Source organism: Hemiscyllium ocellatum, chromosome 3 (genome assembly GCF_020745735.1).
Source record: "Hemiscyllium ocellatum isolate sHemOce1 chromosome 3, sHemOce1.pat.X.cur, whole genome shotgun sequence".
Taxonomy (NCBI): Eukaryota; Metazoa; Chordata; class Chondrichthyes; order Orectolobiformes; family Hemiscylliidae; genus Hemiscyllium; species Hemiscyllium ocellatum.
The window spans coordinates 106,483,028-106,627,206 of NC_083403.1; the positions used below are offsets into that span (position 1 = coordinate 106,483,028).

Genomic DNA, 144,179 nt, shown 5'->3' on the forward strand with positions numbered 1-144,179 from the left:
GAGGAAAAGTACATTTAATAGCAAAAGTGTTAAACCCAATACCAGTCTCATAATCTACAGGGCAGTATTATGGTCAATCCTCTTGTAAGTTTTGGAGACATAGACCGGATATAGCTTGAATTCCATGAAGATTATCACAAACAATGGCTCCATAAAATCCTACAAATCCACTGGCAGGACAGGCACTCCAATGTCAGTATCTTTTTAGGTCAATGTCCTAGTATTGAAGTTCTGGTAACAGACAAAAAGCTGTGTTATGGACCACATCATCCTCATACGTGATACAAGCCTTTCAAAGCAAACTCTACTTTGAGATTAAAAAAAATTGGAGAAGCTCAGAGGTCTGCCAGCATCTGTTAAAATAGAAACGAAGTTACTATTTGAATCCTCTTTGGAACTAAAGGGAGCTGGAAGAGTGGTGCCTTTTATGCTCTTGGAGGAGGAGCAAGTGAAACAAATGTGAAATGTGGCCAGTGGAAAAGGCTAAAGATAGCCCTAGTCGCCCTCTTGAATAAATTTCTTATGTCTACCTGCTTAGAGTCATAGAGCTGTACAGCATGAAAACAAATCCTTCAGTCCAACTCATCCATGCCAAACAGATATCCAAAATTAATCTAGTCCCATTTGCCAGCATTGGCCCATATCTCTCTAAACCCTTCCTGCTCGTATACCTATGCAGATGCCTTTTAAATGTTGTAATTGTACCAATCTCCATCACTTCCTTTGGCAACTCATTCCATACACGCACCACTCTCTGCTTGAAAAGGCTGCCCCTTAAGTCCCTTTTAAATCTTTCTCCTCTTACCTTAAACCTATGCCCTCTAGTTTTGGACTCCGCTTCCCTAAGGAAAAGACATTGGCTATTCACCTACACCGTGCTCCTCATGATTTTATAAACCTCCGTAAGGTTACCCCTCAGCCTCCGATGCTGCAGGGAAAATCGCCACAACCTAGTCAGCCTCTTCCTACAGCTCAAACATTCCAAACCTGGCAACGCCATTGTAAATCGTTTCTGAACACTTTCAATTTCCACAACATCCTTCCTATAGCTGGGACACTAGAATTAAATGCAGTATTCCAAAAGTGGCCTAACCAATGTACACTTTAAAAAATAAGCCACTTAGTTATCCCTCACCTGCTGTGAGCTCCCTGCAGGTTTCTCCAAGATCAGCTGTGAATTTCAATGTTTGTTTATTTGTCTTAGAACCAACTCCAATATCCAGAAATATTTGTTACTAAATAGCAGAGGTAGTCAGCTGTGCAGATTCACTGCTGGATCAGTTTTCTACTCTTTCACCTCAAAGTGGTATCTGCTCTCTCTTCCTTTTTTAAAAAAGTGTGTTGTTTTGATATCTTCTTTCCAAAATTCCAAAACAATGCAGCAGCTTACAAATCAGTCATTACAGCTGCAAAAATTTGAGGAAATCTGCTCTAACACTGAAAATACCTCAAAAAAGGAGCAGCTTTTACAGCCACAATTTTTTTCAGTCCTTCATCTTGAATTACCCAGAATCCTTTGCTTTGAATCCTCTCCTTTTCTCATACAAAAATTGGGAATGAGGGAGGTGAAACTGTTATAGTTTGTACAGCAAAGCAGTTTCACTGCTCAACATGTTTCAGGACATTTTGAAATCTCCAGCAGCTATCTCTATGGCACTCTTTTTACCTGCTCCCTCTCATCATCACTTTCCTCTTCTTGACCTTGAGGATGTCATGATTCAAAAAAAAATAATTTCTTCTGTATTTAATGTTATTGCAACAGTAGCACCCTTGTCAACTTCGAGCCATTCATCAAGTTTATAGTTAGAAATGATTTTCATTAGGTTTACAGTACTAGTGCAGCAAACCAATTCCATGGTTTCCTCCTGCAGTTTTTATTTGCTTGCTTTTTTGCACATAAAATCCTTAAAAATTCATTTTCCTTGTCAAAATTCATTCTTCAAACATGACAAAAGGCCATATGTTTCACCAGCATCTTTGCAGATTTTCACTTTTCATCTGGTTTCATGCACACATAGAAACTTAGAAGTAGGAGCAGGACTGGGCCATTCAACCTCTCAAGTCTGCTCCACCATTCAAACTGATTATGGCTGAACAGTGAGCTAAATATCCTAATCTTGCCCTCCCCCCATATCAAGAGATATATATCTACCTCATTCTTAAAAACACATCATGTTTGGCCTCAGCTACTTTCAGTGCGAGTGAATTCCACAGGCTTCCTGCTCTCTGGGTGAAGAAACTTCTCCCCATCTTAGTCCTTAAAGGTTTGTCCATTTTCCTTAAACTATTACCCCTGGTCTAGACTTCTCCACCATATCCTTCTTGCATCTAACCTATCAAGTCCTGTTAGAAGTTTATAGGTTTCTATGAGATGCCTCCTCACTCTTCTAAATAGAATTCTAACCGACTCAATCTCCCCTCATGTCAGACCTGTGATCCTGGGAATCAATTTGGTAAACTTTTACAGAACTCTCTCTAAAGTAGAGATCCGTCCTCCAATAAAGAGACTAAAGCTGCACACAATATTCCAAGTGTGGCCTCACTAATGCCCTGTACAATGCTTTTATCAGTCCTCAATCTCACAAGTATCTCTTTAGGCTTTTCACTTCATGCTTTAATGCCATAGATCATTGATGAATCAACATTAGTTCGTGCATAAGCACATTGAGATTTAAACCTTTTCCACATTTCACATATTTTCATTTTGTATTTCAAAGTCAAAACAAAACTTTTTGTTTTAGGCCTAACATGGGAGCCTTCTTAGGCGACAAAGCACTTTGACAGGTGAAAGTTTTCAGGTATCATGCAGTTACAAATTCACCTAATTACTATTGCAATGTTTTTTTACATGAGGATGGCAGGTGAATATATGTGCTTTGGAAATTGGTGCACTGGGTTGAAATAGACATTTTTGAAGAAAGTTTATAAAAATTATAAATTTTCTTTGAAAAATTTTGTGTGAGAATTCCAGGTACCACTTGTACATCGAATAACAGGATGTTTACTGTTCTTGCTATGGAGGAAAACAGCAAAATCACCAGACTGATTGCTGGGATGAGAAGAGATTGGGTCGACTGAGCCTTTATTTAAGGAATTTAGAAGAATGAGAGGGGAACTCTTTGAAATGTTTAAAATTCTGACAAGGCTGGACAGAATAGATGCAGAGGTTATTTCTCCCCTGACTTGTGCGATTTAGAACAATAAGCTGTGGTCTCAGGATATGCAGTAGTCCATTTCAGACTATAATGAAGAGAATTTCCTTCATTCAGGGGTGAATCTGTGGAATTCACCACCACAGAAGGCTGTAGTGATCCACTCACTGAATATATTTAAAGAGGAAATAGATTCTTAGAGTCTAAAGGCATTAAGAGGTACATAGAAAGACTGGGTCTATGGGTTTGATAGTGAAAAATAGCCAAAATCAACTCGGCAAGATGGCGGCGATTCTGTAGAACTGCTGTGGACAGCTCTGCCTAACAGCCAAGGCATACCAGTGTTTTTTGCCATCCATGGCCAACTTATGTGGTGGAAATATTAGTTTAAAACCTTACAGAACACATATTTGTTAATATTCAGGAGTGGGAAGGATGTCAAAGGGAAAAGGAGCAAGCAAACAGCAGCAGGGAGGACACTCCCCTGCAGCACCTACCACACCAGAGACTGCAGCAGCAGCAGCCTCTCCTGAACCACCCGGGGACCTGACAGACTCACAGGAATTGGTTGTATCGATGGAGAAACTTACCTTGAAAGTTGTGGCTGCGATTGAGGAAATCGGTGGGGAGATTCGTGCCCAGGTCCAACCTGTTGCATTCATGCTGCAGAAGCTCGAGCAGGAGATCCAGGGCCTCGGGGAGAGGCTGGAGGAGGTGGAGGGTCGAACTAAGGCCTCGGAAGCTGCGATGGAGTCCTCATCCAATCGGATCCAGATGCTGGAGTGAGAGGTGCGGGCCTTGTGAAACCACATCGACGACTTCGAAAATTGAGGTCGGAGGATAAATCTCCGAATTGTCGGGCTCCCTGAAGGTGAGCAGCCAGTCAGTTTCTTTGAAAGCTGGCTGCCGAAGTTTTTGGGCCTTCACATCAAGTTCTGCAGGCTTCAGATTGAAAGGGCGTATTGGGTTACAGTGCACAGGTCAGGACCGGTGCAGCGTCCCTGCCCAGTTCTCGTGCGCTTCCACTCATATAAGGACAAGCAAAAAGCCATAGAAGTTTCCAGGTCCCTGGGAAAAGATCCGCAGGTGCTGCTGTACAACGGGTCAAAAATCATGTTTTTCCAGGATTTTTCAGCAGTTGTAATCGGAAAGAGGAAGTCCTTCGATGAAGTTTAAAAAAGGCTGAGGAACCTGGGCATCCAGTACTCCATGAGATACCCCGCAGTACTTCGTTTCAGCCACGAGGACTCAGTTTATACATTTGACTCAGTGGATAGACAGAATGGCCTGAAGAATATGGTTAATGTTTGTTCTCTTTTCTATTTTTCCCCATGTTTTCCCTTCCTTTTTTATTCATTTCTTTCTCCCTAATAATTTCCTTTTTGGAAAGGGGGGAAAAGACTTTGGAATAAATTGTTCCTTTTTTTAATAACTGGATTTTCTGATGGGAAATTTTGTGGATGTTCTTTGTTGTCTCTCTCCCTTTTTTTGTTTGTTCTGCTTCTCTTTTAGTCACAAGTAGTGGTGTCATGAAGCCAGGGATGGGTGGAGTGCTCATCCTGACTTTGTCTCTTGATTTAAGGATCATCTCCTTGCTTTTTTTTCTGGCCTAAGGCTGGGGCACAGTTCGGGTTCGAAGGATCTGTGAAGGAGGGGATGGGTAGGGTGATTGCCCCCTATTGGCAGGGAAAAGAGTCTTCCATTCAAGGTTCTATAGTTGATTTTCTTTGTAGTTTTCTGGTAGTAATAGTTGTTTATAGTTATGATAGAGTAGTTTTTGTATATATAGTTTTTCGATTCAATGAGTCTTTATTTACTTATGCTCGGCGCTTTATAAGCAGGGTTCTCCCTCCGAGGGGTTTAAGGGTGTCTGAAAGGGGATATGGCTAAGTGTCTTATTAAATGGTGCATCTGAAACATTAAGGGAAGTCATTCGCCTATTAAAAGGAAAAAGGTGCTTTCTAGCCTTAAGAGGGAAAGGGTTGCTATCACTTTGTTGCAGGAAACTCATCTTGATGATGGGGAACACCTGAAATTACAACAGGGGGGTTATGACCGGGTTTTCTTTTCATCCTTTACGAATAAAAGTAGGGGAGTGGCAGTACTTACCCAGAAAAGTCTTCCATTCACAGGTGAAAGATGAGTAGGGACGGTTTGTGATACTTAAAGCCCTGACACATGGGGAGCAATATTGCATTTTAAATGTTTACAGTCTTCTGGTGCATCCCCTCAAATTTTTGATGAGTGCTTTCTCTAAGTTGAGTGCTTTTGGAACATGGCACATTATTATGGGGGGGGGGGGGATTGTAATTGTCTTTTGGATTGACAGTGGACAGGATGCCTTGTGGGCCCCCAACTATTTCTTCGCAGGCCAAGCAGGTGGTTGACTTATGCGAGGAGTTGGGGCTGGTGGATATTTGGAGATGTCTTCACCCTACTGGTAGGGACTTCACCTTTTTTTCAAACTCACATAAATGTCACATGAGGATTGACCTCTTTATGGTTCCCTCGGCCCTTCTGGATTCGATTATGAGTTGTAAAATTGGGAATATAGCTATCTCTGATCACGCGGCAGTAAATTTGGAGGTTAAGGCCAAGAGTGAAGGGCTAGGTTTGCGGCACTGCTGTTTGGATCCTTTTCTCCTTAAGGATTCCAAATTTGTGGAATACTTTTTGAAGGAGTTTCAGGAATTCTTGACTATTAGCTCAGGCACAGCTAGTAGTCCATCCATGCTATGAGAGACTGCTAAAGCCTTTGCTAGGGGATTAGCAATTTCCTATTTGGTTAGCCGGAAACAACAAAAGGAGGAACAGCAGTGTCTACTTGAGACGCGGTTGAAAGTCGCGGAGGCAGCACATTTTGCGCGGCCTTCGGTGACTAAGCTACAGTGAATCACGGCCCTTCGGGCTGCCTTGAATTCAATACCGACACAAAACGCAAAGAAAGAACTTGCTTTTGCTAGACAGAGGCTGTTCGAATATGGGGATAGGCCAGGGACTAGGAAAAAGCGTGCTCCCCAATCCATTGCTACAATCAGAGACAGTCCTTACATACGATGCTAAAAAGATTAATGAGGCTTTTCAGAGCTTTTACTCTGAATTGTATCGGTCTGAAGGTTGTGAAGACAGGAGTGCTAAAATGGAGACCTTTTTTTAAGAACCTGGACCTTCCAGGGGTAATCTTGGAACAGGCCTCTCTCCTGAATGCCCCCTTGACAGATCAGGAAATACAGGAGGCAGCTAGGCAACTTCAGAGTGGGAAAGCGCCTGGCCCTGATGGTCTCCCGGGTGAGTTTTATAAGAGTTTATAGAGATTCTGTCAGGGTTGATGCTGAAAATGTACAATCACTTCTATCTGCATGAATGCCTACCACCATCTTTGAGAGAAGCTAATATTTCGTTAATTCTTAAGAAGGGGAAGGTTTCTCATACAGGCCCATCTCTCTATTAAATTCAGACTTCAAGATTCTGTCCAAGATCCTGGTACTGAGATTGGAAAGGGTGTTGCCCCATATTATTAAAGAGGACCAGACAGGCTTTACAAGGGGCCGTAGGTCCTCTAATAATATTAGAAGGTTGTTGAATATTATCCAAGCATGTCAGCAACAATTGATTCAGGGGTTGGTGATTTCCTTAGATGCAGAGAAAGCATTTGACCCGGTGGAATAGTCGTATCTTTTTTATTTCTTAGAACAGTTTGGGTTGGGTGGAGTCTTTGCTAGGGGAGTGGAGGTTTTATATCGCCATCCTCTGACCGCCGTCATCACCAATGGGGTGAGGTCTGGGAATTTTAGGATTGGTAGAGGTAGTCGGCAAGGCTGCCCCTTCTCACCATTGTTGTTTACGTTGGTGATAGAGCCACTGGCAGAGGCCATTTGTCAGAACATGCACATAACCGCTCCAGAAGTGGGATCGAGGGCACACAAGATTATACGGATGATGTCCTTCAGTTTTTATCGAACCCGATCACCTCCGTACCCCATTTGATACAATGTATCAATTCATTTGTGGCTATTTCAGGATATAAGATTAACTTTGCAAAATCGGAGACTATGCCTTTGGGGAACCTTAAGGATGTGCCAGAAGTTGAAGGTGGTTCTAAGTTCCCTTTTAAGTGGTCACAGTAAGGTTCCGGTACCTAGGCATTTTTAATAGCCCCAAGTTTGATCTGTTATTTTGGACTAACTTTGCTCACTTGCTCGACAATATTAGGCGAGGTCTCCAGAGATGGGAGGCTCTTCTAATTTCATGGCTGGGCCAAATATCTCTCATTAAGATGAATGTTCTTCCTTGTTTGCTTTATCCTCTGCGTATGCTCCCTATAATGTTTCCCAGGTCAACTCTGCGGAAGCTTATGGTGTAGTTTGGTTCCTTTGTCTGGCATCGTGGGCAGCCCCCCCTTCAAACTTACTAAATTGCAGTTGCCTCAAGGAAAGGGAGGAGTTGATTTCCCAGACATCAGAAGGTATCAATTGAGTTCCCTGCTGTCATTTGTCTGTGATTGGGTAGGTCAAGATCCAAACTCAATATGGCTGGATATTGAGGCCTCCCAAGCAAATTGCCCTCTTATTAACCTATTGTACATGGATAAGATGAGGACAGTTATGGACCACTGCCAGAACCCCATTGTCATTAGTACAGTCAAGGCATGGAGGGCGATGCATCAGAGTGAGAGTTGTTTACCCAAGACTTTCACTTATACCTATAGTTGGCATGCCAGGGTTCTGACCAAGGATGATGGACTCAGGGTTCAAATTATGGGCAGTGAGAGGAGTTTCTAGTTTGGGAGACTTGTTTGAGGGGAACATTATGATGTCTTTTGAGCAACTGAGCTGAAAATACGGGTGGCCCAGCAGAGACCTTTTTTTCAGGTTAGGGATTTCATCCAGGAAAATACTACGCTTCTCACTAAGCTCTATAAGCCCAATACAGAGAGGTTGTTGCTACGCTCCACAAGCACCCTTTTGGTTAGTGCTCTCTATCGCCTGCTGGGAGGTAGGGCCTGGCAGGATATTAACCAGTTATGTGAGGTCGGGGAGCAAGAGCTGGGAGTGGAGATCTCTTCTGAAACATGGGAGAACATATGGGAGAATACTCGAAAGATCTCAATCTGTAACAAGACATGCTACGCAGTTAAAAGTTCTGCACAGGGCTCCTCTGGCACCAGACCGTCTGGCGAAGTTTAAAAAAGCATCTTCAGTGTGCCCCAAATGTAAAATAAGTGTAGGTACTCTTACCCATTGCTTCTGGACATGCCACAGGCTCCGTGTTTCTTGGAACACTGTGGCGGGAGAGATAGGGAGGGTATTGAGGACTGAAGTCAAAGTAGACCCGATACCTCTCCTCTTAGGTCTACCGAATTTACCATCTTTAGACAGGCATGGGAAGAAACTATTTAATATTCTCGCATACTGTGCATTGAAGAATAGTCTGATGAATTGGGTGTCTGAGAACCAGCTGGGCTTGCTGGGATGGCAGAAATTAATTCGAGAGCACATTTCCTTGGACCTTTTTCACAAACATGGTGCACCACACAACAGACAATTTTTATAAGACATGGCAGCCCTACTTGAGTTATTTGGATATAGATTTATCAGTTTTCTTAACTGGGGCATTTGTTTAACCAGGATGATTAAATTTGTCAAGCCCTGGGCCCTGGAGGGGGTCTCCCGAGTTAATACAGGTATGCATACAATGCTCCCATTCCTTTGTTTGGGAGCCTTGTGCTGAGCATAGCTGTTCTGTATTTTGTGTTATTTTGTGGGTTTTTTTGCTGCACAGTGTTAGGGTTTGCTTTGTATTATAGAGTAGGTTAGTAGCTGGTAGATAGTAGTTGTATTGTGATTTGTGTTTTTTTTCTTTTTGTTTTACTGATATTTGTGATTGATTGTTTTTTCAATAATTTTATATGTTTGTAAAGTTAAAAAAGTTGCTAATAAATATATTTACAAAAAAAAATAGCCAAAATCACAATGAATGGGGGAACAGGCTCAGTGGATCTCATGGCTTACTCTTGCTCCTATTACATTTGTTTTCGACAACTGGATCAAGAATCAGTTGGATAACATTTAGGGAACAGTAATCATACAAAAGTAACTGCTTATATTTTGATTGAGAACTCTCAATGAAGTCATAGTATCAGCATTTTGAGTAGATTTTACTGATTTGTTATGGATTTAATAGTAAAGCAGACCATAAGAGTAAAGTCTTGTAAATAAGTTGATAGACAGGTTATGAAATAAATTGACCTGCAAGGAATCATTAGTTTTCTTCTCTGAAGCAATTCAATTTCATTATTTTTACCTGGGGAATATTAACTGGAACTGTATAAAACCTCAGTATCTATCCCAGGTTTATGTGACCATTGTCACATTTGACAATTACATGATTCCAACAAAATAATGAAGAGAATTCCAGTTAAGGTGGCATAATGAGGAAATGTACATTTATCTACAGTTCAGCTAAAAAGATTAATTGCATTTGTTAAGGATACATTTTTGTACCAAAATAGAAGAGTTAGTACAGGTTAACAATTCTTTATTTTGCTGATGTATTGAGAGGGCACCACCCAGAGAAAGTCTAAAACAGAGCTGTGCTGTTAGCAAGAAATCTCAGATATTTATATATTGTAAGTCATTTAGACAGTACATTACTCAAATTCTGTAAGTTTGTGTTAGACAAGTACTTTGTTTTTCACACATTCCAAAATGGCAGGGGTGCATCTTATTTACTATTCAATCTTCCCAGAAGCTGCCCTATCATCTTTCTAGAGCCTGTTCTACTCTTACAGTTTCAAGATCCCCATAGCTTTGTCTAATGGGACTTTACTCAGTGTGGTGTGGGTCATCAACATTTGACTTCAGAGAAACTTGAAGATTATTTCTGCTTCAGCACATTGCTCCTTTGTGGGATTATGTGTGTGATTTGAGCATTCCGGTCTTGCCAGCTTGTTTTAATTTAGTTACATACAACCCAACAACCTTTCTTGAATAGGAAAGTAAATTAAATATATAAATTTTACTTATTAAGCTAACTAAATTCCCCACTTCTTTCTAACGTAATTGCTTAACTTGGCATAAGATTTTATTTATCTTTAAATAAATTGATTTGTGGTTAACCCACACTAACCAATGCCATACCCAATATTTTCTCCTTACCATTTTTTGTTCCTGTTATCACACAGCATTTTCTCTCTGCACTTAATTACTGTTAAACCAAGAAAAGCTGCCTTTATTTCTTCAATCCTGTGTTGTTTCAATCCATTGGCATAATATTTTTGTAAATTTAAAACAGCAAATTGTTGACAAATATATAGCTAAGATTTTTATACTGGAGCTACAGGGAGTATTAGCAGTTTACAGAGTAGATTTAGAGAAAGCTTCCTTGAGTCCTTCTAACCAAGCTTTTAGTCATCTTTCTAATATATCCATATGCGCCGTGATATCATATTTTGTTTTATAATGCTGCTGTGTCTTGTGACATTTTATTACATTAAAAGTGCTGAACCAGTGGATCACATAATATATCCCCTGCTTTATTCAACACTCTTGAATAAATGCCAGCAAGTTCAGCTTCCCAACAGCCTTGGAACATTTTGATCTAAGATAATGCCATTTTTATATATGCTTCTACAGATTCATATTTAACACTGCCGCTAAAATAATGTAGCAAAGCAGATGCAAAGTATCCACTTTGTACTTCGGTTGTATCCAAGCCCCCAGAACTAACCTGACATGATGAATTTCTCAAGATCCTTTGTAATCCTCAATGGTTTTGTCATTTATCATAGAATCCATGCAGTGTGAAAGCAGGCCATTTAGCCCATCAAATTCACAATGACCCTCCAAAGAGAATTCCATCCAATTTATGGTGGTTTATGACTTGAAAGAAAACTTAAAATATTGTGAGAACACTAATTCTATCAGTATGTTCCTTAGCTGTATAAGTTACATCCTTACAAATGTTTCTGTAGACAAAGAATGCCAGTGATGGAAGACATAGATTTGAACCTGGCCATAGAAATAGCAACCTACTGAACCATTTCATTCTGGAGTTGCCCATCTCTGAAAAAAATCTGCAAAACCTGAACAACAAGGAAACAGTGAGAAAGTTGGTGATTAGAGAACAACAGAATCACTCAGAGCTATTCATAAAAAAAAGCTTTATTAACAAATACTGGTGTGTGCACTACTATAATTGTAATAGTGAGATATCTCTATTGCTTCACACAACAAATTCCAAAACTATTACTAAAATGTAATGTTGAGTTGTCTCAACCGCTCCTTTCTGGATTCCCTGAATCCACAACACACTCAAATGTTATTATCCAGGAAGATTGTTAGCTAGCCAGCTTGTGCTCTTCTTGGTATCTTCACCATCCCTTTTGATGTCAGGTCCCTCACTTCTTTGCAATGGTTAGTCTCCGGAGTCATCCTGAGATTGGGGACTTCCCGGTCTGCTTATAAATAAGTCTCTCTGTGCCAAGTGTATAACCTCATTCATTTTGCTTATTTGGAATTGTTCATGCACCTAGCAGAATCCACCCCAAGTCTTGCCCAATCCTGAATGTTTTGTCCTTATTTGATTAGTGATTTTCTGCAATCTCATACTCCCCAGCTCTCAGCATAGCTGAATTACTTAGTTTATATAGCAATTAATTGTAAAGTCTCTGGTCATTTCTAGTATTTTCAGCCTAATCCAATACCAGATAATATCACAGCTCTTGAGCATTGTTGCAACTGCATCTATCCAGACAACTGGAACAAATTTCACCAAATCCATGACTTGAAACTAATAATGATCAATTGGCTGCCATTAGCCTTGTGGTGACCCATTAATTAATAATATCCAGTTGCTGGTCTACAATTGTGGCTCAAGTCCTGATATGGCTGGTTTGGTTAAATTTATGGTCAATGGTGCTCCTCAAGATGTCAATAGTGGGAGAATCAGAGATTAACAATATGACAGTTGAAATTTTCCAGATGGCAGCATTTTGTCTTTATTTCTGCAGTTGCATCACACTTGGCAGCACAATGTTGAATTTTATTCTTTTCCTACTGAAGCTGGAATATACTGTTTTTGTTAAGATCAATGTATAGCTTTAAGTGCACTTTATATTTTGTACTTTGTGTTTTAAAGACAGAAACAATGGTTATTTGTTTTTAGATTTCATTTGAGAATTTGAGCTGTGCTACCAAGAATTCTGTTTTGTATATAAGAATTCGAATGAAGTTTACAACCTTGACTTGAGAAGCTGAGTGGTTAACAGTTTGGTGCATTTTTGTTTAAGGACTGCACAATTTCCAGAGGCAGGATTCCAATGTCATGGAGAAACTGAATAATCCAAAAGGTTAGTGATTCATTGTAATGTATGCCAGAGAGTGAAAGACAATTGTGCAATAGGTTTAGGAAACTAATATTGTTATTCTGAAGTTAAATTCATAACAAATTTAGTTTGTAGTTTGTTTTAAGTGTCTAGGGAGAGCTAAAGAGAAAACACATCCAGTGACTGCAGAGAAATTTGTTGAAAGGAAAATGGTACCAACTGTACCAGCCTAAGTCTGGTCAAGGACCCTTAGTGTGGTGAGAGTAATAACTCTTCATATGAGGTTCAGATGTTCTTCAGGATATTGTTGGGATAAAAAGGATAGCATGAACTTACATCCTTATATCTAGAATAAAATCCATTCAATTTTTAACAAATGTAATAGAGTTTAAACTATTTGTTTAAAGTGCACTGGCAGCCTCTTGTGAATATGTTCTGACTACCACAGCAATCTCCACAGTTTAAAAAGAATAAAATCAGGATCCAGCAAGCTAGATTTCATTCTGGAATCTGAATTGTCCAGTATTAATATCAACTAGAAATCATAACACTTTATTATACAAAGATATGCAAATGAACAGAATTGAATTGTTCCCAATCCTGGTACAATAAAAACTGGCCTCTGACAACCATGAAAATCTTCTTATGTGACGTGTGACAAATCATATTCTATTGAGATAATTGTTGACAGCACAATGAGATTGCAAGATACATCTATAATCGAGTAAAAGAGTTTATACAAGTGATCTTTTCGGTTTTCAGTAGTGGGACAAAACCTGAATTACAAATCATTCACATTCATACAGATTTAGAAACCAGTTGAACTGAGTTGTGTTTAACTCCCTTTCAGCTGCTGTCATTGTCTCATTCATTCTAATTTTATCTGTACAGATGGTTCCAGTTCCCTTATCTCTAGCATGTTTTCAAACATGGTCTGAAAAAGCTCATTCTTGTTCTTTTTCATTATCTCTGACTTTAGCAATACTTCAAGGAATTTGTACACAGAGAAGAATATGCAAGGTTATCAAGAAACAGAAAGAAACAGAACTAATCCAATTAAAAATAACAGGTGCAGACTCAATGTCCTCCCTCTATGTTATAAAATTTACAATTCACAATTCAATTAATGTGTTCTGTTCCCATCAAGTTAACCTAACCTTTACCACTTTCAATGCATAGCTCTTAATAACAGCTCTTACACTGACACGTGGCTTTTCCTTTTCAACGTAGATCCCCTTTTATCAGTCTTGATTGAGTACTACCTTCATGTAGATGTCAACCATTCTCAGTGTTGATTAGACTCACCTGGTTGTTCTTCTGGTTAGTGGTACTTTCCATGATGTTAATGTGGCAGCTTTCTCATTGTTTCCTTGTTGTTCAGGTTTTGCAGATTTTTTTTTGACCAAAGCTGTGCTGATGCCTGGAGTCAGCATCTCCTTTAGCATAAACACTCAGCAGTGGTTGGATATTGTTGTGACCTCTTCTTCCAGAATGATTGGTACTTGTCCAGAAACAGGTGCTTTCTGTTGCCAAATATGTTTTTAGGACACATTTCATAGGGGGCACGGGCGGCACGGTGGCTCAGTGGTTAGCACTGCTGCCTCACAGCGCCAGGGACCCAGGTTTGATTCCCACCTCGGGCGACTATCTGTGTGGAGTTTGCACATTCTCCCCGTGTCTGCATGGGTTTCCTCAGGGCGCTCCGGTTCCCTCCCACAATCCAAAGATGTGCAGGTCAGATGAATTGGCCACACTAAATTGCCCATAGTTTTAGGTGCATTAGTTAGTGGTAAATAAAGGGTAGGGGAATGAGTCTGGATGGGTTACTCTTCAGAGGGTCAGTGTGAACTTGTTGGGCCGAAGGGCCTGTTTCCATGCTGTACAGAATCTAATATAATCATAGAGACAGGAGAGGATCCTGAGACAATTATTTGTTGAATGTAAAAATGTTGGATGCAATTATGATTAGGAAGTGTCCTTTCAATCCCTCCATGTAGATTGAAGCATCTGAAGGAGTCTTCTATATTTTATTGTTATCTTCTCAGTATGAGTTTTTTTCTTAAAATTGCAAGCCTTAAATTCCAACTTAACATCAGCTGTAATTTCATGATATACTGCTTCTCTTTTGTTATTTGTGGTTATTTGCCCTTCAACTAGGTTTCTCAATTGCTTAAAATTGAAACTATTGCATGTAACATTTTTGTAGCAAATTATATTTTAAAAATTCCATGACACAATGGCATGTTTGAGCAAAAATTCTGTTGTTATGTACTTGGTAAACAGAAAAATTTAGCAAGAATATATCAGTAAAGATTGCACCTTTGGGATCATTGAAATTAGATTATATATTTTCCACTAACTTCCAATTTTTTTAACACAACAAAAGGAAACAATATATGATTTATTTTCTGAATGACAAATGCATAATTAGAATATTTTTAAACTTCTTCATTAGCATTATTAGAGAGGCTTTGAGCCAATTTTGCAAGTTTCATAATTCATATCCTGCATGGTTAAAAATGGAATGTGGGAAACATGAAGCAAAACATTCTCCTGACAAATAATTTTATAATTAAGTCATTATTATACTATACAAAACTAGCAGCCTGGGAAATCACACAACCACAAATTGGCTTCAACATGGAGGTCATTCAGCTTATCCTGTCTGTATTGGCTCTCTGAGTTCATGTAATGTCACTGCCAGTGTGTTATCTCTGTAACCTTATACATTTTTCCATTTCAGATAACATTCAAATCCCCTCTTGAATGCTTCCATTGAATCTGCCATATTCTCAGAATGCATTCCAAGTCCTAATCATGGGTACCAACATAGGTGGCTTATGGTTGGAGGCAGAGTGCTGCCACCAATCCTCCCTCCAAATCTAACCTAAGGGGATGTTCAGTAATCTGCAGTGGAGGATAAACCACAAATAGTTTCAGTAGAACAGACATTTAGATAAAAAGATGTAGTTTATTAAATTAAATAGGTTTAGGTTACACTAATTCTCGTGAACTGAACATAGAGAATACACGTGTATCCCCAAAACCATGACCTTATAGAACAAAACTATTTTTTTCCCATTTGTTAACTCATCAAACAATCAAATGATATCACATTCATTACATCCCTTCACCTTCCAAGTGACTGACTTCACAAATTCAAATGGTCTGGAGGTTTAATAATTCTTTCAGAACACATTTGTTTTGGACTTGAAAGATTGGTTGGTCTCTTTCTTGAGGATTGTTGACCTTGATTCTGGCACGTGAGTAGTCTGTGAACCATAACTGTTTTACATTCTTCATTATGTTTGTCCCCATGAAACACTAAATGGATGAAAGTTGTACAATGAGACAAGGTTCCTGCAGTCCCATCTGTTCATCTTCCTCCATGTATGGCCAACTCTTGGACAACTGGACAATCCTGTTGAGGTATTTCATTCAAACCCATTGCCCTTGGTGTGGCAATCATCATGCACAAGAATGTTATTTTAGCATTGAACCTGTTGCTGTCTTAAGTGATAGTGAGGACCGCAGATGCTGGAAAGTCAGAGTTGATACAATGTGGAGCTGGAAAAAGCACAGCGGGTCAAGCAGCATCAGAGTCATAGGAGAGTAGAAAACAAAATATTTTTTTCACCCAGAAGTTGGTGGGATTCTGGAACTCATTGCCGGCACGGTGGCACAGTGGTTAGCCCTGCTGCCTCACAGCACCTGAGACCTGGGTTCAATTCCCGACTCAGGCGACAGACTGTGTGGAGTTTGCACGTTCTCCCCGTGTCTGCGTGGGTTTCCTCCGGGTGCTCCGGTTTCCTCCCACAGTCCAAAGATGTGCGGGTCAGGTGAATTGGCCATGCTAAATTGCCCGTAGTGTTAGGTAAGGGGTTAATGTAGGGGTATGGGTGGGTTGCGCTTCGGCGGGTCGGTGTGGACTTGTTGGGCCGAAGGGCCTGTTTCCACACTGTAAGTCTAAAGTAAGTCTAAAGTAAGGGTGATTGAGGCAGAAATCCTCATAGCATTTAAGAAGTATTTATATGTGCACTTATGATGTCAAGCCATATAAAGCTATGAGTCAAGTTCTGGAAAATGAGATTGGAATAATTAGTTGCTTATTTTTGACTGATGCAAACTGGCTGAAAGGTCTTTTTCTATGCTGTAAACATTTATGACTTCATGATTCCTTTGGACTCAACTTTGGAATAAACATCTTCATTAGGATAGGAAATTGAGTCTTTAGTTTTCTCCCCATTAGAAATTTTGGTGGCAGTCAGCCATATTGGATGGGATGGACAAATAATTTAATAAAGCTGTATTCATATCATTTTTGTTTCAAAAGTGATTTCATCCTCTGAGTGCCACGTTCAGTTCTCCATTTGACTGGATATCTTAGAGAGTTAGGTACATGTTGAAATCTGGAAGTGACTGCAACCTGACCAAAAGACCTGCCTGCAAATTGTGGCCCATTGTCAGCCATGACCACATCAGGAATCCAATGTATAGCAAGCATTTCATCTAAGACCCTGACAGCTGATAATGTTATGTCTCTTTTTTAAATCTTCAAATCACCTTGAGAAAAAGGCGATGTTCAAATGTAAAACCATTGGTCACAGGCAAAAACACGACATGAGATAGCTTTAGCAAATAGAATTAAGGAGAATTCAAAGGGTTTTTACAAATACATTCAGGACAAAAGGGTAACTAGGGAGAAAATAGGGCCCCTCAAAGCTCAGCAAGGCGGCCTTTATGTGAAGCCGCAGAAAATGGGGAAGATACTAAATTAGTATTTTGTATTAGTATTTACTGTGGAAAAGGATATGGAAGATATAGACTGTAGGGAAATAGATGGTGACACCTTGCAAGATGTCCAAATTACAGAGGAGGATGTCTTGAAATGCATAAAAGTAGATAAATCCCCAGGACCTGATCAGGTGTACCCTAGAACCATGTGGGAAACAGACCCTTCGGGCCAACCCGTCCATGCCAACCAGATATCCCAACTCAATCTAGTCCTGCCTGCCAGCACCCGGCCCATATCCCTCCAAACCCTTCATATTCATAAACCCATCCAAATGCCTCTGAAATGTTGCAATTGAACAGCCTCCACCACTTCCTCTGGCAGCTCATTCCAAACTCTTACCACCCTCTGTGTGAAACAATTGCCCCATAGGTCTCTTTTGTATCTTTCCCCTCTCACTCTAAACCTATGCCCTCTAGTTGTGGACTGCCCGACCCCAGGGAAAACACTTTGTCTATTTAGCCTATCCATGCCCCTCATAATTTTGTAAACCTCTATAAGGTCACCCCTCAGTCTCCGACGCTTCAGGGAAAACAGCCCCAGCCTGTTCGGCCTCTCCCTACAGCTCAAATTCCCCCAACCCTGGCAACATCCTTGTAAATCTTTCTGAACCCTTTAAAGTTTCACAACATCTTTCCAATAGGAAAGAGACCAGAATTGCATGCAATATTCCAACAGTGGCCTAACCAATGTCCTGCACAGTTGCCATATGACCTCCCAACTCCTATACTCAATAATCTGACCAATAAAAGAAAGCATACTAAACGCCGCCTTCACTATCCTATCTACCTGCGATTCCACTTTCAAGAAGCTATGAACCCGCACTCCAAGGTCTCTTTGTTCAGCAACACTCCCTAGGACCTTACCATTAAGTGTATAGGTCCTGCTAAGATTTGCTTTCCCAAAATGCAGCACCTCGCATTTATCTGAATTAAACTCCATCTGCCACTTCTCAGCCCATTGGCCTGTCTGGTCAAAATCCTGTTATAATCTGAGGTAACTCTCATTGCTGTCCACTACACCTCCAATTTTGTTGTCATCTGCAAACTTACTAACTGTACCTCTTATGCTCGCATCCAAATCATTTATGTAAATAACAAAAAGGAGAGGACCCAGCACTGATCCTTGTGGCATTCCACTGGTCACAGGCCTCCAGTCTGAAAAGCAACTGTCCACCACCACCCTTTGTCTTCTACCTTTGGCTAGTTCTCCCTGTATTCCGTGAGATCTAACCTTGCTAATCAGTCTCCCATGAGGAAACTTGTCGAACGCCTTACTGAAGTTCATATAGATCACATCTACCGCTCTGTCCTCATCAATCCTCTTTGTTACTTCCTCAAAAAACCCAATCAAATTTGTGAGACATGATTTTTCATGCACAAAACCATGTTGACTATCCCTAATCAGTTCTTGCCTTTCCAAATACATGTACATCTTGTCCTTCAGGATTCCCTCCAACAACTTGCCCACCACAGACATCAGGCTCAGTGGTCTGTAGTTCCCTGGTTTGTCCTTACCATCTTTCTTAAACAGCAACACCACGTTAGCCAACCTCCAGTCTTCTGGCACCTCACCTGTGTCTATCGATGATATAAATATCTCAGCAAGTGGCCCAGCAATCACTTCTCTAGCTTCCCACAGAGTTCTTGGGTGAACCTGATCAGGTCCTGGGGATTTATCCACCTTTACCGTTTCAAGACATCCAGCACTTCCTCCTCTGTAATATGGACATTTTGCAAGATGTCACCATCTATTTCCCTACAATCAATATCTTCCATATCCTTTTCCACAGTAAATACTGATGCAAAATCTCCCCCATTTTCTGCAAGGCTGCCTTGATGATCTTTGAGGGGCCCTATTCTCTCCCTAGACACCCTTTTGTCCTTAATGTATTTGTAAAAACTCTTTGGATTCTCCTTAATTCTATTTCCCAAAGCTATCTCATGTCCCCTTTCTGCCTTCCTGATTTCCCTCTTAAGTATACTCCTACTTGCTTTATACTCTTCTAAGGATTCACTCGATCTATCCTGTCTATACATTACATATGTTTCCTTCTTTTTCTTAACCAAACCCTCAATTTCTTTCGTTAGCCAGCATTCCCTGTCACCTATCAGCCTTTCCTTTCACCGTAACAGGAATATACTTTCTCTGGATTCTCGTTATCTCATTTCTGGAGGCTTCCCATTTTCCATCCGTCCCTTTACCTGCAAATATCTGCCCTCAATCAGCTTTCGAAAGTTCTTGCCTAATATTGTCAAGTTTATATGTCCAGCCACAGAGTGATGGGGTTGGATGGTGCGGGTGTCCCAGAGATGTTCTCTGAAACAATCCGCAAGGAGGCATCCTTTCTCCCTGATGTACAGGAGACCAAATCGGATGCAATGGATACAGTAGATGACATTGGTGGAGGAAGAGGTAAATTTCTGTCAGATGTGGAAGGATCCTTGTGGAGACCAACACCTGGTGGAAGAACGACCTTGATGAAGAGCTTATGCCCGAAACGTCAATTCTGCTGCTCCTCAGATGCTGTCTGACCCACCGCGCTCCTCCAGCACCACACTCCCGACTCTGATCTCCAGCATCTGCAGTCCTCACTTTCTACCAACCAGCTAAAGCACCCAATCTCCAGAAGTGCTGACTGCCTGTCTCCGTGGTCCCCAGCATCACATAAGCCAGTCATAAACCAATGAGATTCAATCCATTTAATAAAGAAATGACTGGGTGAATTAGGCACAACATGGGATGGAACAATATTTTAACTGTGACACTAAAGTCTAATGGCTAGGTGCACAATTAACTCCTGACAAATCAATTTTATGGCGGCTACAACCCTGACACTGATCTAACAGTGTGCAAAATTGCACAGATATTTTTCTACACAGTGCCGGACAAATCTGATTCAGCCAATTATTGTTTTATCAGTCTACTTAAAACCAAAATTAGTATTGGAGGTGTCATCAACAATGCTCGCAAGCAACAAACCCACCAATGACCTGCTCATAAATGCTCTTTTCAAACTCCATTTGGACCAAGCCAAAATATGGGCGAAAGAGCTGAATATCAGAGATGAATGGAATGTGACTGCCCTCAACATCAAAGCAGAATTTGTTAGAGTTGTGGCATCAACATTAAATTGAACTTATTGGGAACTGAGGGAAAACACTCCACTGTTTGGAACTGTACCTGGCAAAAAGGAAATGATGTAGTGGTTTTAAGCCAAATCATTTTCAGCTGCATCATCAGTGACAAGCCCTCCATCACAAATGTTGGATGTGTGAAATATTGTCAATGTTCAAAATAAGTCTTCATGGCTAATCCTCTGGGCATTTGCTTGCCAATAGAGGGTCAATGGACCCAACATGTTAACTCTGATTTCTCTCCACAGATACTGTCAACAAAAACCCATTCTGTATTGTAGTAAACTTGTAAAATTCCTTTAAACATTTCAAACTTTGTAATGTCTCTAAAATGCTGTAGAGAATGTTTCAGTATAACCTTTATGGTATTATAGATGAAAATGGAGGATCCCTGCATTTTTTATTCTTTTTGGGAAGTTTTTCACCTTTTTGAACAAAATGGAGATATTTTACACCCAACATGAAACCCCGGACCTTGGAATATGCCAGTCTGCAACATTCAGTCAAGGTCAAAATTTACACTGGAATACCAACAAGTTTTGAGCAGACCAAAGAGTATTTTCATCATGTTGATGATCTTCCAAGTGTAGTTGATGTTTGTGTAGGTGTCTGTCCTGGGGAGCAGACAGTAGAGCACTGAGTCCTATATTACAGAGCTGCTTGGGAAGAACCTTGACAAAAACCATTGCATCTCTCTCCAGACCTTCTTTGCCAAGGCACTTTCCAGAAGGAGATCTGTAATAGTTACTAGAGCAGTTGCTTTGAGGGCAGCATGAGATGGTGCACAGAGTCTAGGCATGCATGAAGGATCTTGCAGAGAGGGCCCACCAGCTGAACTATGTCTTGATGCTTATTGGAAAGTTATGGCAAAGAGATATTTTGCCAAATTACTTTGACAGTCTTCTCAGTGAACCACCTGACAGGATCCATACGCTTCTTTTCCCACAGAATCTTGAAGATACTATGTGTTGACCACTACCTGATGGACTTGCGGTCAAAGGTATTTTCCTTTGCAAATGTTTCCACAAGGAACAGATAATATGGAGCGTTCTGCAGCATTGGGGTCAGACTCAACCTTCATACCATCAGGGACAGGTAGAACCTCAGTAGGTAGTAATATTTGTGTTTGCACATAGAGGGTCAATGCACAGCATGATGCAGCCACAAAGGTGGCCATCAGAATGAGGGGGTAGTTGGGTACATTCTTCTCTTATCCAAAGCTTTGTACATCATGTTCCATGAACACAGTCCATCTTTGACCTCTAGATGTAATGGAAGATGGCTTGGATGACTGCAGTGGTGAAGGCTTGGGGAATAGGCCAAACCTGTGCCATATACAGCAACACTAAACATATCTGATGACCGCATTGCAAATTCACAGAGAGGGAGCAGTACTCCCATCTGGTCAATTTCTGCTTTACCTTGGTGGTGTGTTCCTTCCAAGTTTTAGTGTAAGGGCCAATCCCTCTGAACTGTAGCTCCTGCATCTTCAGGTAATCTGGTCTGACAGTGAAGGTGATAAAAGATCATTTTGTCCAGTTCCCAAAGAATTTGGCCTTGCTCTTACCTCAACTTACTTTGTCATTCAGAGATGTTACAGCTAATCTCTGGAGCAGCTAAGTCTTGATCCCAGGCCTCCTGGTCCAGAGGTACAGACATTATCACTGCACCAATCACTTACTTTCCTTCAGATTTTTCTGGATTCTTTTCACTGTTGGTCTTACAGTTTTGCCACAGCAAGCATGTTATAATATAATCTAATACCCAGCACAGGCAGCATATTGTACTCTGATGTCTGATTCACAATCACTGGTTGCTTCTGGTTGGATACAGTGCTGCCACCTATCCTACTTCCTATTCTGAGTAACTATTCATATTCATATTCATTGGAGGATGGACCATAAATAAACTCAGCAGAAGGGGCCCTAAAATGAAAAGATTAATTTTAGGTGACAAACTATATCAATTACAGGTTACATTAACTCCTAGGCACATTAACTATAACTACATGAGATAGAGAAGTAAGTCTTCAGGAAACCATGCCAGTCTTCAGCTGATGCAGCACTCTGAGGCTGTGTGACATTGTCAGACTGGGCAGAGCTCAGTATTGCTCAACATTAACTCTTTCAGAACTACTAGTTATATTGACTGTTCCTTCCATAAGGATCCGTGAGAACCACTGTAGGTTTTTTTCAACTAACTGCAAAATAGTGCAAACCTTCCACATGCTTTATCCCTCAAAATTCAAACTGAAATTGAGTCCCATCTGCATTCCATGTGGTGAAAGATAAAGTGAGTATTTTCTCTGCTTGAAGATTAGGCACATTCAGTATATGAAGTTGCAATCAACACCACAGCAAAACAGCAACTGTACCTTTTCCAAACTGAATTGCTTGAGTCTGTCAGCAAACACACCTGAATATATTAACAAAAGGAACCTTGACAACAAAATAGCATACTTTGGGATGTTCTGAAACAAAAGTGTAAATTTACAATGCCACATTTGTTTCTGTAACCCATATGAATAATTTATATTATGAAAGGAGTTCTATGATCCTTTCCCCAGATTTTCTGGTTGTATTACAAACTTAGAGATAGATCATTCATTGTTCAAGTTGTTCATTGTTGACACCGATCTTTTAAAATAAGCATAGGATACCTTTTAAATATAATTAACCTATGGTTGTTTTAGATGAATTTATTACCAGTTTCTCCATTACGTGTTTACTTATCTTAAAATTAACACCTTTAACCTGCAACCTAAAAGAATATTCTTGGAACCAAAAGTTATATTCTGAGTTATGAGTAAAATCTTCACCAGACAAGGGCAATATGACAGAGTCGTTACCCACAGTTCTCATCAGGGCATTGCTTTGATAGTTGTTACAGTGCCCCAAGATATGAATAATGCAAAGATGTGATGTACAAGAACAACAGTGACTGCAGTGATTGTTGTAGTATAGTTGACAGAGACTGATTGTTACAAAAACTCCATTATATCATGCAACTACTAACATGGTAAAAGGCAGATTAGATGGGTCTTAGATAACTTTTCATCTAATCATTCCCAGAAAAAAAATTTTAAGAAGTGAGGAAACAACATGAGACCAATCTAAACACTCCCTATCTGTTCGATCAGGGGATTTCAAAGTTATAACCTTCAAATAGTTTAATTGCGATGCAGTATGTTGTACTGAAAACAAAATCAATAAGAAATCAACCCTATAATTTTTGTTTTATGTCCTTTCAAAAAAAGTGTATCAAGTTGAATGGGTGTAGAAAAAGTGTACCCATGCAAGATTGAGAAAATGCAACCTGCAGCCCCTTGACTCCTTTCCTATGCCACCCACTACTACTTTCAATCCAGTTGCAAAGAGAAGAAAAATATAGAAATAAGAATAACAGAGAGAGAAGAACAGAAGTATTCAAAAGTGATGAATAGAAGGGAATATACAAAGGCAGAAGAATAAGAGAAAGAAAAACAAGAGCTTGAAGATATTTTAGAGAAACTGTATTCTTAACTTAGCATAGGATAATATGGACAGAAACAGGCAATTAATCTCTACCTACAGTATCTATGCCAGAGTTTATGCTCCACTCAAACCTCCTTGCATCTTCCTTTATCTAAACCTAACCATCCCATCTCTGTCCTTTGAATGTTTATCTATTCACTTCTTAAATGCACCTGTACTGTTTGCCTCAAACCCTTTTTATAAGAGCAAGGTCAGTATTCCTACCACTAGTTTAAGGAGTATTGTGCAGGAAATGCTAGGAAAATTAGACAGTGATGGTTGGTACCTATTGTGTTACGCCACTCATCTCTTTTGCTCTCCGGAGGTCTTTAAACTTCTTTGGCACCACCTCAAAGTTTGAGAAATCACACTTTTACTGCTTAACACCTCAGTTCCTTCCATCTATGCCTGTTTGGCTTTGAGAGGCTGACCTCTTCTATCCTCAGCAAATTTCAACTTACTTTATCCACTGAAGGATCTCCGCATAAGAATTGAAGACCCAAAGGACAGCTTTCCCAGTTATCCTTTTCATTCCTGAGGTGTTGAAGCTACAGGACTCCAAATGCAGTTCAGTAAATTTAACTGTGATGGAGAGCTTTAACAAGAAATCCTTCTTTTGATGGTATCTGTGTGTAACCTTACCAACCCTCATCAATTAGTCAGACATCTGGCAGTGGGAATGCAAGTGATCCACTGCAAAGGTCATTGACAGACCAACATGTCCTGGCTCAATGTTAGTTGCCCAATACATGAGTTTGTTGTAGGTTTCACCCTTATTTTAAAATTATTTTGCTTAACAGAATGTAACATGTAGAGGACCTTGAAATCACATGCAAAATATATGTCATTCTGAAAAATATATGAAATAGATTAGATTAACTAGATATATATTAAAAACTCCTGTTTACAAAAGCATACTTTCAGTTGTCACATTTTTTGTCAGACTATTGTATCTGAATTTTTCAATTACAAATTCCAATATATGCAGTCACAATGAAAGCAGCCAATGCAAACTTGTCGTATTGAATTACACCTGACTAAATATCTTGTTTGCAGCTTTACATTCCAAAACATGTTTGGCAAAGAAATTCTAATGGTCTAGCAAACTCCACATGTTGAATCTTAAGTCTTTTTGGCTAAGTGTGAGTTGCATCAGGTTTTTAGGTAGGTTTTCACCATGAGTGTTCCCTTAACTATCTACCTCATCCTGTTGTCTGATTCTAGCCCCATCTTACTTCACGCCCAGAAGAACTAGCCACTGCTGGGATATCTCGGAATTGGACAGTATCCTATTGCAGGGATTATGCACCTGAACAGGCACTGACAGTTTGAAGCTGCACTGCATGGTTCCTGATATTTGCCTTGAGCAAGGGAAATTTGTCACCCCATTCTATATCCAGCAGGGATATAGAGGTCCTACTGAATGGGTGGTGCACAGGCAGGATGCCAGCAGGTCAAGTCAGTCTGGTCTGACGTCAGTGCAGCCTCAGCCACTGGAGGAATGCACAGCAATGTCAAAAGACAGTCGATGATCGTCTCCACCCTGCCTATGTAAATGGCATCATCTTCTCTCTGACACCTCACACTCACTCTTTCTCTGCTACTGAATCCACCTCCCAGCAAACGCATAGTCTATCACATTCACTGTTACCTGCAACAGATGTTCTCATTCACTCTCACCCATCCCAACTCCAAACAACATTCAGTCTATGTGCCCTTTACACTACCATTTCACTTGCTCAGCACATCTCTCCACCTGCACCAGAAGTTACAGCTGAGCCACCAACTTTCATCTCTTTAGTACCTGCATCTCTCGTTCCAGGAGAAAAACTGCACGATAGAGCAGAAAGAATCAAGACGGGAGGCTGTCTGATACTCAACTCCTCACCCGTTTTGTGGACAACATCCTAATTCTGTTCATCCCAAGCAGCTGACTGTCTCCAAACCCTTAGATTGTTATCAACTTTTCCTAGATTCACTGTGCCAGAATCTCCTGACCGAAGGCTATGTCCCTTGGCATGCCTGAGGACTACTGACAACCATGACAAGGTTCCTAGCTTTGTACCTGTGCCAAACCTCACAATAGTATAGCAATCTAGAAGGAATAGAATGTTATTTAGGGTTCAATGAAGTAGGGTGGAAGACGGCTTGTGTAGCCAGTTAGGTTCTGTAACTTATAAGTCAGGCCGTTTTCTTTGTCGTATATCCATGGCTTTCATCAGAGATTAAATACAATTTGCTAAATTCACGTGAAAAGACTTAGAACTTGTTAGGGTCATTACATTAGGTTAGTGCATTGAGTACAGATGTTGCGAGGTCATATTGCAGCTGTACAGGACATTGGTTTGGCCATTTTTGGAATACTATGTGCAAGTCTGGTCTCTCTACTGTAAAAATGATGTTCTGAAACTTTAAAGGCTTCAAAGAAGATTTACAAGGATGTTGCCAGGATTGGAGGGTTTGAGCTATAGGGAGAGGCTGAATAGGCTGGGGCGCTTTTCCCTGGAACATTGGAGGGGTGACCTTATAGATGCTTCTAAAGTCATTAGGGACATGGATTGGGTGAATAGACACGGTATTTTCCTTGGGGTGGGGGAGTCCAAAACTAGAGGGCATAGATTTAAGGTGAGAGGGGAAAGATTTAAAAGGGACCTAAGGGGCAACTTTTTTATGCAGAGTGTGTTGCATATATGCAATGAGTTGCCAGAGGAAGTGGAGGTTGGTACAATTACATTTAAAAGGCATCTGGATAGGTATATGAATAGGAAGGGTTTAGAGGGATATGGGCCAAGCGCTGGCAAATTGGACTAGATTAATTTAGGATATTTGGTCAGCATGGACGAGTTGGACCAAAGGGTTTGTTTCCAGGCTGTCCACCTCCATTGGCACTGTGACACTACATTTCCCAGCGCGCAGTGCTGCTGCAGTATTGCTGCTGTTCTCTCAGTCTCCTGATCTGAATGCTGGTGACTAGTGGTGAAGTGAAACAATCCAGTTAAGATTTGCTTCCATGCTTCCACTTATTTTATTGTTCCCGATTTCACATCGAAATCCTGCACATTAAAATTATCCTGAGTGCACTGTGGAATTGAAGGTGGTTCAGGATAGTGAATAGATACCTACAGGCTGAGCTTTGTGCTGCAGGGACCCGAGACGGTTTGAGGTTCCCGGCGCGGATTGTGTGTGTGTTTGTGTGGGGGGAGGCCAGGCCGGAGTGAAGTTGGATCAGCAAAGCATCTTGATTCCTTGGGGCAGCCGAGATGAATAAAGAAGGTAGTTTCATTTCGAGGTCGGGCACTGTTACGCGCAGATATTTTAATAACCATTGTCGTTTATACAGCAACGTTAGTTTAATCATAGATCATATGGTAAAACATACAAGGTGCTTCCACAGAAAAAGAAATAACGGAGGGACCTGTCAGAATATAAGGATTGTGTTGGACAAGAAGAAACAGCGATAGAAAGACAGCGGTTTAGGGAGTTATGGAATCAGTGTTAAGGACCAAGGCAGTAGAAGGCACGGTTCTAAAGTCGAGATGATTAAACTAAGAGATGCTCGAATTATAAAAGAATGCAGAGATTTCAAAGTCATGATTCGGAGGGGCCGGTGTTGGACTGGAGTAGACAAAGTTAAAAGTCACACAACGCCAAGTTGTAGTCCAACAGTTTTGTTTGCAATCACTAGCTTTCAAAGTGCTGCTTCTTCAGGTGATTTTAAAGGGTTGTAATGCTGGAGGAGATTATATGTCGAGAGAGGTGATAAGATTTGAAAACAAGGATGAAATTTTTAAAATGAAAGTGTTGTTTGGCTGGGACAAAGAATCTAAACATGAAGGATTAATGGCAGTATAGAAATTGGGACTCTGGCAACAGAGGTTTATGACTTCAAGTTTATAGAAGGTAGATTACGGGAAGCTGTCTTGAAACAAAATAAGGATCAGTAGTGATGGTCGGTTAATTCCTGGGAAAGATTCAATCACGGAATGACTGATGAGAGAAAAATCACAAGGAGACTGAACAAAAACTGCTTCTTTGATCAGAACTTGCTTCTCTTCAATGCTTGCTGTCTACTAGCACCAGCAAACCCTCTGTGCTGCGCTTTTCTGGAGTCTCTCTTCATTTAGAGAAGTCCTCTTTGATTCTTCCTACCAAAGTGTATTCTATCAAATACCAGCTTCAAGTTTTTGTTCACTCACACAACCTATCAACAACCCATTGCAGATTCCTATGTCTCCATCACAACATGTTCTTTCACCTGTGTTTATGTTGTCAGATACATTATGTTCTGCCCCCTCCTCCCAAGTCATTAATATGTCTCCTTGTTTGAGTAAATAATTTGGGGCCTAGGATCCTTATGGCACTCTACTATCTTTATTTTTCCAACCTGTAAAAGCCCCAATAATCCTTACTCTGCTTTCTGTTTGTTAACCAATCCTTAATCCATACTACTTAATTCTAAATATTGTTGGAGCTTTTATCTTGTACAGTAGCCTTATTGAATTAAATGCCTTTTGGAAATATCAATTAATATGGGAGCCAGAAAAGAAAGTTGGATGCTGAGTTGTTTGTTGGTTATAAGATCAAGGAAATAGGTGGTGGGTCTTATGGAAGGAGTGAGAGAAAATGTTATCAGAGAAACTGGCATCAGAAAAAGATGCAAGCTAAGAACTGGACTTTGAAGGAAGTTTGGCCTGGGGTCTATAGGATTGACGGGATATGACAGAGATATCTGAAAACTTAATGATTAAGATGTCCAAGAAAGAAGTCAGGTAAGGATGGAGAATGATATCAAAGTGTGGTCAGAGATGGTCTTATCTGTTACATGAGATGGAAAGGTCAAGGAAGTGTCTGTGAATAAGACTGAACATATTAATTAATAATTGGAGTGGACCGTTTGGTCCATGGCTCACATACTTCAACTTCACACCTTTGCCTGCTGTCCATATCCTTTCATTCACTATCAAAAATCTGCATCTGTCTTGAATATTTCCAAGGATAAATATCACAACTTTCTGGGATAGACAATTCCAAACACTCAATCCTCAGAGTGAAGAACCTTTGCTCCTCTCACTCTCTCAAGTAATTTAACTGCTTACTCTGAAGCTATGTGGCTCCATTCTTGACTTCCCAGTTAGATGAAGAGACCAAGACTGTTCAGAACTTTGACCATATCAGTGAGGTACCCCCTCATTCTTCTGCATTCCAGAGAGTGCAGGCCTAATTCACTCAGCTCCTCAATGTAGAACAACCCTCTCAGGAACAAATCTAATGAACCTTCATTATACCATATTGAAGGGATGTATTTTTTTTCAGACATGATAACTAAAATTTCTCCCTGGTGTATTCTTCCAAAAGGCCTGTACAATTGTAACAAAACATTTTTGTTCTTGTACTCCCAGATCTTTGCATTAAAGGCCAACATGCCATTTACCTTCTGAATTGCTTGCAGTATCTGCATGCTAAGTTTCTCAATGTCATTTCATGCCTTTGAAAAACATTCTTTACAGCCTCTTCATAGCAGCTTCACAGCTTATAGTTAGCCTGTCAATGTCATTTAATGCTGAAAAAGTGTTGCTGGAAAAGCGCAGCAGGTCAGGCAGTATCCAAGGAGCAGGAGAATCGACGTTTTGGGCATGAGCCCTTCTTCAGGAATGATTCCTGAAGAAGGGCCCATGCCCGAAACGTCGATTCTCCTGCTCCTTGGATGCTGCCTGACCTGCGCTTTTCCAGCAACACTTTTTCAGCTCTGATCTCCAGCATCTGCAGTCCTCACTTTCTCCAATGTCATTTAATGCCTTTGAAAAATATTCTCCTTTTCTTAGTGATTTTTGAGAAGATTTGTAGCTCAGGTTGATGATAAGTCTGTAAGTTAGCTCACTTAGCTTGAAGGTTTGTTTTCAGCTGTTTCGTCACCATACTAGGTGACATCATCAGCGCTTCACCAGAGATTTTCCCTGATGATGTTACCTAGTGATCCTTGTAATGTCCCATTAGCTACAGTCTGCCAACTTGAAAATGCCCTGTTGATTCCTATTGACTGGTCAACAAACGAGAAGAAATCTTCCAGCTATGCAACAGATTCCAGTTCCACCTGTCTCAGAAATGTCATGTCCAAACAGGTTGATTAAAAATACATATTTGTTTCTAACCCAATTAAGTCTCTATGTTTTTGTGGCAACATCTGGAAAGCCTTTTGGAAATCCAAGTACATTACATCAACTGGTTCCTTTTTTCTTATTTACTAACTACGTCGGCAATTCTGTAATAACTTATCAAAATTTATTTCCCTTTTATAAAACCACATTCATTTTAGCTGATTGTTCTCAGAAAATCATAGTTAACATCCGTAGTAATTGGTATGATACTAGTGATTTCCTAATGACTATGATCTACTGAGTAGCTCGTAATCTTTCATTTTCTCTTCCTCCTTTCTTGAACAACAGTAATACAATTCAAGAATCTGAGAAGTTTTGGAAAATCTTTCTCACCACCTCCTTTATCTCTGCTGCTACTTCTTTTGGAACACTTGAATGTAGACCATTAGGGTCCGAGATTTTTTTGGCTTTCAGTCCAATGAAAATTTTCCAATTATTTTTCTCCAATTGTTGATGTTAACTAGCTTAGGAGCCACACACTTAGTTCCTCCACAGTTACCCCTGTTTTCTTTCTGGAATGTAGGTCGTGGCTTCACTTCTGAAGGTAGACACTATATTTGTTCAAATTCTCTGCCATTTCCTCATTCCTCATGTTAATTTTTCCTTTCACTGTCTGTAAAGGACTAACATTTACTTTAGCTACTTTCTGAAGATTGCACGTTCACCCTGTGTCTGGGTGGGTTTCCACCAGGTGCTCTGGTTTCCTCCCTTCAGTTCTTTTCAACATTACAAGCACACCATAAGACTATAAGACTCTTCTTTTAATCCATTATTATCCTTAACTTTCCTAGTAAACCACAAATGGATCTTTCTTGTTGAGTTTTTGTATTTTTAATGGACGGTATTTTAATTGAACATTTGTTTCCCACTCTTTATTTAACATTATACTTTTTACACAATTGTATGTCATCAACCTTAGCCAACTCTGCTCCCACATCTATGTTAAAAAAAAGCTTTGTTTACTTTTAAGATTTTTGTTTCGATTTGGAGTACAGAAGTTTACGAAATTTATGGAATTTAATATTGTCATCATTGAGTTTTGAGAAGATTTGTAGCTCAGGTTGAGGTTCTGGATGTAAGTTTTACATCCAGAGTATTATCATTTTTCCCAGATTACTAATTAAACCTAACTCATTGCAAAGTACCAGATCATTGATAGCTTTATCCTTAACTGGTTCCACGAAATATTGTTGCAGTAAACTATCATAGAGCCACACAGCATGGAAACAGACCCTTCAGTCCAACTCATTCATGTTGACCATGCTTCCCACACTAAACTCGTCCCATTTGCCTTTGTGAAATTGGGTCACAGATTAGCCACAGGGCTAATGAGAGAACAGGATTGAAGGGAGTAAAAAGTCTGCTCCCTTGCTGTGGTCCTGTGTATTGTTTGGTGGTGCTGCAGACTGTTCAAGACCCTGAGCTAACATGTCTCAAAAAGTAGTTAAATGATGAAAACTTTTTCAGATTCACACTTGTTGCAAATACAGATTGTTCTGAAGTCAAGATTCTTGGTGCATCCAATGAGACTAAAATGTTTTACAAAGCTGAATTGTAATCTCCCTTTGGGCCCTTTCTTACAATGGCAAATAACATTCAAGTACAGCTGAAAAGTACTGTGTCTTGTGCCCTTGCATGGTCAGTTCAGGGAGCCCTAGATGGTCAGCGCCAAGACATGTAACTTACTGCCAGTCCTTCATGACTGAAGATGGGTACGATCTTGACCTTGGTGTCTGCCATTCAGCAACTTTAGTTTGTTGGAATGAAAGTGAATGAAAAGTTATGTTTAAAATGAATACACTTGAATGGAAGATATTCAACTGAAGGAGCTGCAGAATAACCAGTACAGAACAATATAGTGGTCACAAAACTCGTTGGGGCAATTATGACCAATTACAAGACAGATGCAGAGGAAAAGGATATAACTCATGTTTCAGGGCTACTGTGGCACATGGGCAGCATTCCTACCTCTGGGCAAGGAGGTCCAGGTTCCAGTTTCACCTGCCCTGGATATGTGTCATAACACATCCAAGGCAGGTTAATTAAGAATAATTGGAACTTCCAGTCTTGAAATTGCAAGTTAATCAAATAACAAGATACAAACTTATTTTCCATGTCTCATCCACATTGTTGAAACCACAGCAAGTGGATAAAATAGTCAAATTCATACAGCATCTCTCATGTAGCACTAAATATCGTGATAGCATTCTACAAATTCATCTTTCAAATTACCTTTGCCGGTTTGATTTCCCCTGTCTACATGAATATATAAGTTTCCTGAAAAATAACAAAATAAACAATGTAATAATTGATTTGTTTTGTTGATTTAAGCATCATGGCATTTATTGCATATTCCTAATTAGAAGATGATGATTTGCTACTTTCTTGAACTGTGAAAATGAAGGCGTGATGATCTGGTTTCAAGTCAGAATGGTGAATGACTTGGAGGGGTACCATTAGGTGATAATGTTCTCATGCTTCTGCTTCCCTAGGTGGTTGCAATTCCGTGTTTGGAAGGTGCAGTTAAGGAGTAACTCTTTGTCTTTGTTCTCTGTGGCTGTTGCTGTCTGGCCAGCATTTATTGCCTGTCTCGAATTGTCCTTGAGAATGTGGCGGTAAGCCACCTTCTTGAATCGCTGCAATCCATGTGCTGTAGGTTGACCTGCAATGCCCTTAGGAAAGGAATTCCAGGATTTTGGCCCAGCGACAGTGAAGGAATGGCACAATATTTCCAAGTTAGGATGGTGAATGGCTTGGAGGAGAACTTGCAGATGATAGCGTTCCCATATATCTGCTGCCTTTGTCCTTTTTGGTGGAAGTGATCATGGGTTTGGAAGATGCTAATTAAGGATCTTTGATGAATTTCTGCAGTGTGTCTTGTAGATAGTACACACTGCTGCTACTAAGTTTCGGTGGTGGAGGGAGTGGATTTGATGCCAGTCAAGTGGGCTGCTTTGTCCTGGATGGTGTCAAGCTACTTGAGTGTCGGAGCTGCACTCATCCAAGCAAGTAGGGAGTATTTCATCACATTCCAGACTAATGCCTTGAAGATGGTGGGCAGGCTCTGGGGTGTCAGGAGGTAAGTTACGCACTGCAGTATTCCTAACCTCTGACATGCTGTTGTAGCCAATGTATTTATATGGCGAGTAATCTGGTAAACAATAACCACAAGGATGTTGACAGAGGGGTGGTGAATGTCAAGGGATGGTGGTTAGAATCTCTTATTGATGATGGTCATTACTTGGCATTTGTGTGTCATGAATGTTACATTCCACTTGTCAGTCCCATTGTCCTGATCTTATTACATTTGAACATGCTTCAATATTTGAGAATTTACAAATGGTGCTGCAATTTGTGCAACCATCAGCAAACACCCCCACTTCTGACCTAATGATAGAGGGAAAGTCATTGATGAAGCAGCTGAAGACAGTTGGGCTTAGGCACTACCCTTAGGATCTCCTGCACAGATGGTCTGGAGGTGAGATGAATGGCCTCGAATAAGTAAAACCATTTTCCTACATGTCAGATATGACTTCAGCCAGTGGAAACTTTGCCCCTCGATCTCCATTAATTCTACTGCTCCTTGATTCCACACTAAACCAAATGAGGCCTTGATATCAAGGGCTGTCACTCTCATCTCACCTCTGGAATTCAGCTCTTTCATCCATTTTTGAGCCAAGGCTGTAATGAGATCAGGTGCTGAGTGGCCCTGGTGAACCTAAACTGGGCGTCACTGAGTAGGTTATTGCCAAGCAGGTGCTGCTTGATGGTACTGTTGATGATACTTTCTATCACTTTACTGATGATCGAGAGTAGACTGATAGTGCGGTAATTGGTTGGGTTGGATTTGTCCTGCTTTTTGTACACAGGACATGCAAGGGCAATTTTCCACACTGTCGGGTAGATGTTATTCTTGTAGCTGTACTGAAACAGCTTGACTAACAGTGCAGCAAGGCCTGGAGCAAAAGTCTTCATTACTATTTTTGGAATGTTGTTAGTATCCATGCCTCCAGCCATTTCTTGATATCACGTGGAATGAATTGAATTGTCTGAAGGCTGGTATCTTATGTTGGGGTTTGTTGGAGGAGGCGGAGATGGATCATTCGCTGCGCAATTCTGGCTGAAGATTTTGGCCTTATCTTTTGCACTGATGTTCTGGGTGCTTCCATCATTGGGGTTGGGGATATTTGTGTAGCTGCCTCTTCTAGTGAGTTGTTTAATTGTCCACAATCATTCAAGACTAGATGTGGCTGGACTGCAGAGCTTAGATCTGAGCCTTTGGTTATGGGAATGCTTAACTCTGTCTATTGATCGATGCTTATGCTGTTTCGCATGCAAGCATTCCTGTTTGGTAGCTTAATCAGATTGACAGTGAATATTTAGGAATGCCTGATGCTGTTCCTAGCATACCTTCTTGCAATCTCCATTGAACCAGGGTTGATCTCTGAGTTGAAGGTAATAGTTGAGTTAGGGATATGTCTGAGATTGTGTTGGAGTACAATTCTGCTGTTGATAGCCTAAAGCACCTCTTGGACGCCCAATCTTGATTTGCTAGATCTGTTCAAAATCTGTCTCATTTAGCATAGTGATAGTGCCACATAACACGGAGGGTATTCTCAATGTTAAGACTTCATCTTAACAGGACTGTAAGGGACATTACCATGATTGTAATGCTAAAGGGTTAGTAAACCCAGATGCTCATGGGAACTGGTAGAATTTACCTTCAGTTAATTAATAAATCTGGATGAAATTCTTGGATCAGATTATTATAAAATTCCATCTGACTCACTAAAGTCATGGAGATATACAGCATGGAAACAGATCCCTCAGTCCAACTTGTCCATGCCGACCAGATATCCTAACTTAATCTAGTCCCATTTGTCAGCACTTAGCCCATATCACTCTAAACCCTTCCTATTCATATACCTGTCCAGATGTCTTTTAAATGTTGTAATGTACCAACCACCGCCACTTCTTCTGGCGTCTCATTCCATACACGGACCACCTTCTGCATGAAGACGTTGCTCCTTAGGTCCCTTTTTAAATTTTTCCCTTCTCACCCTAAACCTATGCCCTCTAGTTCTGGACTTTCCCACCCTAGGGAAAAGACCTTCTCTATTCACCCAATCCATGCCCCTTATAATTTTATAAACCTCTATAAGGTTTCTTCCCCCCCCCCCAATAAAAATGACTGCCCTTACCTGGTCTGATTTACACATAGCAACAGATTATGGTTGATTTAACTGGTCTCTGAAACGGCCAGGAAACCAGTAATTATGAAAAACCACAATAGATTGCCTTTGTTGCAAGTTCCAATCATTTCTTAATATGAATACTGTGTCCAACTATATGTGTAAACTATTCCCAAACTTTATTCTGTCCCTTGTTATTGCTAATCTCCATCTATCCTGATCCTACTCCCAGATCATGAGTCAGGATCCTTTTTCAGTAATATTCTGTGTCATCCTTTTCCATCAGTCTGCCTTTTCGTAATGATGTATATACAGTGATATTTATTTCTCATCCTTAGTGGTCATAAAGCCTTATTTCTGTAGTGGTGATTAGATCAAAACTGTTAATTTGTATTTGCGCTCCTAATTCATCCAACCTTTTACAAGTACTTTATGATTTCAGATAAAAAGCCTTCAATTTCATTTCTAATACAATTCTTTGCTGTATATTATTCACATGCACTATCCCTATCCCTTTCAATTCCCTTGCACCATTCCTTGACACGTGTGTTTTGTTTAGATTTAAGGGGAATAGTGGTTGGGAGAGCAAGTGAAAGCATGAATTAAGGTAGAGATTGACTTCACGGAGGAGGAGAAGTCATTTGGTGCAGTCTTTGAGACAAGAAAGTAGTGAAAATCTCTCTGAGAAACTTTTTATGACATTTTCCTGTCATACATCAATATGCCATTATTACAGATAGAGGTTGAGAGAGGATGACGAAAGCAGGATAAATATTGTAATAAATGGAGTTTCCAACAGTCCATGTTTGAAGGGAGGCTAGCTGACCTTCATTCTTAGATGGAGATTGTGGTGGAGCCTAGAATAATAAACCATATAAATAGATCCTTTGCTGTGTTGCTCAAGTCTTGAATGGTGGTGGACAATCGAACTACTCACCAAAAGAGACAGCTCCATGAATATCCCCAACCTCAAAGGCACAGTAAAAGTATTTTTATTCCATCAATGTTTGTTATCTATTCCTGCACCAATTAAGAGTGTACTAATACTATTCTTATACAAGTAGAGTATGATAAAACTATTAATACACCACCAGTCTAAACACATTACAGTTATCAAGGGGATTGCAAAGCTATTCTTGTAATAGTTGGGCATTCTATATTAAGTTTTATTATTATAAATGATAATGCAAATTAAAATAATTGAGTTGCAACTAGCCATTAGGTTAATCAATACTTTCGCATTATTATCTGATGTCTAAGTTGACATAAAATGCAGAGCTTGCTTTCCTGCATGATTAGAACACATCAATTCTTGATTTGTTTAGTGTTTATGATGTGTTGAACTAGACCATTTTGTGTTCTGAAAGGCGATGGTTTCTTTGAGTTCAGGTGGATTCCGAAAACGAAAACATGATAACATGCAGCCTCGTAACCGAAAGGAGGAAAGGGAAAGCAAAGTAAATCCAGCCTCTCCAGTGTTATTATCCTTTAAATGTAAGTAATTTACTTGTTTATCAATGTTATTGTTATCTTCATCCCATTTTTAGGTCATTGTGCCAGTCGAAGGCATCCTAAAGCTATTCTGAGTATAGCTGTATTGAAGTGACTAACATAATGAGAACATACCCAGGAATAGATTAGAAATAGCAAAAGGAAGCCAAAATAAAAATCACATTGAAAATTGACTTAGATATGAATTCAGAGATGGAGTGACAAGAAGTATGAAACATGAACTAATTCAATAGTTGAAGAATGAAATGTAAACAAAAATATTACAAATTTATCATAAATCTAACACTTCACTGTTTGCTCTTGCAGTTCTGTTGCTGTCTTGAAGATTTCAACCTTTTTTCAGATGTTTGTGCAGGCCCAACCATTCTGTTGCATTGCACCAAATTGGAAGTCTTGATAGTGTCAGAAAACTCTACAATCATAATTGAGCCCAATTGTCTCCTTACCAAATGTCCTAATTTGTACAAAAATTCCTTGATGTCTTGCAGGAGTAGAAATATTAATTTGTGTAATGATTGCGACTAGCTAAATTAAAATTCTGCTTTTATTTTTTGAGTAGAGGAGTAGGGCCTATTTCATTGAATGTATTTGTAACTTGTGTTAATGTGAAATTAAAGCAAAATATGTCTCTCAAAATTTGACATGAAGTGGAGGTGATCTATATTATGTTGCATTCTTCTGGTTCCTGATAAACCTGAACCAGTGCAGTCACTTTATGGTGTCATAATCTAACACTAACCAGATCTTATGGATACTCCAAAGGAGAAAGTAACACATGATGAGAATGCCAGTGGATTGATTTAGTTTGTGATAATTGAGTTTTTTTTCTGTTGTGGGGCGAGGGCAACCTGCTTCAACTGTGTCGTTAGAGATTTTTATCACCGGTGTTAAAACAAACATTTACAGAGGATTAGGAGAAAGTGAGGACAGCAGATGCTGGAGTGTGGTGCTGGGAAAGCACAGCTGGTCAGGCAGCAAGCGAGGAGCAGGAGAATCAACATTTTGGGCATCAGCCCTTCATCTAATTAATAATCTCACAGAATATAAGTAATCCTAGCCGTTTCTGGAAGAGAGTTAAATCTGTTGCTGTGTGATTGGAATAACTTATTTGGAATATTTCATGGTTAAATATTAGCTTTGGTAGATAACACTCATCTCCAAATCTGAATGTTGGGATTCAAATCCCATTCCAAGTGATAACCGAGAAAAATCTAGGATAATATACCAATGCAGTACTGCTGGTGTGCTGTAATGTCAGAGGTACAATATTTCAGAGTAAACTTTTAACTGAGACCCCATCTATCTCCTTAGTTGTATGTGAAAGATGCTGTGCAATTTTTTTTTAAGAAGAGCAGGCTCAGTAACCCATAGTGAACTGGCCAATATTTTTCTGTCACTCAGAATCACAAAAATACATTTTCTGGTTATTATCATATGTTTCCCGGAACTTGCTGTATGCAAATTGGCCAATGTGTTTTCAACAACAATAATTGTATTGAACTTCAAAAGAATTGTATTTGCTCAAATGGAATGAAGGACCGCGATAGAAATACAAAACATCTTTTATATTCTTTCCTACAAGTCTTTGCCTTTGGTTTAACTGTTGAAGGCTGTATTATTTTTGGAATGTCAAAATATCTGTTTTAAGTAACTGCTGGGTCAATTCCTAGCACCATGGTTGTGAAACTCATGATTAATTTGCTTGAGAACATGCTTTGATTATTTTCAAAATAGTGAATTCTCTGTAATGTTACTGAAAATGAGTCAGAGGATCAGCATTTTATCGTGTGGGTGTGCTGACAGCAACTTCCCTCCTACTCAAGCCGGGCTAAAGATACTCCACTTAAATAAGTACTGTCTTCCTGCTATGTGCACGGCCTTTCTTTCCTCACTAGAGCCAATATCTTTTGTATTTGACACTCATTTTTTTCTTTCCTTCCATTTTTCTGTCCCTCTTTCTTTTTTCTCAATTTTTTGCCTAATTTCTTCAGCTCCTCCATTGTAACTTTTTCTCTCTACTTCCTTCTTTCTGTTCTTTCTTGCTGGTTGTTGCATTTCTTACATAACTTCAAGGTATTTCATTGTTTACAAAGTACTTTGTATCATCCAGATGTCATGAAAGGAGCTGTATATTCTTTTTTGTTTTTGTTACATCTTTATCCATTTGCCCATATGTGTTTGTCCTCCTTTCTTTATATTGAACTGATGACATCCTTGTCTCTGATTCTGAAGTCTATGTGTTGAAATGCCACAGGACCTGAATAGGTTGTCTTGATTGCCTTTCATTCTGAGGTATGTTGCCAGAGGTGCCATTCTTTGGATTTGTGAAGATTTCTTTGTACTATTCATAGAAAAATGGAGTTCTGGTATCATGATGAAACTGGTCATCCACACAAAATGTGTAAAATGCATCAATTGTAAATTCCATGTTTTCATTCACTGCTTGGGAGTTCTTTCTGTGTGTAAATAGATTGATGTATTTGCCCAATAACAGTGATTTGTATTTCACAAGTAGTGAACTGGTTCAGGACTACTTGATTGAAGAAGTGATCAAACACTAAGTTTCTACAATATGTTACAGTATTTCACCATATTTTCTGATGCACTTCATTTTCTTTTCTCATTTGTTGATTTATGTAGGTATGATCACTTAGCGTGTTTGACCAATTATACCATAGGCATTTTATCATAATTTATGTTTCTCTAATAGTTTATAGTTATATTTATATACTTCTCTAATTTCTATATTTATATATTTCTCTAATTTTTATATTTGTTTGATCAGCATATATATTTATGTGTGACCATCAAAGTTTAAAAACATTAGAAGAACTAATTGAAGCTTTGAAGAAACTGAAAGTAGCTGGGTTTTGCCAAACAACTGAGGTGCTAAAGAACTGGTCAAGATGGGTCATAAACTGGAGTGCTGTGTTTAGTGTAAGGCTTGGTACAGGAGTAAAAGCTACTGCTAGGAACAGCTGCTTAAAGGATAATAAAACAGCTCATTGCTTTGTAAAGATGTCTGCTCATCAAAGAGTTGGCACTGCATTTTGGTGACAAGCAGTTCAGGTAATTAGTTCTCCTCACAGTGAGTTAATGAGTAAACATGGGCTCATGTTAAGTAAAGTGTTACTTAACAGGTACTCACCATTTCAATAGTTATTGCTGTTGGAGCTGTGAAAAGAACATCTGAAATACAAATTGAGACTTCCAGACACTTTATCAATACTTCACCAAGATTCTGAATTCATCTAAGAAGATTAAGTGCCATGGTGCTGTGACATGATGTGTTCACAAGGAGACGGGATGGTTTGTCATCAGCATTTGCTAGATGTCTCCTTTGGTCTGGACGAGGAATTGCAGGAGGACATGAAGCCAAGTTGAGTCTGACAACTGCAACAGGAGGGAAAGGTGGGATTTGATTTCTCTGCAAATGCAATGTGTTCTTCCTCTTTTGGACCTTCAGTGCTGTATTTGATAATCTATGTGCCCCCTCCGCCGTCTGTTGCTGAGATATCCTGCAATGTTCTGTAATCCATACCTTCGGTAGAAGTGAATGCAAGGGGGCGGGATCCAAGATGGCAGTGACCAAAACAAAGGTTATATAAATTTGGTGACAAACTGGGTAGATACTTAGCATTTCTTGCAAAGAAAAAAAGGCCCCTCAAAGTATCACGTCTATCAAGGAAAGTACGGGTATTTTGACTCATGATCATAAAAGGATTAACGCAATCTTTAGAAAATTTTATTCTGATTTATATAAATCGCAGGATTGTGAAGACAGGACTAGGAGGATGCAATCATTTTTAAAAAAATTTGACCTTTCCAGACCTAACTCCGGAACAGGTATTGGTCTTAAATGCTCCCCTAACAGTCCAAGAAATACTTGACACAATCAGGCAACTTCAGAACGGTAAGGCACCTGGCCCAGATGGCTTTCAAGCTGAATTCTATAAAGAATTTACGGGAATATTGGCTGGTCCACTTATGTACATGTATAACTACACATACAGTCAGGGCTATCTCCCGCCTTCGTTGAAAGAGGCAAATATCTCTCTTATCCTTAAAAAAGGAAAGGACCCAGAAGATTGCACATCATACAGACCAATATCCTTGCTAAATGTAGACTTTAAACTCCTTTCTAAAACGTTAGTATTGAGACTAGAAAGGGTATTGCCACATATTATAAAGGAGGATCTGACGGGGTTTATTAAGGGCTGTAGATCATCCAATAATATTAGAAGAGTTTTGAATATGATTCAAGCCTGCCATCAGGAGTAATAGTCTCATTAGATGCGGAAAAGGCATTCGATAGGGTTGAATGGTCATATTTGTTTTACACATTGGAAAGGTTTGGCATTGGAAAGGTGTTTACCAAATGGGTCTCAACATTGTATAGTGATCCCAAAGCAATTGTGGTTACCAATGGATTAGGTTCGGATAGCTTCAGTGTGGATAGGGGCTGCCGTCAGGGATGTCCTCTCTCGCCATTGTTATTTACGCTAATAATTGAACCACTAGCAGAAGCTGTACGGGCTGATCCTAATATAACGGCCCCGAGGATTGGTACAGGTAAACATAACATTACCCTTTATGCAGATGATGTTCTTCTATTCCTCAGTAATCCTCTGATGTCCATGCCTCGCTTAATCCAAGTTATTAATACATTTAGTGCATTCTCAGGCTATAAAATTAATTTCTCAAAATCGGAGGCTATGCCAATGGGTGGTCTTGCTATGATACCCCACTTAGTGGACGGATCCCACTTTCCCTTTCGGTGGTCCCTGGAGGGTTTCTTATAGTGGGAGCATGGGGAATTCAACAGGGGTTTACAGATGCCACTTTTAAACTCTGGAGATCCAGGGGTATCTCATGTCTAGGGGACTTATTTAAAGAAGGGGTCCTGATGTCTTTTGAACAGCTGCATCAGAAATTCAGATTACCTAATGGAGACCTCTTTCGATACTTCCAAATTCGAGATTATATACAGAAGAAGACTACGTTATTAAATAGTCTTTATAAATCAGATAGAGAATGTAGAGTGCTATGGCCAATGGGGGTATCTTCCGTCAGTACGATTTATCATTTACTACATGATGAAGTATCGGGAGATATGGACAATCTGCTTAAAACATGGGATCAGGATTTGGGACTAGAAATCTCTATAGAAACGTGGAATGACATTTGGGAAAACGCCAGAAGAATCATCGTCTGCAACAGAACTCAGGCTATCCAGCTGAAGATACTTCATAGGGCCCATATAACACCGGTTCGATTGGCAAAATTTAAGGCAGGAGCATCTCCAATGTGTTCCAAATGTAAAATAGAGGTGGGCACTCTTGTACATTGCCTATGGACCTGTCATAAGATCCGTAGATACTGGACTAAAGTAGCAAGTACCCTGACAGAAATTTTAGGAACGGAAATTAAAGTGGACCCTGTATCTCTCCTTTTGGGCTTTTCAAACTTACCCTCCCTGGATATGCACGGGAAGAGATTATTTTCTATTCTCTCTTTCTGTGCAAGGAAAAGTATTTTGGTAAACTGGGTGGCTGAGGGACCCCCTGGACTTTCAAACTGGCACAGGTTAATCATGGAATGTATTTCCCTTGACTTCCTAATAAATATGGTGCACCGAAAGACCAAATTATTTCATAAAATATGGCAGCCCTTCTTGAATTATATAAATACAGATATTTCGGCTATCCTAACAAGGGCTCTTATTTAATTGAGATTGCGAACCTGCTGGTCCGGGGCCCCTTGGGAGAGGAATCCCGGTCGAATACGGGTTTTGTTACATTTGATGTTAACACATTCCGAGCATGTATCTCACTATCCAATTTCTGTGTTATCCGTTGGTTTTTTTTTCTTTCTCTTAGTTGAATAATGTAAGAGACTTAATTAGTTGTAGGTTAGATTAGTAGTTAGTTGAGTTTTGTTTTTTTTCCCCTCGGTATTTTTCTTTTGTTAAATTTTGGTTATTATTTATTTAAGATTTAATTGTATATCAATGTTTGTACTTGAGATTTTTGTTTATTTTTGTAAACTTGTAAAAATGTTAAATTTCCAATAAAAATATCTATAAAAAAAGAATTGAATGCAAGGACCCCATTTATACTACTGCATGAAAATACATCTAATCAGTGCTTGAATACTAAGCGTGTAGATTTCTGATAAGTCATTGTAGGTCCAATTATATTATAATAATCATCAAATATCCCAAAGTCTGTCTTATATTTGTATTTTCAAACCTGTTTTCTTATTAGTGCAGCATTCCTTTAGTGGTTGATTTCAACCTTGGGTAAAATAACTCCCAAAGTACCTCCACAGATTCAGGCAAACTCATTGATTTTCTCGAATACTTTCTGCTTTTAGTCAGATTTCCAGCATCCGCAAGATGTTTTAGTGTTGTCCCAAGGTGTCATGTTGTTTTTAAACTACTATTTTGCAAATGTGGGAAGGTTCTTTTAATTTGTGGTTTGGAGGAAAGAGGCCTTGGTTTCTTACTATTTAAATAACTAGTGCTGTGGAGGTTACCTCTGGTTTCATTCTAAGCCTCTGGGGTCTCTCAGGAAGTGCTTTTCAATATTAGCCAAAATGAATCAAGTTGTAGTTTCTGTTCTGTAATAATGACGTTGCACCCTTCATTGAAAATGATACTTCAACAGATGAATAAAAATCATGAATGTAGACCAACTAATTGTTTCCTCATTTTGTTTTGATCAGCTTTCCAAAAGGAGCTAGATGCTAAGCACGATAAATATGAGAGGCTAGTAAAACTTGGTCGTGATATTACTATTGAAAGCAAACGGATTATTTTTCTTCTGCACAGAGTAACCAGGTGAGAAATAACATCTTCATTTAAATATATTTAACTTTGCAATTCAACATATGAAGAGTACTTTTTATGTATAAAGCAGGTCTTTCAAAATGTTGCTATTCTGATTTTGAATGAGTGTTGTTTGATAAGGACAGAAGTGATATTCCATGTGATACACATTACTACTGATAGTGTCATCCTGGATCCCTTCTAAAGTCACAAGTATATATGTTAAGTAAACGGGACGCAGTCATTTATAGTTTAAGTTCTATTAGAACTTTGCTATGCGGTTTATACAGGTAGACACCCTTTATCCGAAATCCGAAAAGCTCCGAAGTCGGAAGGTTTTTTTGTGAAGTTTTTTTCTCATTAACAAGGTTGTTTGGCATGCAAACAGTTAACACAAGTTGACATCCACTCGGTGCGTGTCATTCAGATGCAACGTGGTTGGGGTGGCAGGGGGAATGTGGCACGTGGCCAGGCAGTGGTAGGCCTCAATTCTGTCTTAAGGCCTGTTTTACTCAGTGAGTGTGGTCCTCCGGTCAGATTTTTAAAAATTTCACCATCAAACTGTCACTTATTCTGTAATTCAAAAAATTCTGAATTCTGAAAACCAGCTGGTCCCGAGCATTCCGGATAAAGGATTGTGCACCTGTACTATCAGTTTAGTCCTCCAATCTTAGGGTTATTTTATGATCATAACAAAATGCAGGATCTGCATGTGTACATGTGTCATTTATAATATTACTTGTAGATCCAATAGTAGGTCAAAGAATGCAGTATTTTGTGGGAACAGGAACATTATGGACACGTAAAACATTATGAGTTACTTAGCTGCAGAAGTATTGCTGTGTCCTTTTTTTAATGCTTTACTGTAATTACTCTGTGTTGGAATAAATGTTCAGTCATGGATCAGGCTGCAGATTAGAATCCTGGCTACATTTGTGGGAAGATGAATTATGAGGATGCTGATAGTATGGCTCAATATATGGATTTTTGACACTTTGAGCATACATTGAAGTTAGTAGATCTGGAATGTAGGATACCTAGAAGTGATACCTGGTTTTAGGATTCCTGACGCACTTCTCTGATCAAGACGAATTGATAATGAATGCAATTCGAGGGTGCATCTTAAAATCTGTAGTTGATCTTGGCCTCAGCATGACAAAAGCAGCATTGAATGGGGAGTTAAGTTCTTGTACTGTATACAAGTTTGTAGCCTAGAAGGATGGGACTTTGATTGCCCTTGTCTGTTAGGTTTCCTGACAAAAATCCTCTTTATCTCATCTGATGCCCCTCCTTATAGAATCAGGCATTCTCCACCACTTTCTCGATACGTTCCTGCCTTAAAGTATGTCGTATACTATCGATGAGTTTGATGATTCATATGAACTTTAATAACAAACTTCCAGTTCATACTCGGTTTTAATTGTTTGAAACCCTAGCAGTTGACTGTTGAATCTCAACAATGGCTAAGAGATTTTTAAACTGAATTTACAACTTTTAGATTGAGAATAGGAAATAAATTCTTTATTTACTTTGTTTTCCTGATGTTACTAAAGAAACTGCAGTAATGACAACTGCTGTAATCGAATATGCGATCCAAGTGAAGATTTTAGGGCATAGTATTTGCTTATGTTAATGGTTCATAAGAAATTCAAATGTCATTTTACAGACTTATTGTGGACTGAATGAATACAATTTGCAGTACATCAGTCCCATGAACTGGGCTGCTTCTAAAATCGGGGCTTTCTTTTTAGAGTGCAGGCCTGTTTGTTCCATATTGAAATGACTACATCATGTGCATTTCAGGCTTTGTCCTGCTGTGCTTTGACCAGCAACACATTTGCAGCTGTGATCTCCAGCATCTGCAGACCTCATTTTTTACTTGTTCTCAATTTGCTAATTTTCAGGCTCTATACTAGTTGAAGCAGCAAACCATAAAGGGAGACTTCTGAAGATTACTTTAAGAATTTGGAGTACAGTGTTCTCGCACTTCCAATAATCCCACTGCTGGTCAATGCTTGCCCTGTTCCTATATTCCAAGAAAAATAAACTCTAACTATTGGAGTTGATTGTAGAATCACATAGCAGCAAGGAGCGCCATTCAAATTGTTTTTCTGAATCTTTGAAAGGACTAGCCAACCATTTGCACACTCCAACTCACTCGTTGTTTTGAATTGAGAAATATATTCATTACTGAGTGAAAGGCTAGGGGAGAAATAAACATCCCCTTTTGACAAATAATAAAAATTGAATTTCCCACAACCCAATAGACTGACATTAATAAAGGTGAAATATCAGACTGAAATGAATAAAAGTCAAATAATTTGGAATGGTGAAAGATCAGATTTGATTTTGTTTTAAATTCAAGTAGAATTTCCATAGATGAAATTCAAGTTTACAAGTGACAGTTAAATATTACATCTAATAATCACTTCTATTCAGTGTTGATGACATTGAAGAATTACTGAATGAGTCTGAGGCCAGATTTCGTGATGTTAGATCAAAGATCCAGCAAATTTCCCAGGAATTGATTGGTGAAGACATGTGCCAATTTCACCGAGCATTTTCTCCAGGTAAGAGGTTATTTAAGTTATATTTTTAACTTTTGATTATCCATTAATAATGCTTAGACCCAGAATGTAAACTTAATTTGCATGTTCCAAAATATTCTTGGAAAACTCAGTTAAATTAAATGATTTACTGATTGTTTAGTTTATTATCTGAGCTAATTCGTGTACTGGAATATTGAAAACTTTGAATTAACAAATGAACATAATTGCAGTATATTATTTTTATTTGGTCAAACATAAAGACAATTAAGTCATTGCATAAATATTAGTTTAATTGATCCATTGAATTTTAATTCTATCATCAAGTTGTTCAGGAAAGCTCAAAATCTTTGTAGGTCACAGGATTAATTGTCGCATAAGAACAATTGTTGTAAACGAGGACCCCAGAAATGAGAGAGTTCCTCTAAAATAGCACATGGTAACAATTTACTGTTCAGACCTAGTAACTCACTTGTATTTCAAGATCAACTTGGCTATCTTGTATCCCAACATATCAACAAAAATCAGTCAACAGACATTAATTACACATCTTGCAACCCAACTGCTGCATATCAGCAAAGATAAACTGCAGTGTCAGCTAACTTGTATTCTTGACAAATGTTGTCAAAACATCTGGTGATGACAAAAAAATTAGCATTCTATTGTTACTAGCTACATTACGTATCCACAAGCCACTTATAGGAAAACAAAACCCTTGAGCAGTTGAGATTATACCAAATTCTATTTCTATGAACAAATAGAATATCTGATGATAAAATAACTTTAAATAATCTGAAGCTTATTGGTCTTTATGCTGTTAAGAAAAATGTGGCTGAAAGAGGTTTGCCACCTTGGACTGGACATAATTAGAGTTATAGAGATGTATAGCAAGGAAACAGATCCTTCAGTCCAGCTATTCCATGCCGACCAGATATCCTAACTTAATCTAGTCCTGCTTGCCAGCATTTGGCCCGTGTCCCTCTAAACCCTTCTTTTCAAAACTCATCCAGATGCCTTTTAAATATTGTAATTGTCCCAGTCTCCACTTCCTCTGGCACTTATTCCATATACACACCACCCTCTGCATGAAAAATTACCCCTTAGGTCCCTTTTATATCTTTCCCCTCTCAATCTAAATCTATGCTGTCTAGTTCTGGATTCTCCCAACCCAGGGAAAATAACTTGTCTATTTACCCTCTCCATGCCCCTCATGATTTTATAAACCTCTAAGGTCACCCCTCAACCTCTGATGCTCCAAGCCATACAGCCCCAGCCTATTTAGCCTCTCCCTATAGCTCAAACCCTCCAGCCCTGGCAATATCCTTGTAAATCTTCTCTGAACCCTTTAAAGATTCACAACATCCTTATTATAGTGGGGAGACCAGATTTGCACACAATATTCCAAAAGTGGCCTGACCAATGTCCTGTACAGCTGCAACATGACCTCCCAACTCCAATCTCAATGCTCTGACCATAAAGGTAAGAATGCCAAATGCCTTCTTCACTATCTTATCTACCTACAACTCCACTTTCAAGGGACTATGAACCAAGGGTTCATTGTTCAGCAACACTCCCAAGGATCTTAGTATTAATTGTATAAGTCCTGCCCTGATTTGCCTTTCCAAAATGAAGCACCTCATTTTTATTTAAATTAATCTGCCACTCCTTGGCCCATTGGCCCATTGATCAAGACCCCATTGCACTCTGAGGTACCTTTCTTCCCTGTCCACTACACCTCCAATTTTGGTGTCATGTGCAAACTTACTAACTGAACCTTTATGTTCACATCCAAATCATTTATATAAATGATGAAAAGCAGTGGACCCAGCACCGATCCTTGTGGCACACTGGTCACAGGCCTTCAGTTTGAAATGTAACCTTCCACCACCCCCCTCTGTCTTCTATCTCGGAGTCAGTTCTTTATTCAAATGGCCAATTCTCCTTGTTTTCCAGGTGATCTAAGCTTGCTAAACAGTCTACCAAGAGGAATCTTGTCGTATGCCTTACTGAAGGCCATACAAATCACATCCACCGCTCTGCTGTCATCAATCCTCTTCATTACTTCTTCAAAAAACTCAATTAAGTTAAAATCACATAACACCAGTTTATAGTCCAACAGGTTTATTTGTTCAAAAAGCACACAATCTGAAGGCAGTCAGTCCATATGACATTTAATAAATTCCTATTTTGGAAATAGAACCAGTCTGACTCAAAGTTGAGATACGGACAGACTCTAACCTCATAGCTTTAATACATTGTCTGAGCTGAGATGTCACCCTTTTTTTAATAAAACCTTAAGTTATCCGGGACTGTGACTTGAAAGAAGTTCTGGGATTTACGTACCATACATAGTCATATAAAAGTCGAATTTTTAAAACTATTTTTAAAGTTTCAATTTATAGGGTTGACTATTCCATGTGCATTGGTTTTGCGGGGCTGAAATTCATGCTGCCGTTTGAAATACTGTAATATTAGCAGAAATTGATTTGATTGCTCAACTAATCCCAAGTAAATAAGAAAAACACAATGAATTATGGTAAAGGTAATTATGGGATAAAAGCAAGAGAAACAAGAATGAATTACTGGTAGTAAATTTTATTTCTACATACCGGTACAAAAATTTAACATGTTAAAGATTCATTGAAATCCTGCAAAGTCACACTGTTCAACATTGTCTTGGTCTGGTAATAAAACACACTTACAATTAAACATTTATGAAATTCTGAATGTGTAAATGTCTTGAACCTTCCCACCAAATTCTTCCGTTTCCCTCCCATTTATTCTCGTATGTAATGAACTTCAGCAACGTTAACAAATTTGTCAAAGAATTATAGATATATATAGCTAATATATTTCTCTTTTATTCAGATTATACCACAATTAAAATGATTAACTTTTTAACGATATTAACTTTTGGATGTATAATGAACAAAATGCGAAAAGTATCGGACTGAATGAATGAATGAATCAAAACTTGCTTTAGTAAAGCAAGTGGGCTAAGTAGAGCTATGAATGAATGAATGAATTAATTAATTCATTCATTCATTCATTCACACAATATAATAAACAAAGAGTGATAAGTAGAGTTACCAGTATGAATGAATGAATGCGATTTTGTTTAAGTGGATTAAAGGAAACATGCAGTTTCCTTTGTAAGAGCCTTATAATGCGATATAATAGGGTCGACATTTACATGAAATATATGGGAAATACAAGACATTTTGGCCAAAAATAAGGGATTGAATTTTACATGAGATTGACTTTTACATGAGTATATATGGTATTAACGAATCAAAACCTGCATCCCTATTCGAAGTGATTAAAGTCTTAACATCAATCTATCAATCTGGGTTTGTCAATACATCGCCTCAGTTTAATTACACTTTGATCTTTTACTATAAATTCTGTGTCCTGTGATCTTGCCCCACTAGCTACCTGACGAAGGAGCAGCGGTCTAAAAGCTTGTACTTGCAAATAAATCTGGTAGACCATAACTTGATATTATATGATATTTAACTTTGTCCACCCCAGTCCAACACTGGCAACTCCACATATTGTCAGTCCACACTGGCAACTCAGCCCTTGCCTTTCCAAATACATGTAAATCCTGTCCCTCTGGATTCCCTTCAACAACTTGCTCACCACTGATGTCAGGCTCACTGGTCTATAGTTCCCTGGCTTTTCTTTACCACCTTTCTTAAACAGTGGCACCACGTTTGCCAATCTCCAATCTTCCAGCACCTCACCTGTGACTAACGATGATCCAAATATCTCAGCAAGGGGCCCAGCAATCACATCCCTAGCTTCCCACAGAGTTCTAGGGTACACCTGATTAGGTCCCTGGGATTTATCCACCCTTATGCATTTTGAGACATCCAGTACCTTCCCCTCTGCAATATGGACATTTTTCAAGGTGTCACCATCTATTTCCCCACATTTTATATCTTCCATGGCCTCCTCCACAGTAAACACTGATGCAAAATGCTCATTTAGTATCTTTCCCGATCTCCTGTGGTTCCACACATATGCTGCCTTGCTGATTTTTGAGGGGAACTATTCTCTCCCGAGTTACCTTGTAAGGATTCACTTGATCTCTGCTGTCTACCTGACATATGCTTCTTTCTTTTTCTTGACCAAAACCTCAATTTCTCTAGTCATACAGTGTTCCCTACATTTACCAGCCTTGCCTTTCACACTAACAGGATCATAATGTCTCTGGACTCTCACTATGTCATTTTTGAAGTCTTCCCATTTTTCAGCTGTTCCTTTACCTGCGAACATCTGCTTAATTTTTGAAAGTTCTTGCCTAATACTGTCAAAATTGGCCTTTCTCCGATTTAGAACTTCAACTTTTAGATCTGGTCTATCCTTTTCCATCACTGCTTTAAAACTAATAGAATTATGGTCGCTTTTCCCAAAGTGCTTCTGCGCTGACACCTCAGTCACTTGCCCTGCCTTATTTCCCAAGAGTAGGTCAAGTTTTAGCACCATCTCTAGTAGGTACATCCAGATACATAATCAGAAAATTTTCTTGTACGCACTTAACAAATTCCTCTCCATCTAAACCCTTAGCACTGTGGCAGTCTACTCAGGTGGTCTGTAGTACAATCCCAATAAGGTGATCATCCCTTTCTTTTTCTCAATTTCACCCAAATAACATCCCGGGATGTATTCCCAAGAATATCTTCTCCAAGTACAATTTTAATGTTATCCCTTTTCAAAAACGCCACTCCCCCTTCTCTCTTGCCCACCTTTCTATTCTTCCTGTTGCATTTATATCCTGGAACATTAAGCTGCCAGTCCTGTCCATCTCTGAGCCACATTTCTGTAATTGCTATGATATCCCAGTCCCATGTTCCTAATTATGCCTGGGGCTGATCTGTCTTCCATTTGAGGCCTCTTGCATTGAAATTAGGCATACATTCCATTTACTTAGTTCCACAATTTGCCTGAATAAATTTCTTTGGAGTAATTTGTATACAGAGTGCAGTTTAATTCATCAGTCCTACCTCCTTCTCTGCTTTGGACCTGCCTGCCCTGACTGTTTGTCTTGCTCCTTTTCCCAACTGTACCAGTCTCAGACTGATCTCTTTCCTCACTATCTCCCTGAGTCCCACCCCCCGGCTTACTAAATCCTGCTGAGCAACTCCAGCAAATCTCCCTGCCAGTAAATTAGTCCCCTTCCAATTCAGGTGCAATCCATCCTTCCTGTATAGGTCATTTCTATGTCAGAAGAGATTCAAATGATCTAAAAATGTGAACCCTTATCTCCAGCACCACCTCCTCAGCCACACAATCATCTGCTCTATTCCCCTATTCCTGCCCTTGCTAGCTTGTATATTCTTGGAGGTTTGAAATCTTGGCAAGGGGACTGTTATCGAACCTGTTCCTACATTTGCCAACAAGATCATGAACAGAGGGTGGGTAATTTGGCAATCCTATTCTGCCGCATTTCTAATGGCAGAAAGTAGGCCAAAGGAATTGTTTCATTCCTGTTCTTGGCTCAGGATCTGTAAAATTATGGTGGAGAATTCATCTGATTTGATTTTGAGTTCTAAGTTCTATTTTTATTTCAGTAATTAATTTGTTTAAAATCTGGATGGGCCACTTTTCCCTGCTTGTCATGACCCTGTAATGGGAAGTCTGTAATACAGTTTGGCAGGATTGTGCGTGTCCCAAACTCCATCAGCTCTTTCAAATTGAGACCCACTGCCAAATTCCAGAATAGAGTTGCACCATTATGTTTTATCTGGACCCTCAATAAACAAGTGTTGAGTTATTGCCCTCTTTAAATTGATGAAACTTAAGGTTGAATACAGTTCAATTCCAAGAGTTTTCACATTCCTTTTTCTGGAAAATTAATTTTTCCTCTATCAGTATGTTTCCTTTTATATTTATGATCATTAAAATTCATCTGAAGGTATCCATGAGTGAATTAGGCATAGATTCCATTTACTTAGTTCCATAATTTGCCTGAATAAATTTCTTTGGAGTAAGTTGCATATAGATCGCACTTAGAGAGAATGTGTTTCATGTTAATGGTTAGATGCTTTGCGGTTGCTTCACTGCTGATTGAATTATGATTTTGAATAAAACAATTTAGATAATACACCCTTGATTGCATTATCAAATTTACGCTTCATTTATGAAAACTTGTATAGGTAGTGATGCTTTGCATGATGTAAAAATCTTAAAGAAATGGTGGAACTTCCGAGTTTTGTATAATTGATGAATCCTGATTTTAAAGTGCATTCTGACATATTGTTTGTTAGTAACTTTTGCATCAGAGCACATCTTATGTTATTTTCAAGCCCAGACACTCTTGTTATGGTGAATTCTGCATATCAAATATCTAACTCAGACATACGTTGAGATGCATTGAGACAATAAGTGCAATGATCATACTCTAGCAACAGAACACTGAGGTTTTTTGAGTTGTTTAGCAGTCAAATCCTTTTTATAGAAATAAAGGGCTAAAATACTTTCATTTATATCGTACTTTTCAAATTATCAGGTTGTTCAGAGTTAGTTAATTACTTTTGACGTGTAATAATAGCAATAATGTAGGAAATGTGGCGGCAGTTTGTGCAGTCAGCTCCCATAAATAGCAATAATCCTATCTATTTCAGTAATATGTAAACATAACTATTGCTCAGAACACCAATTTGAATTGTCCTGCTTTTCTTTGAATGTCGTCATGGACTCTTCTAAATCCACGTGGGAGGTCAGTCAAGATCTTAATTTAATGTTGTATTTGAAATATTGCATGTTTGACAGTAATATCTTCCTGAGGATTGCACTGGCATGCCAAAATACATTTTGTGCTGAAGTCAATGAAATGAGGCTCTTATCTACTAACTTCTAGCTTCGTCAAGAAAGCTACTATTGTGCCAGTGGACTGCTACAGATTTCTAACACATTTAACAATTTGCAAATACATTTTTTAAGTATATAAAATAATGAGAACCCTAGGTAGGGTTGATAGTCAGAGACGTTTTTACAGGTTCGAAATGTCATATACTAGGGAGCTTAGATTTAAAGTGAGAGGGGAGAAGTTTAAAGGAGATGTACAAGGAAAATGTTTTTTACACAAAGTGATGGGTGTCTGGAACAAGCTGCCCAGGGGAGGTGGTAGAAGTCGATATGACAGCAACATTAAAGACACATTTATGCAGACACATGGACAAGGATTAGAGGGATATGGACGATGTACAGGTGATGGAATTTATTTAGAATGGCATCATGGGCCAAATGGTTTGTTCTTGTTCTGTATTGTTCTATGTTCTATTTTGTTCTGCTTGAAATATGGAGTTATCCTAATTGTAGTTACAATGTTCTGAAATTCTCATGTTGGCCATCCATGTTTATTAATTCTTATTTGCATCTTCTAACGTATTGGTCTGCAGGCAATTGATTAAACACGTAATGTGGCAGAAACCTAAAAATTGATTATATGTATTTGACATTAATTATTGTCACTTTCTTTAAAACACTTTAAAGTCCTCTTTGCTATTATGGGTGCTTGTGCCAAAATTGAAAGAGCTGTCTCTCAGCCTGGTCAACAACTGCCTGACATAGTCAAACTCATGAAATCGCCGCTTACAGGCAATGTTTCAGGTACCACCATTCCTTGGTATAAACTGTTTCACTGGAAAGAGAGATCTACTTGAAGCGGGAACCTTGTGGTATGGAGTAATGAGGGAATTACCATAGGAGTCTTAACTTTTGCTTGCGGACTCCATATACGTTTCATGGTATCATGTCAAATATGGTCAAGGAAATCTACTGTTTACTACCACCCTCCACTCCCCCTTGGCTGATGCTGCTTATATATAATTTACCTGCCTCAGGATATTCAACAGATATAATTATCTTGAGTTATTAGTAACAGCAAAAAAGAAATCTATTCCTCCATCCTTTAAAAATGCCTTAATTATTTGTCTCAATGGAACGTCTCAACTCTACAAGTACAAGCATTGTAGGGTAGAGTCATGTAGTTTCATTTGCAACACTCTGCCAGTTAAACCAAGTATACTACCTCACAAATCAAGAACATACTGGAATTCAGTCTTCCTCCAGTAATGTGGAATTCACCAGTTGCTATGTTTCTTGGTATTAGAATGTGCTGTTAAGTCTTACCTGACCATTCCAATTTCGTCAAGAGAATTGCAGAATTTATACCTACTGGACAGCTTTTTCCTTGTGGAGTTCTGAACTCTGTTGTGAGATTCAAATTATGGACAGAACTTTGCACTAAATGCAATTTTACGAGGAGCAATTGGTGAATGGTCAAGGGTAGGCTCTTCAATCAATTAGGAGCCAATCAAATACCTTGCAGCTTGAATTGAGCAACAGGTTTCAACATAGAGGATCTCTCTTTAAAGATTTCTAGTTTGAGAAAATACACAAAAATATTTTATGGCAGACAGACAATAGCTTGTATTTAAAGGTGTCCAACATGTTCTACAACAGATACATTCCTCTAAGGCAGAGATGCCCAAAGGGAAAGCTAGATCAATGATTAATGAAAGAAGTTAAAGTTTGATTCTTGTGTTGTTAGAGCTGCACTCATCCAAGAAACTGGAGAGTATTCCATTACATTCCTGACTTTTAAAAAATTTATTGTTGTTACATGTAACTGAGTACAGTGAAAAGTTTTAATTTGCAAATAGTATAGGCAGATCATAAAATACAAGGACATACAGGTCATAGGGTAATTAGACAGAGCAAGGCATACGGGGTTACAGCTGCAGAGAAAGTGCACAAAACCAAGATCAAGATTAGATTTGAAATTAGAAAGGTCCATTCATCAGTCTAATAACAGCAGGGAAGAAGCTGTTCTTGAATCTATTTGTGTGTACGTTCACATTTCTGTATCTTCTGCCTGACAGAAAGTATTACTGGGGTGAGAGGGATCTTGATGATGTTGGCAGCTTTTCTGCAACAACGGGAAATGTAGATGGAGTCTGTGGATGGAAGATTGACTTTTGTGATGGTCCGGGCTGTGTACACAACTTTATATAGTTTCTTCTGATCCTGGCAAAACAGTTGCTGTACCAAACCCATTGTGCACCCAAATAGAAAGCTTTCTGTGTTGCACCTGTAAAAATTGGTGAGGGTTCTTATGGACCCGCTGAAATTTCTCAGCCTTCTGAGGACGAATCAGTGCTGTTGTGCCTTCTTGACCTTTGCACATATGTGAGAGACCAGGACAGATTGTTAGTTATTGTCATTCCTAGGAACTTGACTCTCCATCTGACTCCATTGATGTAGGTACGGGCGTGTCCTCCTCCTTTCTTCCTGAAGTTTTTGATTAGTTCTTTTGTTTTGCTGACATTGAGAAAAGAATTGTTATCGTTGCACCACAACACCAAGCTCTGTACCTCCTTCCTATTTTCTGACTCATTTGTTTGATATCTGGCAACAGTGGTGTCATCAGCGAACATGTAGATTGCATTCGTATGAAATTTGACTACACATTTGCGAGTGTACAGGCAGTTTACTAGAGGGCCAAGTATGCAATCTTGCGGAGTGCTGGTGTTGAGGATTATTATGAAGGAGGTGCTGTTGTTTATGGTGTTGTCTTGTAGGTTGTGGGCCAGCACTGGGGAGACAGGAGTTGAGTTACTCACTGCAGGCTTCTAGTTTGCTCTTGTTGCCACAGTATTTTTATGGCTAGTTCAGTTCATTTCTTTGGACGGTGGTCAGTAGTGCCTCAAGATATTGATAATGGGTGATTTATCATTGTTATTGCTATAGAAAATCAAGAAGCAAAATGGTTGGATTCTGTCTTGTTGAATATAATCATTGTCTGGTGCTTGAGTGGTGATTATGTAACTTGTTACTTAACAGCCCACGTCTGCGTGTTGTCCCTTGCTGCAGTTGAATCAAATGGAATGATGCAGTTGAACACTGTTTCCATAATCATTTTTTTTCTTCACCCATAACTTTTTTGTGTGTGTAGTGTGTATCTGTAGTGGTTTAAGAATGGGTAAAGTTAGGGAGTTATAAGTTGCTATTTATATATTTTGTTTGTCTATGATTTGAACTGATTTGTTTATAATAAGTATTAGTTTCTTGTTAATTGATTTGATTTATTATTGTCCTATGTACCTGGGTACAGTGTAGGTACTTAGCCAGTGTTTTGTGTCAACTTGAGATCATCAACAGGAAAACTGGGGATTTTGAGTAATTTGATTAAATCGTTATAACTTCTGTGTGATGATCCTGGGAGTAATGGGGCTTGAGTGTCAGCACTCCTTCCCAAGTGAGTTGTGACACTGGTTTATAAATTTTTATCATTTTATATCTGTTCATAGATGTATGTGTCACTGCCTCGGGTAGAATTTGTTTCCAATTTCTAATTGCCCTTGATTGTGTAGAAGAGCTGCCTTCTTGAACTTCTGCAGTCCATGTGAATGTAGATACACTCATAGATCTTTTAGGAAGTGAGTTCAATGATTTTGATTCAACTGTGAAGAAACATCAGTACAGTTGCAAGTCAGATTGAAGTGTGGGTAGTAGGAGAATATGCAAGTGGTGATGCTCCCATACAGCTGCTGTCTTTGTCGTTCGAAGTTGTTTGGAAGGTACCTTGTTGAATTAGTGCAGCACATCCTGTGATTGGTAGATATTGTCTCTGTGTTCGTGGTGAAAGGAGTGAATGTTTCAAGTGTTGGATAAGATGTCAGTCAAGCTGGCTGCTTTGACCTGGATGTTATTGTGCTTCTTGAATGTAATTGGAGAATCATTCATCCAGGCAATTGTAGAGTGTTCCACCGCATTCCTGCATTATTCCTTGTAGATGGTGGATAGGCTTTAGCAAATCAGGAGCTACGTTACTTGCTACAGAATACCCAGATTTTGATCTGCTGTTATGGTCACAGTATTTATGTGACTGGTCCACTTCAATTTCTAGACTGTGGCAACTCCTAAATGTTGATAAATTAACTAAATCCAGAGTAAGCTATTACGGCAAAAGTTAGCTGAATGGATAAAGGGGCATATTCTCAACTCAGCATAGATGGTGTGGACATTTAGTAAACATGACTGGTGATAAAACCTTGGGGTTGTTATGTATTGTTACAATTGAGACTGGAGGAGTGTATTGTCACTCCAATTTCACTACTCCACAGGTCAATGTAAAAAGTACTTCTTTTCAGTTACCTAACCTTATATACCTTACCCATATCATCAAGTAAAAATATATATGTGATGTTTCTTAATAAATGCAGTTATTGGTCTATTATCAAAACAAAACTTAGTTTTGAAGATGAAGTAATTCGTTAACAGACACAGTCAGTAGTACAGAAATACAAATGTCCTTTAAATATCCCCAAAACATACACCTCAGGAAAAGAAAAAAAGAAAATTCTTGGCAGAAATTGGATTTCTGAAAAAAAACCCACTTTGACCAATGCATTATTCTTGAAGGCAAAAGGATACACCATAGAATGATCCAAAATCTGTCGCTCAGATGTTTTGGAACATATGATCAGGTCACCAAACATGTGGAGTCTCTTAATTTGTTCAGGAAATACAATATTAAAATGTCAGTCTCTTGGAAAAACAAATAGGTTTCACTCTGAACATAACAAGAAATGGGAGCAATCACCTGAGCAGCTCTTTCTTGTGTTTCTTGACCCCTAACTGAAGACCAGATAAACAAGCGACTCTCCAAGTCTGTGACTGTTCAAACAGCTTCAGTAGAGGTCTAAGCAAGCAAACAGTTACCACCAGCCATGTGATTTATAGGAAGCAGTGTTTTAAAAAAAAATGCTGATGTTCTTGCTGTGGACAACTTCTTTTAAGGATTTGGAGGTGCCGGTGTTGGATTGGGGTGGACAAAGTTAAAAATCACATTACACCAGGTTATAGTCCAACAGGTTTATCAGAAGCACTAGCTTTCCAAGTGCTGCTCCTTGGTTGTGGATCATAAAACCGTGCAACACAGAATTTATAGCAAAAGATTACAGTGTGATGCAACCTAAATAATATATTGAAAAAGACCTGGATTGTTTGTTAAGTCTTTTATCTTTTAGAATGACCATGGTAGTTTCAGTTCTTTCATATGTAAATCCCAGAACTTTTTAAAAAAGTTATATTCTCAAGTTAGCTTTAACAATAGCTGCCATCTCAGATCAGATAATGCACTGAAGGTGTGAGGTTAAAGTCTGTCTGTGTCCCAATGTTCAGACTGATTCTATTTCTAAAGTGAGATTCACAGAATCTCACATGGATTTATGCAGTACAAATTGCAAGTAGAAGTTCACCCCACAAACTATATGTGTGCGCGTGCAGGGGAGACAGAGTGAGTGTGAGCATGTGGGGGTTGGGGTGAGTGGGTGTGGGGTAGGTGTGAGTGTCTGTGAGAGTGAGTGTATGTGTGTGAGTATAATGGGGTATGTCTGTGAGAGGGTGTGAGTATGGGAGATTTATGTGTTGGCGTATGAGAAAGGGTCTGTGAGAGATTGTGTGTGTGTGTGTGTGAGAGAGAGAGAGAGAGAGAGAGAGAGAGAGAGAGAGAGAGAGAGAAATTGTATATTGCAGTGGGGTCATCTGTAGTGTGACATGAATCCAAGGTCCCAGTTGAGGCTATCCCGATGGGTACCAAACTTGACTATCAGCCTCTGCTTGGCCATTTTGCATTGTTTCCTGTCCCAAAGTCCGCCTCGGAGGATGGTCACCCGAAGGTCCGAGGCCGAATGTCTTGGACCGCTGAAGTGTTCTCCGACTGGGTGGGAACACTTTGGCTGGTGCTTGTTGTGCGGTGTCCATTCATCCATTGCTGTAGCCTCTGCTTCAACCTCACAAAGGAAGACTTTAACTTCCTGAAATGTTTGTAACTGTCTGTAGTTAAAGCTTCTGCTCTACATAATGGTATATTATCTTCAGTTCAGTTAGATCGATACACTTTGTACAGCTAGAACTAGAAGATATCCCAAGCAATGACTATCCCATCTTTAGCGGAAGATTCAACATGAGAGACTTTTCATGTTGTATTTAGAACACAACTTAACTGAACCTTAGGAGCTTGTATTAAATTGTCTTGGTCATTTTTCGCAGCATGGTCTTTCCCTTTAGTGCACAACCATGCATATTCTTATGTATAAACTGTGAACAAAATGCTGTTATGAGATTGAAAAATATACACATGGTGTTGCATAAAAGAACCGTCATATAGGTAAAAAATGATATTTGAAATCATAAAGTTTTCAAAAATGAATCTTGGAGATAAATATCCAGCTGAATCAGAAAAATAGAGCAGCATGCAACATTGAAAAGCCATATATTTTTCATGAAAAACAGCAAAGCCACTCCCTACAATTCCTGTTATGGACACTTTTTTGCTCTGCAAATATGCTTAACAGCCCACAGGGACAGAGCTTCCTCATCTGTTTTGTACATAACCATTGACTTTCAGTCTCAATGCTGCATCCTTCAGCTCTGTGAAGCTCCACTGTGAAAAACAGCATATTCCACTCTTCAAACATGGATTTAAACTTTAAATGAAGTTAAGTGATCCCGCGTAAACCATAAGCTTCCATTTACTGAGACAAACCATGCTGATACTAGGTGGCAAGAAGCTGCCAGATGACATTACAGAAATTGATTAATGGCTTTACAAAGCCTTTGGAAAATTTGTTGCTGTTATGAGGAGGAAAGAGACAACAAAAACACCTTTGACTTAACCACAAATGAAAGTCATATCCTTTAAGATAAACCATGAGAGGATGTTTTCCACCTCTTTAAAGGAACAGTACAAGGACACTGATTAGTGGATAAAGATTCAGGAAATACTGCTCCAGTTTCCTCTAGTTTTAATCTGTGAAGATAATAAATACCTTTAAACCCTCTGACCTCTTGGCACTGGCAGTGTGTCTAAATGCCTTATGAGTTGAATTTTATCATTAGCCTCTGAAAATATACCTGCATTGTTGTGATGACAAAAATTGAACCACTGTTATTTTCCTTTTGAATTGGGGCTCTAAATCAATAAGCTGTTTCGCTTCTCCCTACCTTCGCTCGGCTTATTATGGAGCAGGGAAATCAGGATCTTTGACTGTATTTTCTTCTTGATTACAGGAAGTTTGATTAAAATTTCAGATTTAAATTTGAGATAACAATTTTCTTAATTTAGTTAGGCAATCTAAGCATCTAAAGGGTGGCCGGTGCAGGAATGTAAAAGAAGGCTACTTTCTTGTGGTTCTTCCAAGGGTCTGTTGGCCAACAGTGGAAAACAATAAAGCAAAGTAGGAGAGTGGTAAGGCAGATTGTGAGGGGGATACAAACAGTTTATAGAGAGATATTGATAAGATAAGTAATCACTGTTTGCAAACAAAGCTTTTCACTTTATTTAGGCACATATGACTACAATTAATCAAATGGGCAAAAAATTATCAAATGGAATATAATGTGGGAAAGTGCAAAATTGTTCATTTTGGAAGGGAGAACTAAAGAACAGAATATTGTTTAAATGGATGAAAGCTGCAACACCAAGGACTTGGGGGTACTTATGCATAAAACACAGAAAGCTAGCTCACAGGTGCAGCAGGTAATTAGGTAAGCTAATGGAATGTTGCTCCTTATTTCAAGGAAGTTGAAGTATAAAAATAGAGAATTCTATCTGCAATTATGCAAGATCTTGGTGAGACCACATCTGGAGTACTGTGAGCACTTTTGGTCCCCTTATTTAAGGAAAAATGTCTGGAGGCAGTTAAGAGAAGGTTCACTAGGGTCCTCCCTGGTATTGGGGGGTGGGGGGCGGGATTATCTCATGAGCAAAGGCTAAACTGTTGGAACTCTACTCACTTGAGATTTGAACAATGAGACATGATTTCTTGATAGAAACTGTCAGAATAAAGGTTTATGGATCAGTTCATAATTGTCACCCAGTTGATTGCCTGGCTGTTGCTACTCTTTGGTCTTCTGCATGAGTTCTTATTACAGAAGATAGAAAACTTTTAAATTCTCCGAAAAGAATAATTTCTGTGATCATCATAATTACTTTCAGCCTTTAATGCTCTTTTCCACCTATTAAAATAGTTTTGTTTAACTTTCTCAAACTGAATATTTTATCCAGGTTGTCTCCTTAAATTTTGAAACGTCTGCCTGTATGTTTCCAGGACAAATTTTATGCGCTTAGAATAACCCTTTTTACTTCTTCATAATCTCTAGAACCTTCCAACGAGGATGCATAAATACCTTGTGCTTAACTAGTTAATTTATTTTGTATGGGAAATTTCCAGTCTGCTTTTAGTCCCCCCCATTTGGCTTGCTACCTCCTCAAAAAATGCTTCCACATCCTCCTCTTAACTTTTGTCAAAGCCTGCACAAACTGAACACCTAGCTGAACAAATTATGATGAGGTCTTTCCTCTTCCAAGCTCTCCCAGACTTCTTGTTTAGCTTGCTTAAGTAGCATCATGTATTTAAATTCCCTTTCTTTTGCCTAGTTCCAATATTTCAGGTTGGAATTCTCTTTGAAATTATTTATCTTTTACTGCCCTTTAGAATTCCAGTTCAAGTTCTAAATTTCTTGGAAATTCTATCTCCAATTTTCTTATTTCTAATTTCCTGAACTGCAACTCAATAAGTAGTACAGCCCGGACAACTTATCCTTTTTGGCATTTCCATTAAATTTATAATGTCAGCCTTCTCAGATCACTGGTCAGTTTATTTTCAGTCTGCTGGCTAACTCTAGAGTATAGCTTTAGTTGTGACCTTCAGTAGTACAAAGGAAACTCTGGCACTTGCAAAAATGTTTAACAATTTCTAGTGCCATATTAAGGATACAAACTTGTTGTCAGGTTACCTCTTCTAAGGGGTGCCAGAATCCAAATCCAGACCTAAGTTGTCGGCATTCCAAGGTCCTGGCCTCGAGCCCCCAAATATGTATGACACAGAGATTGTAAGCCAAGCCAAGCTACTACACAGGAATAGCAAGTCAAACCAATTCAGCTCACTATTACTGAATTCACAAAAGTGTGATTAAAGCATTCAGTGATCCTGAAATTTGCTCAATTGTTTATTACCAGACTTTACAAATAACAGATCTCGGGCACCAAGTTCATAACAAACAAATTAACCATTTACTATCAATAATGTAATTTTAGCAGAACACGGAAACAACAATGTAATCTACTTAATATCTACAATCTAAGCACAATCTTCTTCAATCATAATTCTGACAGACAGGTGCACACAATGTTAAGGGCTAATTTATTTTTAAGAACATTTACCAGTATGGCAACAATTTCAACAATGAATATAGTTCTGTGAAATTCTGTCTCCAATTTTCTTATTTCCAATATCCTTCATGAAATGCTGGGATGAAGGGTTGTATTATGGGCACACAGGACTGTATATCTTAAAGTCATAAAGATGTACAGCATGGAAGCAGACCCTTCAGTGCAACCCCTCTATGCTGACCATTCTAGTCCCACCTGCCAGCACCCGGCCCATATCCCTCCGAACCCTTCCTATTCATATACCCTTTTAAATGTTGCAAATGTACCAGCTTCCACCACTTGCACTGGCAGCTCATTCCATACACATACCACCATCTGCATGAAAAAATTGCTCCTTAGGTCTCTTTTATATCTTTCCTCTCTCACCCTAAACCTATGCCCTCTAGTTCTGGACTCCCCACTCCAGGGAAAAGACTTTGTCTGTTTACCCTATCCATGCTACTCATGATTTTTTAAACCTTGAATTCTGAAGAATTCAATGCAAAGAGCCTCATCAAAACTGTTAAAGTGATGGTCTCAATACTTACCTTAACCTATTTTTCAAATTAGCAATGCAAGTTGTGATTCATGAATTCATACTGAAAAAGAGGTAATAAAAGCATTGAGTTAATCTCTGCTTTGTTTCCTTGTGGATTTATAATCCTGGAGCTGAATAGCGTGGAAACAGACCCCACCATCCAACTCGTCCATGCCGACCAGATATCCTAAATTAATCTAGTCCGATTTGCCAGCATATGGCCCATATCCCTGTAAACCTATCCTATTCATATATTCATCCAGATGCATTTTAAATGTTGTAATTGTACTAGCCTCCACCACTTCCTCTGGCAGTTCATTTCATACATGCATCATCCTCTGCATAAAAATGTTGTCCTCAGGTCCCTTTTAAATCTTTCCCCTCTCACCCTTAACCTATGCCTTGTAGCTTTGGACTCCCCCCACCTCGGGGAAAAGTCCTTGTCTATTCACACAATCCGTTCCCCTCATGATTTTATAAACCTCTATAAGGTCATCCCTCAGCCTCTGGTGCTCAAGAGAAAACAGCCCCAGCCTATTCAGCCTCTCCCTATAGCTCAACATTCCAACTCTGGCAACATAAGTCCTTTCCGAACCCTTTCAAGTTTTACAACATCCTTCCCATAGTAGGAAGACCAAAATTGCACACAGTATTCCAAAAGAGGCCTAACCTACATCCTGTACAGCCGCAACATGATGTCCTAACTTGTATACTCAATGCACTGATCAGTAAAGGCAAGCATACTAAATACGGCATTCACTATTCACTATTAAATAAACTCCAATCTGAAGCCATTGGATGTCAGAAACTGCTTTCATTCTTGTGTCTAACCTGCGGAGAACTCCTGACAATTTGAATCTTCAGATGTAAGAGGCCAGATTTGTTTGGAGTTCTGTCATCTGATCCAGCTAAGTGGGAGGTTTTGATATTTAGTTTAATATCTGTGTGAAGTGATCAAAAGGAATATCATTGCTGAAAATATTACAAGTTTTTCTTTGCAGGATGTATCCATTTGACCCATCATGCCTGCACTAGCTTGTTAAATAAGTATTATTATCTACAGGCAGTTTTGCTTTTTCCCCATACCCTTGCACATTATTTTTATCTAAATAATAATCCAATACCTCTTTATTGCCTCAATTGAACCTGCTTCCAGGCAGTGCATTCTATACCCTAATTACTTTGAGTGAAAAAGTTTTTCCTCACTTCACCCTTGTATCTTTTGAACAATACTTTAAATTTTTGCCCACATGTTCTTATTCCTTTTCTGTTTGGGAACTACTTCTCCCTGTCTAAGCTATACAGCCTGCTCGTGAATTTGAAAAACTCTATCAAATCTGTTAGGCTCCTTCTCTCCAAGGAAAAAAGTACCAAATTATTCAATCTATTCTCATAACTGAAGTTCCTTAGCGCTGAAACTATTCTTGTAAACTCCAATGCCATTCACATCCTTCCTATAATGTGGCACCTAGACCTGTACACAGTGTACTAGCTGAGGTTTAACAAATAATATGTCTTGTAAAAGTTCAACAATAACTTCTTGCTCTTATTCTGTATGTCTCTATTAAAGACAAGGACATTGTATGCTTTAATTACTGCTTTCTCTAACTTTCTTGTAATTTTCAATGATCTGTGCACATATGCACTCAGGTCCCATTGCTCCTGTACCCTTCTCTTATATTGTCTTTCAAAGTTTTTCCTCCCAAAATGCATCAGCTCACTTCTCTCACTGAACTCATGACATCTGTCCTGACCAATATGTCCTTGTGGAGTTCTACACTTCAGTTCCACAGTTCACAATTCTTCCAAGATTTGTGTCATCGGTAAACTTTGAAATTATCCCCTGTACATAAAATGCAGATCATTAACATATTATCAGGATAAGCTAAGGCTGCAGTACCAACCTCTAGGGAATTCCACTACAAACCATCTTCCAGCTGAAAAATATCCACTGACTACTACTCTATTTCCTATCCCTCAGCCAATTTTGTATTCAAGTTGCTACTGACCCTTTTGTTCCATGACCTGTAACTTTCCTCTCAAATCTATTGTCTGGCACTGTGTCAAATGCCTTCTGAAAATCCATGTACACTACATCAACAGTATTGTCCTCATTGAACTTTGCTGTTACCTCTTCAAAGAAACCTCAGCAAGTTAACAAAAACATAATTTCCCATTTAGAAATTCATGTTGATTCCTTTTTAACTCAACCCACCTTTTTCAACATAACTACTATTTTTATCCTGAATAATTGTCTGTAGAAGCTTTCCCACCACTGAAATTAAACTGACTGGTTTATAGTTGCTGGGCTTATCCTTACAATTTTTCTTGAACAGGACAGTAATAATTGCAATTTTCTCATCTTTTGGGAACTCCCCTAAGTCTAGAGAAGATTGAAAATTTGTGGTCAGTGCCCTTGCACTTTCCACTCACTACCTTAAAATCTTTGGCTTTATCTCATTTGGTCCCGGTGTCTTGTCAACTTTGAGTACCAACAGTCTATGTAACAGTTCTGCCCTATTAAATTGGAACTCTTCTAGTGATTTGAATTTCCTCCTCTGTCATCATAGCATGGGTAGTATCTCTGATTGATAATGACATTATGACAACTCATCCATGATCTCTGCTTCCATGTGTAAGTCCTCATTTTGGTCCATAATCAGCCCTACTCCTTCTACCACCTTTTTTGTATTACTATTTATATGGCCATGGAAGACTTTTGATCACCTCTTTATGTTGGCTATCAGTCATTTCTTTTAATTGCTCTTTACTTCTCTTATTTGCTTTCACCTTCCCTCTGAAACTTTAATGTTGTTCTTGATTCTGTAGTTTTATTTTCTACCTATCGCTTGTCAAAAGCTAAATATAAGATGGCAGTGTCTGAACCCCTTATGATGTGTGTGAAATGTGATAACTTTTTTTTGTTTTGACTGTTCCCCACTGATATTATCAGACTGTTCGACATCCGAGCTTGAATGAGCTACAGTTTTCCTCAGTTAACATTGGGAGTACTGTTGCTATCATCTCGGTCAGTCATCAACCCCTTACTGCTATTCACAGATTCCACCCACACACCGGTCACAATCTTAGGCTGAACCAGGCTGTTTGCAATCTTGGTTATCCGTTCAACCCTGAGCTGAGATTGCTTGATGCTGACCAGTGCTGTCTTTGCCAGGCTTCCATTGTCTGTCTTTTCTAAACTTCATGCAAAACTCTGTTCCCTGCTGTATGCATTCTATCCGGCACCAAGCACAGTTTGTGCATCTGTCTGTTGACCTACATTGGCTCTAAAACCACAAATGTCTCCAGTTTAAAACTCTGATTGTTGTGTTTAAACTCATCTTTTAGGTCAGAATTTTAGTTCCATGTCCTAATAGCTTGTCCCTTAGCTTGGTGTTTGTTTATTTTTTTCCCTTCTGCTTTTATGAAGTATTGTGACTTTTCTTTAACATATTGCATACATTTGGACTTTTGATAGGTCTGTTTAAAAATTTTTTTTTGCTTTTCTATCCATTTGTTTAAATCAAAGAAGAGTTTTAAATAAATAAATCAAGTTGCTTTCATTTTAACATTGTCAATTTTTACTTTTTCCCTCCCTACTGCAGCAAAGGAATTTGTATTTTTTAAAAGCAAATTGTTGCCGAGACAAGGCGATTGCTTTCTTTTTACAGGTGGGAAAAGGAGAAAAAAAAATATAAGATGTTTCTATTTTGATAGATATCTAAAAAGCAGTATGAAAAGTTAGTTGTATTAAGGGAGCACTTGCAGCTTTTCCTGGTTTTGGATCATGAATTAATGCTGGACTGTTATGTTTATCAATAGATCCAGAGCAATAAATTAATAGAAGAACTTGATTGCATACTTGCTGACAGATTATTTCCAATAAACCAGTTAGGAAGGTTCAGGGATCATGTGCTCAAATTAGGCCAACTGTGGTTGATGTCTGACGATTCTGTATTTCCTCGAGGATGTTGGATCAATGGTTTTTGCACACCTTCAAAAAGAGAGCTGAATCAGTTTCTGCCTGCAGCACAAATAGCAGAAATAAAAAAATACACATTTAATAAATCAACAATATAAGTCTCCTCTAATAGGTTTGTTTGGAAAATTTCTGAGCCCCTTAGATTCTTTTTTGCTTTGTCCTGAATTCACTCTCTAATCATCTGGTAAATTACATGGTGGCTGTTTATGGCATGATGAATCACGATGCTTAGGGCATTGTAGCTGTGTGGAACAGCATTGGCAGACCAGCTAGCCTTTCCCTAACCTATTATTTTAATTTATTTATATCAGTGAGAAGAATGTAATTAGTCTATACTATGCTGTTCTTTGTACAATAGTTCTACAAACTACTTCCCAGGGGCGGGTCTTGTTGTCTGCATGCACACGTAGACTATACATTTTTGTTAGTTTGTGAGGTGATTTTAGGTATTTTTAAACTTAATCCAAAATTTGAACAAAAACAGAAATTGCCAGAAAACCTCAGTTCATCTGACAGCATCTGGAGAAATCAGAGTTAATGTTTTTCATGAGGACCATTCCTCGGAACTGATGGCTACTTGGGAAATGTTGATTTTTATGCAGGAGATAAGGTGGGGTAAAGAATAAATGATAAGGTAGAGATAGAGCCCAAAGAGAGCGAACAACAGTTGGCCTGACAAAGGAATGGATAGTGATCAGGCTGGGAGGGTGAATAGTTACTAATGGGGACTGTTAGTGGCTAATAATGGGTTGTGTGTAAATAGACCATGTGATAGCCAGGCCTTGTGTGTTGGGTTTGGGATAAGGACATAGAAGAACCCAGGCCCGAAAATTGTTGAACTCAGTATTGAGTCTAGAAGGTTGTAGAGTCCCAAGTGGAAAACAAAGTGCTGTTCTTTCATCTTGCGCTGAGCTTTGCTGGAGCATTGCAGCAAGCCTGAGACAGAGATGTTGGCGAGGGAACATGGTGGTGTGTTTGAGTGGCAGCCAACTGGAAGCTCATGGTCTTTTTTCCAGCCAGAATGTAGGTATTCTGCAAAGCAGTCACCCAATCTATGCTTCATTTCCTCGTTGCAGAGGTTTTTATTTTCGTTTCCATCATTTAAATCTTACAGGCATTGGAGAGTGTTGGCTTCATGAATTTAGATTGATAAGATTGAGTCCCTTACTTCTGTGCTAGAATCTTCAATCCAGATATTTGTGAACAGAAGGGCTAGAGCATGGAATGTTTGTCAAATAGTAAGCATACAAAAGCAGTAAACTTAAAAATTATAATGTGTGAAGTGGACCTAAACCTTTTGCCAGCTGTCCGTTCAGTTGTTTAATGGTTCCACAGCTTTGCTTTGAAATGTTGTGTGGGGAAGATTGATATTTAAGAATGGGTTAATGAATATATACTAAACTTGCCTCCATTTTGTAAAATGTAGTTAATAGTACAAAGATTAACAACTGAAGTTAATTTGCTTTTGTGACCTTTGAACAGTTGTCTCTCTCTCAATCTTGAATATTTTTCAATCAGATTTGATGATTGCCAACTTTTAAAGGAAATGCTAATGCCCAAACTATTTTATACTGGTTATCTAGGAGCCTTGAAGTTAACTTCATGATTATGTTTACCAGTATATTTTTAACATCACAGAAAGAATTATTTAGTTGTTCCCATAAGAAATCCTCATGTTGGAAGAGGCTTGATCTCTGACTAACCTTTAAATAACCTTTTTCAGATGCATTACCTAATAGAGAACACTACCTTTTTTACAAACAAGAGTTCATTTAAACCAAAGATTATAGTTTTCATATAGATTCTCTTTACAATAGAAATGCTATCTCTACTCAGGAACTGAATTAGCCCACTATCTAACTTTGCACAAGACTGGAAAAGTATAACATGACCAAGTACATACATACCGCTGAAATTTAAATTCAACCATGTCTGTCCCCTGAATGGATATATACCTGCATTTAATGTTCCTGGGGGTCTTCTTAAATGAAAATACATCCTGTGACCAATTGTAGGTAGCACAATGAAGATTTGATTGTAAAGTAGTGAATAAGTCACGAATACAGTTGAGTAATTATCTTTGTTTTAAAGAAGCAGAATAATCAGTTGCTTAATGTGAATTCTTCTGACCTCAGCTAAAGTGGATGAATGCTTAATAAATTGTGAAGCTCCCAAATGATACAACTGTGATTGTCCTGAGTTTCTTTCAAGTTGAAAACTTTAACTAGAGAGTTAAACAAAATACTATGGATGTGGGGTTGCAAGTTTGAAAGTTAGTAACAGAGAGAGAAACAGTTAAGGTTTCAGGCTCATGGCTTTTCAACAGAACTGGAAAAGGTTGGACATGTAATTGAAGAGTGCAAGTGTGGGAAATGAACAAAAGGGAAAAATCTGTGATCGGGTAGAATGCAGAAGTGATTAAATTATAAAAGGATCAGAGTCCTACATGACCTCATTTTGACTTTGATAAAAACCATTTCACAACTATAGCAGTGAGAGAAACCTAACTCAAAGATTCAAATCACCACTGCCTCCAAGTTCCTGCTGAACCTCTGTCATTATCCTGAAATATATTATCAAATCTTTAGCATTGTCCAGTCAAAGTAATGGAACTCCTTCACTAATAATATTGCAGTAGCACCAACCGAACTGCAATTGTCAAGTAAGTGACTCTCATTTTTCCCAATGACAATTATGAATAGATAATAAATGATGGCTTTGTCAGCAAGGCAGACACCACATCAACAAATATTAACAAAAGTGTGAGTGGAGATGAAAACTTATGTGGAAATTTGAGGAATTCTACTTTTTTTTTGTTTTTTTAACTCTGCCTGGCCTGGTGAGCCATCACTCAGCACCTCTTTCTTTAATCTGCTGTCAACCTGACATGCTTTGGGAGATTGGGAGATGCAGAGGTTGAATTTTCCATGTGAAACCTGCAGAGTACATTCCTCTTTTGGACCATCCTCTTGGTGCCCTTGGAAGGCATAGTTGGAGAGAAATGGAGCTGAGACAATTGGGCTGAAAGGAGAGGATCTTATTACAATGCTTGTATTGGTGACTGGGCAAGCCTCAATATTTTCTATTAACATGGAATATGGAAAGTTTAGCTGAAACCTTCATGTGTACATAACATTTTACAAAGTATTCCAGAAACATATTTTCATACTTGTATTAATATATGTTGATATATAGACAGATATAACATGTTATAAATGTTACTAGGTTGATTTATTGCTGTATTCTGTTTGCTAGTGTTTGAACTAATGTTAATTTGAAATTTTAAAATCTATACTTTCATTTATGGGATGTGGACATCACTGGCATGGCAAGTATTTGTTGTACCTCACTAACTGCCATTTTTTATATGACAGTGAGTTAAAAATGTGATCTAATTGGAAAATAATTAGCGACGCACTGCCATAATCCTTTGCTTTACACGTACATAACAGCAGTAAGATCATGTTTTTTTGTTAGTATGGACTACATGATCCTGTACTACATTGAATACTGTCTGCATTGAATGTTGAAATTCTGAGGTCACTAGAATTTTATGTAATTGCATTGGTTCTTGATAGTAATGGAAGGTAAACAAAGGGAAAACTAATATTTGTACCCACTTGAAGTCTAATAACTTGACTCATTTGAAATGCTATCAGCATCTGTATTTCGCTAAGAATCAGAAAGTGTAATAATCACACAATTTCTTGTTCAGAATTTTGCAGACATTTTTGTTTTTGGCAGTTAACTTTTTGTTTTTTTGTCTTTTAACCACTGTCATCCCTGGTATAGGCAAAGAGCTTGTTAATGGTGAAAAAAAGTATATATTTCCTATTTTATTTACCTCTGGTCAAGATAAGCAGCCCCAGTTACCAACTTGGACCAAGAAATAATGTGCAATTTGCTATTGTCTGTCCTGACAACATGCAGGTATACACTCAGGACAGCACCCACATTGTACTAATTTAACATTCCCACCTACCTGGCTGGATATAAGCCTGAAAGACAGGGTGAGATGATCATGTTTTAGCCCAGTTCTTGCTTCTAGTTTTTTGTTTTTTTAAAATTTACTTTTATGCTGCAATTTATTGTACTTTCTATTTTGTACCACTTTATTTCAAAGTTTTGTATTTATAATTTTTAACATCAATTTTCAGTAGCATTCACCAATAATGATTCTCACCAAAGATGCAATATCTAAAAATGGCCGATAAAAGAACACAGAGTCAATAATTGGTTTAAAAGGGTGTGTAAGATGAAATATTTCAAATTTTCACTGGTAATGCATTTGAGTCTTACAATGAAAAATGAAATTTTGCCGCAAGCAACTTAGTAAATCCTGTACTTGCAGGATTGAGAAGTTAATGTGCATTGAACTGAATCATCAGATGTACTGTAATTTGTTATCATTTCTATCAGATTTAGATTTGTTGATATTTAAAATAATTGAGGGAGTTTGTAATTTGGCTAACATTTAGTTACTGAATACTTCGAGAAAATTATATACTTAACAAATCTTGGTACTAAAATATGACATGAGTATCCAATACTTTGATTTTCCCATGGATAGCAATTAAATTTAAACAGTGTAATTTTCTCATTTGTTTATCTGGCTATAAACTACAGCCTTTACCTGATTGTACCACACCCAACATCACAATGACTTTGAGCAAGTGCTGAAAGATGAAGATAGCAGCATTGCCCCTATTCGTGACATACCTAAAAGAAAATATAAGATTTAAAGTATGTCTTAGTTTGAATGAAATTTTTTTTTGCAAAGCTTCATTAAAATTTTTGGAGTTAAAAAAGTGCAGTTTGAGTATTGGAATTATAGATTCTGAAATATAAACAGTACTTATATTTATGGGACTCTATCATTCTTGGAATTCGCTTACTGACCTATACAAACTTTGTGCAGCCATTTAGGAAGGTCTCTCAGCTCAGGATGCAGGGATCAAGAATCACCATTTTCAAAGCTCACCTTAATTGTTTTGACATAGGATCTATTCATAGTCCTTCGATGAAAACGGTGACTGCTTTGAGAATTGCTGTGATATAAATGCAGCAGATTTGCAACAGTTTTTCTGATGGAGCCTACTATGGTAGGACTGAATCTGTTAGATAGGATGTTGAATTATGAGGGTGTATCCAATTTTCAAACATTTAAAATTAAGGAGAAAAACTACCACAATGCGAAAGACAAAATGCAAAGTGGACAAACATTTCAAAAGGAAGTACAACTGAATTTAGTGTTATTGGAAGATGAAAGTAAAATAATTAATTTTTGTCTTCTGCCCAATATTTTTGTTGGATGTTCTTTTCAAGGCTTGTTAATATTTTTAGCCTGGTACTTTTCCTTCTCTTCATCCTGATTTTTAAAAAAGATTTCATTAATTATTCTCATAGTTTTATCACAAGTACCTAAAGGCAACAGTGTAAAATACCATAATGGCAAATATAAATAATTGGCTGCTACTAATGAACCCTAATTGGAGGGGATGGCCACTAGTTGCTTATAAAATCATCTACTATTTTGCTTATGACTTGGCTTCCTGCACCTATGATTTCATTTAATTCTTGGCTCAAAATAATATGCAGAATTTTCTCGGGGAAATTCGAGGACTGACTTTCTCCATCATAGCAGCATTTTTGGTGACGATGCTGGCAGTTTTGGCAAGTATGTCTATAGAAATCCTACCCTTGGAAGACCAGTCTGAATCTGTAATTACCTGCATTCTTTATTTATCAGTCATTCACTGCCCTGTTTCTGATTCTGATTTCATTGTTTATAGACTCTGTTGCATCATGCACTAAATTGTACTTTTGTGTGTGATCTTCGATGAGTGTTTCCATTTCTTTAATATATGTAGGCATTGTAGTGCACAGCCTAGTATGTATCCAGAAGAGATCTGGAAATAATTAAAGCTTTTCCAGTGAGGAAACTGGGCACAATTCTATGTAATAGGAATTTAAACTTTATTCAGATTGATAAACTGCAATTATATCATTGGTTATGATCAATGAGTGAGCAAAAAAGAGTAACTTTGCAATTCAGTTGACATTCTATTTTGTAGAGTTGAGGATATTGTGGCTTAATTGTTATGGTACTGTACCAGTATCTGGAGGTTGTATATTTAAATCCCACAGTGGCAATTTGGAAAATTTAAATTAATTCATCTTGTGATTTGTTGGCTAGCAGCAGATAAAGAGAACATGAAACTGCTTTTCAGTAAAAGCTAACTGGTGCAATCATGTTCTTTAGAGAGGGGAACATTGCATCTTTACCCAGTGCATTTCCAGTCCTGTACTGTGTGGTTGACTCTTTATAAAGTCATTGGTATCTTTTTCATTTGTCCTATTTGTAATTTTTCTTGCAGGCGGAAATTTCCCAACCATATGTTGAAAGATTAACATAGATTTTTAAAGTGTTTGTGATACTTTTTTTTCAGAGCTTATCTTGTAATGCTACCTATTTGTGGATAGCTTGTTTAAAAATATTCTAAACTGCTAAACATGCTTAAAGTGGGAGATAAAGCTAAGTGGAATTAATTTAATTTCAAAATTTTCTTCCTTTCATTGTTATATTTATTAATAAGGCAGTTGTTTGATATTTATTGCTGTCATGGAGATTCTCGGGTAAAGTCTCCCTGTCTGCTGTAACACCATCTCTCTGCTTTAATTAGTGGAGAGTCCTGTTGCTCTGAGATCTGGTAGCCTTGTTTCTTGAGATTTGAAAGACTCTTAATTTGGGGAGCATTTTACTTTCTGTCAAATCCACCCCCAATGGAAATGTATTGCTCCAAATGCGTCATATGGTTGGTAGTGAAAAAGGGATAGAGAACTCTATTCGCAAATCTCTTGTGTGAGCAAATAAGATTTTTCTTCGAAGACCTGAAGAAAGTAACTGACTAAAATATAATATATGCAAAAGAGAAACCTTGGAACAAATTAAACAGCCATTCTCTTTGTATGGACAGGACTCAGGTGACATTCTAAGATTTGCAGTTTAGGGCAAAAGGGAAAGAAGGACAAGCCCGTAATCAGGGGCTTAGGTTCACAGTAGGACAAGGACAGAGGGCCTGGCTCACAATGCAGGACAGCTTCGGCTAACTGAATAAAGTTCTTAGGGAAAGACAAAACTATAGTAAGTGTGAAGACTTTTAGATTAGGACAGGAAGTGGGTAAAAGACAAGGTGTTCGTGTAGGACAAAATCAGCATAAAAGGCCAAGCTGGAGAGTGCACTACAGGATTAGGTTAAAGCACAAGGATAAGGTGAGGACTGGGTTACACAGATAAAGCTCATAAGATAGGATAGAGTGAAAGGCCAAGGCTCATGGTGTAGAACAAGGCTGGTATAACAGCTTCCATCTTATAGTGCCTTTAACATTACCATGTCAAACAAAATGCAGTGAAGAACCACATAAAACAGAAGTTCAAGGATAGATATTAGATTAGATTAGATTCCTTACAGTATGGAAACAGGCCCTTCGGCCCAATACGTACAGTTTAAAGGAGCATATTCTATGAAGGGAGAGGTAACAAGACATGGAAGCTTAGGAATGGAATTTTAGAGCTTAGGTGCTAGGCAAATGAAGGCAGAACCAACGGCAGTGGAACAATTAAAATTGGGGATTTGAAACTGTGAAGAATTGGAATAGTAGAGAGTTATTAGAGTTATTGAGCTGGGAAGGTTAGAGATAGGGGGAGTTGAGGCCACTTAGAAATATGAAAACTGATGGCAAATGAATGTAGTTAGTGGATGAAAGGGACTTGGTGTGAATTGTAACATGGAGTTTTGGATAAAATCAACTTGAAGTGGATAAATATCCAGGGTTCACAATGCTGTAACAGGACTAAGATAAAGAACAATGATCAAATGTCCAGAACAGCAAGTGGGTGAAAGGGTTAAAGGCTATAACTGAAGTAGTACAGAATAATTTGCCAAAAAACAAATAATTTTATTAAATTCACAAGTACAAAAAAAATCAAAGTTGAACAAAAATCTAACTCTAAAAATAAATGATAGTTTATTTTATACACGATGGCTTGGCAAATGTGACTATAGACCTCAAATTTTGATATTGCATAAACTAAAAAAAGATTTGATTTTAAAAAATGTCTACACACATTAATTTTGTGCAAAATACTGTAGTTTTTTCCAGTTTTTCTCAAAACACCTTGCACATTTTATTTTTTTGAGTGCATTTCTCCTTTGATGCCTGTTCGAAAAATCTATGTTCTTTGTAGTTTTGTAATTAGTTCCAGTTACATGAAGTAGGAGCAAATTACTGCAGATGCTGGAATCTGTACTGGAAACAACAAATGCTGGTGATCACAGCAGGCAATATGGCCTACCCTACATTGGAGAAAGCAAACGCAGTCTGGGTGACTGCCTTGCAGAATATCTCCAGTCGGCATGCAGCATAACCCCGACCTTCCCATAGCCGGTCATTTTAATACAGTGTCCTGTTTGCATGCCCACTTGTCTGCTCTCAGCATGCTGCAATGATTCAGTGAATCACAGCGCAAACTGAAGGAACAATATCTCATCTTCAAACTAGGCACTTTACAGCCTTCTGGACTTAATACTGAGTTCAACACCTTCAGATTGTTCATTAACTCCCATTTCTTCCCCTTCTAGCTTTACTTGTTACATTCTTCCATGTCCTCTTTTAGCTTTACTTGTTACATTCTCTGTTATCATGTCCTCTGATCCCTGCCTCCACCCCTGTGAGACTGACTGCTCTTTCAAGTCTGGCAGGCAGACATACCATTGTTCTGCTATTCTCGCATTCCGATCCACTTAATCTAAGCCATCAAGATTTGGAGATGGCAGTGATGGACTGGGGTGTACAGAGTTAAAAATCACACAACACCAGGTTATAGCCCAACAGGTTTATTTGCATCGCTGCTCCTTCAGGTGGTTGTGGAGTATTAGATCATAAGACATGGAATTTATAGCAGAAGTTTACAATGTGATGTAATTGAAATTATATATCGAAAAAGACCTGGATTTTTTGTTAAGTCTCTCATCTTTTAGAATGAACATGTTGGTTTCAGTTCTTACCTATGTAATTCGCTGAATTTTTTAAAAAGTTACATTCTCAAGCAAACTTTAACAATTGGTGTCATGTCGGCCCAGATAATGCATTGAAGGTGTGAGGTGCCCTGTGTGAGACTCTCTGTGCCACAATGTTCAGACTGATTCTGATCTAAAGAACGGATTTACAGAATCTTATATGGATTCATGCAGTTTTTGAACAAAATAAAATGTAATTCTGCAAGTATAAAGTCACCCACAAACTTATATGTGTGTGCGCGCATGTGAGTGGGTGTGGGTGTATGTGGGGTGGGGGGGAATAAAAGTGCCTGTGAGAGGATGTATGTATTTGTGTGTGAGTGTAAAGGGGTATAAGTCTGTGAGAGGGTGTATATGTGAGTGTGAAGTGGTGTACGTCTGTGAGAGGGTGTGTATGTGAGTGTGGGAGTGTATATGCAAGCGTTTGAGAGAGACCTTGTGTACGATCGTGGCTCATCTGGCTTCAGTTTGTGGCTTCAATGTAGCTTCAACTCCACTTTCTTGCCATCACTGGTACCCACTGAGTCCCTTATTAGGCATTTATTTATCTACTGCCTTAAAAGTATTAAGAAACTGTGCTTCCACTATTCTCTGGTGAAGAGAATTCCACAGTAACAACCTTCAGAGAATAAATTTCCCTTGCCTCTGTCTCAAATGAGAGAACACTTTCTAAATTCTGTCCCCAGTTCATGTCTCTCCCACAAGGGGAAACATTCTTTCAGCCTATGTTACCTTTAATTTTTCCCATTGTTGCTGGAGCTCTGAGATCTCTGCACATCACTGACTCTCAGAATGAGAAGTTGTTTGTGTCTGCAGGCTGATTAGCTTGCTTGGACCCTCTGCATAACCCACAGCTTACAGAGACATTGCTTTCAGCACGTATTCCGTAAGGTTCCCTCGGGATCTTTGTATGGTTTAATAAGGTCCCCTCTCATTCTTATCTCCATTGGATACAGACCTGGCATGTATGGCCTTTCCTCATAAGATAACCCCCTCATCTTGCAAATCTGTCAAGCAAATCTTCTCTGAACAGCTTTAAATGCAATCATGTCATTTCTTAAATAAGGCAACTAAAATTGTACACAGTAATCTAAATGTGGTCTCAAATGCCCTACACAACTGTAGCAAAACTTCTCTACTTTTATATTTCATTTGAAATAAAATGGTCCTTTTCCCTTCCTAATCACTTACTATTACCCGCATACTAGCTTTTTATGAAGTGTGTAACAGGACATCCAGCTCTCTCTGACTCAGAGTTCTGTAACCTATCTCCATTTAAATAATATGCAGCTTTTTTATGCTCCCTGTCAAAAGTGCAACCAGTTCTGTTTTCCCATATTATACTCCCATTTGCAACTTATTGCTCACTCCCTTCATCTATGTCCCTTTGCCAACGCCTTGTGTTTTCTTCACAATTTATTTTCCTACCTATGTCATCGGCAAATTTAGCAACTATACAGTCAGCCCTTTCATTCAAGTCATTGTTATAAATTATAAATAGCTGAGAACCCAGCACTGATCTGAGTAGCATTTCTCTCATTAGATCTTGTCAACTTTAAATTATCATTATTTATATTTCTGTTTCTTGTTTGCTAAGCACTCCTCTGTCAGTGGGAATGTTAGCCCCAACACCATGAGTTGTTATTTTGTATAGCAACCTTGATGTGTCTCAAATGTAATCCAAGAAGATCATATCCATAGTTTCCTCTTTATTTGTATTGCTTCCACAAAGAATTGTCAATAAATTTCCCTTTTTCATAAAACTATGTTGACTCTGCATTGAGATTTTCTAAATGTGCTGGCTATAACCTCCTTAGCAATAGATCTGAGGCATGTTGTTTGGCGTTATAAAGTTACACAACATGGAAACAGACTCTTCGGTCCAACTACTCCTCCGTGTCAACCAGGTTTCCTAAACTGAAAACGTCCCATTTGCCAGCATTTGGCTTATATCCCTCAAAACCTTTCCTATCCATGTATCTGTTCAAATATCTTTGATCTAACCAGAAGCACCTCGACAAAGCAACCCCATGCAAAGATTGCTGGAACAAGACACAGCAATGCCCCCCTCACTCTGAGTGTTTGCATACTCTTGCCAGTTGCATTCTGTGCTGGCAGTACTTAGGCCTAGCTTTTATAGTATAAGGACCTGCCCTGTTACAAGAACCAGATCTAACCAGGAGAGTTAACGTTTCGGGCATAAGTCCTTCATTCAGGAATGAAGGGCTTATGCCCAAATCATCAACTCTTCTGCTGTTTGGATGCTGCCTGACCTGCTGTGCTTTTCCAGCACTACACTTTTTGACTCTGATCTCCAACGTCTGCAGTCTTAACTGTCTCCCAAATCTAACCAGTTTACTTAATTAGATTAAGTAGCTACAGCACTAGGTGAGCTTATTTAAACTTTCCTTAGGCCGGGAAGAAACAAAATACAACCCTTAAATGTCTACCTTTCCTTTTCCTTTAGATTTTTAAGAACGCAAAAGGTTAAGATTTATATGCTTAAATTCTACATTTAGCTCAATTCCCAATATTTGCATATTCTTGCCAGACACAGTGCTGGGAGCACGTAAGGGACAGATAGATGGAATGATGGAATTGGCCTGTAGCTTCCTGGTTCCTGCCTCCCAATCACATATAGATATGCTGTTTTTTAATCTGAAAATTACAGAACACCTCAAAATGCTGGCAAGTCCATCAAGACTCATCTCACTACCCTTCTTCCAAATCCAGAAATAAACTTGAAACTTGATTCAAATGAACTAATACTACTTACTGGAAATCATTTCCACACACACTGAAGTGTTTGTAAATGCATTGTTACTACATTTCTGTTTTTTTAGTACTTGATATTTTTTATTGTAATAAAAACATTAGAATATTGGGTGTAGCAGTAGATTATTTTGTGACCAGTTCCTGTTCGATTACACCTGCATGTCACACATCTGGCCATTGGGCTTCAGTTTTTACAGAAAAACAAATGAAATTTCAGAATGCAATCCCAAAGCACTACAAGCAGTGCTTTGATTGTGAACACTCATTCAGAGTTGTTTTTAAATTTGTTCTTTAAGAACATAAATAAGAACAGGAGTTAAGACCATTCAGCTGTATGGGACTGCTCTGACAATCAATGAGATCATGGTTGACCTTCTATTTCAAAATCATTTTCCTGCACCATCCCTGTATCACTCGATGTTTTTAACATGTACAAATTTGTCGCTCCCTTTCAGATAGTCAGTGATTGAGCCTTCAAAGGCCTCTGGGACAGAGAATTCCAATGATCATCATTATCTGAGTGAAGAAATTTCTCCATTCAGTCCTGAATAGCCTGACCTTATTCTGAGATGGTCCCCCTTAATTTTAGGCCACTTCCCAGCCAAGGAAAACTGAATTGTGAATTTTATTTTGAAGCTTGAGAGTTTATACCAATGAACAGGAATTGGAGATTTTTTTTAAAGTATGAACATACAGTCAAGGAACAAAAGTAGGACGCTTGGCCCTTTGAGCCTATTCGGGTGCCATTCGATAAGAACATGGCTGATCTGATATTACTCTCAGCCTTGCATTTTCCTGATATTCTTGAAATCAAGAATCAAGATTTTACTCATTGCATGATTCATAATGAAACAATTGTATTTTATAACATTCTACTTTTCTGACTTAGTTTGGCTTTAGATTAAGTATTTTAGAATAATGCATTTCCTTTCTGAAAAATGTCAGATGCTCAGTGTCTGGATTTCAGTATTCTTTGCTTTGAACTGCAGGATTACAGGAATATGTAGAAGCTGTTTCGTTCCAACATTTCATTCGGACCAGAAGCCTCATTAGCCTTGAAACAATTAATAGACATTTAGTCTTTACTCCAACGGAAGTGGAAGCAGACAATGTTGAGGTGAGATTTATTTTCTAAGTTTGAAACTATCATAAGAATATTCATCTATATTGTAGAAACTGGCTCATTTGCAAGTAAGTGACTTGACTTACTAATCTTTGTCTAGCGATTTACACAGGACATCATAATTTTGTGGTCATTGGCTTTCCAAACTTTCAAAGAAGAAGTTTAAGTTCCAATGAAATGAATTTCTTTTATTCACTTGTGGGACATGGGCATCACTGACTAAGGCAGCATTTACTGCCCTTCCCAAGTTGCCCTTGAAAAGGTGGTGTTGAGCTACATTCTTGAACCACTACAGTCCACGTGTTGTGGGTTGATCCACAGTGTTGTTAGGGAAGGGGTTCCAGAAGTTTGACCTAGTAACAGAAAAGGAATGGCGATATATTTCCAGTCAGGATGGTGAGTAGCTTGGAGGGGAACTTGCAGGTGATGGTATACCAATGTATGTGCTGCCCTTATCCTTTTAGATGGAAGTGGGTTTGGAAGGTGCTGTCGAAGGATTTTTGGTGAATTTCTGCAGTGCATCTGTAGTAATGGAATATAGAAATATGTTTTAGGAATTTGGAGCTGGTGATACCTCACAATGAGGAGAGGGATGAAAAGCAAGTTAATGCCCATCTGAACAATGGGTAAGGAAGTATTTATGTGGCAGGAGGATCTGGGGAGGGGATACATAGGCTTACAAAGTGAAGTAATGTGGCTGCATTACAGGGCGACTACTTGGGTAATGATACCTGAATTGGTCCAGGAAGAGATACAATATACAATTGAGGAAACAATCCAATAAGAAGCATGGAGAAAACTGAGACACTGGTGTGTGCTCTCTTTCACTCCTGCCATATCTGACTGTACCTTGCAAGCTGAGGGATTCTCCATACATTGTATGGACCACATGGCATCCTTGGGTAAGGCAAAGAGTGAAGGTGTATGCTTGCTAATCAATATCCCTCATGCTCAGACATGCCCCTGCACCCCCCTCCATTTAGAATACCTTGCAGTAAAATGCTACCCCTCCTATCTGCTGTGCATGCATATTCACTTCTGCCACCATGACAGCAGTCTACATTATTACCTCAGGCAGATTTAAAGAATGCCCTGGATAAAAGTTATACTGCCACAAACACTCTGGGTACAAAATTCCCTAAGGCCTTATTCATAATGGCTGGTGACTCCAACCAGGCCAAATTCAAGAGTATACTTACTGCCTAAATATCATCAACACATCTCTTGCCCCACTGTAGGACTAAACATCTTGACCACTGCTACACAACCACTATTGCACCATCCCCTGTCCACACTTCAAAGAACAAGATCACAATGCCGTGTTCCTTCTCCCAGTCACAGTATCGTTCACAGAAAGTAATACAATGCTAGTTCAAGGCACTGGAAGAGCATCTCTGGGACTGCTTATAATTGGTGGATTGGGCCATATTCATGTACTCAGCGTAGGAGTACGTCACCACTGTCACGGATGCCATTAGCAAATGCTCGAGGACTGTGTGCCAATAAAGTCAATCAGGCTGTTCCCCAAACAGAAACCTTGGATGAACTGGGAAATCCACTGTCTACTGAAGACAAGGCATGCAACATTCAAGTCGGACGACCCAGACCTATACAGAAAATCCAGATGTAACCTCCGCAAAGCCACTGGACTAAGTTAGAGGCCCAAACCAACTATATGGATAATGCCACCTGTGGCAAGGTCTAAACAACAAAATAGAATATAACATGAAGCAGAGCAAGATAGCGGACAAAAACACACCCTTCCCAGATGCTCTCAAATGCTTTCTATGCTCGGTTTGAGCAGAATACCAGTAGCACAATGTCTACTGCCCCGACAAATCCGGACACACCTGTTTCCTCCATCACTGCTGCAGATGTCAGATCATTCTTGCTGAGAGTCAATTCAAGGAAAGCGACGGGCCAGGACAGAGTCTCCAGCCTTGCACCTAGATCCTGGCAGAGATATTCACTGACATCTTCAATCTCTCCCTCCTATAAGTCAAAGTCCGCACATGCTTCAAGAAGATCACCATCATCCCAGTATCAAAGAATGTGCATGCAATGTGCCTTAATGACTACTGTCCAGTGGCTCTGACCTCCATAATCATGAAGTGCTTCAACAGACTGGTTATGACTATGCAAGGACTACCACAAACGCTATGTAGGACAAACAGGAAGAAAGTTAGCCACCAGGATACACGAACACCAGCTAGCCACAAAAAGACACAACCCTCCCTCCCTCGCAGCCCTACACACGGATAAAAAAAGCCACCATTTCGACTGGGACAACACATCTATCCTGGGACAGGCCAAGCAAAGACATGCCAGAAAATTACTAGAGGCCTGGCACTCCAACCACAACCAGCCATAAACAAACGCATAGATCTAGATGCCATCTATCAACCCCTCAGAAAACGAACAGGAAATGACATCACCACAAACCCCAGGAACTCCATCCAGGAGAAAGATATAAATAGAAAGCAGGAAACAACAGCTTTGCTTCACTTGGAGGTTGCCACTGATGATGTTACCTAGCCAGGTAATGAAACGTCTGGATATCAAACCTACAGCTCAGTGAGCAAACCTACACCCCCTGGTTGTGACCCACTTCACTTTGAGCCTCCCAGCTTACTCATCAACTACAGCTTCACCTTCAATGCCATACACCCCTCCAGATAGATCTGAAAACTCCATGGTCTAGGTCTCTGCAACTGGATCCTCAGCTTCCTGACCCATAGATCACAATCAATGAAGATAGACAATAGCATTTCCTCCACAATAACCCTCAACACTGGAGCCCCCCTCAGTTCTCAGCTCCCTACTGTACTCCCTGTAAACTCACGACTGTGTTGCCAAATTCCACATGAATGCCATCAAGTTTGCTGACGGCACCACCTTGATAGGATGGATATCAAACAACGATCAGTCAGAATATAGAAAGCAGATAAAGGGTTTGGTGTCATGGTGCAATGATAACAACCTCTCTCTCTCAATGTCGGCAAAACAAAAGAATTGATCATTGAATTCAGAAAGAAAGGAGAACATGTGCCCATCTACATCGACACAAGTGGGGTTTGAGAGTGTCAAGTTCCTAAGAGTTACGACAACCAACAACCTGTCCTGGACTTCGCACGTGGATGCGATGGTCAGTAAGGCACAACGCCTTTTCTTCCACAGGCAGCTTAGGAAATTCAGCATGTCCGTAAGGATCCTCACCAACTTTTACAGGTGCACCATAGAAAGCATACCATCCGTGTGCATTATGGCCTGGTATGGCAACTGCACTGCCCAGGACCATCAGAAACTACAGAAGATTGTGCGCATGACCCAGACTATCAAGGAAGACAACCTCCTATCCATGCACTCCATTAACACTTCTCGCTGCTGTGGAAAGTTTGCTAACATCATCAAAGCCCCTTCCCACTGTCACAAAGATGGTTCCTTTTTTCTAAAAGCTGTTCCTTTTCTCAAGAATACTGTGTCCTTGCGTTTTTTTTCAGAGGGCTCATAAACCATTCCTGGTTCCGAAATGACTAATTTGGTACAGAGATTAAAGGGTATTGAGAGGCCTTTTTGTTTATATGTACACAGATGAGACTTCAGGCCAAAGTAGTTATGTTTTAGAAGTGACCTGTAGAATGCAAGGGGAGTGGATAGCTCTAGCAGTTCAGTTCAGAACTAGTTAGGAGTTCAACAGTGAGTTGTGTGGAAATTCTCTCTCTCCTTCTGCCCTTCTAACTTCAACCTGTAAGCATCTGTTCCATTTTCTTTATTGTGATTTAATGGAGTTTGCTTATTGGGATTGTATTGTATATTTGGAAGAGCATAATTAAGTTTAGTTTGGATAGACCAAGTTCTGTAGGGGTTCTTTATTCTGTTCTTTGTGTTTTATTGTGTTATTTTTTGAGTAAATTTCTGTCTGTTTTAAAACCTAGTAGTCAGCTTGCTCTGGGTAATTTTTACTGTACACTTACCAAAACAAATTACAAAGTTATGTTCTGGGTTGCCTGCGCAAGAATGTTTTGGTCTGGCCTAGTCCATAACACCACCCCGGTTATAATCTCTTCCAACCTCCTCTGTCAAGCAGAATATATGGAAGCTTGAACACATGCATTAATGGGTTCAAAAACAGCTTCTGGCCTGCCATTATTAGACTAATGACTGGACTCTCTAACTTGAAATAATGTTGGTCTTGTTAATGTTTATCTTGCTTTGCACACCTCCTGTGCAGTGTAACCTTGTATGCCTCACTCTGTCTCAGCATCCTATGATCTATATGTCCTATGATTTGCCTGTACTGCTCACAAACAAAGCTTTTCACTGTACATAGGTACAGGTGACTACAATAAATCAAGTCAAACTAAATCAAATGGGAGAAACAATAGCAAAAAGCCAAAATTATTGGCTCTTTATTAAACATAGTATTTGGAACAAATCAAAGGAAAAAAATTAAAGGCACAAATGTTGGTCTTATAGCCATAACACTTATGTGACATTTTGAAAGGACAGGTAGGAAGGAAAGGTTGGCAGTGTAGCTTTGTTAATATGGGACAGAATAAGCATAATAGCAACAAATGATCTCGGATGGGAAGGTATAGAATCTATGTGGGTAGAAGTAAGAAAAGACAAGGGGAAGAAGACCTTGTGTGAGTAGTCTATTGGTCCTTTAACAGTCACAGTACTATAGGCAGAGATAAACCAGGAGATAATGAGGGCATGTAATAAGGCAGAACATTAATGATGGAGTCTTTACTCTTCTTGTAGATTGGGAAAATTCAGATTGGCAGAGGTTGCCATGAGGGAGAATTTATAGAATGTATGCAGGACAGTTCCCTAGAACAATGTCATGGAGCCAGCCAAGGCAGTACCGGGCTATTTCAGATCTGGTAATGTGTAATGAGGCATGGATGTAGGTTTGCTTGCTGAGCCGGAAGGTTCATTTCCAGACATTTTGTCACGCTATTAGGTAACATCTTCAGTGGGCCTCAGGCGAAGCACTGCTGATAAGTCCTGCTTTGTATTTATATGTTTGGGTTGGTGATGTCATTTCCTGTGGTGAAGTCATTTCCTGTCTTTTTCTCAGTGGGTGGTAGATGGAGTCTAACGCGATGTGTTTGTTGATAGAGTTGTTGTTGGAATGTTCATGCGTGTGAGAATTCCTAGAAACATGGCATTCCAACCGGAACTTTATCAACAAATATCATCAAGTTAGACCCCATCTACCACCCTCTGAGAAAAAGAACAGGAAGTGATTTCACTACAGGAAATGACATCACCAACCCAAAGAAACCCAAACATATAAATAAAAAGCAAGACCTATCAGCAGTGCTTCACCTGAGGCTCACAGAAGATGTTACCTAGTAGGGTGACAAAACGTCTGGAAAGAACCTTTCAGCTCAGCGAGCAAAGCTACATCCAGAACCTCAACCTGAGTTACAAATCTTCTTAAAACTCGCTATGTAATGAGGCAGTTTTAATAGATGATCTCGGAGCAAAATAACCCGTAGAGATGCAAAAATGAATATGGGCTTCATAGAGAATGAGGAGAAAGTGAGGACTGCAGATGCTGGAGAAGGGCTTATGCCCGAAACGTCGATTCTCCTGTTCCTTGGATGCTGCCTGACCTGCTGCACTTTTCCAGCAACACATTTTCAGTTCCATAGAGAATGAGACTGGGGAAACAATAATAGAGAAACAGGAAATGACAGAGGAATTGAATAAATACTTTACTTTCCAAAAATACTAAATCCAGGGGCAAAAGGTAGGGGTGAAATAAATACCATAGCTATCACTAGAAAAACTACTTGGGAAACTAATAGGGCTAATGTTCAATAAATCATCTGGACCTGATGGGATATGTCTTGGGATACTAATGGAAGTAGCTACAGTGATAGTTGTTATGCTGGTAGCAATCTTCCAAGAATCCTTAGATTCTGAAAAATCCAAACAGCTGGAAAACTGCAAATGTGCTATACCCTTATTCAAAATGGGAACAAGACAATTAACAGGCAACTATTGGCTAGTAAGCTTAACATCTGTCATTGTAAAAATGTTAAGAGTCAATTATGAAGAATATATAGCAGATCATTTACAAATGCATAATATAATCAAGTTAGTGTGGCTTCACTAAAGGGAAATTATGCTTGACAAATTTATTAGAATTTTTTGGGGAGATAACAAACCATTTTTTTAATCCAAAAGGGGAACCAGTAGATGTAACATACTTGGATTTTCAGAAGGCATTCAGTAATACACATAAGGCTCTTTAGAAAGATGTGAGCCCATGGTGTTAGGGTATTGTATTAGCATGGAAAGAACTTTGGCTCATTACTGGAAGACAGTTGGGATAAATAGTGCATTTTCAGATGCTGAGACTGAGATGAGGAGAAAGTTCTTCACCCAGAGCACTCTGCCATTGAAAGTGGTGGAGGCCAAAATGTTGAATATTTTTAAGAAGAGTTAGATATAGTTTTTAGGACTAAAGGGATCAAAGGGTATTGGAAGAAGCTATGATAATGTTGAATGGCAGAGCAGACTTGACAGGTGGAATGGCTACTCCTACTTTCTATATATATCCAGCTTCCTTTTAGGAAACCTCGTGTGGAATCCACCTTCACTACTTTTCCAAGCAGCACATTTCAAATCCTAGCAAGTCTGAGTAAAGAGGTTTATCCTTGTTTCACCCCTAGCTCTTTGCTAATAGTCTTGAAATTGTGAAGCCTAGTTATTGATATACATAGAAACAGAATATCCTTTACACTGTTAAAATTGTTCATAATTTTGAACACCTCAGCAAGATCACCTCTTAATCTTCTCTCTTCCACGGAGAATAAGGCCATTTTCTCTAACTTTCCTTGTATCTAAAATCCTTCATTACATCCTTCCTTAAACAAGGTGCCAAGATCCTCTTTCAATATATATCGAAACCACCCAGGTATATATATATATATATATATATATAGTTAGATATCGAAACCACCCAAGCAGGATGCTCCCTTATTAGCTTGCCGCATGGAAGGCAATTCGGCAGAGGAAAGGCAATATTGGCAAAACACCTTCTCTTTCACCTATAGTAGGTATGCCGGATTTTCAACTGGGGATGATAGATTCAGGCTTCAAACATTGGGCAGTTGGAGGTGTGTCTTGCGTGGGGGATTTATTTGAAGGAGACACAATGATGTCCTTTGATCAGTTAGCAGGAAATATGAGCTATCTAACAGGGACCTCTTTAATTTTTTTCAAGTTAGGAATTTTATTCAAAAAAAGACTACACTTTTGACTGATCCCGACAAATCCGACATAGAGAGGAAGGTGCTCAGTGCTAAAGAATACACTTTCTGTCAGCACTTTATATCAACAATTGGGGTTGCCCCCTCAGTTGAGTTCAGTAGACTGTACAGGGTGTGGGAGAGAGAGCTAGGTGTTGAGATCTCCTCAAAGGCATGGGAAGATATTTGGGAAAACGCAAGAAAGATATCAATTTGCAATAGGACCCAATTGAAGATTCTTCCCAGGGTCCACTTGGCTCCAGATCATTTGTAAAAATTTAAGCCAGGAGTATCTTCAACATGACCCAAGTGCAAGGTTGGTACGGACACTCTTACCCATTGTCTCTGATTCTGTGATAGGCTTCAAACATACTGGAGTGCTGTGGCAGGTGCAATGGAGGGGAGTTTGGTTGTAAGGGTGGAGGAGGACCAATCTCTCCTCTTCTTGGCCTGTCCAATGTGTTCCCTATAGATGCACATAAGAAAAAAACTTTACAACATACCTACTTTCTGCACAAGAAAGAATATCTTGCTAAGTTGGGCATCCGAAAATCCCCTGGGCCTGTCGGATTGGTGGAAGATTTTTATGGAGCATATCCCCTTGGATTTTCTCACAAGTATGAGCTCTGCCATTCACCACAAAAACTGAGAATTTCTATAAGACATGGCAGCCCTTTTGGAATACCTGGACACAGATTTATCTGCTACACTAATAAGGGCTTTTATATAACCATAACGATTGTGCTTTATGAGTCCAACATCCAGGGAGAAGGAACTGCGAACGTATGAGTATTTTGTTTGGTTGAGTTGAATTATTACTATTTATTAATTTGTTGTTGGTTATTATTTATTTAGTTAACTAATTAGTTGGTTTTTTAATTATATATTTTTCTGTATATATTTATACATTTGTACATGAGGGTGGGTTGGGTTTTTAAAACATTTTTGTGTTCTTTCTGTGTATTGTTCCATATTATTGTTTTGTATTTGTGGTAATATTTTTAAAAATCTATTTTTAAATATATTAAAATATATTAAAAAAGATAAAACTGAACACAATACTCCAAATGTGGTCTGACCAATGATTTGTAGAAGTGTAGCATCACTTCCTTTCTTTTATACTCCATGTCTGTATTTATAAACCCAAGGATCTTCTAAGCCTTCTTAACAACTGTTTCAAATTGTATTCCTGATGAAGGGCTTTTGCCCGAAACGTCGATTTTCCTGCTCCTCAGATACTGCCTGAACTGCTGTGCTTTTCCAGCTCCACTCTACTCCAGAAACTGTTTCAAATTGTTTGGTCACTATCAGAGGATTATGCAAGTGAACCCTGAAGTCCTTCTGCTGTTGTACTCCCATCAACGTTGTTCCATTAAGCCTGTATTATCTCTGCATGTTTCTTCTACCAAAATGCATTACCTCACATTTCTCTACATTAAAATGTATCTGCCGGAGATCCAAGATGGCGGCGACTCAGCAAGTCTGAGTCTACAGAGCCCTTCCCAAAACCTGGGAAAAGTGGGTTTCCTGCCCCCACCACACTTGCCAAACCACCCAAAAAATTTCTTTAATCTTAATTAGCTGCTGAATATTTTATTTAAACAGTCTAATACTGAGTGGATAATGAGTAAATCAAAGGGACCCCGCAGCTCTCAGAAAACAAAGACCCCTCCCCCACCCTCCTCTCCTCCGGCTGCAGCTGATGTAAAAACAGGCCTTATAGAGATGATTGCTAGATTGGAATCGACACTCGTCAATTTCATCGCAGAATCCCGACAGAGATGGAATGCATTCGAAGAAAAGCTGCAGAAACAGAATCACTCTATCGGAGAATTGCAGGGCCGAGTGGAGGGGGCGGAACTAAAGGCCACGACCTCCGAGGCTGCAGCTCAAACAGCTGCAGAACAGGTGCGAACAGCAGAGAATCAGGGCCTTTGAAATCTACATGGATGATATTGACAACAGAAATCGGAGAAAGAATATTCGGTTGCTGGGCCTTCAAGAACAAGAAGGGAAAGGACAGTTAGCAGCATTTCTGGAGCGATGGCTGCCCCAGCTTTTAAACCTGGGGGCTGAAACTGACCGAGTAAGGGTGGAGTGGGCCTATCGGGTCACAGTACGCGGATCTGGCCCAAACCAGCGCCCACGCCCGGTCCTGTTCCGGCTGCAGAGTTATAGGGAGAGGCAGATACTCCTGGACGCCTCCAGAAAGCTTGGAAAGGATCCTAAAGCTATGATTCATGAAGGATCCAAGATTATGTTATTTCAGGACTTCTCCCCGGCTTTGGCACGAAGAAGGAAGGCGTTTGATGAGGTGAAGAAATGTTTAAGGGACTTAGATATTCAATACACCTTACGCTACCCAGCGACGTTATGCTTTACCCACGAAGGATCCGAGTATAATTTTAGATCATCGGAAGAGGCCAAGAAACTTTTAGACTCGGTTAAATAAATCGTAAGAGACAATTTATGTTGGCTTGCCTCTCCCACACTCCGTGGGGAGAAATGGATACTTTATTCTACTTTACTTTTGCCTCTGGGAGCGGGGTTATCTTCCTTGCTATGTTATTATACTTAACTGTAATCTGTTGGAGTTGTAATTTTATAGTTATGTGTGTTTGTACATGGCATTGATGCTAGCAGATATACTCAGGTATGGGTGGGGAGGGGTGGGGGTGCGGCACTCACTGTTAACTCTAGCTCGGTATTGTATCTAAATCCTATTAAGGAGCGCTCGGGTTGAGGGCGGGACACTGTTTGGGAGAGGATATGGTGGAACGTTGGAAAGGTAGTAAGGCCCCCTGAGAACAAGGGGGAAGATCTCCATTCAAACATGTTTAATTTTTTTTTTCTTCTTATTGTTTGGAAATAACTTCCTTTTTATCATACTGTTATGAGTGTATTAGAGAACATTTTCTCTTATTTGAAGGATGTAAGCGACTCAACTATACACTCTGGATGATTGTGGATTAGTTGAATTTTGATGATTATATATTTAAGATCTATTTTTATATTAATGTTTGTGCTTGAAAATTCTGCTTATTTTTGTAAATTTGTCAAAATGTTAAATTCCCAATAAAAATATCTATAAAAAAAAATGTACCTGCCAGGTGTCTGCACAGGTGGCCAGCCTGTCAATGTCCCTCTGAAGTCGATCAGCATTGTTTGCACAATTCACTTTTCTACCTAGCTTAGCAAAGTATGCAAATTAGAGATTTTGCCCTCAACACCCATCTCCAAATTGTTTATATAAACCAGAAAAAACAAGGGTCCCAACAATGATCCACGACTTTCAATTTGTCTCCAATCTGAGAAATGTCCATGTTGCGATATTGTGGGAAACATTTAACAATGCCTAATGGGAATATTGGCCATACTCCTGGGTTATAGATCAGTAAGTTAAAAAGACTGTGGCAAAAGGTCAGAAACAGCATTCATGACACAGGCTGAATGTAAACAAATTCTGCAACTTTGACAAAATTTCAGTAATCTTCTTAATGGCTCCTTGTACATTTTGAACTGCAGATTTTAGCCTAAATAAAACGTCTGTACTCAGAAACAAAGTTATGGAATGAGATGAATGATTGATGTTTTGAAAAACCAATAAGGCAAAGTTCAGTGTTATGGATGGTAAACATTTCATTATAATCTCTTACTTCTGAGCATATTTTAAAGGACGTAAATGATATGCTTTGCTTTGTAAAGGCACAAAAGTTGGAACAGAAATTGAGAACAATGTGTATCTTTCCCTCCCTCTACTTTTAACCAAAATTGCTGCAGTGTTATCAATAAAGGCTGATTATTGTCAGTTCAAATTGATTTTTTCGCGTATTTTTGATTTCTTTTGTTCTCACAGATCCTAACTAATTAAAATCCGACTCAACGATGTATACTTGCCCGATGTTTTCTATCTTTTAATCTTTTAACCAACTTCTAATCCATGCTGACAAGCAACCATCAATTCTAAATAGTTCTAATTTGCTAACCAACCTGCCATGTGGCAGCATATTAAATGCTTTCTGAAAGTGCAAATATGCAACATCCACAGCACTACACTCATCAATTGCTTGTGTCACCTTGTCAAAAAACTCAAATCAAATTTGTCAGATATGACCTGTCCATGTTGACAGTTTAGTATTAACTTGTTTTTCTCTAAACGTATGTTTACCTTATCCCATATTATGGCCTCCATCAGTTTGCCCACTATTGATGTCAAGCTGACAGTCCATAGTTTCTTGGGTTATCCTTTCTATCTTAAACAATGATGTCACACTTGCAATCCTCCAACACCCCCCCAGGGACAAATCCTGTGTTAGGCAAGGCCTGCAAAATTTCTGTCAACAACTCTGCAATTTATTCTCTTACTTCTGTTAGTAATCTTGTTTGCATCCTGTCTGAGTGGAGAGAGTGTTGCTGGAAAAGCACAGCAGGTCAAGAATCCTGATGAAGGGCTTATGCCCAAAACATTAATTCTCCTGCTCCTCGGATGCTGCCTGACCTGCTGTGCTTTCCAGCAATGCACTCTCGACTCTGATCTCCAGCATCTGCAGTCCGCAATTTCTCCCTGCATTCTACCTGGGCCTGGTTACTTCTCTACCTGGAGTGCTGCCAGCCTATTTTAGCATCTCTTATTTATTGCTATACTGCCCGTTGCTCCACACCCACATTTTCAACTTGGCCATTGTCGCCATTATTTGTATCTCTATGACAGAAGCAAAATAATTATTTAGTATCTCTGCCATACTCTTTGCTTCAGTGTGAAGTTTCTCCTGCTTGTTCCTTATGGTCTCTACTCAATCCTTAACTAATCTTTTACTATTACAATGTTGAAATAAAATATTGTTGTTTGTTTTAATAGAGCCTGCCATTCTTTCCTCATGCTTCCTCTTAGACTTCCTTATTCTAGCCTTAGCCTCTCTCCTGCATTTGAGATACCTTTCCTGAGTTCTGTTGCTATTATTATTCTGGTATGTATCTTATGCCTCCTTTTTCTTTTCTCATCTATTCGAGCATTGGATACTCCATATTTATTTCTCATGGCTAAATACCTAGCTTGCACCCTCATTTCTCTTTTGAAGTTCTCCCATTTTTCATCCACTGTTTTATCCAACAAAATGCAATTCCAATCAACCTGCTCCATTCTGATGTTCTCTACATAGCTTGCCTGATTTCCCAGGACCATATCCAGCACATACCTCCCTGGTCGGACTGTAAATGTACTGTTCTGGAAAATTCTTTTGCACTCTTTGCAGGAATTTCTCCCCTTCCATGCCCCACATCCTACTTTTTCCCAAGTCTACCTGGGATAATTGAAATCACCAACTATCACAACCCTAATTGATCTGCACACTTCTATAATCTGCCTACAAATGCTCTCTTCTAATTGCTCCCCTGTATTTGGAGGTCTAAAATAAACATCCCAAAAAGTTAATGATCCCTTCCTGTTTCACATCTCCAACCATCTAGATTCTATTGATTTGAGAACTGCATCTTGTTCAAGGGTAATGATACTATCTTTGACTAAGACTGCTAAACCTTTTCCCTTCTTACCCACCCTGCTTTAATTAAAAAACTTATAACCTGGGATGTCAAGTATCCAATCCAGTTATGCTTGTGTCACTTTTCTGTCAATGCTATTGTGTCATATCACACATATCCCTAGACCAATTCCTGCTTCCAGTTCTCCAGTTTTATTTACAATACTCTGTATATTTATATACATACAATTTAACCCTGCCCTTATCTCTTTCTTGCCCATTGCTGACGACTATTCCTTTGTCCACTGTCAATATTCACCTTCCCTATCTTTTGTCCTCTCTAATACTTCCAAAACTAGGTCCATTAGTCAACCTAAACACTCCCATGCTTGGCTGGACCATTCCTCCTTTGCCGTGCTGTGGCTGACTTTGAAGTTCAGCTGGCTCTGTTTCCCCTGGTCTGTGGAGGACCTGTTACTTCAGAGTTCAACAGTCAGAGATGTACAGCATGGAAACAGACCCTTTGGTCCAACCCGTCCATACCGACCAGATAGCCCAACCCAATCTAGTCCCACCTGCCAGCACCCGGCCCATAACCCTCCAAACCCTTCCTATTCATGTACCCATCCAAATGCCTCTTAAATGTTGCAATTATACCAGCTTCCACCACATCCTCTGGCAGCTCATTCCATACACGAACCACCCTCTGTGTGAAAAAGTTGCCCCTTAGGTCTCTTTTATATCTTTCCCCTCTCATCCTAAACCTATACCCTCTAGTTCTGGACTCCCCAACCCCAGGGAAAAGACTTTGCCTATTTATCCTATCCATGCCCCTCATAATTTTGTAAACCTCTATAAGGTCACCCCTCAGCCTCCGACGCTCCAGGGAAGACAGCCCCAGCCTGTTCAGCCTCTCCTTGTAGCTCAGATCCTCCAACCCTGGCAACGTCCTTGTAAATCTTTTCTGAACCCTTTCAAGTTTCACAACATCTTTCCGATAGGAAGACCAGAATTGCACACAGTATTCCAACAGAGGCCTAACCAATGTCCTGTACAGCTGCAACATGACCTCCCAATTCCTGTACTCAATACTCTGACCAATAAAGGACAGCATACCAAACGCCGCCTTCACTATCCTATCTATCTGCAACTCCACTTTCAAGGAGCTATGAACCTGCACTCCAGCAACACTCCCTAGGACCTTACCATTAAGTGTATAAATCCTGCTAAGATTTGCTTTCCCAAAATGCAGCACTTCGCATTTAGCTGAATTAAACTCCATCTGTCACTTCTCAGCCCATTGGCCATCTGGTCCAGATCCTGTTTTAATCTGAGGTAACCCTCTTCGCTGTCCACTACACCTCCAATTTTGATATCATCTGCAAACTTACTAACTGTACCTCTTATGCTCGCATCCAAATCATTTATGTAAATGACAAAAAGTAGAGGACCCAGCACCGATCCTTGTGGCACTCCACTGGTCACAGGCCTCCAGTCTGAAAAACAACCCTCCACAATCATCCTCTGTCTTCTACCTTTGAGCCAGTTCTGTATCCAAATCCCTTCTTCCCATGGCTCAGAAATGCATATTATGATTTGACTAAAAGAGACGTTCATCCCAATATTTAGTTTCAAGGTATTTTTGGACATGATGTTAGATAAGTAGCAAGACAAAGCAGAGTTGAAGTTGTCAAGAGAATTGGGTGTCATCAGCATATATGTGGAATCTAATGCTTTGATTTTTTTCACACTGTCATTCAAGGACATAAAGATGATGGGAAATAGAACACACTGCAAAGATAAGTCATTGCTGGACTCCAGAGGAGTTAGAATAAGAATTTGAGTGTACAGAAATTTTAGTTTAAAACTTGTTTCATTGAGTGTTGTTTCTTTGCCCCTCTATGCCATTTGCTATTTCACTGATATTCTGTAGAATGTAGTGATTACAGAATTTTAATTTTACAACAAATCAAATCATATTATTCGAGAATAATATTCATTAATCCTTTTACAACTCCAGCTCAAATCCCTTGCATTGTTCTAAGGTATTTTTTGTCATCAATCCACTTTTCCTCCCCCAATAGGAGCAACAATGATATATTTTCTTCTGATTATTTTGGTATTGAGATGTTGCCAGTAGTCTTGCTAATCATATATCCCATGAGATCAAAATATGCTGTTGCCAAGAAATCAGAATGTGATAGTAAGATGTAATTGTAAAATCGCTCATGTCAGTGTTTTGCAGAGAATTTGGCAATGGTGATAAGCACGTAAACAATATCCAATTTTGGTACTGATATTTCCTAATGGCCCATTTATTTTCAGTTCAAGATGAAAATACCAAGAAATATCAGGCCTGTCTGGGAATCCAGATATGTAAATCAGTAGGCACCACATATTGGATGTGACACCTCTATAAACCATGTGAATGGTGTGATTACGTTTACCTATTGTTAGATATACTCAAAAATGTATTTTAGTACGAGAATCAAATAATCAAAAGGAACAAGTACTGTCAAGATTTTATTTAATATTTTATAATTAACTTTTTTCTGGTTGTTAATTACTTAAAATTCTAGCTTTTGGCAATTGGTAGTACTTTATTTAATGCATATTTTCCAATCCTGTTAATGCTTTTCATTATGCAGAACTCGGCCTTGCCTGATTCACAGGATGAGAAACAAGGACAAAAATCCCTTTGCCTGCAGGTGACCCCCACAGACTACCTGTTGGGGATCGCAGATTTGACTGGTGAATTGATGCGCATGTGTATCACCAGTGTAGGCAATGGGGATATTGAAACACCTTTTGAAGTGAGCCAATTTCTACGTGCAATCTATGATGGATTTACTTACATTGGTAATACTGGACCTTATGAAGTTTCCAAGAAGCTTTACACATTGAAACAAAGTTTGGGAAAGGTGGAAGATGCTTGTTACACATTGACTGTGAGAGGCTCCGAAATTCCAAAACACATGCTTGCTGATGTGCTTAGCTCAAAAACATCCATGAGCGAACATGAGGAAGGCGTATAACTCGTCATATATCGGGGAGAAAGGAATTATAATAAAAGCTATTTGTTAGCTTTGTATGAGATACATTTGTGTAATTGTTTTGTTCAGTTGCAGATTGTGCAACCAAATGATCCAATATTAGATGCTTTCACATTTTTGCAAATGTTCAACTGTAACGTGTGTATTACATTACAGAATTTATTTTCTGGAGGTTGCTTTGACTAGAAATATAGTTGAATTTTTAACTAGGATTTTAACCTACTCTCCAAAATACTGCTTCTGTTCAAAATGAGTAAAAACCTTTTCAGTTTAAAAAATACATTCAATAATATGAGAATCTGATAACGCTACTACTGCTCCTTTATCGGAAGATCTATGAAGTCTCAATTATGACCTAATTTTGTTTTCAAGTTGATGATGCTAATTGGTGATTGGCTATCAGATGGGGTTCTCTTTTTTCCCCCCAAATGTCCTTTGTTTTGTAGGGTTTGCAGTCAGTTTATAAATAGAAATTTCCACCTTCCTATGAAAGTGCTTTTTTGCTGAAAGTTCTACTTTTTGTATCTCAGAACTAATTCAATTATGTTTCAGTAGATACAATAAAGAAACTGCAACTCTTACATTAATTCTTAAAATTTAAATTAGGAATTATAATCAGTTTATTTGGATTCTGTGGGTGATGCAACTACATTCTTTAGACCAGTAAATTGAATAAGGCACCTTAGAGAGGAAATTACAATTGTATGCATTATGAAAACTGAAAATGTTGGCAATAATCAGATTAGGCAGTACCTATGGAGAAGGAGAAACAGCATTCAGGTTTTAGGTACGTTAATGTTACAATGGCCTGAGGCATCAATTATTTCTCAGGCTCCATAGATGCAGCCTGACCTGCTCAGTAGGTTCAAAGTTTTTTTTTGTTTTTATTTCAAATTTAAACATTTGCAGTATTTTGTTTCTGTGTTTTCATATGTTGGCTTGATTTGCATCTTTGAATATGAGGTCGTTATTGAAGTTCTATTAAGTCTTTAATATAAGTGCATAATAATTAAGAATATTGTTGCAAAAATTGCTGTTCCATTTTGTGTACTTACTTAACCATAATAAAACAGTTGAAAAATAATGAAAAATCAGAAATTAGTGATTTCGTTCCAACGATTTAAATCAAAAGCAGATCAGACTAATTTACATAATATTGCAAAATCTGAGAAAACAGCCCCAACTTATTCAGCCTCTCCTTATAGCTCTGAACCCTTTCAAGTTTCACAACATCCTTCCAAAAGAAAGGAGACTAGAATTGCACACAATATTCCAAAAGTGGCCTTACCAATGTCCTGTACAGCCACAACATGACATGTGTATAAGTCCTGCATGGATTTGCCTTTCCAAAATGCAGCACCTCACATTTATCCAAATTAAACTTATCTGCCACTCCTCAGCCCATTGGCCAATCTGATCAAGATCCCGTTGTACTCTGAGGTAACCTTTGCTGTCCATTACACCTCCGATTTTGGAGTAACCTGCAAACTTACTAACTATACCTCCAATATTCACATCCAAATCATTTACATAAATGGTGAAAAGCAGTGGACCCAGCACCAATCCTTGTGGTCACAGGCCTCCAATTTGAAAGGAAACCCTCCACCACCACCCTCTGTCTTCTACCTTTGAACCAGTTCTGTACCCAAATGACTAGTTCTCCCTGTACTCCATGAGATCTAACCTTGCTAACCAGTCTGCTATGGGGAACTTTGTTGAACGCCTTACTGAAGTCCATATAGTTCACATCCACTGCTCTGCCCTCATCAATCCTCTTTGTTACTTCTTCAAAAAGCTCAGTCAAGTTGATTTCCCATGCACAAAGCCATGTTGACTATCTCTACTCAGTCCTTGCCTTTCCAAATATATGTAAATCCTGTCCCTCAGGATTCTCTCCAAACCTGCCTGCCACTGATATCAGGTTCACCAGTCTATGGTTCCCTGGCTTTTCCTTACCACCTTTTATAAATAGTGGCGCCACGTTAGCCAACGGCCAGTTTTCCTGCACCTCATCTGCGGTTATTGATGATGCAAAAATCTCAGCAAGAGGTCCAGCAATAACTTCACTAGTTTCCTACAGAGTTCTAGGGTACACTTGATCAGGTCTTGGGGATTTATCCACCTTTATGAGTTCTAAGATATCCAGCACTTCCCCCTCTGTAAAATGGACATTTTTCAAGATGTCACCATTCTATTTGACCTACATTCTGTACCTTCTGTGTCGTTCTCCACAGTAAATGCTGATGCAAAATACTCATTTAGTCTCTTTCTCCCATCTCCTGAGGTTCCACACATAGGCTGCCTTGCTGATCTTTCTCTCCCTAGTTACCCTTTTGTCCTTAATGTATTTATAGAATTCCTTTGGATTCTACTTAACACTACTTGCCAAAGCTATCTTATGTCCCCTTTTGTCCTCCTGATTCCCTCTGAAGTATACTTCAACTGCCATATACATCTCTAAGGATTCACTTGATCTCTGCTGTCTATACCTGACATACGCTTCCTTCATTTACTTAACCAAAACCTCAATTTCTGTAGTCATCCAGCATTCTCTACATTTATCAGCCTTGCCTTTCACCCAAGCAGGAATATACTGTCTCTGGATTCTCGTTATCTCATTTTTGAAGGCTTCCCATTTTCCAGCCATCTCTTTACCTGTGAACATTTGCCCCCTAATCAACTTTTGAATGTTCTTGCCTAATACTGTCAAAATTGGCCTTTCTTCAGTTTAGAACTTCCACTTTTAGATCTGGTCAATCCTTTTCCATCACTATTTTAAAATTGTCATCACAAAATTCCCTAATTTGCCTGTCTTTCAGCTTGACAAAACATGGACCAGGTTTCTGTAATTAACAATAATGACTGTTTATTACAAATAAAAAAGATTCCAATGACAGGTAAATAATAAAATCAACTGTCACCATTTAACTCTATTCGTTACAATTCCAGCCCCTTAAACTGTTTGCTCACCACCCAACTCATACTTTCATATTCGCACACAATGTGCACACACATCGACGTGGGGCATCAAAAAAGGTTTTATTGAAGACAGACTGGGAAGGCAGCTAAGTGATCCCTGCTGAGATGAACCTTGTGCTGGTCAGAATGCTAGTTTGCAGTTTTCCTTTTCCAGATACATTCACCTGTTTGCAGGAGGCACAAAGTGACTGGTTTGTACTTAGAAATAGTCACAGCTTACACCAGCTAGAATGGGAAAAATAAACTAGTTTTCTTCAGGCTTGAAATGCTTTCCCTGCAGAACAAAAAACAGTTCTTCCTCATGAGATTCAATGGTTTCAACAAATTATTCATACACCCAAACTGTTAGATTACCTGGGAACCATCATATTGCTGTTGTCAGGCAAAAGATCTTTGTCATCAATATTTGTCCACAGGTCATCATCTACTTGTGGCCAGCCAAAGTTCCATCCATTGGTTTCAGTTCATCTGCAAACTGGGCTTCTGTTACTGCTTGAACAAACAGCTGTGTGAACTGTACTTGCAATGAGTGTCTCGTTATTTGTCTTCAAAGTGTGCAGCAATCCTTTGGTAAAATAACTTCTTTAAAACATTTTTCCATAATCAAAAATCCAGAAGACTAAAAAGATATGGTCTTTACAGCTGGCAAAGAGATGCTTAATTTACAGGTTTAACCGTTAATATTGAAATAATATGTGAGATTAGACTTACAGTGTGGAAACAGGCCCTTCGGCCCAACAAGTCCACACCGACCCGCCGAAGCGCAACCCACCCATACCCTAACCTAACACTACGGGCAATTTAGCATGGTCAATTCACCTGACCCGCACATCTTTGTGACTGTGGGAGGAAACCGGAGCACCCGGAGGAAACCCACGCAGACACGGGGAGAACGTGCAAACTCCACACAGTCAGTCACCTGAGTCGAGAATTGAACCCGGGTCTACAGGCGCTGTGAAGCAGCAGTGCTAACCACTGTGCCACCGTGTCTTAGCCCACTAACAGTTTTTGCATTATCCATATGAAACAGTACCCAATAATACATTGGAATAAATGGAACACTTACAAGAAAATATTTTACTGTTTTTTTTTAAAAGAAAATGTGCAGTAAATGTTTCAGTAAAGCTTTAATCTCCAGCATCTCGACAGGTTTTCACAAATTCAACATACAATAAAAAAGTTCATTGGGATGATTTCAGGAATGAGGAACTTCAGATATAAAGGTAGAGTGGAGAAATTAGGACTTCCTTCCTTAAAGAAAATGTTGAAAAGAAACTTCGTCATTCAAAATCACGAGGGATCTGGATGAAGCTCAGCACCCGATAAGATATAGGAGAAGTAGGCAACTATGAGGTCATGGCTGATCTGATAATCCTCATCCCCTGTTACTTCTCTTTGATTCCCTAACTTATTAATAGCCTTGAATGTACATAATGACCCACCTCAATAGTCCTCTGTGGTAAAGAATTCCACAGATATATTACTCTAAGAGAAGAAATTCCTCCTCATCTGTCTTAAATATGTGGCTTATGCCCTTGAGTCATAGACTTCTTAAAAATTCATCTGTGGAAATGTGGGCATTGCTGGCTGGCCAGTGTTTATTGCCAGTCCCTAGTTGCCATTGAGAAAGTGTTGATGAGCTGTCTTCTTGAACCACTTGCTGTGAATTGACCTACAATACCATTAGGAACAGTGTTATATTTCCAAGTCAGGATGAAGAGTAACTTGGAGGTGAACTTGCAAGTGGTCGTATTCCCATGTATATGCTGCCCTTGTCCTTTTAATTAGAAGTGTTTGTGGATTTGGAAGATGCTGTCTCATGATCTGTGGTGAATTGCTGCACTTCATCTTATAGATTGTATACACTACTGCTACTGAGCATTGATGGTGGAGAGAGTTGTTTCTGGATGCAGTGCCAATTGAATGAGCTGCTTTGTCCTGAATGGTGTCATTCTTCCTGAGTGTTCTTGAAGCTGTACCCACCCAAGTGAGGAGTATTCAATCACACTCCTGACTTGTACCTTGTCGATGCTGGGCACACTTTGGGAGACAGGAGGTGAATTACTTGCTGCAGCATTCCTAGCCTCTAATCTGCTCTTGTAGCCACTGTGTTTATGTGGCGATTCCAGTTGAATTTCTGGTCAATGGTAACTTCATGGAGGTTGATAGTGGGAGATTCAGGTAGTACCATGGAATGTCAAGGGGTGATGGTTAGATTGTCTCTTATTGGAGATGGTCATTGCCTGATATTTATGTGGCGTGAACGTTACTTGCCACTTCTCAGTCCAAGCCTGGATATTGTCCAGATCTTGTTGCATTTAAACATGGATTGCTGCAATATCTGAGGAGTTGTGAATGGTGCTGAACATTAGGAATGTTCACCGATGACTGCACACTTTCTGACTCCATTTATGATGGAGGGAATGTCATTGATGAAGCAGTTGAAAATGGTTGGGCTCGAACACCACCTGAAGAACTGCAGCATAGATGTCCTTGAGCTGAGATGACTACCTCTAAAAACCATGTCTATCTTCCTATGTGCCAGGTATGACTCCAACCAGTGGTGGATTTGCCCCCGATACACATTGATTCCAGTTTTGCTGGGGCTCCTTAGTGCCGCATTCTGTCAAATGCAGCCTTGATGTCAAGGGCTGTCACTCTCACTTCACCTCTGGAATTCTGCTCAAAACAGGTCAGAAGTTGAGTGGTCCTGACGGAACCCAAACTTGGCAACACTGAGCAGGTTATTGCTGAACAGGTGCTGCTTGATAGCAGATTAGTAAAGATAAAGTCATGTATGTTTTTCCCTCTTGTTGGTTCTCTCATCACCTGCTGCAGACCCAGACTAGCAGCTACATCATTTAGAACCTGACCAGATCAATTAGTAATGCTATTGCTGACATGGAAATCCTCAACCCACAATACAACTTGTGCCCTTGCCAACTCTATGCTTCCTCCAGGTGTTGTTCAATGTGGAGGAGTATTGATGCATCAGCGGAGGAACAACAGTACCTAGTAACCAGCAGGCAGTTTCCTTGCCCCTGTTTAACCTGACACCATGAGACTTCATGGGGTCTGGAATGAATGTTGAAGACTCCCAGGACAACTCCCTCCTGACTGTATATCATAGTGTCACAACCTCTGATGGGTCTGACCTGCTGGTGGGACAAGACCGACCCAGGGATGGTGATGATGGTGTCTGGGACATTGATTTCATGCACATGATTACATCAGGCTGTTGCTTGATTAGTGTGAGATTGCAATTTTGGCACTAGCCCCAGATGTTAGTGAGGACGACTTTGCAGGGTTGACAGGGCTATTTCTGCTGGTGTCTTTTCTGATGCCTAGGTGGTCCATCTGGTCTCATTTCTTCAAGCCCTTGTAGCAATTGATGCAGCTGAGTGGTTTGCTAGGTCATGTCAGAAACAGTTGAGAATCAACCACAAGACTAAGCAAGACTAGGTGAAGATGGCAGATTTCCTTCCCTGAAGGACATTAGTGAACCACATGTTTTTTCTAACAATCAACAATGGTGTCATGATCATCAGTAGCTTCTTAGTTCCAGATTTCTTTTATTGAATTCAAATTCCACTGTCTGCTGTGGTGGGATATGAACCCAGGTCCACAGAAAATTAACGTGAGTTTCTGGATTCGTGGTCTAGCGATAATACTGTGAACCGTGTCCAATGCAATTATATCCTTCCTTCGAAAAGGGTCCAGAACAGTTGTGTTCCAGCTGTAGGCTGACTAATGCCTTGTATTAATTTTATCAAAACCACACTTTTATATTCAATCCATTTGAAATGAAGGCCAAGTTTCCATTTGCTTTTACTATTACCTGCTGAACTTGGATGCTAGCCGTTTTGTGATTCATGGAGAAGGACTTCCAAATCCCTCTGAGTTGTAGCTTTCTGCAGTCCTTCTCCAATTGTGATTTGGAGGTGCCTATATTGGACTGGGGTGTACAAAATTAAAAATCAAACAACACCAGATTATATTCCAACAGGTTTATTTGAAGCTTTTGGAACACTGCTCCTTCATCAGGTGGTTGTGGAGTATAATCCAATTAAATAGTCTTCAGCTCCTCCTCTGCTATTCTTAACAAAGTGCATAAATTCACATTTTCCCCACACACTATCCCACCTATCAAGTTTTTGCCCACATACGTAATCTGTTTATGTTCCTCCACAGACTATCATCATCACCACTTGCCATCCCACCTATTTTTGTGTCATCTGCAAACATGGCAATAGCACATGCATATTCCTCAACTGAGACATTAATATACATTATACATAATTGTAGCTGCAGCGCTGATCCCTGTGACATTCCAATAATTTTAGTTGTTAGTACATTAACATGGTCAGATTAACTATCTCCATCATCAAAGGATCTTTTCTCATTAGGTAGCCTATTGTGTGGTATGTTATCAAATATCTTCCCAACTACATTATATCCACTGCTTTCCCTGTATCTATCCTGCTTGTTACCTTCTCAATGAATTCTAGTACATTTCTCTGGCATGATTTCCCTTCATGAAGCTGTGCTGACTCTGCTTTATCATATTTTTGTATTTCTAAATGGTCTGCAATTACATCCTTTTAAAATAGACTAAGATGTTCCTAATAACAAATATTTAGGTGAACTGGCCTACAATTACACTTCTTTTGGTCTCCTTCCCTTTCAAACTAAAGGTCTTACATTGACAGTTTTTCAGGTTCTGGGACTTTGCATAAACTAAGGATTCTTCCAAAGTTACTACCAATGCATCCATTATCTCTGTTGCTACTTCATTTAAAATCCTGGGATGCACCCCATCAGGTTATGAAAGGATGATGAACAAAAAGTATGCATTTAAAATAATTGGTGGATGAAGCAAAAGTGACATGAAAAACTGTGACTGGTTAAGGTGCACTCCCTGAGAGGATAGCAAAGGCAGATTCAATTGACGCTTTCCAAAGGAAATTAGATTATCATTTTTTAAAAGGTGGAATGTGTAACATTCTGGATTATAAATAGGAGAACTGCCCTAAATGCATATTTGGACAGCTTGCATAGACATGATGGGCTGAATGAACTCCTGTATTGCAACAATTCTGAGATACTGTGAACTTGCTTATAAAAAAAACATAGATGGCATGGAACATGTTTCAAAAATCCTGTAAGACTTTGCCTTCGTTGTAATTCTCAGCTTTTCAAACGAACCAGTCCTATCACATGCTCAGCTACAAACGTAGCATTCTGTTTAGCAGAGACATCAGGAGGGTAATCGACATTTATCAGGATCCAACATAAAATGTACAATACAGATTGGCATCATGGGAGTAATTCCTTCCTCTGAAATCTCAAGTGGTGACACCAGTGGAACCCTGATAATAATTTTACTATTGTCACATAGAGTATCAAATGTATTTGACCATGTATAACATGCTGAATAACAGATTTAAGTAACATTAATAGGACATGAATGCAAAATGCTAAACATCTTAAACATGCAAGAATTGTAGTAGCAGACATTATAGACATCTTTGAAATTGTAATCCATGAAATGCCGGAGGCATCAACTGCAGATTTTTTTCAACCTCAATTTCTAGCCTCATGGCTCACCTTTACTACCAAATCAGGGGTAACACCCTTTGTCAAATGAATTCTCCCCTGGAGAGCATGCCAGGAGTAACATGGAGTTGACCTAAAAATGAGGTGCAAAACTGGTGAAACTGCAACAAAACTACAACAAAATAATGAATGCACAATGAAAGCAGCATGTGGCAGTGTTAAGCAATCTCACAACCAATCAGACCTTTATAATCCTGCCATAACAAACAGGAGGAGGAGGCAACTCTATAAATGTCTCCATCCTCAATCATGGAGGAACCCAGCATAAAAGACAAGGCTGAAACATTTGTATCCACCTTCAATCAGAATGTTGAGTGGATGATCTGTCTCTTCCTTCCTTTGACTTCCCCAATAATAGATGCCAATAATAGACAACTCCAATGTTTGCTTGTTTTCTTCATATGCTACTGTCCAGAACCAAACTACATTTGTGACTATGTATACAGATACTCTTTATGAATAAAATCTATTTTTGAAATAAAGAAACTATCACAATATCCTGGCAGTAGAACTAAATATTTGAACTCCGGAACTAGCTATGCCCTTAGCCAAGCTGTTCTAGTGAGGCTACAACACTGATCGTGACAAATTAGAAATATTTTGTCCACAAAAATGCAGCACAAAACCAATCTCATCAATTAGCATTCCATCAGTCTACTCTTGATCATCAGCACAGTTATGAAAGATGTCACTATCAAGTGATAATGGAACAACAATAATCAGTTCACTGACACTCAGTTGGTTCTTGCTAGAATCATGCTCCTGAATTCATTACAGCTTTGGACCAAACAGAAACAAGAGTTGAAGAGACAGTAATATGCCTTGGTCAAGCATGGCATGAAGGCCCCCTAAGAAAATTGACGATAATGAAAATTTAGAGGAAACTGGTTGTCACCATACCAAGCACAAAGAAAGATGGTTGTGGTTGCACAAGGCCAATCATCTAAGATTATTGTCCATGACTGCCCATTTTCAATTGCTTTATCAGTAACCTTCCCTTCTATTGTAAGATCACAGTTAGGATGTTTGTTATGATTGACAGTATTTAGTATCTGACATGTCACAAATTATACTGAAAGCACTCTGTGTTAAATGCAGCAAAACCTGCACAGTCTTTGGGTGATATTATCTTTGAAAATAAACTGAACAAGGTCAGGCAAGGACTGATTAGGGATAGTCAACATGCTTTATGCGTGGGAAATCATGTCTCACAAATTTGAGTATTTTGAAGAAGTAACAGAGAGGATTGATGAGGACAGAGTGGTAGATGTGATCTATATGAACTTCAGTAAGGCATTCGACAAGGTTGCCCATGGGAGACTGATTGGCAATGTTAGACCCCACAGAATGCAGGGAAAACTAGCCATTTTGAATACAGAACTGGCTTAGAAGTAGAAGACAGAGAGTGGTGATGGTGGAGGGTTGTTTTTCAGACTGGAGGCCTGTGACCAGTGGAGTGCCACAAGGATTGGTGCTGGGTCCCCTACTTTTCGTTATTTATATAAATGATTTGGATGTGAGCTTAAGAGGTATAGTTAGTAAGTTTGCAGATGACACCATAATTGGAGATGCAGTGAACAGTGAACAAGGTTACCTCAGATTACAACAGGGTCTTGATCAGATGGGCCGATGGGCTGAGAAGTGGCAGATGGAGTTTAATTTAGATAAATGTGAGATGCTGCATTTTGGGAAAGCAAATCTTAGCAGCACTTATACACTTAATGCTAAAGTCCTAGAGAGTGTAGCTGAACAAAGAGACCTTGGAGTGCAGGTTCATAGCTCCTTGAAAGTGAAGTCGCAGGTAGATCGGATGGTGAGTAAGGCATTTGGTATGCTTTCCTTTATTGGTCATGAGTACAGAAGTTGGTCATCCTTTATGAATACAGGAGTTGGGAGATCATGTTGCGGTTGTACAGGACATTGATTAGGCCACTGTGGAATATTGCGTGCGATTCTGGTCTCCTTCCTACCAGAAAGATGTTGTGAAACTTGAAAGGGTTCAGAAAAGATTTACAAGGATGTTGCCAGGGTTGGAGCATTTGAGCTATAGGGAGAGGCTGAACAGGCTGGGGCTGTTTTCCCTGGATGTTGGAGGCTGAGGGGTGACCTTATAAGGTTTACAAAATTATGAGGGGCATGGATAGGATAAATAGACAAAGTCTTTTCCCTGGGGTGGGGAAGTCCAGAACTAGACGGCATAGATTTAGGGTGAGAGGGGAAAGATGTAAAAGAGACCTACGGGACAACATTTTCATGCAGAGGGTGGTATGTGTATGGAATAAGCTGCCAGAGGGAGTGGTGGAGGCTGGTACAATTGCAATATTTAAAAGGCATTTGAATGGGTATATGAATAGAGAGGGTTTGGAGGGATATGGGCCGGGTGCTAGCAGGTGAGACTAGATTGGGTTGTGATATCTGGTCGGCATGGACAGGTCTGTTTCCATGCTGTGCATCTCTATGACTCTATATGTGTGCAAGGTGTATAATTTATATATATTTCAATATCACATTTTTGAGTTAGGATTTTTAAAATTTGAATCAGTGGCATATGGGTTTTCTCTGGCTGAGAGGCTTTAATACGACCTTGTAAGTACTTCTATATGCATGGTGATTTATTTTAAGCACAGTGTGAGAGAAGGACACCCTGGAGGATGACAGGTTTTTTTTGTATGCGTTAGGACAATTTTAGAGCAAACAAAATAAACAGTTGTGTATCCGACCCCAGTTTAGGTCAAGGAATGATTTTATTCTTTCATTATGGGAAGAACCCACAGCTTGGAAATTTCTTTTTCAAATCAGTTTGGCCATTATGCTAGTTTAACTTTTATTGAATTCAAATTTCACCATCTGCAATTCGACCCAATGTCCCCAGAAAATTAACAGTTCAATGACATTATCACTATACTGTTGCCTCCTTCATGCAGGGTTGTTGAGTTGTAGGAGAACATAGAGATAAGGGTAATCACATTCCAAGAACATATTAAAAGATGATCTTGATCAGATGGGCTGATGGGCCAAGGAGTACCAGGTGGAGTTTAATTTATATAAATGTGAAGTGCTGTAATTTGGAAAGGCAAATCAGGGCAGGACTTATACATTTAATGGTAAGGTTGTGGGGAGTTTGCTGGACAAAGAGACCTTGGAGTGCAGGTTCATAATTCCTTGAAAGTGGAGTCGCAAATAAGGTAGTGAAGAAGGTGTTTGGTATGCTTTCCTTTATTGGTCAGAGCACTGAGTATAAGAGTTGGGAGGCTATATTGCAGCTGTACAGGACATTGGCTAGGCTGCTTTTGGAATATTGTGGGCAATTCTGGTCTCCCTCCCACAGGAAGTAATAATGTTATGAAACTTTAAAGGGTTCAAAAAAGGTTTACAATAATGTTGCCAGGGTTCGATGGTTTGAACTATAGGGAGAGGCTGAATAGCCTGGGGCTGTTCTACCCAGAGAGTCGAAAGTTGAAGGGTGACCTACTGGAAGTTTATAAAATCATGAGGGGCATAGATAGGGTAAATAGACAGGATCTTTTCCCTGGGATGGGGGAAATCCAGAACTAGAGGCCATAGGTTTAGAGTGAGAGGGGTTGGATTTAAAAGGGATCCAAGGGACAAAGGTTTCACGCAGAGTTTGGTGCGTGTGTGGAATGAGCTGCCAGAGGAATTGGTGGAGGCTAGTACAATTACAACATTTAAATTGCATCTGGATGGGAATGTGAATAGCAAGGTGTTAGAGGGAAATGGCCCACGTGCTGGCAAATGGGACTAGATTAATTTAGGATATCTGGTCAGCATGGACAAGTTGGACCGAAGGGTCTGTTTCCATGCTGTACATCTCTATGATTCTATAACTCTATGTACTTTTATATAAACTTTTCAGTATTTTTGTTCTGTATCATTTCACATGTGAAAGCCTAATGTAGGCGGTGTGATAAGAGTCTTGAAGGACTACTGCTTTACATCATAAATACAGATTTTTCTAACCCAGATGCCAATGAGTGGATTCTCATGACCCTGAGCTAATATGGCCAATACACAGCTGTTCAAAAGGAAATGGATTTGCTGATTTACAGCTACAAATAGTGGATATTGTTCATATGATCTGTGAGTGCCCTCTTGTGGTAAGCACTCTCAAAACATCCCAATACAATAAACATGGACCCAGATCTTCCAGTTGCAAATTATCTGGAGACCAGATACATGATTAGGAATAAACATTTCGTCCTCTTGAAAATCCCGATGCACTAACTTCATGAGAATTGCCTGGAAAACTGCATTTCTGAGAGGCAATTCCCTGATCCTCAGGACCCTCCAAAATGTTTCTGACTGAGCTAGAGTTAAGAGTTTGGAAATTTGCCAACTTATCATAATAGCTACCCAGGAAATGTCAAGTGACAAAACTGTGATTTATCCCCATGTAACTATACAACTGAACACCACCCTACTGCCTAACCCATTTGCTTCCCCAACCTGCTCACTTACATGTTTATCCACATGTTCACTCACGCACATGCACTGTCATACTGAAAAGCTGTTGAATGTACCAAAGTTTTCCAGTGCAACAGTGAATGATCACTTTCCAGAATAAGGCAGCTAGGCATGGTTTGTCATCCTCCTATCACAAGCATAAGGAGCTCATTGATGGACAGCCATTCCATAATTCTGAAGAGGTCAGCATTGCAAGACCAGAAACACAGAGCTCCATTGGTAAACAAAGTTTCATGCCCAGTAACCCAATCAATGTTTCGCATTCACTTACGATAATAGAAGCAGTTAGTGCTTTAGGTTTTTTACTTGGTATTTTCTCAAGTTTAGTGTCAGCATTTCGTAGATAAAAGCTATGAATTCTGCAGCACTTTCTAATTCTCCAATACTTGTCAACCATTTAAAATGCACAAGTGAAGAGCTATGTTTCCTTTAACTTCTCCACCTGCTGTGAGGATCCCCAAAATCAGTGTGTAGCAGTGGCTGGAAAACTGGAAGTGAATGCATTGGCACAATGTTAGTATGCCGACATGTTAACGGAATACATCCACTTATCTTGATGAGTGCAGTTTCAAGAACTTTCTGTAAGTTCAGTGCTGACCCAGGACCAAGTAGCTCCCTTCAATGTCACCCATCCATTACCTTAACATTTGTTTCCTCTGCCACTACAGCACAATGCCAACATAAAACCATAGCAGCAGAAATTAGGCCACTCAGCCCAGTCGATCATTGCTGAAACGTTTTTCAAACCATTTCCTGCTTTCACCCTGCAACCTTTGATCTCCTTGGGAATCAAGAACTTATCTACCTCTGATTTAAGTATACACAAAAACCTGGCCTCCACAGCCTTCTGTGGCAATGAATTCCACAGACTCCCCACTCATTGGCCAAGAAGTTTCTCCTTGTCTCCATTCAAAAGGGTCTTCCCGTTACTCTACGGCTGCCCTCCGGTACTCATCTCTCCTGCCATTGGAAACATCTATCCAACGTCCACTCTGTCCAGGCTGTTCAGAATTCTGTAAGTTTCATTCAGATCCTCCCTCATTCTTCTAAACTCCATCGAGTATACTTCCAGGCCTTCAAACATTCCTCATATGTTAAGCCTTTCACTCTAGGGATCATTCTCATGAATCTCTTCTGGCCCTGCTCCAGGGCCAATACATTCTTCCTGAGATATGGAGCCCAAAATTGCTCACAGTAATCTAAATGTGGTCTGAACAGAATCTTATAAAGTCTCAAAGGTACATCCGTCCTTTATATTCTAGTCCTCTCAAGATGAATAACAACATTGTATTTGCCTTCCTAATTACTGACTCAACCTGTAAGTTTGCCTTAAGAGACTCACAAGTCTCTTTGCATTTCAGATTTCTGAATTTTCTCCCCAGTTAGAAAATAGTCCATGCCTCTATTCTTCCTCCCAAAGTGCATGACCTCACACTTTCCCACATTGTATTTTATCAACCACTCCTTCACCGACTCTCCAAACCTGTCTAAATCGTTCTGCAGTTTCCCCTGCCTCCTCAATACTACCTGCCCCACCACCTACCTTTGTATCATCTGCAAACTTAGCCAGAATGCCCTCAGTTCCTTCATCTTGATAATTTAAGTATAAAGTGAAAAATTGTGGTCCCAACACTGACCCTTGTGGAACACCACTAGTCATTGGCTTCCATCCTGAGAAGTTCCCTGTTATCCCCACTCTCTGACAGCAGAATGTATCTTTCTACAAGAGGTTGCTTAGGAAGGAAAGTAGGAGGGCAAAGAGGGGCCATGAAATATTGTTGGCAGATGGGATCAAGGAAAACCCCAAGGCTTTTTATAAGTATGTTAAGAGTAAAAGCATTACCATGGAAAGAGTGGGACCTATTAGAGACTAAAGGTGCAATTTATGCATGGAACCATGGACATGGGTAAGGTCTTCAATGAATATTCACCTGTATTCACAGAAGAGAAAGACATTGTAGCTGAGGATTTCAGTTGAGATGGTGAGATTCTACAGCACATTAATAAGATTAAAAAGGAGATAGTAGATGTTTTAGTGGGTATATAAATGCATCAATCCCTAGACCTTAATGAGATGTATCCCAGGCTGCTATAAAAGGAAAGAGAGGAGATTGCTGGGGTCCTGGTATATATATTTAATACTTCACGGACCACAGGTGAAATGTTAGTTGGCTAATGTGGTTCCTTTGTTCAAGAAGGGCAACAGGGATAAGCCAGATAATTACAGATCAGTTAATCTGATGTCAATGGTAGGGAAATAATTGGAAAAAAATCAGAACAACAGTATTAATCAACAGTTGGAAATGCAGGGATTGATCAAAGATAGTCAGCATGGGTTTGTTAAGGTTAGCCTTAATAATTTAATTGAGTTTTTTTTGAAAAGTGAATAAATATGTTGATAAGGGTAGTGCAGTTGATGTGGTTTACATGGACTGCAATAAGGCCTTCAACAAGGTCCCACATGAAAGACTGGTCGAAAAAGTAACAGCCCATGGGATCCAAAGCAACTTAGCAAACTGGACCCAAAATTGACTTGGAAGTAGGGAGGCAAAATAGAGGGATGTTTTTGTAATTGGACATCTGCAACCAGTTGTGTACCACAGGGTTCAGTGTTGGGGCACATGTTGTTTGTTCTGTACGATAATGACTTGGATGTGAATGTAGAAGTTGTATCTAATAAATTTGAAGATTACATGAAAATTGGTGGTGTTATAGTGAGGAGGATGGTCTCAGGCGATAGACTGACATTCATCAGCTAGTAAATTGGGCAGAGAAATGACAGATAGAATTTAATTCCAATAAGTGTGAGCGAGGTGATGCATTTTGGGAGATATAATTAGGGAAATATATAAAGATTGCATCGTGGGTCCATAGGGAGTACTGAGAAACAAAGAGACCTTGGTGTACAAGCCCATAGATCCTTGGGTTAACATAGGCACACAAATGGTGAAGACAGCATACAGGATGCTTGCCTTCATTAACTGGGGCATAAAACAAGAGCAAGGAAGTTTTATTATAACCTTATTAAACATTGGTTAGGCCACAGTCCAGTCAGAGGGGAAAGATTTAGAAGGAACCTAAGAAGCAACTTTTTCAGGCAGAGGGTGGTGCGTATATGGAACAAGCTGCCGGAGGTGGTGGTGGAAGTGGGTTCAATTACAATATTTAACAGGGCATATGAATAGGAAAGGTTTAGAGGGATATGGGCCAAATGCCAGAAAATGGGACTAGATCAGTTTAGGATATCTGATCAGCATGGATGAATTAGATTGAATTTTCCGTGTCATATAGGTCTGTGGGTCACTGAGTTCTGACTGCCATACTATTGGAAAGATGTGATTGCACTGGAGGGGATGCAGAGGAATGTTGCTCGGGATGGAAAGTCTCAGGTATGCGGAGGGACTGAATAAGCTAGGTTTGTTTTCCTTGGAGCTCAGGAGGATGAGGGGGATTTGACTGTGGTTTTCAAAATTATGAGAGGCATAGACGGAGTACCTTGTGAGACATTGGCAGACATTTCTAAGACCAGAGGGCATAAGTTTAAGGTGACTAGTAAGTGGTTTACAGGAGATATGAGGAAAACCTTTTTCATGCAACGGCTGATAGATATACAGATCATGCTGCCTGAGGTGATGGTGGAGACAAGCACTCTTGCAACATTTAAGCTCTAGATGAGTACTTTAACTTCCAGGGCACAGTAGGATCTGGTTTAAGTTAAAGTAAATAGGATTAGTGTATTTTGGTGTTCATTGGTTGGCATAGATATCATAGGCCAAAGGGCCTGTTTCTATGCTGTTTGATTTTATAACTCATTAAGCCTCCTTCAACAGCACCTTCCAAACTTGCAACAGTTACCAACTAAAAAAAATACATGAGCAACTGATGCATTAGAACATCACTTGCAGATTTCTTCCAAGCTGCTATTCATCCTGACTTGAAACTGTAATTGCCATTCATTTTGAGTTCTTAGATCAAAAGCCTGGCACTTGCTTCGAAGATGACTAAGATGACACCACATGAATGCAGTATTTCAAGCAGGCACCTCACACCACTTTTTTATGAGCAATCTTGACCAGCTCCTTGATATAAAGGGTTACTAAAGCCTATACAGTGCATTCAAATCAGACATCATAATCTTTTTATAGACCCATGTGACCCTTTTGTGATGAGAACAACCGTTTGATATCTATTGGTGCACTGGAAGCATAATAGACCGGTTGTCAGAAATCATCATGCTATATTTGAACTAATATCATTCCTAAGTCATAAAGGAAGCATGGTCTGCAAGAAAGGAGACAGCTGCAAATTGTATGGACTAGACTTGGGTAGATGTGAACATATGCTTGATTTATATCAAAGGTCCTTTGTTGGCATTTATTCCAATACTAAGCCTGGTCTTGTTTTAAAAGCCATTCTAGACTAACGTTAACATATACCAGGTTAGGCCAACTTAGCCAACTAGTTAGCTATTCCCAAAAAGCATTGGGTTCTGAGCACTTTAAGGGGTGGCAGAAAATATTTTGACATCATGAGTCTTTTGATAATCCATCTTGACTGCTGAGATATTGTCAATGCAGCCCAGGAAGTTGATGGCAGGTTTGGAAAACTCATTTGTAGATACTGTGAGCCCCACACAGCCTGCAGATGTGGCGGTACTACCTGTCTTCTGGTTTTGTGTTCTGTCATGGTGGAATGGAGCCATGGATGAGAACGTCAGCCCATAAAAAATGCCCGACATATTACATTAGAAGATTTCAAATACTGAAGCAATTCTAAACTGAAGGTGATTTACCAAAAGGGAGTTTTGTAACTAATTAACCATTCTAAACTGCCAAAAGCCATTGTTGACTTCTAACTTACTGAGTACCCTAAATGTTTTGCCTAACTGTCATCAATACATACCTTGGAGTAACCTTCTCTTTCTACTGCATTTTTCAATTGTGTGTAGTCACTAGAATTATGCAAACAAATGTTTAGATACAAGCAACAAGAAATGGGCTGGGAGACATCATGTTACATCAGGGGATGATGTCATTGTCCCTCCTGGCCTTTCAAGAAATGCAAAATCTTCCCCAGGTTAAATAAGCATATTGGCTTAGAAGCTGGCTTCACAGTGACATAGTATGCAGTTTGTAGCTTCCCCATTTCAGTAAACAATTGAAGGAACTTTTTCTCAATCTTGTCAGGTCCATCTTGATTCACCAGCTCATCTTGCAAATAAGTTGTAAACATTGTAGAGCGATACCTAGTTGTGGATGACGTAAAGGACTTTAGTAATTTCCATTACTTTATATTAATGAAGTTGTAGTCATCCAGTCTCTTGTATTTTCATCAAGGTCCCTCTGAGACATGGAATCAGGTGCTAGAGTAACCCAGGAATCAACACAGGTCTGGTATCAGAGAGAACGGACACTCCTCATCAAATATCCAACTTAAAAGTCATGGCAATGAACAATTATTTTGGCAATCCAAAGATTCCCTTTGTAGTTTGTGACCATAACTAATAAAGAAATGGTTAATACTCACAAGAATTTCCTTACATTTTAGCAGCTGTGCTTACATCTATAAATTTTTGACCGAGAGCTTAAAGCTTTGTCTCTTTGAAAGTGTTCCCTCCTATAGGAGGAAAAATATTCCACATAATGGTTGGACAGGTGAGGCAGCGATGTGACAGTTTCCTGCCAACAACAGTAACCCCGAACAATGGCGCCAACTCATCCTTTCGATTCCAACTCTGCTCACTGGCATAAGTTCTGGTGTCATCATATCCCCTCTGACAACCAATATTTAATTAGAAAGGAATTAATACTTATTGCATAGTTTCGGATGGCGCTGTAAACTTTTCCCAGTCTGTACCATTATCGTATTTCAAGTTGAAGTAAATGTTGGAGGTGATTAAGAGTTCTGCATACATGACCTACTGACTCATGAAGATGTCTTTCATTCTACTGACAATTGTATATGATACCATTTTTACCTGATTCCTGTCTAGTTTCTCCTGTGTCCAGAGGCAATGAGATAGTAGTTGATCCAGTGTAAACTTTAGTGAAAGCCCTCCACATGGTTTGGGGACTCAAGAAAGGGCAAAACTTTCTCCACATTGCTGAGTGCTTATTTTCAAAAATCAAGGGACTCCAGTAACAATGCATTGCTTTGTTTATGCTGCATGCATTTATCAAATATGTTCTGCTGAGCTGAGTTCCTTTCATCTTTCACATCTTTTTGTGTTGATGATGATCCTTATGAAACAGTTTTCAGATACTGATATCATTACTGGGGCCTGCATGTTTTCCACAGAGGAGAGCTGGAAATTCTGCTCTTATAAACATTTATTGGTTACTGACAAGATAAGCAAGTCTTCCTTAGAACCTCTCTCAGGTTCCAAAAACACACCATTTGACATCACTTATCATACACCCAAACGTACAAAAAAGGAACAAATATAACCTAACAGCTATCAAGCCTTTATACTACAAAGGTCATCAAATTAAAATTGTCAATGAAGATCATATGGATTGCTGGGGCATTGAACATTTGGCCTCAGAAATGTTTAATCTTTTAAAGAAAATCAAATAATTATTTGAAGCAGAGAATAATACAGAGCTGTAAAGAAAGTAGGGAAATGAGAATTGCATTGCCGTAGAAAATAGATGTTACAGACAAATCCACTAAATAATTCACTTAGAGAAGAAAGCTATTGTTCTATGGATGTTATTCTGAATGAAAGCTTGAAATTGTAAAGACAGTCTGGAGACGTTTAGGTTTTCTCCACCAGAACTGATAAATTAAGAAGTGACCAGTAGAGACCTTCAAAAACATAGAAAATAAGGATAGCTTTAGGTTATTCAGCCTTATAAGCCTGCTCCGCCATTCAATGAAATCATGGCTGATCATCCAATGCAGAATTCTGTTCCCACTTTCTCCTCATACCTGTTGTCTCTTATGGACTCTCCATCCTTCCTGTGTTGACCCTGTTTAATCCTGTTATAATTTTATAGGTTTCTATGAGATACCCCTAATTCTTCTAAATCAAGTGATCTAGGTTCTCTTCATACATCAGTCTTGCTATCCTGGAATCAGTCTCGTAAATCTTGTCCCACTTATTCCATAGTCAGAACATCATTCCTCAGATAAGGAGAACAAAACTGCATCCATTACTCCATGTGTGGTCTCACCTAGGTTCTCTACAACTGCAGCAACACATTCCTACTTGTGTGTTCAAATCCTCTCGCAATGAAGGCCAATATAACATTTGCCTTGTTCACGGCCTGCTGCATCTTGCATACTTACTTTCAGCCACTGGTATATAAGGATACCCAGGTCTTGCTGCACCTCCCCCTTTCCCAATCTCTTGCCATTCAGATAATAATCTGCCTTCCGCTTTTTGCTATCAAAGCAGATAACCCCACATGTATCCACATTATACTTCATCTGCTATGCACCTGCCCACCCATTTGAACTTGTCGAAATCACACTGAAGCATCTCCACATCTCCTCACAGTTCGTTACTGCCCCCGACCCCACCCACAACCAGCTTTCTTGTGTCTGGAAACTTGGGGATATTACATTTAATTCCCTCAAGTAAATTATTCATTTATATTGTGAATAGTTGATCCCTGCAGTACTCCACTAGTTGTTGGCTGCCCATTAGAAAAAGACTCATTTATTCCTACTCTGTTTCCTGTCTACCAACCAGTATTCATGTTGTACACTACCCCCAATCTATGTGTTTAATTTTACATACTAATCTCTTATGTGGGACCTCATTAAAAGCCTTCAGAAAATCAAAGTAAACCATATCTATTGGCTCCCAACTCTACAAGTGACAGCCTTGAAAAAATCCAGTAGGTCTGTCAAGCATGAGTTATTTTTCATTAATCCTTGATGACTCTGTCTGATCTGGTCACTGTCAGTGCTCCGTTATTAAATATTTCATAATGAGCACTAGTATTTTCCCTACTATTGATTTCAGGGTAATTGGTCTTTAACATGTTTTCTCACTCTAACTCCGTTTTAAATACTGGGGTTACATTAGCTACCCTCCAACCCATAGAAATTGTTCCAGAGTCTCTAGAATCTTGAAAGATGACTATCAATGCATCCAATATTTCTAGGGCCACTTCTTTAAGTACTCTGGGATGTAGCCACGGAGATTTATCAGCCTTTAATCCCATCAGTTTCCCTACTAATACTGATTTCCTTCAGTTTCTTTCCCTCAGTAGACCCTGTGTTCCCTAACATTTTTGGAATGTTATTTGTATCCTCTGTGAAGACAACACTAAAATGTGTATTAGTCTGCCATCTGTTTGTTCCCCATAATAACATTTCTGATTGTCTTCACTAATCTTTTTCTCTTCACATATGACTATGGAAGAATATATTAAAAAATAAATGTGAATAATTGTTTCTCTTGGTTAGCAAGATTGTAACAGGGTATAAGTATCTAAATAAACATCGGACTTAGGAGCAGGAATAGGCCATTTGGCCCTTCACATCTATTCCAGCAATCAGTAAGATCTGGTTGCAGATCTGGTTCTGTCCTCAGCTCAATTTTCCTGTGTTCACCACATATTCCTCAATTCCATAGATTTTTTGACAGTCAATCTAATTTCATATTGAATGAACATAGAAATGCACCCTCCACAAACTTTAAGGGAAGAAAATTCCACATTCTTAATGACACTCAGAAAAAAAAATCATTACTTTCTCGAAAGAGAGAACTCTTGTTCTTAAACTAAGACTGCTACTTTAGTGTCCCCAAGAGGAAACATCCTGCTGCTACTCACCCATCTAATCCCTTCAAAATCTTATATGCTTCAAATATGATTACCTCTTATTCTTAATTTCTGTTAATATAAAAATGGATAGTAAAGGCTTCTTTAAATATATACAAAAGGAAAAGAGAGGGCAAAGAGAACAGAGGTCCCTTAGAGAACAAGACTGGGAAATAATAATGGGGAACCGGTAAATGGCAGAGGAGTTGAATAAATACTTTGCATTAGTCTTCATGGTTGAGGATATTAGTAGTATTTCAATAATACTAAACAATCAAAGACCACAAAGTGGGGAGGAAATAAATACAATAATTGCCACTAGAGAAAATGTACTGTGAAACTAATGGGCTAAAAGCTGTTTAGTCCTCTGATGGACCTGATGGGTTATATCCTAGGGTTTCAAAAGTAGTTACAATGATAGTGGATGAACTGGGAGTAATTTTCTAAGAATCCTTAGAAGTTCCAGATGATCAAGAAATTGCCAATGTAACACCCTTATTATTAGAATGCAATAGACGCAGTCCTGTGGGCTTGTCTGTCTTTAGGTGCAGTAATTTTCCTAGTACCTTTTCCCTGCTGCTGCTGATAATTGTTTTAAGTGTTTCCCTCTCTATCACTTTTTGATTTTCAATCATCTTTGAGAAGTTTTCTACCCTACAGACAAAATAGCTGTTCAAAACCTCAGCCATTTTTATTTTAAGTAGCAATTTCCCAGAATCATGATGACAGAATCAAAATTTAGGAAAAACACAATACTTTAATTATATAGTGCCCTTCAGAAGAATGCCTCAAAATAGCTCATGGTCACTCAAATAGGAAAGAAGCTGTCTTTGAAAATTCAGTAACTCAGAATGGCTTGTATGTGGAACTTTCGTCCAGAAACTGTTATTGAATTAAAGTCCAAAGATGCTCAGAAGAGCAGAATATTAAGAGGGCTGAGGAGAGTGGGATTAGGTCAGGTGACTCACGTGGAGATAATTATACATACAGATGTAATTGGTTATATCAGATAAAATTTACAACATAGTAAAGGACTAACTTTTAATTCTAATTTGCAGTAAAAATTAAAATTCTTTGATTGAAATGGCCATTAACAATGTTTTGAGGAAACTTGCTCAGATGCACTTTATCTTCAGCACTGTGTTCCCTTTTTAACTGCCCAGTCCTGTTTTTGGTGCCATTTATACCATTTACTAGAATATAACTAAGAAGAGCCTAGTGATGACTCTTCCTCTCCCTGCAAGAAAACAGCTGACTTCCTCAGCAATACAGCTGTGACCAAGAACTCAGCAGCATGAGAAATGTGAACAGGAAACCACAATGGCACTGTATGGTGATCTTATTCACGCACTGTCACCACACCACTTTGATGACTAAACATGATAGATTTGCAGCTGGGCATATTGAAAATAAGGACTGTAGTAAAAATTTAGCAACATTTGTGGGCGGCACGGTGGCACAGTGGTTAGCACTGCTGCCTCACAGCGCCTGTAGACCCGGGTTCAATTCCCGACTCAGGCGACTGACTGTGTGGAGTTTGCACGTTCTCCCCGTGTCTGTGTGGGTTTCCTCCGGGTGCTCCGGTTTCCTCCCACAGTCCAAAGATGTGCGGGTCAGGTGAATTGGCTAAGCTAAATTGCCCGTAGTGTTAGGTAAGGGGTAAATGTAGGGGTATGGGTGGGTTGCGCTTCGGCGGGTCGGTGTGGACTTGTTGGGCCGAAGGGCCTGTTTCCACACTGTAAGTCTAATCTAATCATTATTCCTCAACCACCACCCTCTAACTGCTACCTTCGATTCTGTATCCAATTGGCTAGCTCCCCCTGGAACCCATGTGATCTAACCGTACTAACCAGTCTACCATGTGGAACTTTGATGAACGCTTTGCTGAAGTCCATACAGGCAATGTCTAGCACTCTGCCTTCATAAATCTTCTTGGTCACCTCTTCATAAAAACTCAATCACATTAGTGAGACATAATTTCCCATACACAAGGTCATGTTGACTATCCCTAATCAATGCTTGTCTTTCCAAATGTATGGAAATTCTGTCCCTCAGAATCCCCTTGAATAACTCACCCACCTCTGACATGAGGCTCACTGGTCTTTAGTTCCCTGGCTTTTCCTTATAGCCTTTTTAAAATAATGGCTGACCTCTAATCATCCTCACCTGTGGCTATTGATGATACAAATATCTCAGCAAGGAGCCCAGCAATCTCTTCCCTAGCATCCCACGAAGTTCTAGGAAACACCTGACCAGGTCGTGAAGATTTATCTACATTTATGCATTTTAAGACCTCAGCACCTTCTCTTCTGTAATATGAACTCTTTTCAAAATATCACTATTTTTCCAATATCGCTAGCATCCATGTTCTACGAAGAGTGGTAAATGGAGTTTAATTTAGATAAATATGAGGTGGTGCATTTTGGTCAGGCAAGGCAATCAGGGCAGGACTTATACAGTTAATGGTGAGGCCCTGGGGAGTGTTGCCACACAAAGCAGGTGCATTGTTCCTTCAAAGTGGAGTTGCAGGATAGTGAGGGTAGTGTTTGGCACACTTCCCTTCATTGATCAGAACATTGAATATAGGAGTTGGGATGTCATGTTGCAGCTGCACAAGACATTGGTGAGGTCATGTTTGGAATACTACATCCAATTCTAGTTGACCTTCTATTGGAGGATGTTGTTAAACTTGAGAGGGTGCTGAATAGACTTACAAGGATGTTGCCAGGACTGGAGTGTTTGAGCTATAGGTGGGGCTGAATTGGCTGGGGCTTTTCTCCCTGCAGCTTCAGAGACTGAGGAGTGACCTTAAAGAGATTTATAAAGTAATGAGGGGTGTGGATAGGGTGAAAGCTCAGGTCCTTTTCCTCAGGTGGGGGAGTACAAAACTAGAGGACATAGATTTAAGGTCAGAATGGAAAGGTGTAAAACAAGACTTGAGGGGTACCTTTTTCCACACAGAGGATGGTGCATGGATGAAAAGAGCTGCTAGAGGAAGTGATGGAGATAGGTTCAATTACGACATTTAAAAGGCACATTAAAGTATATGAATAGAAAGGTTGAGAGGGATATGGGCCAAATACCAGCAAATGGTACCATGTCAGATTGGGAATGTTTGGTTGGCGTGACTGAGTTGGGCTGAAGGGTCTGTTTCTGTGCTGTGTGACTCAAATAAATAACACAATTAAATGTAAAAAAGTACAGTTCTTTTATTTTCCAGCTTTGCACATCTTACATAAAATCTTTTCTGAAATCAAAAAACGTAGTGCAAAGTCAAATTTAAGAGATCAATATTAACAGCCAAAATTAATGGGGGTCAACTTTTACATAGGTAAGGTTTGAGGAGTTGATTGACGTGTTTGATTTGGTCTCAGTGAAACACAAAAAAGATTTTTGGAATAAATGTTATTATTAATTACGAAGTATATATATTTCATCCAAAATAATATAAAGTATAATTAATTAATTACAATATTTCATATGATATCCTTAGAAAATCAATCCGACTTCCATCTGAATTAGCAGGCGATTCATCACAATGTCCGGTTATATAATACTATTTGAGCAGACTGGGACTGTACTCAATGGCATTTAGAAGAATGAAGGGGGATCTTATAGAAACATAAAATTATGAAGGGTACAAACATGACAGAAGCAGGGGGATTGTTTCCACTGGGTGGTTGAAACTAGAACTAGAGGGTATAGCCTCAAAATAAGGGGGAGCAGATTTAGGACTGAGGAGGAACTTCACCTAAAGAGTTGTGAATCTGCGGCATTGCCTGCCCAATGAAGCTGTTGAGGCTACCTCAATGAAAGTTTTTAAGTCAAAGATAAATAGATTTTTGAACAGTAAAGGAATTAAGGGTTATGGTGCACGGTCAAGGTAAGTGCAGCCAACTCCCCAAAAAATTATCCATGATCTTATTGAATGGCAAAGCACACTCGAAGGGCCAGATGGCCTATTCCTTCTCCTATTCTTATGTTCTATTGTATGGGTCTTTCTCATTTTCATCAAATCACTGGCGTCAGGCTAATTGGTCTGTTGTTTCCAGTTTTGTCTCTTTGTTCTTTCTTGAAAAACCGTGTTACATTTGTCGAATTCTAATCTAGTAGGATCATTCCCAACTCAAGGGACCTTTGGAAAATCAAAGTCAACACACATACACTGCAACTGATTTTAAAAAATATTTTTATTGATTTTTTTTACAAAATTAGCAAGTTACAGAAACATGAAAATATAGCATCATAACGTCAAAAACAACAATAAACAATAAGCCAACTACTATATCACTCTATAAAAGAAATCAAAACTACTTATTAGGCCACTCAACACAAGACCATAGGCCCCAACTTTTGAGAGCATCAATTATTAAAGCCACATTTGTTCAATATTCTTCCTCTCATGGCCTTAGGTTTATCGGACCAAACTATCATAGCTAGACAAAAGCCCTAATAAAATGGCGGACAGATTAGCTTCCAAGTAATTCAAAAAGGGCTGCCACATCTTGTAAAAGTTTTCCATTTTCTGGTGCATCATAATTGTAAGAAAATCTAAAGGAATGTGTTCCATAATTAACCTAAGCCACCCTGACAGAACTGGTGGGTTTTCAGACACTCAAAGAACATCAGAATGTTCTTCCTCGCACTAAAAGTGAGAACGTTAAAAAGCTCTTTCCCAAGTACAGCTAAGTGAGGTAAATCCAGTAGACCCAGGAGCAAAGATACCGGTCCACCTTGACTTTGGTCCCCAAGACCTTCTCTATTACTCCTGCTTCAGCGCCCCTATACACATGGAGTCTGTGGCAGGACCACAAATAATGAGTGAGGATACCTATATATTTTACATTTGGAGGACATTGAAGATGCTCCCTGCTTAAATTTTTCAACGAATAATCTTTAACTGCACAGCATGGGTTCTATTACATATCAAAATTCTCTTCTCATTCTCACAAATGTTCTCCCATGTTTCCGAAGTGATCGCAATTCCGAACTCTCTCTCCCCCGACCTCACGTAGATGCTTGATGTCACTCGAGGCACCTTCCCCCCAACAAATGATAAAGAGTACTCATTGAAAGAGTGCTCTTAGCCTAAAGCACCCTCTTTTCCATATCAGATCTATAACACTGAGTCAAAAGCGTGGTCTCCTTTCGGATAAAATCTCTAATCTGAAAGAAACAAAAGAGATCCCTACTCGACAATCCATTTTTCAGAGTTATTTGATCAAACTTCATCAATGTTTCACCTCAAACAGAGTCCTCAAACAAGAGACTCCCCTATCTGCCCAAAGTTTAAATCTAGCATCCATTGTCCCTGGCTGGAAAACCAGTATGACAGCAATGGGAGTAAAAAAAGATGTTTTAGATATATCACCCTCCATCTGCCTCATTTCCCTCCATGCTTTGATGGTGCTGGTAACTATTGGAGTATGGCAATGTTCCGCAACTATCTTCATTTTGGCTAAAAAACAACAGGTTGATAAGAGGACATTTCATCTGGGAGGCCTCAATGTCCAACCATGCGGAGTCCCCACAAGCTCACTCACTTACAAAAGATAGGAGGGAGCTCAGTTAATATTGTCTAATGTCTGGGAGGTCCACTCCCCCATTCCTTGGAGCAATGGCAGTTTTGCAAACTTAATAAGGGGCTGCTAATAACGCCAAATAAAAGAATTAAACCAGCCATTTAATTTCTGAAATGTTTGCCTAGGAAAGAGCAGAGGGAGCATCCACCAGGAGTACAATAAGCAAGGAAGAACATTCATTTTGATAAGAGCGACTCAACCCAACCATGATATTGGAAGGGCTTGTTTAATCTTGTCAAACAAATGAACAAATGATTAGCCTTGAATAACTGATCAAAGCTACGGGTAACAGAGAGGCCCAAGTAAAGAAAACCTGCCTGTGTCAACTTAAAGAGAAACCCACATTCCATGCCAGGTATTCCCCTAAGACCCCCCCATAGGCATAGTGTCCAACTTTGAAAAATTGATCTTGTAACCTGAGAAAGAACCAAATGAATTACTACAGTGTATCAAACAGGGCACCAAGACTGCTAGGTTCGAGAGAAAAATAAGAACATCATCTGCATATAGTGTAATCTTATGTACCTTCAACTCCACCTTTGGGGCAGCTTTTTTAGGGTCCCCCGCCAACAGTTTAATCACCAATGTGAAAAGCAAAAGGTGAAAGGGGACAGCCTTGCAACTGCCCCTAACAATGTTAAAATTATTTGACCTTAACCATTGGTGAGAACAGTCACCATAGGATCACTGTAAAGGACCCTTAACCATCTAGTAAACACATCACACAGTCAAACCGCTCCAGGGTATAAAAAAGAAATTACCATTCCACCCAATCAAATGCATTCTCCGCATCCAAAGATATCACCAAACCTTGCACCGATTGCTGCTGGCACACTTGAATCATATTAAGCAATCTCTTAACATTATTAGAGGATCTGCTACCCTTTATAAAACCTGTCTGATCTTCTTTAACAATCGAGAGTAACACGTCTTCCAATCTCAATGCCAAAGTCTTAGAAAAAATGTTAAAATCAGAATTTAAGAGCGAGATAGGTCAATAAGAAGCACAGTCCTCCAGGGTCTTCCCTTTCTTCAGGATAAGAGAGATATTGGCCTCTCTCAAGGGTGGCAGGCGGCTATCCTAACTATAAGATTAGTTATACATGTCTAACAGCATTTACAAATCCTTTATAAAACTCACTTGGAAGCGCATCAGGGCTCACCGCCTCCTGTAACTCTTATGCTGTTAATGGAGCACTAAGGAGAGACTCCTGCTCAGCAGACACCCCAGGAAGGTCCAAGTTCGTATTAAAACAAACTCCATTTTATCCCGTCTATCTTCACAACATTCAGACTGACAGTTCAGAATAGAACCTCCGAAACGCCACATTGATCTCTTTAGCATTACAAGTAAGAGTCCCACTCCCTTTCATAATAGAAGCAATAGATTGGGAAGCATTCTTCGTAACCAGATATGCCAACTATTTACCCAGCCTATCACCATGCTCAAACAACCTTTACATTGCAAAGGAAAGCTCCTTCTTGGCTGTATGCGTAAGCATGGAGTTTAAGGTGGATCTGCTGCAGCTTATTCACTGATGGAATAGTGTAATATGCCAGCTCAGCTGCCTTCAATTGTGCCTTGAGCAGACGCTGCTGCTCTCCCTTATATCGCTCTGACTGGCCAAGTATGAGATAATTATCTCTCTAGCATAAGCCTTAGGAGTCTCCCAAAGAATGGATGAATTACTTGCTGTACCTGAATTGGTGGCCAAAAATGCCTCAAATTCCCGAGAAAAGTACCCAACAAACTTGCTATCCTTGAGGATGAAGGGATCTATTTGCCAGTACCGTTAATCTCGACCACTAAATATATAGCTGCGTGATCACAGATAGCAATATTCCCAATTGAGCAAGATACCACCGAATCTAGAAGAGGCGTGGGAGTTAGGAAAAAAAATCAATCCTCGTATGGCACTTATGAGGATTGGAAAAGAATGTAAAGTCCCTGCCCAAAGGGTGGAGACATCTCCAAACTACCAACTCCGGTTCCACACAGAGATCACTCAACTATTTAGATTGTGGAGAAAGCTTTGAGAGACTTTTGGACATTCTATCCAGCACAGGATCCCCCCTCCTATAATAATATGTCACAATGCAAAGGCCATCAGCTTAGATAGTGCGTCAGTCAAAACTTTAAGGTGTTGAACCGGAGGGCAATAGACATTCAAAATACCATATTCCTTACCCTGTATTAGGGCCTTAAGGATAACAAACTGGCCATATTCATCTTTAACACAATCTATTAAATTAAACGGAAGATTCTTCCGGACGAGTATGGTCACACCCCTGCTTTTAGTGTTAAAGGATGAGAAAAACACCCAATCAAACCCACCCTGCTGTAACTTCAAGTTTTCCTTGTCATTAAGGGGAGTCTCCTGTAACAGGGCAACATCCACCCTCTCCTTTTTGAGGCTCGAGGTGAATGGATCCCTCTAATATTCCAGGTGCACCATTTAAGAAGGCTGCTAGCCATGATCCTTTACAACTACTTTTGACTTACGGAGAGGAAGAATTCGACTTACAGTACGCTGAGCATACACAAAAGACGACTCATGGAGTACATTTATGAAAAACCAAAAAACTAAACTAAATACAAAATGCAAAAGGCATTTAGTGGAGGTCTCTACCCCTGCTCATAGAGGGAGTTTACACCTCCCACACACATCTCCATTACTCCATCCAGCTTGAGCCGCACCCCAGACCCAAGCAATAGAAGGAAACAGACAAAACAGTGAGCACTCCGCCCACGCCCAACTATATATCAACACCAATCCTAATCAGAGAAAATAAAACAACAGCAACTTCTTTACGAAAAGGGTAACGTTACAAGAAACCTAGCAAGAGAGAAAAAAAACCAAGCATTATTGTCCATGTCTACAAATCCATCTGAATTATTTTAAAGTGTCCAAGAAATTTTTCACTTATTCCAAGGCGTCAAATGACCACACTATCTCCTTGTGAGTAATACGAGGCACCAGTGGGCATCTCAGTGAATATTGAATACTAAGGTCCCTCAATTTTCTCTTGACCTCAAACAATTTCCTTTTATGGATCACTGCCGCAGAAAAGTCCTGGAAATCATTATCTTAGTTCCCTGACAAGTCAGGGCTTGTGGATCTTTCCCCATTCTTTTAGAAGATTCCAGGACTCTCTGCTTGTCCCTGTAGCTTTGAAATTGCATCAGAACTGGGCAGGGGCACTGATCCAGACCAGATCTGCCCACCTTCAGCTGTTTCGCCTCAGCACCAGCCAAGAAACCGTGGCAGCCAGTCTTCAAAAAAGTTCTTGCTAGCTGCCCACCTTCCACTCTCTCTGGCAACCCAACGACCTGGATATTTCTTTTTCTACCTCAATTTTCCAGATCATCGACCCGTGCAGTCAAGGCCAGGACCTGTTTCTCGAGGGTCTGCATCTGCCCGCTGAGGATGCGACCTCGGTCTCCAATGCTGCTGTCCACCGCTCGACCTCTTCAATTTGCTTCCTGAGCCCTTCCAATTCCTTCTCATGTTTTTGTAGCATGACTGAAATCTGCTCCAGCCGAGTACAATTGTCTTCCATCACCTCCTTGATCATCCCTCAGATCACCATGAGTTCTTCAGCAACGTTCTGCTGCACAGGTGCCTCTTTCTCGGCTGCCAAGGCAGCTGCAGCTGCATCTGCAGTTGCAGTCCCACCTGATGCCTTCAGAGAGTGTCCACTGTGTTGGAGTTTGGCTGTACGTTTTCCTTTCGTCATCCTTGCTCGCTCAAAAAGAATTTACAGTAGAACCTCAACTATCCGAACAAGAGCTCAAGGCCCTACAAAAATGGTACCAGGCAATCCAGCATTCAGCTGCCAGTTAGACTGCATTATGATGTGCATTGTAGGATAATCGAGAGATATGCAATAACCGGCAGCCCTTGATTAATCGGCATTCTGGCGTGCATTGCTGGATATTTGGGAAGTGCTTGAACAACCGTCACTTAGATTATCGCTTGTTTCCGGCCACCCGAGTGACCAATCCTCCAAACAAAATACTCCCTGCCCAATTCGTTTGGGCAATCGAGGCTCCACCACAAATTAACTTAAACAGTTTCACAACTGTTTAACATTAATTTTCTCTGAAGAAAAGGTGAGAGTGGGAGGTAAAAATATAATTCCTGTTGGGCCGGGGTGCAGAGCTCATCAAGGCAGATCTGCTCAAATTGCTGCCAACTTGGGTCCCCTGCAATTCTGCTTTGAAGCATTTTGAATGATGTTGGGTGTCAGGTACTTGGGATTTGTTTGGTTTCAGATCCTCAACTTTCTCCAATATATTTTCTGATTTTATTTAGCTTCATTTCAATGAAGCAACTTGGATGACATGAAACTTGTGTCTGCTACTGTCAAGACAGTCACAAGTATTTGTTCAATGATTGTTGATTCTTTATTCCCGAATTTATCGTCTATTTTTCTAAAGAATACAGGGGAAGAAAGAAATCTTACTGCAACTGTACAAGGTACCGGTGAGACCTCATCTGGAGTACAGAGAATATTTATTTAAGGAAAGATATTGTTTCACTGGAGGCAGTTCACAGAAGGCTCACTAGGATGATCCCTGGTATGAAAGGATTGTTTCATGAGCAAAGGCTAAACAGGTTGAGAATCTACTCACTGGAGTTTAGGAGAATGAGAGGTGATCTCATTGAAACATATAAGATTCTTAAGGGGCTTGGCAGAGTAAACGATGAGAGGATGATATTCCTTATGGGAGAGTCTAGGATCAGAGGGTATAGTCTCAGTTTTAAACTGGCCTTAAGTCTGAGTTGAGAAGGAATTTCTTCTCTTCGGGGTTTGAGAATCTTTGTCGCACAGCCTTCTGTGACAAGGACTTTCAGAGTCCTTATATTTAAGGCTGAGATAGATAGATTATTGATCAATAGGGGAATCAAGTGTTACGTGGAAAAGGCAGAAAAGTGAACATGAGGAATGTTGGACAAACAAAATCCTTTGTATGGTGGAGCTGGCCCAAGGTGCCAGATGGCCTTATGATCTTAGTTCCTAAGGGACCAATGCTTACTACTTATAGATTTGTAAATATTTTTACAAAACATTGCTACATTCCTGCCTACTTCTCTCTTCTTTCCTCTCTTTTTACCAACATTCTGTTGCTTTCTAAAACAATCTCACCATTGAACTTGCTGCTGTTCTTTGCAACATGATGAGCCTCTTCCTTTAATGTAATATTGTCCTTCATTTCCTGAGGTGCCATGGATTTGCCTTTCCTATTGAGTTTTTGTTTTTTTAATGGATCATTTTGTTCAACATTTTGAGCAGTCGGAAGGTAGAACAGCAGCACCACGGATTGAGTTTAAAAGTCACTGAGCTCGGAGAGCGCAGCCTAGTCTGTAGGGAGCATTCGAAAGGTGGAACAGCAGAAGCACAGTGAGTATAAAATTCACTGAGCTCAGGGAGTGGTCTGAAGGTGGAATAGCGTCATGGAGTGAGTATAAAAGTCAGGGTAATTGAAGCTGCAAAAAATACTGAAGTGATGTCACAGGGAAGCCGTGACCTGATTGGCTGGTAAGAAATTTGCACTAAGTTTGAAAAAGTACATAGCAGAGAAGTATTAGAAATTAATTAACTCATAATTTTATATAAATTATGGGAGTAACCAAGTAGATATGGCTGGGCAGGTGAAGTACTGTAGCTGTATGATGTGGGAGCTGGCTGATCCCATTGTGAACTGCAGTTACCACATCTGCAGCAAGTATTGGTTTCTGGAGGAATTCTAGCTCAAAATTGATGATCTGGAATCTGGGCTTCAAACACTGCAGCATATCCGGGAGGGGGAGAAGTACCTGGAAGCTTTGTTTCAGGAAGTGGTCACACTTGGTAGATTAAGTACTTCAAATTCAATCAGTGATCATGGAATATGATATTGGAAAGTGCGAGGTAATGGACTTTGGTAGGAAAAATAAAGGTGTAGGCTATTTTCTACAAAGGAAAGCTTTGGAAATTCGATGCATGAAGGGATTTGGAAGATCCAGTTCAAGATTCTTTTAGGTTAATATGCAAGCTGAATTGGCAGTTAAGAAGAGAAATGCAATGTTAGCTTTAATTTCAAGATGGCTGGAATTCAACAGCAGGGATGTATTCCTGAGGCTATATAAGAATTAGGTTAGACCGCATTTGGAATACTGGAAGGTGTTTCCACTGATAGCAGAGCCTAGGACCCCAGGGCCCAGCCTTACAGTGAAGGGATGATCGTTTCGAACTGAGATGAGGTGGAATCTCTTCAGGCAGAGAGTAGTGAATCTGTGGAACATCCCCATGTCTGCATGGGTTTCCTCTGGGTGTTCTGGTTTCCTCCCACATTCCAAAGATGTACAGACCAGGTGAATTGGCTATGCTAAATCGTCCATAGTTGTTAGGTCGGGGAGGGGGGGGGGTGGGTCCCTCTTCGGAGGGTCAGTGTGGACTTGTTGGGCCGAAGGGCCTGTTTCCACACTGTAGGAAATCTAATCTAATCAGGGACAGTAGGGTGTGATTGCAAGTGAGGCAGTTAGGGGGATCCTTAGTTCAGGAACAGAGGAGACTCAGCTTTGACCTTATTCAACAGGTATGAGGTACTTGCTCCCTGTATGGATGAGGAAAAAGGTTGCGGGCAGGATGAGACAGTTGATCATAGCACCATGGTGCAGGAGGCCATTCTAGAGGAGAAGCAAAAAGACTAGTAGTAGTTGTAGGACACTCTGTAATTAAGGGGATAGATAGTATCCTTTGTAAGCCGAATCGTGGTATGTTGACTGCCCGAAGCCAACATGCAGGACATCTCTGACTGGCTTGAAAGGATATTGGAGGGGGAGGGTGAGGATCCAGTTGTAGTCCACGTTAATACAAATAACATAGGAAAGGCTGGGAAGGAGGACCTGATGGAGGATTATCAAGCACGAGGAACGAAATTAAGGAACAGATCCTTAAGGGTTATAATCTCCGGATTACTACCCGAGCCACGTGCAAATTGCCTTTGGGATAAGAATATTAGGGAAGTAAACAAGTAGCTAAGGGAGTGGTGTGGGAAAGAAGGGTTCCATTTCATGGGGCATTGGCATCAGTTTTGGAACAGGAGAGATCTGTACTGATTGGACAGTCTGCACCTGAACCGATCTGAAACCAGTGTTCTAGCGAAAAGGATAAATAGGGTCATCACTAGGACTTTAAACTGGTGAGTCTGCGGGGAAGGGAAGGGGAAACCGACAAGTATCGTGGTGGTAAACAAAAGGGAAAGCAGCTGGTTGGCACGTGTTCAGGAGAGTTTAACTCATAAGAGGTATAGTTAGTAAGTTTACAGATGACACCAAAGTTGGAGGTGTAGTGGACATCGAAGAAGGTTACATCAGATTAAAACAGGTGATCAGATGGGCCAATGGGCTGAGAAATGGCAGATGGAGTTTAATTTAGATAAATGTGAGGTGCTGCATTTTGGGAAAGCAAATCTTAGCAGGACTTATGCACTTAATGGTAAGGTCCTCAGGACTGTTGCTGAACAAAGAGACCTTGGAATGCAGGTTCATAGCTCCTTGAAAGTGGAGTTGCAGGTAGATAGGATAGTGAATAAGGCGTTTGGTATGCTTTCCTTTATTAGTCAGATATTTGAGTACAGGAGTTGGGAGGTCATGTTGCAGCTGTATAGGACATTGATTAGGCCACTGTTGGAATATTGCGTGCAATTCTGGTCTCCTTCCTACCAGAAAGATGTTATGAAACTTGAAAGGTTCAGAAAAGATTTACAAGGATTGGAGGATTGAGCTACATGGAGAGGTTGAATAGGCTAGGGCTGGTTTCCCTGGAGCGTTGGAGGCTGAGATGTGACCTTATAGAGGTTTACAAAATCATGAGGGGCATGGATAGGATAAATAGACAAAGTTTGTTTTCCATGGTGTGGGTGAGTCCAGATCTAGAGGGCATAGGTCGAGGGTGAGAGGGGAAAGATATAAAAAAGACCTAAGGGGCAACATTTTCATTCAGAGGGTGGTTCCTGTATGGAATGAGCTGCTAGAGGAAGTGGTGGAGGCTGGTACTATTGCAACATTTAAAAGGCATTTGGATGGGTATATGAATAGGAAGGGCTTGGAAGGTTATGGGCCAAGTGCTAGCAGGTGGGACTAGATTGGGTTGGGATATCTGGTCGGCATGGATGAGTTGGACTGAAGCATCTGTTTCTGTACCGTACATCTCTATGACTCTAAGTAGAAAAAAAAAGGATAACTCAGGAGATGTTCTTATTTGAGATGTTGGAATTCATAAAGCGGGTACAAGAAACTAGCTCTTTAGCACTTTACCAGAATGCCCATAGCATATATAAGGTAGATGAGCTAACAGCACAAATCATCACAACTGAATATGATTTGGTAGCCATTATGGAGACATGGTTGCTGGATGGTCACGACTGGGAGTTAAATATCCAGGGGTATCAGAGTATTCGGAAGGACAGACAGGGAGATAAGGGAGATGGTGTCGCTCTGATATTAAGGATGCCATCAAGGCAGTGGTAAGATGAGATAGGTTCTATGGAGAACAAGGTTGAATCCATTTGGGTGGAAATGAGAAATTCTAAGAAGAAAAAGTCACTGATATGTGTAGTCTATTGGTCACCAAATAATAATATCACATTGGGGCAGGCAATAAACAAAGAAGTATCTAATGCCTATAAAAATGGTACAGCAATTGTCATGAGGGAATTTTAATCTAAGTGCTGATTGGTGGAACCAGGTCGGTCAGGGTAGCCTTAAGGAGGAGCTCATTGAATGTATCCGCGATAGATCTCTTGAACAGTATGTAATTGACCCAATGAGGGAGCAAGATATCCTAGATCTGGTCCTGTGTTATGAGACAGGAATAATTAATGATGTCATCATTAGGGATCCTCTTGGAAGGAGCAATCACGATATCGTTGAATTTAGAATACAAATGGAAAGTGTGAGCATAAAATCAAATACCAGGGCCCTGTGCTTAAACAAGGGAGACTACAATAGGATAAGGGAGGTGTTGGCTAAAGTAGACTGGAAACAAAGACTTTATGGTGGGACAGTTGACAAACAGTGGAAGACTTTCAAAGCAATTTTTCAAAATGCATATACCAGTGAAAAGGAAGGACAATAGGAAAAGGGGTGTTCTGCCATGGATGTCTCAAGAAATAAGGGAGGCTATCAAATTGAAAGAGAATGCATACAAAGTGGCCAAAATCAGCAGGAAACTCAAAGTTTGGGAAAACTTTAAAGGTCAACAGAAAGCCACAAAAAGAGCTATAAATATAAGTAAGATAAATTGAGAAAAAAACCTCACTCAGAATCTAAAGACAGATAGCAAAAGTTTCTATAAATAAAAGCAACAGAGTGGTTGAAGTAAACATTGGTCCTTTAGAGGATGAGAATAGGGTTTAGCAATAGGATATGAGGAAATGGCTGAGGCATTGAATAGGCATTCACAGTGAAGGATATGAATAACATGCCAGTAATTTGACAAAGATACGAAGATAGGTGAGAACCTGGAAACAATTATTATCACAAAAGAGGTAGTGTTGGGCAAGCTAATGGAGTTAAGGATGGACAAGTCTCCTGGCCCTGATGGAATGCATCACAGGGTACTAAAGTAATTGGTGGGAGCAATAGTGAATGTACTTGTGGTAATTTACCAAAATTCACTGGACTCTAGGGCAGTTCCAGTAGATTGGAAAACAGCAAAAGTGATACCATTGTTTAATAAGGGAGGTAGACAAAAGATGGGGAATTATAGATTAGTTAGCTTCATTTCTGTAGTGGGGAAAATGCTTGGGACTATTATCAAGGAAGGAATAGCAAGGCACCGAGATAGAAATTGTCCATCGGGCAGATGCAGCATGGTTCATGAAGGGCAGGTCATGCTTAACTAAGCTTTTGGAATTCTATGAAGACATTACGAACACAGTGGACAATGGGGACCAGTAGATATGGTATATTTAGATTTCCAAAAGGCATTTGACAAGGTGCCACACAAAAGACTGATAAGATAAAGATGCAAGATATTACGCGTAATGTATTAGCATGGATAGAGGATCGGTTAACTAACAGGATAGAAAAAGAGGGAATAAATGAGTGCTTTTCTGGTTGGCAATCAGTGACTAGTGATGTGCCTCAGGGATCAGTGTTGGGACTGCAATTACTCACAATTTACATAGATGATTTCCAGTTAGGGATCATGTGTAGTGTATCAAAGTTGTGGGTGACACTAAGATGAGCGGTGGAACAAAGTGTGCAGAGGACTGTGAAACTTTGCAAAAGGACATAGATAAAGTGAGCAGACAAAGGTCTGGCAGATGGAGTACAATGTTAATAAATGTGAAGTCATCCATTTCGGTAGGAATAACAGTAAAAAGGACTATTAATTGAATGGTAAGAAATTGCAGCGTGCTGCTGTGCAGGGGACTGGGTATCCTTGTACATGAATCACAGAAGGTTGGTCTGCAGGTGCAATAGGTAATTAAGAAGGTAGATATAAATTTGTCCTTCATTGCTAAACGGATTGAGTTTATAAGCAAAGAGGTTATGTTTCAGCTGTATAGGGTGCTGGTAAGGCCACACCTGGAGTACTGTGTGCAGTTTTGGTCTCATTCTTTGAGATAGGGTGTACAGGCACTAGAAGGGGAGCAGAGGAGGTTCACTAGGTTGATTCTGGCATTGAGGGGGTTGGCTAATGAGGAGAGATGGAATAAACTGGGGGGATCTTATTGAAACATATAAGATTATGAAGGGAATAGATAAGATAGAAGTAGAGAGGATGTTTTCACTGGTTGGTGAAACTCGGGCAAGAGGGCATACTCTCAAAATTAGGGGGAGCAGATTTAGGACTGAATTAAGAAAGAAGTTCTTCAACTAGCGGGTTGTGAATCTATGGAATTCCCTGCCCAGTGAAGTGAACGAGGCTTCCTCAGTAAATGTTTTTAAAGTGAAGATAAATAATGTTTTGAACAGTAAAGGATTATAGTGAGAGGGCAGGTGGAGCTGAGGCCACAAAAAGATCAGCAATGATCTTTTTGAAGGGCGGAGCCAGATGGCCTATTCCAGCTTCCAGTTCTTCTGTAATTGTTTTTAAAAAATGTTTCCCACTGTTTATTTACTGCCACAACATTGAACCAATTTACCCAATCATCCTGAGTCAGTTCTCTACATGCTTACACACTTACTTTAAATTTAAGTGCCTATGGAAGGGACTTTAAACTAACAGAGGCTAGCTCAAAATTTGGGTGAAGGGAGATTTTGAAATCAAAGGGAATAGGAAAGTGTAGCAATATGGGTAAAGACAAACTGAGAGAAAGTGTGTGTGTAATGGACTAGGCTAGACCACTCAAAACATTCTTAAGCAGGCAGCTCAGACCGTAACTTTGCAATTTGTTTTGCTAAGTGTACCTTGAAAATTACCCAGAGTAAGTTATTCACAAAATTATGGAATGAAACACAAAGAGCATAATATAGAATACCCACAGAACTCAGTCTATCCAAACTAGACTTAATTATGCTGTTCCAAAAATACATAACAGTCCCAATAAACAAACCCTGATAGAAACAGGGTAAAAATTAAACAAAGGCTTACAGGTCGAAGTTAGAAGGGCAGAAGGACAGAGAGTCTAGCAGCCTATTTCCACGCAGCCTACTGCTGAACTGACTCAACCAAGACTCACCTTTCATTATACAGGTCACCTCTAAAATATAAGCTTTGGCCTAAAGTCTCATCTGTTTACATATAAACAAAAAGATCTTTCATCTCTGTACCAAAACAGTCAGTTCGGAGCCTGAGTGGTTTACAACCCTTCTGAAAAAATCAAGGACATCGTATCTTTGAGAAAAGAAACAGCTTTCAGGAAAAGGAAGACTAGCTTTGTGACAAGTGTAACAGTAATTGTGCATCATTGATTAAGAAGAACATGGAATATTGGGAAAAAAAATTAAGTGCTTTGCATTTGAGCGCCTGACAGACTGGGGCAGAAATAAGAGGTAATTGGTTTAGAAAGCGAGTTTAATATTCAGCATCACTAATATAATAAAGTAGCCACCAATCAGCAGCAGATGATTGTAGGAGCAGTCAAGTATGTTATGATTGAAGAATAAGTAATTAATAATCAGTGGTTAACACAGACTTCTTATAGTAGTACTTCAAATATACTTTCTTCTTTAAATTTTGATTATTTATTTTCATTTATATAATTTATTATAAATTATAAAATAATTTATTTTAATTTCTAATTAAACATGCTTGTGCTGCAAAAAGCAGGCTGCAGGAATGTGAGAGAAACAAAATGTTTCCAGAACCGTATCATCTAATGAAATGAGGTCTATCCCTGTTAAGGGAAGGTAAACACACTAGAGAACTCCATTGTCTTCATGTTTATCATAATATGTGCCGTGGACAGAATCATTAAATCACATTCTTATCAAATTAGATTGTTAGAATAATTTTTAATGAGGGAGTTGGTTAACTACAAAATTAGATATGAAAATGTTCAGAGAACCATTTTCTCGAGTACTCATTGATTCTATGTACAATTGTGGGGAATCCCTGTCTTGGCCAGTTCAACTCAGTTTTTGGGAACAGACTCAATCTCAGGTCTTCTGCATGGTGGTTGATCTCAACAGTTAACTCAGTCATTGAGCTTCAAGTTTCCTGTGAGTATGCGTGTATTTTGACCCTGGGGACAAAAAGACTGTCTGATTGGCCATCCAGCTTAACAAGAGTTCTGTATCTTTGATAAGTATAACCTTTTGTTTACTTTTTTAGTTTGCTAAATCTTTTGTTTTAGAATTTTTTTTATATTCAATAAAACATTTGATATTATTTGCTAACCTTTTCTTCTCCATTTCCTGCACCTTCCAGCCCATCTCTTCCATTTCTCACAGCTCCGCCCTTGAACCCTACCCCTCCCAATGCAACAAGGACAGAACCTCCCGGTCTTCACCTTCCACCCCACCAACCTCCATATACATCAAATCGTCCTCTGCCATTTCTGGCACCTACAAACAGACCCCACCACTAGGGATATATTTCCCCTTCACCCCCATCAGTGTTTCGGAGAGACCATTCCATCCACAACTTCCTTGTCAGATCCACATCCCCCACTAGCCTACTCCCAGCACCTTCCCCCGCTACTGCGGCAAGTGCAAAATGTACACCCAAACCTCCCCCCTCACCTCCATCCAAGGTGCCAAAGGATCCTTCCACATCCGACAGAAATTTACCTGTACTTCCACAAATGTCATTTACTGTATCCATTGCATCCAATGTGGTCTCCTGTGCAGCAAGGAAACAGGACGTCAACTTGCAGATTGTTTCAGAGAACATCTCTGGGACACCTGCACCAACCAATCCCATTGCCCCATGGCTGAACACTTCAACTTCCCCTCCCATTCCACCAAGAACATGCAGGTCCTGGGCCTCCTCCATCACCAAACCCTAACCACCTGATGTCTAGAGGAAGAACGCCTCATCTTCCACTCTGGGACCCTGCAACCACACGTGATCAATGTAGATTTCACCAGTTTCTTCATTGCCCCTCCCCCCACCTTATCCCAGTCCCAAGCTTCCAACTTGGCATTGCCCTCTTGACCTGTTCATCGTTTTTCCCATCTACCTGCTCCACCCTCCTCTCCGACCCATTACCTTCTCCCCCAACTTCATCTACCTATTACATTCTCAGCTACCTTGCCCCCCAATCCCACCCCCTCCCATTTATCTCTCAGCCCCCCCGGCCTACAAGCCTCATTCCTCATTCAGGACATATGCCCAAAACGTCGATTCTCCTGCCCCTCGGATGCTGCTTGACCTGCTGTGCTTTTCCAGTACCACACTCTTGACTCTGATCTCCAGCATCTGCAGTCTTCACTTTCTCCTAACATTTTTACCTGTCAAATTTATACCAGGGCTTCTTGACTGGGATTATTTAAACAAAGTATGGTATGTAAATGACCCTTTAAAAATTTCCAAACGTAAAGCATAACAGTTTAGGAAGAACAGAACTGACAAATTAAAGAGGAAGCAATTTTGCTTCCAGTGAATAAAAGTTAATCTCCCAAATAAAGTTCTTGTTATAAAATTGGTCATAATACCAGACCTAGCCTGGTTTAAGTAGGCTCATCTGTACTACCTCTGTCTTGAGTATTGATGTTAATGTCTCATGAGTCAAAATCTTCCGTGCCAACGTTTGAGCCATAAATTTCACTCGCTAAACTGCTTGACCCAATTAGTTGGTGTCTTAGGTAACAATCCAGACTTGATTATCTTTGGTGTTCTGAGTTTTAATTTGGACTCTAACTCCTCAAACTTACTCAGGAGAATATCAACTTCTGCTGGTTTCCAGGTGGAACATGACAATTAGATCCTTCTCCCTCAACTCAACTTCTTCTTCATTCTGAGATGTCCCTAATACTGGCACCGAGCGGATAACATGACCAGAGCTTCCAGTTGCAACTGTAGAGAACTATATCTACCTCCCTGATTCTACTTTCTCAATCACTATCATATTCACTTAACAGTCCTTCTCTGTGAAAAAGTTGGATAGATTTCCACATGAAAATTTATGTTTTAGATTAAAGGTCAGGCATAGACTTTTCCATCACATTGACGTTTACACAAGCATGAAGTGAAAGTCACTGTGGGCAATGAGAGAGAGACAACTAGTGGTGAGTTTAGATTAGGTTAGATTTCCTACAGTACAGAAACAGGCCCTTTGTCCCAACAAGTCCACACTGACCATCTGAAGAGCAACCCTCCCAGACCCTATATTTACCTCTGACTATTGCATCCAACACTATGGGCCATTTACCATGGCCAATTCACCTGACCTGCATATCTTTGGATTGTGGGAGAAAACCAGAGCACTCGGAAACCCAGGCAGACATGGGGAGAATGTGCAAACTCCACACAGACAGTCGCCCAAGGCAGGAATCGAACACAGTTCCCTGGCACTGTGAGGCAACAGTGCTAACCAATGAGCCACCATGCCACCCCATTTAATTGGAGGGTCACCATGCCTCAGATAAGGGGTAAAGTTGAGAAGGTGGAGCTTTCATGGTGATCTCTGGTGAAAAGAACCGAATCTGCACTATTGATGTTAACTGCATTGCAAACCAGCCAGCAAGCCAACTGAACTAACTAACCCCCAGACAAGTATAAATGGTAATTCAGCATACAATGGTTGAAGTCATTTCTAACAGTCATATCTACTGACTAATACTGCAAACACAGCTTTAACCTTTTTTTTGGCTAAGGAGGTATAAATTCTATTCACATATAGTAGCACTTCGCCCACACTGACAGAGCTCTCAAAATGCATCACATATATTGCATAACCTTAAAATGTATCTACTGTTGCTATGCAATATGGGAGACAATTTGTGACCAGCAGAATTCCAAAACAGCAAAAAATTAAATCACAACTTAATCTGTTTTAGTGATATTTAAATTAGGATTAATTGTTAGAATTTCTTGGGATATTTCACATCAACTGGCATTGGCAGATAGGGTCATAGTTAACACTTCATTAAAAAACCAACATTTCAAACAACACAATACTCTAATCAATACAATGTGAAGACACTATTAATGCCATTACACTGAATGAGATGTGGGGGAGGCACTGGGATTTCAATGGAAAATTGCTTTAAACCATTCATTAAAAACTAAACTGAAATACACAAAGTATAGCTTAAGAGGTAAAACATTGGCCACAGTACATTATATGTAGATTAGTGTACAAAGAACTCATTTTCCTTCTTATTGAGCATTATTATACAATTCTGGGTACTCTACTACAGCAATAACATCCTGGCTTACATAGAATACAAATGTTGAGAAAACAGAATTGGGCTATAAAGCAAGTTTAAAGATAGGAGGGTGTTTACAATGTTAAATGGATGATCTTGTTTAGTTGTTTAAGATCCTTAACAGAATGAATAAACTGGTGACCAAAAGAGCTATTTAATACTAGCCCAAATTCCAGAACACGTGGGCATAGATTTATTAGACTTTGCAAGTTAGAACAGAGCTTTTCATCTCTACCCAGATTGTGTGACATTGTAGAATGAGTAGTGCAATTGTAACATTAATATTAAACCATTCAGAACCATTACCTTATGAAATAACTCTTTCAAACCTCTCTCTCATGGTTAACTCATGTATCTATTAAAACCATATATTCACCAGCACCCAATTTTTCTGAAGTTTCTATCTTTACAAATGCAGGCAATGCGTTTGCTGAGAACACATACTTTAAGCACAAAAAGCTTTTCACAATCACTGATGAATTGCTAGTATATGATGAAAGACCTCCCTTTAGGAAGATTTATTGAAAAGGATATGCCAGTATTACTCGGATGTTGCCAAATGTACAGACAGGACTCACTCAGCGGTGTGTACACTTAACCCTTTTCTCAGAATGCACTCTCTTCAGATTTCTGACGAATAGTGGGCCTCTTGCTTAGACACTGTAGACTCTGCTTCTGATATTTGATCATTTCTCCACAGGAGAATTTTTAAAGCCCTTCACTAGGGATTTCATTCTTTGTAGACGTTGGTGTTGACCCATTAGCTTGTCTGGAGGACTCAATCTCCTGAATTTCCTTCCTGGAAGACAGCTTTTTTTGTTGAAATACTTTCCTCCTTACAGTATCCTAAATTTCCAGCTCAGGCAGTCTTATTTGTACTGTAAAAGGAACCCCACCCCTCCCATTTTAGCAGGATCTTGAAAGCTTAGACCAGGTAGTTTATTTTTGAATGTGTCCTGAGTCTATGAACATTATTCTGGCTCCCATTAAGTTATATCCCCCTCAATCTATTGACTAGATTGGACATCTTCAGTCACACATTGTGGCCAAGTAAACTTTTTCAGACTCTTAGTTGTGTTAGTGAAATACTGTTGCTCACTCAGCATTGGCATTGACTGGTCTGTAGTCTGAAGATAATCTGTGAAATATTCTGAATGGTTGTGACACTCATTCCCATTTTCTGTATTTGTTTTTCCTCACACATTTTGCTGAGTTTTACCTTCTGCTCCACTTCAGAATACTGGGGTATTTCCAGACTTGACAATAATGTACAATTAAAGACTTTACTATCAGTTATGAAATCTTTGATTGCTTAGAATCTCTACCCACCACACTGACAAGTTCTGTTTGTACACTTGGCAATGTCCAAACATTATTGGTATACCCTTTTCAATATAGCTTTCCAAATGAACGTCTTTCATCACATCCTAGTAACTCATCAGCCATTGTGAAATGCTGTTTGTGTTTGAAGTACATGTTTTCAGCTAACTTGCTGGATCTTTGGTTTGGCCATCCATCAACACAATGCTGGCAAATGGTAGCATTGTCTTGGTCATTTTATTCTTTTTGTCAAACACGGGTAATCTAATTTTGGTTTGCTGCCACCATTTTTTATCAGCTGTATCAACTCTTCCTTTCACCCCATGGTAGGAAACCTTGATAGATTCTGTTTTGAGTTCTGTCATGAGTCTAGGAAACCGAGTGAAATCTTCTACTAGCTTCCCCTTGACTATATGGTCAATAACTGTTTGTTTGGATCAGTTATTCTCTGCAGGAAATCAAACTCCTTCAATGCTCCTCAGACGGCTGAAATAATGATATGCATGCAGACTCAAATGAGGATATTGATTGTGCACAATGTAAACATTTTCACCTGCCTTATTTTCCTTGTGTTGCATTCTAATTTGTAGCATTCCTATACTTATGATAGGTATTTCACCTGTGCCATGTAGTCTCACCTTTGTAGGTTGTAGCTTGTTTCTTTAGCCATGGCAACTGGTCTGATGGGATAGTGTCTTGGTATTGGTATCAAGTTTAAATGTAACAGGATACTCAAAAACATAAACAGTCTCTGTGAAACCCAGTTCATCATGATCTCCTATTTCCCTCATGAAAGCCTTGGTTACCTTTCCTAAAAGAGATTCTCGACTATATTAAGCTCTTTGCATATAACCTCTTTCTCTTGTTTTGTCTTGTGTCCTACTTTTGCAAATTAGTGTATGATTTCAAGGCAATGTTGCATTTTAAGAGCCATTGCCATCATGAACTCCAATCTTGAATCCATAGGAAATATGGTGTCATCTTCTATTTGTTCTCCATAAACTGATCAATCTAAAAACTGTAAATGCATTTTAGACCTCTGATTTCATTGTGGTTTTAAATCTATTCTTTAAGTTTGTACTTACCAATGCTATTTTAAATTGAATGACTGGAGAGCTTTCTAGACTTGTATCACAGCAATGTTGTGTTTATTCCTCTATTTGCCAGTCCTTTTAACTCTGTATTTCTACCATTATGTATTGAATTCATTAAATCTAAGTTATATTACTGGCTGTTATTGAACCATTGTACCATATAAGAGGATTTCACAACATTCCCAAGATAGAAATGATAGCTACCTGCTTCTTCTATGGTTATCCTTTAGCCAAGATGAAGTTTTGCTATTTCATCCTGGATAAAATAGACATTTTTTTCACATTTCAGAGTAAAACATTTTCTTCTACACATTTGTGAAATAAAGTTCTTTGGATGCATGGATGAATCTTTCCACTGAAATCGTGGCTTAATTAACAATGCCCAGTCCTTTAAAATCTTTAGTTTCTTTTGGCTTGCCTTTTGCTACTGGACTCTTTCATAATTCTTTAAATGTGCTCGTTTTCAGATTTAACAACTTTTCAGGATTTCCCAAACACGTACTCCAGTCAAAATTTATTTTCTGTCTCTTTCACTGTTCCTTACAGCTGTGCCTTATAGAGACTAATGTTAATGACAGTGATGTTCATTAAGAGGTGAAACTTGTTTTTACACCCCCTTTCTTTCTCTTTATTATCTTTGTACTGGTTTCCATTGGGTTCTTCAGCTGTCTCCTGGAGTCTTCTGTTGTTACATACAGAGTCACCCTCATTAGGATCTCTGTGATTTCTTGGTTTAGCTTTTCACCATTTCCCTACCCCACATTCTAGTCCTGGTGATCCTTAACGGCTTCTGAATTAAGTTTTGTCTTTGGATTACTGAGTTTGCCGATTTGGTGCTGCCCGTCCAAAATGGTGGACTGAGAATAGCATCGATCTTGCAGCTGGTCCTGAGATTGCAGGCTTACGTTTAGATTTCTTACAGTTATTACATTTCAACAGTGTTAGATTTTTAACTGGGGTTTATTTTTGATTCATTTATAGTCAAAAAGCAAAAAGAAAACACTTTTTTTTTCAAATGGAGTTCTGTTAATGGACCTTTTGGGGAGGCCTACACGTGGATGGCTCGGTTCATTTTCCTCTAAATTATATGTGTGAAAGGAGAGATTATTTTTAACATCGCTAAAGACTTTTTTTAAAATCATGGAGGAGAGTTTTTTTTAAATGGAGTTGTGTTTACAGAGCTTTTGGAGAGACCTACATGGCTCTGGAATGAGATTTTTTTTAATAGGAAGATTGAAAGCTGTCTGCTGGACCACTGGAGGAGCAGTCATTTTTTAAATTCAATTAGAGTCATAGAGATGTACTGTACGGAAACAGACGTTTCAGTCCAATTGATCCATGCCAACCAGATATCCTAACCCAATCTAGTCCCATTTGCCAGCATTTGGCCCATATCCCTCTAAACCCTCTATTCATAAACCCAACCACATGCTTTTTAAATTTTGTAATTGTATCAGCCTCCATCACTTTCCATCAGCTCATTCAATACACACACCACCATCTGTGTGAAAAAGTTGCCTCTTAGGCCCCTTTTAAATTTTTCCCCACTCATTCTAAACCTAGTTCTGGACTCCGCCACTCCAGGGAAAAGGTTTTTTTCTATTTATCCTATCCATGCCTCTCATGATTTTATAAACTCTATAAAGGTCACCCATCAACCACTGACGCTCCAGGGAAAATAGCCCAAGCCTATGCAGTCTCTCTGTATAGTTCAAACCCTCCAACCCTGGCAACATCCCTGTAAATCTTTTCTGAATCCTTTCAAGTTTCACAATGTCCTTCCAATAGGAGGGAGAACAGAACTGCACACAATATTCCAAAAGTGGCCTAACCAATGTCCTATACAGCCACATGACCTCCCAACTCCTATACTCAATGCTCTGACCAATAAAGGAAAGTATATCAAACGTCTTCTTCACTATCCTATCGACCTGCAACTCCACTTTCAAGGAACTATGAACCTGTACTGCAAGGTGTCTTTGTCCAGCAACACTCCCCAGGACCTTACCATCAAGTGAATAACTCTTGCTCTGATTTGCCTTTCAAAAATGCAGTACCTCACATTTATCTAAATTAAACTCCATCAGCTACTCGTCAGTCCATTGGCCCATCTGATCAAGACCCTGTTGTCACCTGAGGTAACCTTCTTTGCTGACCACTACACGTCCAATTTTGGTGTCATCTGCAAACTTACTAACTACACCTCTTATGCTTGGTATCAAAATCATTTATATAAATTACAAAAAGCACTGAACCCAGCACTGGTCTTGTGACACAGCACTGGTCACAGACCTCCAGTCTGAAAGGCAATCCTCCACCACCACACTCTGTTTTCTACACTAGATAAGATATTTTTGAAAAATTATCGAGTGAAAATATAGGAGTTGAAATTAGAAATAAAAAAGGAATGATCACCTTGATGTGATTGTAATATAGATCCCCAATAGTCAGATGGAAATTGAGTTACAAATATGTAGCGAGACCTCAGATATATCTAAGAATAATAAGGTTGTAATAGTAATTTTCCAAACATTAACTGGGACTACTATAGTGTTAAAGGTTTGGATGGTAATGAATTTGTTAAATGTGTTCAAGAAAATGTCCTTTATCAATATGTAAATGTTCCTACTAGAGAAGGCACAAAACATGACCTTTTCTTGGATAATAAGACAGGGCAAGTGACTGAAGTGATAGTAGGCATAGTTTGGGTCTAGTGATCATAATTCTATTTTTTTTAAATTGTTATGAAAAAGGATAAACATTCCATAAAAATTAAAGTTTTTCATTGTATTAAGGCAAACTTTAATGGTATGAGACAAGAACTTTCAAAAGTTGATTGGA

At 39.4% G+C, this 144,179-nt stretch overlaps 1 protein-coding gene across 2 annotated transcripts; it reads left to right on the top strand.

Annotated features, from left to right (window-relative positions):
• Positions 1-27,073: 27,073 nt before the first annotated feature.
• tsnax (translin-associated factor X) lies at positions 27,074-96,726 on the top strand. Of its 2 annotated transcripts, XM_060821518.1 has the most exons (6): positions 27,074-27,191; positions 36,655-36,759; positions 43,504-43,618; positions 46,046-46,176; positions 79,745-79,872; positions 95,272-96,725. In XM_060821518.1, the coding sequence occupies exons 1-6, from the start codon at positions 27,179-27,181 to the stop codon at positions 95,656-95,658; spliced, it is 879 nt and encodes a 292-aa protein (XP_060677501.1). In that variant the 5' UTR covers positions 27,074-27,178; the 3' UTR covers positions 95,659-96,725. The 2 variants fall into 2 exon arrangements, with proteins under 2 accessions (XP_060677501.1, XP_060677500.1); XM_060821517.1 differs by lacking the exon at positions 27,074-27,191 and having other exon boundaries at positions 36,636-36,759; positions 95,272-96,726.
• The last annotated feature ends 47,453 nt before the right edge of the window (positions 96,727-144,179 follow it).

Coding starts and splice junctions, on each gene's coding strand:
- tsnax (XM_060821517.1), top strand. CDS start 36,636: ATGGTTTCTTTGAGTTCAGGTGGATTCCGAAAACGAAAACATGATAAC. Junction 46,177..79,744: donor TCACCGAGCATTTTCTCCAG/GTAAGAGGTTAT, acceptor TTTGAACTGCAG/GATTACAGGAATATGTAGAA. Junction 79,873..95,271: donor TGGAAGCAGACAATGTTGAG/GTGAGATTTATT, acceptor TTCATTATGCAG/AACTCGGCCTTGCCTGATTC.